The 118,630-nt window shown below is 43.7% G+C and overlaps 8 protein-coding genes and 1 long non-coding RNA gene across 17 annotated transcripts; 4 read left to right on the forward strand and 5 right to left on the reverse strand.

Annotated features, from left to right (window-relative positions):
- Positions 1-6,904: 6,904 nt before the first annotated feature.
- LOC133891365 (protein IMPAIRED IN BABA-INDUCED STERILITY 1-like) lies at positions 6,905-12,433 on the reverse strand. Its single transcript, XM_062332077.1, has 9 exons — positions 11,188-12,433; positions 10,188-10,472; positions 9,782-10,099; positions 9,304-9,531; positions 8,848-8,945; positions 8,481-8,592; positions 7,821-8,357; positions 7,605-7,737; positions 6,905-7,415 (listed from the first exon to the last, which is right to left on the reverse strand). Exons 1-9 carry the CDS (start codon positions 11,575-11,577, stop codon positions 7,396-7,398), a joined length of 2,121 nt encoding a protein of 706 aa, XP_062188061.1. The 5' UTR covers positions 11,578-12,433; the 3' UTR covers positions 6,905-7,395.
- Positions 12,434-35,433: 23,000 nt separating this feature from the next.
- LOC133890649 (eukaryotic translation initiation factor 5A) lies at positions 35,434-38,448 on the reverse strand. Its single transcript, XM_062331120.1, has 6 exons — positions 38,304-38,448; positions 38,019-38,152; positions 36,957-37,079; positions 36,819-36,875; positions 36,660-36,734; positions 35,434-35,833 (listed from the first exon to the last, which is right to left on the reverse strand). The coding sequence occupies exons 2-6, from the start codon at positions 38,142-38,144 to the stop codon at positions 35,732-35,734; spliced, it is 483 nt and encodes a 160-aa protein (XP_062187104.1). The 5' UTR covers positions 38,145-38,152; positions 38,304-38,448; the 3' UTR covers positions 35,434-35,731.
- Positions 38,449-43,190: 4,742 nt separating this feature from the next.
- Positions 43,191-53,590, forward strand: LOC133890473 (probable mitochondrial saccharopine dehydrogenase-like oxidoreductase At5g39410). Its single transcript, XM_062330852.1, has 2 exons — positions 43,191-44,019; positions 52,637-53,590. Exons 1-2 carry the CDS (start codon positions 43,348-43,350, stop codon positions 53,336-53,338), a joined length of 1,374 nt encoding a protein of 457 aa, XP_062186836.1. The 5' UTR covers positions 43,191-43,347; the 3' UTR covers positions 53,339-53,590.
- LOC133890474 (uncharacterized) lies at positions 46,447-48,408 on the reverse strand. Its single transcript, XR_009904043.1, has 3 exons — positions 46,977-48,408; positions 46,782-46,831; positions 46,447-46,602 (listed from the first exon to the last, which is right to left on the reverse strand). It is a non-coding gene; the product is annotated as an uncharacterized LOC133890474 (long non-coding RNA).
- A 10,265-nt stretch (positions 53,591-63,855) lies between the features above and the next one.
- On the reverse strand, positions 63,856-67,891 carry LOC133891288 (probable LRR receptor-like serine/threonine-protein kinase At1g74360). Its single transcript, XM_062332000.1, has 3 exons — positions 67,875-67,891; positions 67,450-67,668; positions 63,856-67,333 (listed from the first exon to the last, which is right to left on the reverse strand). The coding sequence occupies exons 2-3, from the start codon at positions 67,493-67,495 to the stop codon at positions 64,065-64,067; spliced, it is 3,315 nt and encodes a 1,104-aa protein (XP_062187984.1). The 5' UTR covers positions 67,496-67,668; positions 67,875-67,891; the 3' UTR covers positions 63,856-64,064.
- Positions 67,892-72,389: 4,498 nt separating this feature from the next.
- Positions 72,390-77,490, forward strand: LOC133891489 (uncharacterized). 3 transcript variants are annotated; one of them, XM_062332208.1, is made up of 7 exons: positions 72,390-73,180; positions 74,628-74,766; positions 75,222-75,283; positions 75,784-75,922; positions 76,716-76,963; positions 77,114-77,187; positions 77,328-77,490. In XM_062332208.1, the coding sequence occupies exons 1-5, from the start codon at positions 72,456-72,458 to the stop codon at positions 76,851-76,853; spliced, it is 1,203 nt and encodes a 400-aa protein (XP_062188192.1). In that variant the 5' UTR covers positions 72,390-72,455; the 3' UTR covers positions 76,854-76,963; positions 77,114-77,187; positions 77,328-77,490. The 3 variants fall into 3 exon arrangements, with proteins under 3 accessions (XP_062188192.1, XP_062188191.1, XP_062188193.1); XM_062332207.1 differs by having other exon boundaries at positions 77,114-77,490; XM_062332209.1 differs by lacking the exon at positions 75,784-75,922 and having other exon boundaries at positions 77,114-77,490.
- Positions 77,491-90,226: 12,736 nt separating this feature from the next.
- LOC133891110 (EID1-like F-box protein 2) lies at positions 90,227-93,801 on the forward strand. 2 transcript variants are annotated; one of them, XM_062331825.1, is made up of 3 exons: positions 90,227-90,405; positions 91,135-91,958; positions 93,321-93,801. In XM_062331825.1, exon 2 carries the CDS (start codon positions 91,192-91,194, stop codon positions 91,936-91,938), a length of 747 nt encoding a protein of 248 aa, XP_062187809.1. In that variant the 5' UTR covers positions 90,227-90,405; positions 91,135-91,191; the 3' UTR covers positions 91,939-91,958; positions 93,321-93,801. The 2 variants fall into 2 exon arrangements, with proteins under 2 accessions (XP_062187809.1, XP_062187808.1); XM_062331824.1 differs by having other exon boundaries at positions 90,227-90,400.
- Positions 93,802-93,889: 88 nt separating this feature from the next.
- Positions 93,890-108,692, forward strand: LOC133891109 (uncharacterized). 2 transcript variants are annotated; one of them, XM_062331822.1, is made up of 25 exons: positions 93,890-94,626; positions 95,635-95,976; positions 96,289-96,421; positions 97,315-97,487; positions 97,894-97,967; positions 98,587-98,622; positions 98,730-98,820; positions 99,074-99,133; positions 102,601-102,802; positions 102,963-103,159; positions 103,524-103,625; positions 104,036-104,146; positions 104,354-104,419; positions 104,495-104,593; positions 105,045-105,132; positions 105,238-105,362; positions 105,486-105,617; positions 105,693-105,785; positions 105,915-106,226; positions 106,971-107,155; positions 107,229-107,331; positions 107,474-107,619; positions 107,746-107,825; positions 107,899-108,041; positions 108,368-108,692. In XM_062331822.1, the coding sequence occupies exons 1-25, from the start codon at positions 94,273-94,275 to the stop codon at positions 108,482-108,484; spliced, it is 3,564 nt and encodes a 1,187-aa protein (XP_062187806.1). In that variant the 5' UTR covers positions 93,890-94,272; the 3' UTR covers positions 108,485-108,692. The 2 variants fall into 2 exon arrangements, with proteins under 2 accessions (XP_062187806.1, XP_062187807.1); XM_062331823.1 differs by having other exon boundaries at positions 107,938-108,041.
- A 1,410-nt stretch (positions 108,693-110,102) lies between these two features.
- LOC133891107 (uncharacterized) lies at positions 110,103-118,027 on the reverse strand. Of its 5 annotated transcripts, none has more exons than XM_062331818.1 (9): positions 117,644-118,027; positions 117,277-117,403; positions 115,963-117,141; positions 113,960-115,663; positions 112,768-113,877; positions 112,283-112,387; positions 111,891-111,980; positions 111,027-111,137; positions 110,103-110,949 (listed from the first exon to the last, which is right to left on the reverse strand). In XM_062331818.1, exons 2-9 carry the CDS (start codon positions 117,334-117,336, stop codon positions 110,476-110,478), a joined length of 4,833 nt encoding a protein of 1,610 aa, XP_062187802.1. In that variant the 5' UTR covers positions 117,337-117,403; positions 117,644-118,027; the 3' UTR covers positions 110,103-110,475. The 5 variants fall into 5 exon arrangements, with proteins under 5 accessions (XP_062187802.1, XP_062187801.1, XP_062187803.1 ...); XM_062331817.1 differs by having other exon boundaries at positions 117,615-118,027; XM_062331819.1 differs by having other exon boundaries at positions 115,963-116,581; positions 117,029-117,141; positions 117,277-118,027.
- Between the last annotated feature and the right edge of the window lie 603 nt (positions 118,028-118,630).

Genomic DNA, 118,630 nt, shown 5'->3' on the forward strand with positions numbered 1-118,630 from the left:
GATCGGGACGAGCTCGCTAAAGTAGATTTTCGCATTGATCGGGACGAGCTCGCCAAAGTAGCCCTGATTAGCACGGCTTAGCACAACTCTCAGCTTAAGATCATGTTACTGGGAATCCAGTTGAAAATGACGCATCAGTCACTTACACACGCCCACTATTATCCTCTTATTGGCTCTACTATGTCACTTAATGATATGCTAAAACTCAGAGAGATCTACACCGTTAGAACCATAATATATCTAAAAATATAATTTATCTACCATCCCTAGAAATATCCGAAAATAGATCCAATGTTAAGACCGAAAACTATATTTCTAATTATCGAAACTATAACAAAATTACCGACACCGATTATCGCCTAACAATAGGTTTCTTTAATTTTGCCCCTAAGCAAACTAACCTAATTAAACTAATTAACCATCCGTCTACTTAATAAAATTTCTAATTACCTATAATTATTATTTACATCATTATTCTGTACAATCTAGATATTCAAAACTATCATACTATAAATACTACTCTGCATCTAATAGCTATCATACCACGTCGTAATTAATATTCATAATATTCTACGAAATACAACATTTTCTACATTTCTAAACCCTAGGTCATATCTAATATAGCTATTATTATACCGCTAAACCCTAGATCTAGTGGTACTTTACTTACAAATAAAAACATGAGTATAAAAAATAACCAAAAAACGCGCTTCAAAATCCGCCGAACGAAAACAGTAGGGTTTCGCCGCGCTGCCTCCCTCTCCTCTCCTCTTCTCCCCCTTTCTGTTTTTCCAGAATAAAATGAGGATTTTTCCTCATTTTTGAGGTTTATATAGAGGAGGGGGGGTCGAGTGTAAGACCCCACTTACCGGGATCTCCTGTACCGCCAATATCAGTCCCTGGATCAAGTAGCTGATACGCACAGTATAACAGTCGTAGTATCACAGTCAAACTTCGTACATAGATATAATAGATACAGAGTACAAAAGATTACAAACCACTACAATTTTACAAAACTGGCCCAGCGGCCAGCAAAAGTACACAGCAGAAGCAAAAGCCCAAGCCACAAGCAGCAAGGGTGCGGACGCGACTTGCGAAACTACTCTTCATCCCCGGCTTCACCTCCAACGAAGTCAGGATCGGTTTCTTCATCTGAATGACAGCAAGAATGAGTACACAAGGTACTCAGCAAGCCCTACACTACTTTCAAGATGTTGATAGATGCATATGGGGTAATTCAAGGATAAGGCTTCACGGCTTTAGTTTTAGCGTAAAGCAGTTTTATGCAGGTATACATTTTGCTTCATCTACCATTAATCTTAAAACGGTTGAAATGGTTCAAAACAGTAGAAAGCTGTATCTGGGGCTTTTGGTCCTGGGAGGGGCTACACCTCACTCCGCAGTCCCTTTTCACACTTGGTACACTTCTAGCATCACGCAACTTCTAGCGGGTTAAGCCATGAGCTTCATCATACGGACATCTAGTCTACACACTCACTCATCAAGACACACGCACCCTGAGTCTAGTCAAGCGTGACCATACCTTCGCATGTCCATGACCGCGGACACGGCTATTCGAATAGGTTTACACTCTGCAGAGGTTGTACAGCTTTACCCATGCGATATGCTCAGCCTCCATCCGTTGCAAGGGGAGGAGCGATTCGTACCGAGACCTTTCCAACACCTTCCCTGCCGGGCTTTTCCACGACGCACGTCAAGGACCAGAGCTGTATGTTCCGAAGGCCAGCATCCCTTTTTAAGCCTAAACCGGTACCTGAAACCTCCAAACAGCCGACAGGATAGTCACTTGACTGCTCGTTGCTCTCAGCCTCCTGGTATTATGCCCAACCCAGTCTGGTGAAGGGAGAAGTCAAGTCCTGCCCATACAGGACGCATGGTTGCACGGGGTGGCTAAGCATGACGGTGCAAGACTCGGTCCTTAAGCGGCCGGGCTAGGCATCTTCCTGGGCAATGAATACCACCATGTAACTCAAGCCCCCAAGAGCATCCTCCCCGGAGGACCACTCTACCTGCCCGCGCCAAAACAGTTTTCACCCATTTTTACACATCACCTTCCATGTCCCACCCGACATCAAGGATTTCACCATAATCACGGAATTCACAACCATCAAGGAATCATGGTATATGAGTTAATGTTGATAACAGTAAATCTTGTTTCCGAAGAGAAGTGTTTTAAAAGCAATATCTCCGAGGAGACGTATTTTAAAAGCGACATCTCCGAGGAGATGTATTCAATCCTAAGCATGCTAGATATCAAGACGTCGTCCATCGTTAATATATTTAACAACAGGTATTCCTAGGGTGATATGTATTCTGGATGATGACATGTATGGCATGGCAGTGTTGATAGGGTTAACTACTACAAGTAGTTTGAAAGAAAATGCAATATATAGCACATGCGATAATAAGTCCGATTTTAGTTGATCATGTATATTATTCGAAAACATAGGTTCAATATGATCAAGGAAATAGGACTTGCCTTCTCCGGAGTTTTCCTCGAAGTCTTGGTTAAAATCCGAATCTCCTTCGCTCTTGACACTTCCTGCGCAGAATTCGCAGAATTCTGGGTGTTCTGCAATTACGACTACGATCAATAACGTGCTAGATTAGCGATGAATCAAACAACACCAATGAAAAACCAAATAGTCTCTAATAGGCATTAAAGCATGATAGACGTGTGGAGCTTGATTTTAGATGAATTTCGGCGAAAGAATCGCCGAAATCGGAGTTGAAATGGATGAGCTATGGCGTTCCGAATATTTGTTGGAAGGGAAATCCTAAAAATCAGATAATGCTACTATTCCGTGGACTTGGTTCGCAATTCTGTGGACCGAAGAAGCTGTGAAGGGAGGGTTCACCGTGGACCCTAGGCCATAGACTTGGTCTGTGGGCCGGTGGTGAGCCGCCCGGCCGGTCCACCGTGGACCAGGGGCTGTGGACCGGCCACCCACCCGGGGAAGGGGCCCACTGCCCAGGGGCAATCCGGCCAGGGGATAAGGACGAGGGGGCCGGTCCTCCCTCCTTTTCCCGTGCGTTGGTTCCCAGAGAGAGAGAGAGAGAGAAAGCCGGGGATAACGAGGGAGAGGGAGAGCCGGCGAGGGGGAGAAGAAGACCGGCGCCGGAGGGGAGAGAGATGGCCGACGGCGGGGATCCACCGGTGGAGCTCGCCGGCGACGAGGCCCGGGTCTAGCGAGCTCGGCGAGACGGCGTGGAGCGGCGGTTGGCCGGCGGAAGAGAGAGAGTCGGCCGGCGGCGACCCTCGGTGGCGGCGGCCAGGGCAGCCACAGCGTCGGGCCAGCGCAAGGAGAAAGGGCGCCCGGGGTTCTCAGCGACGGCGGCCACAGCGGCACGCCACTGGGCGGCGGGCCTGCGGCTGGGCGGCACGTCCCGAGGCGCGGCGGCGGGGCGGCGCCCGGAAGCTCCGCGACGGGGCGGCGGTCGGGAGCCCAGCGACGGGCAGCACGCCGAGAGCTCGGCGACGGACATCACGCCGGGAGGCAGAGGGTGATGGAAGAGGGGCTCACCGGTGAAGGACGGCGACGGCGGGTCGGTGGCTCCGGCTGTTGTTTGGTTGGTGTGGGTTCTGCGGGGCGTGGGGAGGGATGTGATGCTGGTGTGTGTGGTGTTTGTGCTGGGGTCGTGCAGGGGGGGGGAATGGAGAGCAGAGGGGGGCACCGGCGAGGGTGCTGGGTCATTTGTAGGCGGAGGGACCCCGGCAGGCCGGCATGGCGAAACAGGGAGGGGCATGGGTGGCTGGGTTGGACGGTGCCGGCCATGAGAGAACGGGGAGAGAGGGAGTAGGTGGTGGCCGGTGAGTTGATTGAGGTGATCGGGCACGGACGACTAATGCTCGAGATGGGCTGGTCGGTGACCATAGGGGAGAGAGAGAGAGGTGAGATTTGATGAGAGAGAGATCGGTGTGATCTGTGGAACTGATGTATTTTGAATTGTGAACTTTGATGTGTATTAATGCAATTGTATTTGAATTCAAATTGTATTTGAATTGAGAATTGGAATTGTATGATTCAAACGAATTGGGTTGGATTGAATTGGAATAACTTCAATTGGAGAACTTGAATTTGCAATATGGCTTTGGATTAAGATCAACTTCAATTTAATTGAGGTTGACTTAATTTAGTCCTCTAGCTTTTGGTAATAGTTGGAATCCCTGAACTTGGATTTGAATTGGAGCTGATCAGAATCTAAGAGTGAGTTTGGATTGAAAGACATTCAATTCAAACCCCCACCCAAAGAACCGTAAAACCATTGATGCATGCCAAGCAACCTAATGCAGTGCTCATGTTTTAACTAGCATTGATAAATCTTGGAACATCTACTAAACTTAGCACCTTCAACATGTATGAGTGTGTATGTACGGGTATACATACACATCCCTGCACCTGTTCCCACATACTTAGTTGTCCTTAAAAATTTTTATTTTGGAGCTAATTCTGCAATTATACCTTAAGCTAAACACATGGTGTTACAGCGAGACCGGCCCCCTAACTGCCCTCTGAGAGGGTGGCAAGGGGCCTAACCGCCTCAGAGAGCGGTAAGGGTGGCAGGCGCGGAAATTCTCCCTACTCGCCCCTTGAGAGGGTGGTTAGCCCCACCCACTCTTTCAGGTGGCGGTAAGGATTGCCCAATCCTTATCTTTCTCTGAAAGGGCTAAGGGCGTTAAACGTCTATTTTTACAAATCTTGCTGTGAGGAGTCTATTTATTTAAATTTTTAATCAAAAAATATAAAAATAAAAAAACTCTCCACCCCACCATCGCCGTTACGCCCATACCAGCCCACGACTCTGCCACGCGCTGAATCACTTCGACCAACCCTATTTGACGAGGGTTAATTAATTTTTTTTACCACTCTAGTCTAGGGTATGCACGTTACCATTACCATCATGTGGTATTTTTTTTGCCCCCGCCGACGTGGAAACTCACTGGAAAAGATTTTTCTACCCTCCTTCTCCATGGCCTTGTTGTTGGTGGATTTCCTGCTCTGGCGCTGGCTCACGGTGCTTGCGAGCGCGCTCTCCTCTTTCACCATGAGGAGCACCTCGACCTGTACCAAGAACATGGTGACGAGTAGTGGCTTGAACAGTAGTAATAGCACTCGACGGTTCTTGATGACGACCTATCGACGTTGTTTGAGGAGCTCAGGCGGAAGGATGGTGTTCTGGTGCCACCGGCGGGTGAGGGGAGGATGACGGGTATGACAGCCCGGCGGGGAGGGAGGCGGCGGTCAGGCGAGTGGTGCGGGCCGTGGTGAGACTGGGCTTTTTCGCGCTCACCGCCACGTACCTCGACCGGTGCTTCCTCGGTAGCGCGCTCCAACTCAGCGGCCGGCCGTGGATGGCGCGCCTCGCCATCATCGCTGTTGGGTGCTTCCTCACTATCGCTGCTCCATGCGTTGCCGTCGCTCGGGCATCCCTATTGGGTGCCCGAAACTCGCCCGTCGCAGCGACTGCTCTCGTGCTCTTCCACATCGACCTGCTCATCTCCTACACCGCCTCCGTTGGCTGCGCGTGGGCGTTGCTTAGGGGGGCACCTCACCACCTCCTTCCGTGACCTTGACATCGAGTTCACCGTTGTCCTCGACGTCCTCCCCGCAGCCTCACTCCGCCTCTCATGGGACGCAGCCAAGCACCTCGACCTCCTTCGCACCCGCTACCGCCAACACGCACTGAGTCAATACCATGACCATGCGAGGCTACTCTCCGCGACTGTCTCTTGGTCACCCTCTACCAGTTTGAGCTCGGCCAGCCATCCGTCCCCTTCTCGCCCACATCGGCATCTCAAACGCTGCTTCTTGCCACTCCGAAATCGAGTTCCTAGAGGAACAAATCTTGTTCCAAGAGGACACAAACCTCCCCTAGTCGGCGGCGGCATCTCTTTGCTCTAGTATTGCCTCGTCTCCTTGTTCGACGACCCCAGCAACACAAAGGCACGCGTGTTTGGCCATCGATGGGCAACAGGCAGCAGTAGCTCTCGTGGTGCTACAGTGACGTTGCTTTGTTGGACTCCGTCGCCGACCTGCGCCAGAGCCTCCACGCACGCAGTAGGGACCTGGTGGTGTGGTTCGGGAGGGCCGAGGTGGTGATCCACGAGCTCGCGCAGGCAGCGGGCGCGGAGGCCGTGTATGTGCATGGGGAGGTGTCGTGGGACGAGTGTCGTGCCGAGGAGAGGGTGCACACGGCTGTGGAGAATGAGGGTACAAAGGTCATTTTCGTGACATTTTATGTCAGCAGGGCAAAAAAAAATGTGGCGGGAAAAAACTTTAAGTGGCAAAAGGCAAGTTTTTATAGGACCAAGTGGTATTTTGGCACGGTATATTTAGGATCTATTTGGTAGAACTCTTACTGATTCAAATTCTTTGTAGAGAGTGATTCTTAGTGAAAAGTGATTATCTAAAATAAATTGTATGGAGGAAGTGATTCTGTACGGAAAGTAATCAAGAGAAACTGTTTTTTTCCAGCTTCATAGCTTCTAGTTCATTTCAGAGAATCACTCTTACGTATTTCACTCAGTAAACTAAAAGCTGAAAACTACTATTTATAGAACTCCCTCTAATTCCAGTTAAGAAGCTACTCTAGAAACTCTGACAACCCTACCCTTAGTGAGTGAACGTGCTATCACTAAAGTGACAAAAAAATAATTAACCCATCTGCCGGGCTGCTGGCCATCCGTGCCTTCCCGGCTGGGCCGCCTTGGGAACGCGCCAGAGGTAGGACCAGTGAAGTACTGTGTTTATTATGCGCTGCTCTCACTGCCTCTGCCCTGCATCTTTCCAGCCCGGCCCGCCTTTTTCTAACATGCCCTCTTCAGAGATCACTCTTGCAAAGTTGCAACGCGAGACGAAGTTGAACCCGATTCTTCATGCCATTTCCATCAACCTGAGCTGTTTGTACGTTTGTCATTACCACTTTACCAGTAACAGTGAGGGATGTTACAGAGTAAGAGTATGAGAGCATGACAAATCTTCGATTTCACTTTTTTACAGAGGCTGCCTTTACAATGATCGCACCATGGTGTGGTGGTTATTGGTTCTCAACTACACAAATGGGTGATTAACCACACTATATCGTTCGTCAGCTGTTATTTTTAGGCAAAACAAGGTTGGAGAACGAAAAGAATTGTCGCCATATTGTAATGTAGTGGAAGCAGTGATTGAAGCACAATTTCTCGATTTTTGCTGTGAGCTGGGATCATAAGTTGGTGTTTCCAATATGGTCTTCAGATCAACGATGCTATCATCCGATGCAGCCGGTGCCAACATGCCAGTTCCCGATTTTGGCAGGAGAGGAACTCATCAGAAACTGACACGATCCCTTCACTATTTACCATATAATGAAAGAAATGTCAAGGCTCTCCTCTCACTTGTCTTGCTTTCTTCCTGTTTACCATATAATCGGGCAACCATCAGACGTAATTCATACAGGATTACCAAAGCAAGAAAATAGAAGCATTGAAAAGGTATTCACTAATGCTGAAAAGAAAAGGAACAGAAGCAATGAAATATATCGGATTTGCTGAAACCATGCATCAAAGCAAAAGGGTATTTACTATTCTGAAATGCAATTACCTCTCCCGAACCATGATTTTCGAACAACTTGCCGGATGTGTCGCTCATGCCTCTCTAACAGTTCATCAACCTTGTGTGACTGAGATAACAAAGGGCCTGAATATTCAACCTTCTCCCCTTGATCATGGTTGTCCTGAAGTTTCATATAGCACATTAATTACACAACCTTGTTAATATGAAAGAATCAGAAACAATCAAAATAAATGAATTACCCACCTTGAAGCTATTTTTTGATGAGAGAGTATCCCCAAGATATATTGCATTTGAAAAATTCTGAGAGTGGTAGGTGTCACAAGAATCAAATGAATCTGGACGCTCCAACTGAGACCACTTCTTCAGAACTGCACGCTTTGCTACATCATGAGGCTCTCGGACTTTGGAGTTGGAGCGTGCAATATGTACATCTCTGTTAGGTAGTTCCCTCAAGCCAACGTTCTCTTTAGCTTGTGACTTATTGTCCTGATCGACCTCAGCAGTAAATTGGCATCTTGAACTAGATCTGCTCCGTGATCTAGCAAAAGAACGATCCTCTTGTGGTTTTTTGGCCCAAGCAAAGCCACTAGATGAAGAAACAATCAATGGCCCAGAGGAAGGGATTTCCTCTCGCGAGTCATTCTTAACATGTCCAGCCCTTTCTTTAACATGGGCTGCTGACACTGGCTGTATGTCTGCAAATAGCCTAGCATCACCATTCACTTTTGTACGATCCTGTATTGCACCATCCTTAGTTTCATTTACATTAGTTTTGGACTCCTGAAGCAAAGAAAGGAAAGCAGGAGAGATTTGATAAGAAAACTTAAATATTCATACAGCTTGGCCAAATTGCTCTGCTGATAACATCTAGTGAAGGAATCCAGCCATATAAAAAAATGATACCTCTGTGTTATTCGTTTGCTTAGTGATCGCGCTAGGTTCTCTTGCAGCTCTGCTGAGCCTTGAAGACTTCTTTGATGCTTCTGGCCCATGCCCTCTGCTACTGGCTTTTCTCCTGAAAAACAAAACAAAAATAAGGTTGTTGTTATTGACTGTGACAGTGTTTAAAGGAAACACTATTCTTGTTCAACTCCCAGTTGTCAAATTTCGTACTGATAATAACTTCATATGTTTCAGAGCTGGGAGCTGCTCAGCAAGTGATGATTTTCAATTTGTGAAGCATACCGTCAGAAGCAATAAGAAATAATAGATCCTTAGCTTCTGACTTCTTTTTCTGCACTAAAATGATTCTACATTTAACAGAGGTCACCTGAGCAAATCTTCTCGTATCTTTGCATCCATCTCTTTGTTGGGTGCATACTTAGGCAAGCTTGAAGGTTCGCATGCATAAGGTTTTGTCTTGAAAAACTGTACAAAAAGAAAGGGTAAATCACCCATTATCATACCAGTTTGAGCCAATGTGCTATTCTTATAAAAATATACAATAGGAATAGAGAAGACTAAATTTGCTTGCACTAAAACTAAGATTTCTTGCCCATATACAATTAGGATGGCCTAGTAATACTATAATAGCTTGAAAATCTGTTATTCGCTTGTATTACTATTTCCTAACCATGAGTGAAAGAATAGTATTCCATGCTGATGCGTAACAAAAGAAACCAACAACTTAAATTCCAGATATATCAGTTTTTTTTTCAATCCTTCACCAATCACCATGAGAGTCATATACAATAGGAATACAAGACACTACATGATGCAGTCTTACCTCAGATGTAAGAGCACCTGATGCAGTACCACGTTTGTAGGGCTCCACCGACAGAAGAGTTTCTAGTAAACTTAATGCATTTTCTGGTACCTCTTTAAAGACATCTCGAAGGGTACTTGGATACGGATGGTGCGGCTTAAATATTGTTGCATGAGGCAACTTTGACTTCTTCCAATAGTCATCAGCAGGAGAACCACACAGCTTAAAAATCTTGTGCAGTTGTTCCACCTGAAAAATGAAGGAAATGTTACATCATATTTATATACAACAAGCAAATCCTTGATAATTTAGAACTCTCAGCAAGCTAAAGTGGGAAAGTTTATTTTTTGAAAAGAAGACACAACGAAATGCACAAAAATAGGATTGCAGGAAAACAGCAAGTATATAATTTGTTACAGAACCAGAATCCACAAAATATGGAGAATTAGACAGATGCAATGCAGTGAACTCTAGTAGTTAGTACAACCGAATTAGTTACCTCCGTTCTTCCCTGCAGTATAGGTTTCCCACGAAACATCTCAGCAAATACACACCCAACACTCCACAAATCAACAGCTGCATCATAGTGAGTTGAACCTAGCAGCAGTTCAGGTGGTCGGTACCACAGTGTAACAACACGGCTGGTCAGAGGATGATTTTTGCTGGGATCAAAGTAATTAGCAAGACCAAAATCAGCTATCTTTAGAACCCCTTCATTATTCACAAGGAGATTAGCACCCTTGATATCACGATGAACTACGCGATGTGAATGACAATGCTCCAGCCCTGACAGTAACTGATTCATGTAGCACTTGAGCTGCAATTGGTGGCAATCAGAGAAAAAGTCAAGCCACACATTGTAATGCCAAAGTTGCACTGAAAGAAATGAATGTACTTGAACATGCCTGTGCCTCACTGAATTTGATGTCCGGGGAGGAGCAGAGTCCAGCAAGATCGTGCTCCATGTATTCAAATACCAGATAAAGGCTGCATGATAACCGAGAAGTAATCAAGCCTTCCAGTTTCATGACATTGGGATGATCAAGCCTTCTTAATATTTGTATCTCCCTTGCCATGAATCTAACACTCTCTGGCTCAAAATTGTCGAATCGCACCTTCTTCAGGGCAACAATCTTTCCAGTATCAAGATCCCGTGCCCTGAATACACTGCTATATGTGCCTTGTCCAACCTACACATGGAGCCCAACAAACAAACGTGGTCAGACCTTAAGAGGCACACAGCAAACATATATCTAAAGAAAAAAAATTCATGTATATAAAAGGAGAAAAGAATGCAGGTTCACAAAGTGTTCAACACAAAAGGCGCATTGGAAATTCTCAGAATTCATGAGTGCTTACAAGGGTACACCAAAAATTGAACATGAATTCCACAGTTTCATTGCCCCTGTTGTAGAGATAAAACTAGCGCAACAGTGGTACAAAGTTGTTTCCCGTTACATATGTCCATGACGATGATCACATAGAGGAAATGGTATAAAGAGGTCAAATTTCCTAGCAGCAAAGCATATCAACAATCGAGACGACTAAACCATGTGATGCTCCATAGAAGGAAGAAGGAGACACCAGATCTCCCAGCTCACCTCCCTTTTCTCCCCTTCACTCTCATAATAGTTGCCTACTGTACTAGTTTATTCTTCATGTCATAATCCATCATCCAACAGAGTACTACTAACTAATGCATGCTTTATAAGATACCGGAAAGATACCTAACAATTCAACCAAGTAACAATCCCAACAACTACCTCCCTTCCAAAATTCCACATGCATGCAAAAAAAAAAAAAATCGCCATGGAAAATGACCCGCGAGCTATTGAATTGAATCATCCAGGAAATCTCAACCGAAATGAATCACCTAGGAGACCTCAGCCGAAAGTTCCACAGTACCTTCTCCAGCTTCTCGAATGAGTCGACCTTTAGCGGGATCCAACCCTGGATGGCCTCCCCGGCAACGGCGCTGAGCCACGGCGGCCACCCGGCCGCCACCTGCTCCCCCTCCAGGCTTTTCCGTAGGCTCCGCAGCCGGAAGCTCCGCGACGCGGCTGCGACGGCGACGACGGCCTTCCCCGGCTCCTCCGCCTCGTCCTTGACCTTCTCCGACCTCCTCGCCGTGGACGACGAGCTGCGCAGGGAAGGCACCGACACGGACACCGTAGGCGCCGGCAACGGCATGGCCGCGCGTTCCGGCGCGCGCGGCTGGCCCCTGTCCCGGAGCGCGCCGGACGAGTCGGCCGCCGGCGTCACCGAGACGGTGTTCTTGGACGCGACGCAACCCATCGCGGCTGCGCACTACCACCACCAGGCGCCACCAACCATACGTCGAGCTCGCGCACGGACACGGACCAAGACCGCCGCCGCGACCAACGCGTGAATCTTTCCGCGCTCGGTCCTCCTCCGCTCCCGAGCCCCTCGATCACTCTCGCATTGGGCTGAGGCAGCGGCCGCGGCACAGAGAATCAAGAACAAAAAAAAAATGACCCCGTCGCCCGCCAACCGCAGGCGTCACGGGTCGAGCACGGCACAAGTCAAGAGCACGTCGGGATTGACCTGGAAGACTAATTAATGGCGCGATTTAGACGCGACGCGAAGAGTCACCAAAAGAGATGAGACCTTGACGCCACTGACCGCCCCCGTCGACGGACCACGACGGCGATATTTCCCCGTGATCGCGAGGGGTTTTTTTTGGTGGAGAGCAGGCACGGAGCACCCGTTGCGGCGAGCGGAAAAGGCACGGCCTTTCCGCAACCGCAGCGCGGGACGGATCGCGAAGCCCCAGCCCAGAAGTAGGTGGTCAAGCAGCCCAAAACTGAGCAAGAACCGCCCCCAACAGCCAGAATGGCGAAACCACCGTGCCCCGCCGCCGGAACAGATCGGGACGGCCACAACTTTGTCCGGGAGGGGGGGGGGGGGCACCGCCGGGCAGGTGGGGAGCTCGATCAGGGGAAGCGGAGGCAGTCGCGGGTGGGGGTGGGAATCGGGGGATGCTTAAAAGGTTCACGCGACGCGGGGCGGGAGTGATGAGATTTTCCGCGCACGCTTTCTCTCTTTTGGGGCGCGTCGCCTTCGCGCCTTGCTCATCCGCACCTGTTCTTGTAGCGAGATTAGCGGGGGGGCCGGGGGCACCACAGCAGCTTAATTTTTGGAAGGCTTTGCGATTTAGACCCTGGGTTTTATAATACATATGTAGTGTTTGTTTGCCACAGCTTCGATCTAAAATTCAGGATAAATCTTAAGTTTATATAATAAAACAAAGTAGTTTAAATATTTATTTTTTATTTAAAATAAAACACAAATAACCTAACTAAATATACTTAACTCATCTATAGTTCTTAGATCTAGATTTTTTTAAGCTGAATATAATCAGCTGAAAAATCCAAAATCTGAATAGCTGCCAAACAGGACGGCCATACTGGCGCAAGTGTGTAAGGATCGAAATTCCTATTTCGCCAATACAATCCCGTACGGCAGGTGGTGGCGGTACTTGCTCCAGGACGGCCGTAGCCATACGGCCATACGGGTCCCGGTCGGTCTCTCTGGATGCGAGGTGCTCCGTGACGAGACAGATCGAAACAGAAACAGGTTTCAGGTTTGCAGACACGGGTTAGTTTATACAGCATCGTGTTCACATCGGCAAATCAATCCTCAGATCCATGAGCCGAGGCACTGAGGCAGTGCCATTGGCCAGCTCTTTTCTCTGCTTTTCCCCTCGAATCTTACCTTTTGCGTTTCCCGGCCCCTCCCCGCCCTGCTCTTCCTTTCCTCCTCTCCACTTTCTCCCGGGCACGGGGCCTGGGACTAGTGTGAAGGCGACGAGCACGCGCGACCGGTGTCTGGCCGGACCCGTGTAAACGGCGGCCGGTTTAGTCAAACCCACCCGGCTTGTTCGCAGCTCCAGTCCACGCGCGGACGGCTTCGGTCGGTCGACGAAACACTAGTGATCCACTCGTTTCGGCGTGGAAAAACCACGCGTCATTGTGCCCCGCGCGCCTGCCACCCGTGCTGTGCAGTGCTCTGCTTCGGCGCCAGCAGCCAGCTCCCGGGCTCCATTTGGGGCGCGCTTGGTAACTTAACTGCAGCTTGTTTTGCTTGGCGAAGCAAGAAATCGTGCTCGTCTTATGCTCGTGCTGCCTTATGCTCGTGCTCGTCTTGCAGCGTGAGAGGCTAGCCTTGTGGAGCAAGACGAACGGAAACCATTAGCCAAACACTTCCTTAGTTCTAGTATGAGATTTTATAAAGTTATATCGTATAAGTGGATTTTATTTGGAGAGAATTATATTTGTTAAAAAATAGTATTTCGTTGTATTTGTTTAGATATGTTACGTTGAATTTTTATTTGATTGATTAAATCCGATGTCATATAAGCGGATGTAAGAGTTGGGATTGAGATTAACTACTCGTATGAAAATAATTTTATGACACTGATAAATGAGTCCGTATGTATGAGTTGTATCTATCTGTCAGACTGCGAAGTGAATCAAGCTTCACTTTCAGATCAAAATAAGACCGTATATTTATATCCACCGCTAAAAAAATAGATACAAATAAATAAATACGTTTTTTTATAAAATTATATAAGATCTACCCGGTCAGTCTTAGAAGATTCGGGCAACCAAGAAACGCGCGTACCAGAATTTTCTACTGCCAAATTGATTTGTCCCCTGGTGCAATGTCAAGTGTAGAGTGAGGTAAACAGAACAACCACACCAGGCTTAACAATGCTAACATCTTTTAGTCCTCCTGACATAATAATATTTCTGCACAGCGAACGTGACTGTAACATCTTAGCAGCAGGTCATGAGCTGTGGCGTTCAAGTTGCTGTTGTATATCGCCAAGTCCCAACCGCCCCGTCCAAAATAGTGCCTTCGTTTTTATTTAATTATCACCAGTTTTTACTGTAGCAATTTTGATTATATATTTTTTGAAAAAATTATAAATATTAATAAAGTATATTTTACGATGAATCTAATGATAAAATTTTTTAAACATCTATAAATTTTTTATATGAAAACGTAAAATCAAATTGCTATAGTAAAAAATTGGCATGACTTGACATTTGATTTGGAACTGCCCCACGATCGTGTTGTTAATTCGGCATCTATCATCGTTTGGCCAACAGAAGGAGATCTCGAAAACAAACGAATTTGGCCAGGACCGCGTCAACCAGCTATAGTGCAGTTTAATGGAGGTTAGGTTGAAGACTACTACTACTTCATGTTGTAATATTTGCGATAATATGAGCAATAATATTATTCCACATATACAGAGATAAAAGGAAAACAATCCAGGACAAATATACAGGACATTTGAAAAGAACAACTGACAAATAAGATTATCAGATTCCATAACCATGCATATCACCAAATCTGGACAATAGGTGCTTAGGACAGATAAAAGAGCTCTCAGAATTAACACAACAGTTGGCCCCAGGACATATACAATCCTGCTCCCTAACTGTTCTAAAGATTGCATCATTGACTGGACAAAATTAACAGATAACAACTAGACTAGAACTTGAGCAGTATCTAAAGAAGATATAAAATCTTTCTGGGTTTAAATGCTATCACAAACTGAGTGAAGAGTATGTGCCTGTAAGAATGCACAACAGCTGAACCTGACAGGAGGCCAGAGAACTAATTTGGCAGCTGAGTCAGGAACCAAAAGAGACATTCAACCAGTACATACATCATCTATCACCTCAGGCTTCAAGTAATATACCAGCATCATAACCAGAACATACATTCGGTTGTCCAGAACAGACCAAGCCACTCTAGAGATTTAGAGATCGGTGACCACCAAATAGAAACAGATTTCTTAGATAATGCACAAGACTAACTATTGTACTGAAAATCTGTCCAGCCTATGCATACGAATTCATCACCGAGCATATTAAACAAGCACCTCTAATGTCCAGATCTGCAGAGAAAGAAAGGATATGCGAACTGGATATACTCACAGTGCAATACACTCAAACGAGTGAATCAGGGAGGCAGGGCACGGCAGCAAAGCCGCTGACCCAGAAATCCTATTCGCCGGAGTCGCCGTCGACGAGGAAATCGGAGATACAGTGCCTCACCGCACCGCAACCGCGCGTACGGGCGAGCCTAGGCTTTCACAGCTCCAAGCACCACCAACACACAGAATCCCCACTCTATCTCCTCAAGAACCGAAGCACCCAGATTGGAGCTGAAGAACTTCTCCAACTCACGGATGACCACCAAACCGAAGAGGAAAAAACAGTGGGAAAGCGAAAGGGGGAAGGTCTTCTTTCTTCCCTTTGCAGGAAGAGGAAGCCGGCCTAGATATGGGACCTCTGCGCCCTCCATCTCAACGAACTCCGAAGAACTCGCTGAGGGTTGCGCAGCCGCCATAGTTCTCTTCGCCTGCGCGCATCCTCTACCCTAGCCGCTCCAGCTGGTTTTGTGAGAAACCGAATGGGCCGGGACACCACAGGTTCTCATGGGCCAGCGGTCCAGCAAAGAAAGAAGCCCAAGACAGCATTAAAATTCATATTTTTCTTCAACACTTCACACCCTGAAATGGACAAAAACACTAATTGCTGCTCTAATCAAAATAGTATTACATGTTAGGTTCTGTCTCGAAGTCCAAGATGCAATCTTGTAGAGGACTCATTTTCTGCGCAAGTCGTGCAAACATGTTGCACTTTTTTTTTTCTTTTTGCGAATAGAACATGCTGCACTTAAGTAGTACAACACAAGATCTTCACTTAATTCCTTCCACATTCAGACAAGCCTTTACTAATCATCCATCTCAATTCTCAATGAGTAGTATTCAGTAAACTACGATCGTTGAAGTTTGGCCTGCAAAAGGCTGGTACGTAAGTACTCTTTTGGCAGTGTTGTCTGAGTCAGTCAGGCTTCTGAATATCTCCAATAATTAGAGTTAGTGTTAGCTTTTAGACAGAGAAATATATTTTTTATATTTTATACAGGAGAGAGGTGATGAGATGAGATCTGTATAAAGTTTAGAGTTATTTTTTATTCATGTAAGATGATGAGTTAGTACCATATAAAACTTAGACTTTAGAGGCTTTATGCGGGTCCTACCTCATCACCTCTCTCTTATGTGAAATGTGGGAAATTGTGAATGGTAGGATTCTTATAAATTTTAAGAAATAGCTCTAGAGATGCTTAATCAGAGAGGTCAAATTAGGTCCCACAGGCTGAGGGACACGCATCTGCATTGTCTTCTTCCTCCCTATCTTATGTGTGGGGAAATATTCCTTGATAATTCGTAGCTGCAGGATTTTTCTAATGAAGTGGATTTTGGCTGGTCTAATAGCCTATTAGGAAACAATTAAGCAACATTTAGTACTAGCTGGTGTGGGCATAAGGGTTCACAAATGTGATAGGGGTAGGAAAGCGAACCCCTCGCATTAGCAAAATGATTGAAATTCAAGCGAAAATTCACAAAATTCGAACGAATTCGTACCGTCAAACCTGGTTGATGGAGGCAAAAATGCTCGAATCAGACTCTCGAAATGCGACCGATTTTCTCGATATTCGAATGAATTCTACCAATATGCGATCACATTCTTCGCGTTCGATCAATGTCGAAAACCGCTCAAATTCTTCGAAAACCGTTCGGTTTTCCCGATTTACCGAGAGCATTTCTCAAATTTCAGTGAAGTTTAACAAAAAAGGGGAAAAATATGGAAAAAAAAAATAAGGAAAAAAATTAGAAAATTTTTTGGCATGACCTTTGCTATATTTAAGACATTGATAAGCAGATAAATAAATATTAATAGTAATATCACCGTCATATATCATTATCTCATCAAATATGTCCATAGATTAGATTACTGGCACCATAGATTAGCAAATATGTTGAATTACACATACATTATCATAAAAAACAATCACATTACACACAATCTCACTTTATACTAGCATACTATTAGTCTGCCAACCACACTTACCAAAAGTGATGATCCGTAGTTTTCATTGCATCCACGCTATATGCAACCTACGAGATGAAAAATATTAGCTAGATATTTTGTTATGTATAGAAAATTAGAAATTTGTTCTAGAAGGTAAGCATCACCTTTAATGCCACCAGCCTCTAATGTTGTGGACATGAGTATTATTCATCGTGTAGATAGCAACTCAACCTGAAACTCTGCCCAACTTTGTCCCGTCAATATTGTACTCCTTGGTGGACATGAGTATTATTCATCGTGTAGATAGCAACTCAACCTGAAACTTTGCCCAACTTTGTCCCGTCAATACAGAAGTGGTTGACCATTATCCTTGCAATATGGCACAAAAGTTAGGGTCTCGCCATTCATAGACCCACTGAATAGCAAGCTGTGACTGAACATTGGGGACAAGATATGATCTAGGACTACTCTTCATAGCATAGTTGATGTAAGAGCTTACACTATCTTATGGTCCATTATGGCCACCCTGTGCCCACTGTGTATCCGTCGCTGGTATGACATGCCTTTGTAAGGATGGGGCACCGTAGTCCTGGTCCTATGTGATATGAGTAAACTGACTCTCATTAGTAAATTGGAAGGGAACAACAACATAGGATGGGTGTGGAGGAGCACCGCCTCCTTGATCGTCATCGTCACCGCTATCTATCTTTGAGATACTGTCATTAGACTCTTGGTAAGTTAGGCTCTGCGATCCACTCTGCATGCTCTCATCACTTTGCACTTGTCTTCTGCTATTACCTCAATCTTCTTGGTCTTCTTTTGATGCGCACTTTGCTTCTTTCTCTTTCTCGTGTGCGCGTCACCTACCACTTTAGCAGTTCACTGTGATAGTGTAAGTTCCCCAGTTTGTATTTGCAAATCATATGGGTTCACTGTGTCTATCACCAGGCAAGTTGGCAGGGGTGTGTTAGTGTTACTGTCTATGTCCTCATTATCAAGCTCCGGGGTAGCATTTGATCTACCGACCTCCATCCAGTCCTTGAGCGAAATGTTCTCCTTATTCAATGTGAGCTCCATAAGCCGCTAAAATGGATAATCATCAACAGTCGACCCGACAACACCCGCTCAACCGAACTCGATATTCAACTCAATTCGGTTGAATATCAACTCTTCCGCTAAGTTTTCGATGTTGCTGGCGCGATTTCTTCGTCGGTGGCGATAGATCCGCTGGTGCTTGCCGTTGCGTCGCTCGGGGACGAGAGAAAAGTGCTCTAGTGCCACTATCCTGCTCGGGGAGTAGGAGAACCGGTAGCCTTATCCACTCAAGAATGGTGGGCCAAAATGGGCCAGTGGGGCAAATCCATTTCAGTTTTTTCTTTTTCTTTTCTTATTTTCTAATTTTCAAACTTTCCGCCCACAAAAATTGATGCAAATTTTATTTTTTTTAAAAACACATAAGGTCTTAGAATTGTCACTAGTGTTTTTAGGATTCTTTTTTTATTTTTCTATTCAGATTTTAAAATTTTAATTCAAAATTTGAATTTCAGTCGCTTTATGAATGCGATGCGGTCTGCATAGGTTGAATTTTGGTCGCATTTTCGGACCCTGGTGGGCATGGGATGGGCCGACACAATGTGGATCTTGTGTTGTTGCAGAATAATATAAAGTTCGGCCGCACCATGTTGACAAATCTTAAGCCACTGAAAAATGGTATAACTGAGAAAAGTACAGTGTTCTTCGGGTTATGCGCTATCACTCGGCATTAAGGATGCAAGTTTTGCATATTTTGGATATTGGGTCGACCCAAAACTCAAAAAATTGAACTAAAGATTCATTCCCACCTAATTAAGTGAAGAAAAATAAACTAAGTGATAACCCAGAACTACTCATTGGGTACTCACTTGCATCCCTACCCGGCATGCCAAAAAAGATGGCATGAATGTTATGATTGTTGTCTTATTTCCCCCCTATTTTTGATTTGAAAAAGAAATAGAAAAGGCAAAAGAAAATAGAAAAAAATGGAAATGGAAAAACAAAAAGGAAGGAAAGGAAGGTCTCGAACCGAACTAGGTCACTACATGACCCAAAAAGGACCGAGCAGACTAGTCCAACCCAACAACCTTCTTTTTCGGCCTTTTGACCCCGCAACCACACAAAAAGGGAGAGGATCGGGTCATCCTGATCTCGTGAGGGTGGGTGTACATGGTCTGGTGACAACGTGACAGCACAACTACCTCTCCACTAGGGATGGCAATTGGACCTTGGATTTAGGTACCCGTAGGTTCTATTCCCGACGAGTTTGGGTTTGGGTTCCATTTTTTGCCCATGGGTTTGTTGGGTTAGGTAACCAAAATGAGTCAGTTTGGGCTTGTGTTTTAATTTTTGTCAGTGGGTGCCCATCGGGTCACGCAAAATAGTAAATTGTAGCCAACCTAGATAGCTTAGACATCCCAACTAGAACTCCGAAACCTCCATTCGGCCTGTTGCTTGCCCTGACACCCGTTCAGCTAGGCTGTCAGGGCAATTCCTCCATGCGCCGCCGCTACCGCTCCCACATGCCTGCTCAATGAGATATGCTCTGCGCCCGCGCTACCTCCTCACCCCGGGAGCCGCCGGGGTCGATGAAGCACAACCATGGTGTAGGATCTAGGATACCAACTAGAGGAGTGTGTGCATGAATATAAATAGCAAAAGAAATGCCACCCAAATTTTATCCTGTGGTACCGGTGATTTGCCGAACACCCCTAATCCACATTGAGGTGAGTTCAAGTTTCTAACCGCTTCTTTATCAAGCACACAATTCTCACCACGAGAAAAAGCTCACACAAAGCAACTTAATCTTAAACCAGAATAGAACAATGAGTTACTTAATACCTCAATTCCACTAGAGTAGCACTTAACCGCTCTGGTAGGGCATGCTAAAAACCTCCCACAATCACTAACATGGCTCTTTCACAAACTTCTTTGAAGGGCTCAATGATGCAATTACCTTCAAACCGTTTAGAAGGTGGCAACCTTCAAGAGTAACAAGCCAAAGATGCTTGCTTGAAAGATCACTAGTGTAATAAAGCTCAACCACTACAATGCAATGTACTAGATGCTCTCACACTCTCAAATATGCAACCACTACGCCAAGAGAGGGAGAAGAGGAAATCAATTTGCTTGCCCCTTTGAACCACCAAGGGATCTTTTGTAGCCCACAACTCAAAATATGATTGTTGCCCAAAGTTTGACTTCTCTATGCATCTGAAGATCAGTCCGTCACTAATCCAACGGCTACAAAAGTGTAATGATGACTCTGACATCGATAAATAAATGACCTAGTAGTAGGACTTTCATCTTGGTCAGACCATGAGCCTTGAATATAATACCAAAACTCTCCGTTCCCATGCGGTTAGACCGACAAGCCACGGCGGTTAGACCGCTAGTCCGAGTAGAGAGTCCAAACTATGTGCTCTCTTGGCGGTCAGACCGGGACACCCCATGGTCAGACTAAGACTTAAGAACTTGGAATACTTCTACCTTATTTATACACCGGTCAGACCACCACAACATAGAACACTCTCAATGACAGTTTTTCCGATTATTCTCAAACTAAAATCCTCATTCTAGAGAAAATGCAAGTTTAAGCAATTATGACACTTTTCATATCTCAAGTAAACGCATATCAACCCCTCTTAATAGTACGATGCTTATCCTATTAATCTAGTTATTTCTCTTTTCTAATCACCATTTGCCGATAAAAAAAAATACCCTACATTTTATACATTTACCTTAAGCTAGCCATTTGCATATCTTTCACACATGTTTCTTCTAGCTTCACAATATTCTTGGGACTGATATCATAATTCAATTAAACATGTTAGTCCACAATTACATATTGTCATTAATTACCAAAACATGAATTAAGTACATAGATACTTCACATGGGTTGGGTCACCGAGAGCTATGCGAGGTCTGCGAAGCGCGACCATGGGCCGGCTTGCCATTAGATCTGGGTTGATTTTGGGGAATGAGGGGCACGGTGTGAAGGACCAGATGAGGCGTCGTTGCTATAGTGAGGGGGAGAGAGAAGTTCAGACCCAACAGGCACCTTGAAACCCGAAGGGTGTGGATTCGGGTGCCAATTTCTACCTGTTTACACTTCCGGGTCTGGGTCAGGTTGAGGCTAGCGGATCTTGGGTTGGGCATGGTTTTTCTTCACTAGATCTGACCCGACTCATTGCCATCCCTACTCTCCACCCTTCCTGGGCGTGTGGAGGGGGCAAATGGCGGCGCGGCTATCCTTTTCCTCTCCCTATTTTGAGGACCATGGGTCCTCCTTTCTCTAGAACTCACCCAACACACTCCCTCTCCTGATCCACTTCTCTCTCTCTCTCTCTCTCTCTCTCTCTCTCTCATCTTTGGTGAGACTCTGGCAACGCCTTAGCCTCCCCATCCACTCATTCGGCTTCGTGTGCATTTGTTTGGACACTGTTTCGGTGCTTTGTTGTGGCACGTGTTGTCCTCCTCGGCCTCGTGCATTCATGCTGGTGGTCGGCTTCTTGTTAGGGCAACTGGTTGTGCTCAGTGTCGTTGGTGTCATCAACTTGCTACTCCTTTTTGTTGGCCTTTGGTTCGTTACCGGTGGTGGTGTTGGAGTTTGTTTGGGCATGTGGGTTGTGTGTGCTCCGACCGGCTCTGTTTGTGGTGATGCTATGGTTTTGATGTCATTGATGATCCCGACAGTGTGCTAATGTTGTTCCCGCACCTGTGCGGTGTGGTTTGGCGCTGTGTTGGTTGGTGTCCACCTTGGCCTGGTGCCTGGGTCTCTTGTTGTGCAGTGTACATCTTCTCAAGCTACTGATTGAGGACGATCCCTTGCAATGGCAATAGCAGCTCTAGTATCTCTATTGATCGGCCCTCGGTGACTCTTGGACATGAGCGACATAATTGTTTTTATTTTGATAGGACAATATTCGTTCGCTTGAACCTTCTCCACGCAGACAATCTACGTGTTGTAAGTTACTCGTTGCCTTTCTCAGTAATTTATATTGTGCAGTATGCTATTTGCATGATAATGGGTGGATTTTACTTGCTCGGTGATGATAGTGGCGTAGTGAGACTTAGTGTCACAATACCTAGAGTTTTAGTGTAGTTTTATTTAGCTATGTTCAATTATCTCCTTATATTTTGTTGATCTTCCATTTAGTATATTACATTGTCTAGGGTTTGCTCTTAAATTATTGTTTAATCGCAAGTTTCATACTATTGATACATTGGTAATATAGCTAATAATCTAGCCAATTAATTGAACAACTAAAACCCTAATCTGGTACTATGACGCTAGTCAAGGATCAGTGATCGCCCAATTAAGTGATTGGAAGGCTCCCTTAGGCAAAAACCCACTTTTCCAAGAGCAATATTTACAAAATTAATCACGATATGAACTTGCATAGTTTAATTGTTTTAATTAAAATATAAGAAATGCTCATTTCTATGTATGTCCTGTTTATTATAACAAATATTCTTTGCAAATGCTAGTTATATTCGTAATTAATTAATTATTTAGTAGTAGAAGCTTGTCATTTATTCCTCCCCAAACTCCAGCAATCACGATGTGATTGCTTGCTGCTAACAATGGGGCCTCCTTCCTTATTTCCTTTTCGCACAATTTCGTCGAAATGATATACCAGCGCGGTAGGCCTATCCTTAACGGCTGAACTTCATCTGATTGTTTGAGATCCACTAACTGCAACAGTCCAGAATCTTACAACATAATCATCTCCTAGTGACATTCGGTCCAAAAAGACGGAAAAAAAATCAAACAAAGTATTGCGGAATGTTCTTTTCCTTCTCTAAAGCCAAATCTAGGGCGATGGAGGCGTCCAATATATGAGTAGTAGACCACTAGTAGAACTTGGACTCTTGGAGGGTGGACAGAACGAGGAAGATGCAGAAAGAAAACGAGTGGAAAGGGTGGCCACGACGTGTGATTGTGTGAAACGGATGTCACGGAGTCCGTGTCTTCTACGGCGGATGACTCCATGCACGCATACACATGTGGGCTCGTTTGGATCGAGTCCTCGCCGGAGTTGCCTGCAAGCAACGTCCTCAGGTGTCTGATTTCGATCGCCTGGGGCTGATGCTGCTGCCTGACCGAAGCTGTCTGCGCCAGGATCTGAACTAAACAGGTCCACGCAACGAGGGACACTTGATCTCGTCTCCACGCCACGAGCTGGCCACATATGTAGATCTGGCTTGGTCAGCTTTAAAATTTATACAGGATTTAAAATTTATATGATAAATAAAATTATTTAAATATTTATTTTTAGTTTAAAATAAAAATAAGATGTTTCAATAAAGACTCATTAATGATTTATAGCTCTAGCCCTAATAATTTTTAGATTGAGTCATCTGTCAAATAAGTCCGTACTGGTAGGAACTGGTCTCAAATTCTGTGGTCCCAACCGTCTGAACAATTGCCCAACGGTGTACATGTATCAATGGCGAGTCGATGCGTGCATCATTAATTATGCAGCCAATTTTCAGAAGCACTTAGCGGCGCGGAAACCCTAGATGGATTTCTTAGAATTAATCATGCAGTCAAGCTTGATTATTCTTATTCGTGCAGGGATGTATAGCTCTGCACCATTGGCTCCAATCCAAGACTTTCTCTTTTCTACACATCTCCCGCCATATCACCAAATCACACATGACACCAAGGATTTTATAACTATCATAGAATTCACGACCATCAAAGATCCATGGTATATAGGTTAATTTGATAAATAGTGAACCGATATCTCCAAAGAGATGCATTTCAAGGCGATGTCTTCGAGAAGATGTATTCAATCCTAAGCATGCTAGATATTAAAGCGTCATCCAACGTTAATATAAATAACGACATTCATCCTAGGTTGATATGTATTCAGGATGCTGACATTCGAGGCAAGGCGAGTGTTGATAGGATAAACTACTACAAGCAATTTGAAAGAAAACGCAATACATAATATATGCGATAATAAGTTCAGTTTTAGTTGATCTTGTAAATTATTTGAAAACATAGGTTTAATATGATAAAAGAGATAGGACTTGTCTTCTATGAAGCTCTCCTCTAAGCCTTGGTCATAATCAGGATCCTCCAGGCCTTTGAGGCTTCCTGCGCAGCATTCACACAACTCTACTGGTTCTGCAATTGCAACTACGATCAATAAAGAATTATACAGAGAAGAAACAAATAACACTAAATAGAAAGCCAAACGAGCCCTAAAGGATACCGCACTATGATAGATAGGTAGATTTCGATTTTTCGATTAATTTTGGTAAAAGAATCGCCGAAATCGAAGCCAAAATGGAGAAATTATGATTATTGGAAGATTTAATAAAAAATTAAATTGAGAAAATATGAAATTGCACTATTTAGAGATAGGGCTCACTGGTGGGACCCACTTAATAATGTCAGGTTGGGCCGAGATGGACTTGATTTGGGCCTAGACTTGGGTTGGGCCACACATTGTTGGGCTGCACAGGAGTCAACCCACTCGGGTCAAGCCGGCTGATGTTGCGGGCTATGGAAGCTAGGTCGGCCAATTGGAGCATGGGACAAAGCGAATGGCTGGCTTAGGAGGCTGGTGGCACGTGGGCCGAGCCACGGCCCACTCAGCCAAGCCTGCGCGGCGCTAAAAGAACAATGATATCGTCTAGAGATGTGTAAATAGACGTTTTTACAAAAATCTGTCCCTTTCTATTGTTGCCCTAAACTTGCAGCGAAAAATAAACTAAGTTATTTTTCATAAGTAAAACTCCAAAATATGTTAGATTCAACTAGTGCACAATCACCTTAAATAAGTGTGGAAGTTACAATCTTATGGTGACAAAAATTATTCAATTCTAGCAAAAGATATGCAAGAAAACTCTAGTTGAAAATCGTAAAAATATTATTTACTAGAGTCTCCAGTTTGACCTGTATACTACTGGTTCAGAGCTGATTGTATAGCACTTGGAGTTTTCGGGTTAAATCTGGAACCTCTGGGTTCAACAGAGAATGAACTCGAAATTAGAATTAAACAGTGCCTAAAGGGTTCTCGTTCAAACCAAGTAAAATCGTGTGTTCTAAGTGATGATTTCAAGTAAATCTACGGAGAACCTATAATCAATTTTCACACGAGCAAGTAGATCAAGCAATATACATAAATATTAAATAAGAACATAAAAATAAGAGATGAGACATAAGATTTCTATGTATTTTCCTATTCCTCTGTTTTTCATTTATGTGTTCAAAACAGGCCCTAAAAGGAAAATCAACCAGTGATTAGCCAAGTGATGGTTAACCACCAAATAACAAAAGCCTATTTCCATAGGATAAACCAAATGAAGAAGGCAGTAGTGGTAGCCTACAACCAAAATACTTTTTTTTTTTGCGGAAGAACCTACCACCAAATACTATGACAAGACCACCCGTGTTATTCCGTCCTTCTCATCTAATTGCAATTTCTTTTCTTTTTTCTTATGTAACACCCAGATGCAGTATAGAGCAATAACTAGGCTGACGCGATAAATTTCCACTTCAAAATCTTTTTTTTTAAACGCCAGTATGTGGTGTGGATATGGATATTTTCTGCACGCCTGACCAAAGGTTTGCGAAATAATAATGAGGTGCAATATCTGACACTATCCGTGTCCAATTTCAGATCGAGAAAAAAAGATATGATATATGATGATCGGTATCTGTCTAAAATATCCGAATGTTGGGTGTTACAAGAAAGCATATTATATTTTTTTATTTAAAAATATGATAATATATAAGTAGATTGTCTCATATATATAGACAAATAATATTGAATACTCTTATTTTCATATCTCAGTGATCACTTTTTCTATGCTCATTTTAATTGTAACCCTATATTATTTAATGTGCTACGCAGAGATGCAAATAAAGTAAAAAAAATCATCAATCTGACTAACCGAAAACTTACGCTGCTATCCATTCTAACTCCCACTCTAAGAAAAAAATGTGATACATAGTAAAAAAATAATTATTCGGTACAATCTATATTTGATTTTAACTCAGAGAAAAAATACGAGCTAAAAAAATATAAGATAAGATATATAATAAGCTACCACCATTTGTCTCATCTGATTACACTGCTAACGTGAATGATAGGTTGGTGGTGATGGGGGGCAGCGGGAAACTTTTGAGCAGGCAGCTTTGAGTGGAGTCAGGCTGGGAAGCAGGGCAGGCGGCTCTCAGTGTCAGTGGCCGGCCCCTGCATGCTCCTCGCCGTGCTGACTTCCGCCTCGTTCCCTTGTCGTCTGGCGCCACGAGCGACCGACCCAGCATCGCCCTTGACTTGTTGGCTTTGTTTGGTCCCCGTCCGGGATGGGTAGGTTGGTTTCATGGTGCAGTTGTTTGATTGCACTTTGCATTGACACGAAGAGATCAGAGCTCATGCTCCAAGAAACAATACCTAATACCGAGCAAAGTCTTTTCTTCGTTTGCAATTTGGTAACGATAGACATTCTTAAGGCTCGGCTAACTAGGGCATCACGGGATTAAATCTTGAAAACCCACAGTTAACTCATCACCTAACATTTTGTTTAATGTTCCAACCATTAGCTACAAGAAATGGACGCTACATTGTTGGATTAGTCATGTGCTTCATCCACCTCCTACAGCCTACAGGTCCGGCATAGTGGCACTAATCGGCAACGCGCGAACGACGTGCACGATCTCGCCGCGGGCTGAGGCTGGCCTCCACAGATATCCCTCGGTCCCTTCGCACCCTCGCTGCACTCATCGCTCATCATTGTTCTATTGCAGTTTTTTTTAATTGCTCTATGCAGTGCAGTTACAGCAGCCTCTCCCTCATGCATGACCTGATCTGTGGCGGATCTAAAGCTGTGAAGTAAATAAAGAACTCTCTCTCTTCTCTTTTCTCCTCCTCTTCTTATCTTCTTCCTCCTCAATGTCCAAAAAATAACGCCCCCGGATTGGATCCGCAGCTGGACCCGACCATAAACTAGCATAGCAACCGTATCCCGGTCGTCAGCTGCCATTGATATTTGGTGCAGATCTGAACCTGCGCCAGCATTGACAGCTGAGTCTTGCAAATGTGATTTATTTTGTCCTAGTTACGAGATTATCGTAATCCAGAATCATGAGTGATGGCACTGACATGTCCTGTTCTACGAAGCCTCTCCGAGCAAGGACATAGTGTACAATCATCAGGCCAGCCTTTGGAATCTCGTGCACAAGGTACAAAACATGCTAGCTAGCACAGTGGTAGCTACTAGGTTTTAAAGCTCAGCCTTTTTCTTCTCAAGCGTCCAAGACGACAGCACAAGGTGCAGAACATGCGGGTGCTTTTCTGTTCATGTGTGCATGCAGCTGCAACTCCAAGCGCGGAGCTGCAAACGCTCGTCGTTTTCCTCGTCCCCTTGTTGCATTCTTCCTCTGCTTTCACTTGTACCAAAATCGTGAGCAGAAGAACTAGGGAAGGACGAGAAGCAGATGATGCAGAGGCTGGTCCACCAATGCATTCAGTTCTGACATCATAATTAAAAGAGAGCAATACTATGTTATATACTTGGCTTTGAAGGTCAGGATCAGGAAAAAAGTACATCTCTCTCTCTCTCTCTCTCTCTCTCTCTCATTTCGCTTTCCTTTTGATATAAGGTATGGTATATTGGCACATGACTCCGTGGAGGATTTGTTGTGTGAGTGATCGATCATGTTGTTATCACGGTCATCAGAACTTGGTTGTCAAGACTGAAGCCTGACGAGCACCATGATTCAGATTTTCATATGGTGCATGAGGAATCGGTAGAACTGAAGGATCGGCCATGGCAACCAAAGTAGCACAGCAAAAGCCTTGCAGATTGATGCGCTGCAGATGACGAGACTTGTCATCATCTCATAGACATAACGATGAACACGAAAGTATAGAAGTCAGTAGGAGTGAGACAGCGCTGTGATACCGACTGAAAAAGCCGAGGAAAAATGATCGGTTCTTGTCGGAGTCAGATGAGGTGAAAACTCAGAAGCGCTGGCAGGTTGGGACGTTGGGTCACTATGTTTGATCGTTCTTTGCATGACAGCCACGTACGGCAGCAAAGCGAGTTCGTACGACAGAAAAGAGCAACTTGCGAGATAAGATAGGCGATGGCCCTTACGTCCAGTGATACGTAGTAATCATTTTAGTCCTAGTGACTGTGGCCGTCAACCATTAGATATTTAACTAATAACAAACTAGCATCATCGCCAGTTACAACCACTGCGCTCCTGCGAGCCTTAGCGATTGGGAGAGAAGATCTTCGTAACATGTTGTCCTACATCGGGTAAGGAAAAGAGTGAGTATGATTTTTAGGAAGCCCATTTCTCATGATCTATTTCATCATAATCATTCGTCATCGTCTTCTCAATTATCAGCATGGTGGTTATACTCGCTATGATTAATCTTATTTTAATCACGCTGAGCATTACTATGCCGTTAATGTTATGAAGTGTAGTTATGTTAAATACGCGTCTATTTTATACTCTTATTGCATAGTAATAATGATATATCCGTTTATATTTATGATTTATTAAGGAATTAAATTAATATAAAAGTGTGTATTTATCCAACATTTTCTGTACAGTTTTAGCTCGTCGGAGTCGAACTGACAAATTATAAAACTTCAGATTCAGAAGCACTGCAACAATTGGCAGAGCAGCTGTACAGGGATTCTTGATGGAGAACAAAACCGGTGCCTACTTCTGGCCCACAACAAGAGCAGAAGCAAGGGAACCACAACCAGTTTGCATTCGCGTGCGAGATCACATGGCCAGACACGGCACCGGCGCGGGGCTCCTTCGTCAGGGCTCGGGCAGCGGCCTCTCACCCGGGCGCCCCCGTCCCTCCACGCTCCGTCGGTGTGCCACGGCGTACCGGCTCCCGTGCGCTAGCCCGTGCGTGCCGTGTGCGGGGACGCGATCAGGCACGGGCGCAGCCCGCCGGCAGCCGGGCGGGAACGGGAGGGCTCCACAGTTTCACACGCGTCGCAGGTGGAATGGCGGCCAGCGTGCAGCAGCACCTCGACGAGATCCCGTCGTCGGGCCGGGTGAGGTGCGTCCGGGAACGCACGGCACAGGTCGCTCCCTGACACCGAAAGCACCGTGCGTGCGTTCATGGCCTAGTGACGCCCAACGAGGTGTTCAGATCAAAGAGCAAGACCAGCCAGCCGGTTTCTACCGGGAGCCTCTTTGAACTTTACTTTCTTCTACTCGCGGTTGCTGGAAATCGAGAATTGCCAGAAGCTCCAGAAAATTGTCAAAAACCGGTTTTAAAAACCCAACCACTAAAAGATTCAGAAACAGAACAGGGAGCACCACGGTCACGATGGAAAAAGAAGGAAAAAACTCCAATAAAAAACCTCAGGCATGGTTGCAATTCAGTGCAGTCTCCACCGTTCCAAACCAACTTATTTAGCACAGGTCATAAACTATAGGAAATACAGGGTCCCGGATGTAGGTAGGAATAATCAGATATGCTACACCCAGGAATCACTGCACTTAAGTTTAAAAGCCAGCTCAAGCTAGGTGAATTGTCTCGGTTGCATTCCTTCTCGATATACTCGTTTTCAGCTTTAGTTTTTGGGACTCGGATCCTCGGACTTCACCCCAAATCGGACCTTCCGCTCCTGAATGACATATCCGACGGCCTTCCATCGCCCCCAGAACAACGTGGTCAGTCTTCCCTGGGTTCCCCACTATAATTGACAACGTGCGTCTGCTCCCTTATCCCCATATTAGGGAGGTAAGAACTTCAGTCAATGTGCCAAACCAGTAATTAGTTGAGTCCAACACATGTGAACCAGTTTGAATTAGTAATTAGTTGGGTCCAACACATGTGCGCCAGTTTGAATTAGTAATTAGTTGAGTCTGTCTTGTGTTGTGCTACGAAATGGTTATTTCCACAGCTTATACATGTCTCTGATCAAACCCATAGACATATCACTAGTTTATGATATGTTCTCCTGGCTTATTTGCACATAGGTTAAGCTTTCAATCAACACGATTCCATCCAGGGCATCCATTTCTGACATGATGATCGATTAAAAGAGAGCATAAGGTATGGTACATTTGCACATGGCTACGTGGAGGATTTGTGCTTGGAATGAACAACGATCGTTTGATTGTTACAGTCATCAGGATTTGGTTCCGAAAACAGATAAAGATTGGCAGGCATCATGGTTTAGGTTCTCGAATCTCGAATGAAAGCAATACTGGCAGGACGGACGCATTGGGGACGGCAACCAAAGTAGGAGTGCAGTTAGAAGTGTTGTAGATCGAGGCGCCGCACAATGACAAGACTTGTCATAGGCATAAAGCGAGATGGCAAGATGCCCCTAGGAACGGGACGGCAAGAACGGGAGGGCCGGCGAGCTTGGCTGTCGGGCTTGCGATGGGATGGTGGTTCGCATCGCATCCGTCTGGTTTGCCATTGGCGCCTCTCTTGACCATTGCTCTTATCGAGTTCTCCGGTAGGTTTTAAAATTCAACGGTTATCACTCGAAATTCACGATACTGATCTTACCGTTTCTAACTGATTTCGAAATATGAACGATTATTAAATAAAAAAAAATCTATAAAAAACTAGAGTCAATTCTAAGACTTCATGTGAAAACAAGTTTTTAAAAAATGATATTTGCGTCAAAAAATATGTGCTCAAGTATTATAACATTGGAAAAAGCCGAAAAAAACCAAAACAGGTCAAATGCATAGTGCAAACGGCCCGTTTCGGTCCAACTTAATGGGATAAGACTTCCTAGCTTATCCCCTTCGGTTACAGCAAAAAAACCTGTGTTCATCGCTTCGGCCACAGCAAAAATATCGCCTCCGTCGCGAGCTTCACCAGATCCACCGCATAGCCGAGGCAATTCGGAGGAGGAAGGTTAGAAATCGGTCGGGAGAAGGCGGTAACCAAGCGTATTGGAGCGGTAACCGAGTGCATCGCATGGAAGTTCACACGTTTGGCGACCGAGCGCATCGCAATGGTAACTGAGGTTGTGCGGGCGGTAAGTAGCTAAATCCGAGCAATTTCTTGCTTAAATAGGTCGGTTACCACTAGTAGGAGCTCGCCAGTGCGGTTCATCGTCGATGCGGTCGATTTATTGTGTGATTCGCTCGGTTATCGACATGATGCGGTCGGTTTCAAATGATATGCGCTCAGTTGGTATGTGTTATGCTTGGTTAGGGTTAGTTCAAAGTGTTTAGTGTCGGTTAGGGTTCGTTTTTAGGTTGTTAGGGTTGGTTAGTGTCCGATAGCATTTGTTAGCGTCTAGTACTTAGTTTGGCTCAATGTTTACTCGTTGTTGGAATTTGTGGAGTGCTAATAGGATGATATATGTTGTTATGCAGTAATCGATAGCAGATAGAGATGTGGTGTGGCAGCACGGGGATAATTTGGCTCTTGGATTTATGTGCAATTACTGCAATAAGGAAAAGAAAGGCGATGGTGCCAAAGGTTGAAAAAACATTTAACAGGGTGTGGATCGAATGCTATATATTGTGATAGGGTACCTCCAGATGTGTATGATTACTTCAGGCGTGAGCTGGATAGGGCAAGAGATAAGAGGAATGGAAGGTCTGAAGAGAGGCTTGGGAGGCAAGAGTAAGCAAGAGTTTAGGTAGATTTGATAAACGATAATAAGAAGACGAAACAGTAACAAGTGTAGCATGTCATGGCTCAGTCTATGGAGAAGGAAGAGTTCAGAGGAGCGCAGGTGAGTCCTACGAGCATGAAGATAGTAGTGGAAGTAACAGAGGAGGCAATATGTTAAAGAGGATGTTTAGGAGGCTATCTTCAACCAGAGAGCTACCACCAAGTGTCAGGGATTATAATATTCATGTAGCAAAAGCCCTTGTGCAGCAAATGATTGACACCGGGTCATGGAATGCAAAGGGAAAGAATACAAAAGCAGCTATTGGTTTGGCATGGTCCAAATTTTTTCATACTTCAGCTATTCTTGGTAAAAGGGCGGATGGCGCATTCTTTGTGGGTGCAATGAAAGAAACACAGAAATAGGGTGAGTGATAAAGTTTGTAATGAAATTTATTGTTGTCATATTTCTTTCTTTATCACACTTCAGGAATGCCACAAGATTTGGCACAAACTATCTATTTCTTGGAAGCTTTCTACGCCGAAAGGATATGTTCATGTAATAGATGGCATCTAGTGACATGCAGCAATCTCGCTACATGAGTTCTGACATTAGGAGATACACACATGGTTGCCTATCCAGTTTAACATGGTGGGACAACCTTAAAATGGTTGTCAATTCCGTTCAACCGCTGTATCGACTCCGATTTGCTAATCAAGATAAGGTACCAACATTGAGTGAGGTGCTCCTGAGATACAACATTGTCAAACAAGAGTACGATTCGTTGTATCATAATGATAGGGATACCTTTGAAAAGTTTATGGCAGTTATCAATTGCAGAATATATGATCTAACGAATGGGACCTACTTGAATACCAGTGATACACTCTTACCAATTGCATTCTTATTGTATTGATGTTTATAGTACTAATGCTTTGATCATCAACTTGCAGCGGTTGCATTGAATCCCCGGACGCATTACACGTATGGCATGGATCCAACCTTGTTAGAAGATCGCCGGGAGGCATTCGAGAGGATGATCGATGTTAGTACTGCCGCGGAAGCACTTAATGAGGTTGAAATGTATCGAACAAAGTCTTGGTCATTCGCTGGTCCGCTCGCTTCACGAATGGCATGTGACGGCAGGACTCCACCTGGTATGAATTGCATTGACATATATAACTGTTAAATCTATTTATCTACTTTTATAAACGTTAGATCACTTTACCTACTAGCAACGCAATGATGATCTATGTTCGGTTCATCTGCACCTACACTAACGATGTTTTTCAGGCACCTAGTGTCTCAATGCGCTTCATCTAGTGGGTGTGAGAGGAACTGAAGTACATTTGCATTTATCCATATGAAAGTTCGCAATCGGTTAAGCTACAAGAAACTTCATAAGTTGGTATATTTAAACTACAACATGAGAATACAAAATAATTTAGATGCATGCATCAGGTTGACTGTTGATGATGATACATTTCAACGGCTTATAGAGCTCATATTGAACGAGGAGAACAATCCGTTGTAGGATTGGATGGAGACTGGTAGATCAAGTGTTGTCTCAAAGCTTGAGGAGGATGACACAAATAGTGACATACTCCTGCCAACTCACATGGTGACAGACATAGTGAACCCACATGATTTGCAACGTACGCTATCGCAATGGGCTGCTAAAGTGGTAAGTGACACACACGGGAAAGAGGAAGAAGCAATTTCTGCATCCAAAGAAGAGAAAGAAGATTAAGGGTAAGGGCAAAAGACAAGTTCAACGCGATGAGAGCATGGATAGTGCCTCAGAGAGCCTAACTCACCAAGAGTCTAATGATAACAGCTTAAAGATAGATAGCGGTGACGATGACGGTCAGGGAGGCAATGCTCCTCCACGCCTATCCTCTATCGTTGCTCCCGTGCAATTCACTGGTGAGAGTCATTTTACACATACTACACAGGACGAGGACCACGGTGCCCCATCTTCACAAAGACATGTCATACAGGGTGGTCATAATGGACTACAAGATAGTACGAGCTATTCCAGCAACTATGACATGAAAAGTAGTTCTGGATCGTATCCGTACGACTATCTTATCCCCGATGCTCAGTCAGAGTCTCCTATTCAGTGAGTCTATGAGTGACAAGACCCTGAGTTTTCTACTATATTGCAAGGACAATAGTCAATCACTTCTGTATGGATGGGGCAAAGTTGGATATAGTTTAAGGCAAAGTTGCTATCTACACGATCGCTAATGCTCATACACCACCGAGGAGTACAATACAACTGAATTTAATCGCCCCACTCCCCCATTAGAAGCTGGTGGTACTGAAGGTGATGATAATTTACTTTATGCGACTATTTTATCTACATATTTTGGTATTGTACTAATTTTTTACATCTTGTAGGTTGCATGTGGTGTGCATACTATGCAAACTATATTTTAAGTATCGACCATCACTTTAAGTATTGATGGATGGCAAATGTGATTGTGTTTCTAGTTTTTGTATAGATAATTTGACAAATTTATTAATTTGATGTGCTACTTACGTAATGTATGCATATATTCGGTGAAACAATTATATAGTCATGCTCGTATTGCTATTAGTATCTATTTGTTTCCTTAAAAATGTCCAAAATATAGCAAAAGTTATACCAAAATTTTTCCTCATTTTTTTACAATCCCCCCCCCCCTATGTATGATATATGCAAGGAGTAGATAGTATGATTAAATAAAACATAGTAAATCTCATACCATATTTGTTTCTATTTTTCTGACTTTTTGTTATTTTTAATGATTTTTTATTTTTCTTGAACTTCATGAAAATTTGAATAATGCGTTCGGTAACCGCCAAAATTCGATCAGTTGTTGTCAAAAACGCTCGAATTTCAACCAGTTCGTTTATCGTCAAAATCGGTCGATAAATCGTAGAAAGCACTTGGTTACCGGTCCAATTCGCTCGGTCACCAACGGTCCAATTCGGCCGGATTTTGGCACCAATTTGCAAATTTGCCTAATTGAATTTGTGTAAATTTTCACCTAATTTCAAACAATATCACAATAACCGTGATTTTTCGATAACCACGAGTTCTCAGTTTTTGTTCACCAAACGAATTTATAAACCTTGTTCACAGACGCCATCGATTGAAGGCTGACAGCAACCACGCTCCTGCAATGTAGCTTGCGAGATTAAGTGTGTTGCTACGGTGTACCAACTAAGCAAGCCTCGTGCTAGCCCGCGAGGGAGGATCGACGCGGCACGCTCGGGAGCAGCTCGGCAATCTGCAGGCGACGTTCACAGCCAATGGGAGGCTGCAACTAGGCGTACAAATGCCGGCGGCAACCGGCAAGTTTCTACCGGGGACCTTTTTTATTCTGCTCTCTATTAGCTGTTGAAATCTGAGTTAACGAAAGTATGAAACAAGGATAAAAAGAAACGCAAAATCTGGCCGGGATAATCAACTCCCGAAATGGCCCAAAACTGGTTTTCAAAACCCTGGCTGCATCACCAACAGCCCAAAATATTCAGATTTCAGAGACAAGTATGCATTAGAACTAGAAGTATCATGCATCACAAAAACAATAAAATAACCTAAAAGAAACAGCAAGCATGGATGTGTAATTCTCAACCGTTCGAAAATCAATTTATTGATACCAACCAGATGTCATAAAACCATAGAAAATACAGTGTCCCAAATGTCACCATAGGTAATGATAATCAGATATGCTACACCCAGCAATCACTGCACTTGAGTTCACTATGGCAAAAGCCAGCTCAAGCTAGATGAATGTTTCAGTAGCATTCCTTCTTGATACACGTCGTAGCATTCCTTCTTGATACACGTCGTTTTCAATTTTAGTTTTAAGATATAGTGGCTCCCTCCATTTTTCATTTCATGGCCTTCTCTAGGGAAGTTACTTGGGGCCAATGTCCTTCAGAGCGCAGATCTGCTCCTCCCCCATGGCAGACTGGACAGTCACCACGATATCTTTCCCTTCTGCGAATCCAGCCTTAATCTGAATAACCAAGCAGACATTTTGAGGAAGCATTTTGGACAATCTTATCACCCAGAAAGCGATCACTGGAGGATAATATATGTGAAAGTACATCAAGAATGCACAAAGTTAAGTGAACATGGCAGCACAACAGACGTGCAAGGAATCCCGCAACAATATTGCCAATCAACTTCTCATGTATCCACTTCACAATTGACATGCTCAAGAGCATTCAATTAGAAACACACAACATAAAACGAACAAACAGAGCAGCAACAAGGGCAGCCACGAGTGTAGAACTTATGTGTGGTATGCGGTAATTGTAAATAACCAGCCATATCAACTAAACTTAAGCTTTGCATCAATATGTCAATGTTCATGTAGTGCATGTTTGTGTACTTCTATACAACAATATGCTGTTGGATCCCTATATCAACAAAAAGAAAAGGGTATCCAGAGTAAATACGTCTTCCTCTATTTCTACAAATTCCTAATTCCCACTATCCATACAAGTACAATTCAATGAACAAGATATTCCAAAGGAAGAGTGACACAGTCACATGAATGTCTGAAATATACAAGACAACAGCCATAAAGATAGCCCATTATGGCGCAGAAAAAATAATGTCCAGATAGAATAAGTAACTAAGATCACAAATATCACCGCCAGTTGACACACTTGAAGGCAAAGAAAGAACTAACAGGACAAAGGATGCAAGAATTCCCATTGATCCAAAAGGATGGTCAGAGTGTGCAGCTATAGAACCTCTCAGAACCATGGATAATTAATATCACACATATACAAATGTAAAATAAGCAAAGACGCTAAAAGGTTGGTCAAACAAACCTGAGTCAGGAGATTATCATCAGTAGGGAGTCTAAGATCATCCTTGGTGTTTCCATTTTCAGTAAGAAGGCTCACCTGAAACAAATAAAATAAAGCGATAAATATCTAATCTAAGATACATTTAAAAAGGAGACATTATGACTGAATACTAGAACATACAAATCCATCCTCTGATATGTCAATCAGCTGATACTCAGTACGGTTCACATGTGGAACCTGAAAGAAATTGAAATAGTGAGTAAATTACTAAGTGAATCATCAACGGTGTTAGCTAAACAGACAGAAATCATAACTTACATCACAATTATGGGAGGAAGGAACAATATCTTCAAGCTTTTTACCATTGAATATGTCTATGGCAACAAAGTGGCATTTAGCATGACCATGCTTACCAGTCTTTGAGGTAGAAACCTCCACCACCTGTAGCATAGGTTTATTTAGTTGGACCGTATTCGATAAATGAACATGATGAACTTTAAAATTGCAGTGCTACTATGATGCAAATGTAAGCTCCAAACAAGGCCTGCTTAAACATACCAAACGAAGAGAAGAAAAGAAAACATAAAAGAAAGTGGGTGCTACCATCACCTTACGAGAATACAAAAACTCACTCACATAGTGCACAACAAGCTAACTCAGCCAGGAAACATTTGCCACCTTTGTCAATCCAAGTACCAAAATGGTCGATAAACATTTAGCGTCTATGGTAAGGCATGTCTCCTGAAAACCCATGCTATTGGTTTGGATCACAGTAAAGCTGACCAAAAAGAAAAAAATTGGCTAAGGAAAAACTACCATTTTGCTTTTACAGGCACAAACCTCGTAACAAATAAAAAAAGCTGAATCGTAAGTTCCCATGTTTGTCTGTGTAATAGGTAAATGTTCTTTGATGAGTTGAGTAACTAGGCATGGTCAAACTATAAACCCTGGCCCGCCCCTAAAAAATCAAGAATAATTTTGCTACGGAATTAGCTAATCATTTGAGCTGGGCCACTCATCAACCTATGCAATCCACTCAAAATATCCATTTTTCTTCGTAGAAGGCAAATCGAAATTTGACACCCAAAACCGGGAATAAGATTCGATTGAACATACCAACTCCGGAAGGCACCTTTTAACTTGCATTACATCTCTCATCAACCATCGCTCCCACCATTAACCACACTAATTCATTAATCATCGGTATCTACCGTCTAAACCCGCAAGATCCAACCCCAGACACTGGTCAACCGTTCAGATGCCACATCCCAACATAGTAATGACCACACAGCTCCAACTCGCCCGTTGAGCAACACGACGATGCGCATCTAAACTGCAATCGCACAACTGTCAAACCGAGATCGAGGCACGTAAGTATACCTTGCAGGGGCGATTCTTGATGACGATGAAGCCGTTCTTGCGGATGGTGCCGGCCTGCTGCGGGTAGGTCTTGGACGCCCCCGCGTCCGCCTTCGACTCGAAGTGGTGCTCCTCCGAGTCCGACATGGCGACCCCTGCGGAAACCCAAAGCCCCAAAACAACAAGATCGGCAAATCAGCCTCCGATTCTCCCGGATTTCAGCAAGAAAAGAAAAGGACTTCCGAAATCAAGAACTCGGGCTGCTAAATTCGGAACTAAATCTGAGCGGAGTCAAGTCAGCTTTACCTGGTTTGGATGGATCACGAGGCTGAGGAGGAAGAGAGAGATGCGGAGGCGCGGATGATAAGCGATAAGCTCGCGGCGAATCCTAGGGTTTGAGTGGATTTATAATGCTACCAGCAGGTGCACCTGCCACTCCCACCCGGGTGGAGGTGGCCTCTCTGAATGACAGTGGGCCCTGAAGACACATGGACCCGCACGTCGGTGTACTGGGTTCGGCTGTCGGTCTAAAGAGCATCTGAACCGTCGGTTTGGTCGCAGGATCGGAACACGTGTACGGCTGCGGCGGCAGGGCATCTCCTCGCGTTTGAACCACGCCACGGACGGCTGAAAGCATCTTTCTTACCCCTTTCCATACCTTTTTTCTTTGCTTTTCTCTCCCTTTCAGCGTCTCTTTTGCTGATCAGTGATAAGAAAAGTCAAGTCAAGCTCTGATTCCGATCGTGTTAGAATTCCCAGGAAAACCTCATAGGCGCACTGATAGATGATCGTTATGTTTGGGTTGCATGTGGCTAGACGACCGTGTAGGAATACATATTCCTGTAGTTTTTTATTAGTTAAATGTACATACGTTGTATACGGATAAAAAAATTCACGAGATAATATAATTAAGTTGGTGAAACTAACGCAAAATGACATCCTTCAAGAATATGCAGAAAAAAAGAAACGAAAATGGTAACTCAAGTTCAATGATTCAAGAAAATTTATAATGATGACATGTAGGAAGACATGTTCATGTTGTTTTCGATACACATGTGAAATTCCTGCCCGAGAAAATGTAACGTAAGTAAGTTGTTAGATGATACTGTCAAGTTGTGTTCATAGCAAGGGAGTGTGATTTTGCTCTTTGCTTAAGTGCATGTTACCATTATAGCTTCTTTTGGTTGGCGAGGGTGTAAGGGTGTGGGGGAATCGGGGGTGTACGAGTCTTTTTTTAAGGATCAAGAGTAGGAAATTTATAGATGAATTGATAGATCTATACCATTGTGTATATTATTGATATGTAAGAAATATTATAACAAAGAGAGTTGTGTAAAAAATAGTTTCAATTGCTTCCTCGTCCCATGTTATATTTTTGTTGCAAAATTTGCAAGATCTTATGCCATTCCTCTTATTCAATTAGGCGCATGGATCATTGTTTTACGAAAAATTGCTAATATTTGGTATACCATACATTTTCCACTTTACTGGAATATCAATAGACAACATTTTAAAGAATTTTAACCTTCGTACCTTTCTTTGCCAACTCCTCCAAGATGGCCAAGAAGCAATCACCTACGCAAACTACGATTTCTAGAGTGGCGTGATAGCGAGGTGACACCTTCATGGTAGCACCGAAGCATCCTAGCAATTATAGTGTGGTGTGGAGATGTTGAGGTCACAATTTGTAAACGTATTCGTTGGTGGTGGTGCCTCCTCCATCGATCTCCATTGACCACTAATGTCATAATATTTTTGTGCATAGAGTGAAATCTACATCTCCATGTTTGATTTCACACCTAAATTATGGCCTCATCGATCCATCACATTAGATCCATGGAGGTGAAGACATTAATGTCTCACCAATAGAGCAAGTCATAGTAGTATATGTTGACAAGCTGCTCATCGTGATGTTAGAGTAGCATGAGGAAGACTATTGTGATATGAATTTAATATTTTGCATATCATGGAAGACGGAAAATGCGCGTGACGGAGCTAGACATTATTAGTTCCTAAGCATTAGTAATTCGTCGAGGGTAAATTTTTGATAGTGATTTTAGTATGTTGAATAGTGGGTGTGTAATTTTTATTTGGGGTGTGTCTGTTGAATCTATTTGTGTATGTGCAACTCAAGAACACCGAGGATTATTCAGGTTCAGACCTCCCACAGTGTAACAGCCCTACATCCTGTGTATTTTTTTCCTGTGATCTAAGTTGGGTACAGATGATGTTCTCACGTAGCTTTCTACTTCTTCTCGGGCTCTCTTTTTCCCACACGGATCCCCTTGACAAGCCTGATACCCCTCCCTTGATATCCTTTATATATCAGAGGGAGAGAGAATTTACACGTGAGTCAAAATATAGACCTAGGTCTAGCTAGAGCTTCCCATCTAGTCTCATCATTATTAAGAGCGGACGTATCTCATTTGCTCTATGGCATTTCGGAGCATGTCCCATCGTTCCATCGCCTGCGTCATCCCGGTCGCTCGAACTGCCATGTCCCGTCCTCACGCGCCTCCTGCGCACCTGCAAAAGAAATACTGTCACGCCTGTCAGACGGACAGGTCACGGCCGCTCTACGTCGACCATGCCACGGATAACCAGAAAGAGAACCTGGGGAAGGAAAATATTCAAGTGAAAAAGCATTTATTATGACTATATTGTTTATACACATACATGTCCCACGACCAGAGGAGACTGGTCGCGGGGTTTGCTCCTGCAACTGGGAAACAGTCGCGGAGCTCGGTCGGAGAGCCTGGTTGCATGGTCGTTGGCTGATCGCGCGGTTGCTGACTGGTCGTGCAGGAGGATCATGGTTCTGGATAAAATATGCTATGCAGCACCTGCTGATATCTTACTGACGTGAGTCTGCCCGCGAGATGATCCTACTATTTTTTACACTGACAGAACCCTTTTCCATGTCATTGGATGTCTTAGGCTAGAGAAAAGGGGGAAATAAGACTACAACAAATGGTATGAAAAAGGGTAAATATTAATTTAATTATCTGTTATTGATGTAGCCGTGAGAGGAATGGATATGTAGGAAACGAAGGATGAGGCGCCTCTTCAGCGGTGGCGAGAGAGAGATTGTTTTAGAAGAGGAAGGGTACTGAGAGTGCGTAAAATTCTAGAATTAATGCCAGTGAGATATGTCCCCGAAGGAAAAAGGAAATACTATTAGAGAATTATATTCTCGTTTATTGAGTTAAGCCCTCGAACCATGCTATTGGCATGCTCTTGCCAACCATGCTATACTGACAACGACCCTCCCTACATTTTTTTTCATGAGTGACCCTCCTCCTAACTGTATGGCACAAATACCAACAGCAACCAACCTAATAAACTAAACTTAACATCCAACCAAAAGGGTACCATAATGTTAACCAGTACTGGATAGAGCGAAGACGTCTAAAGGATAATGACGTGATAACCCTTTTCGATTCACTCAAGGGTAGAAAAGCAAATATGGCTATCAAAAGACAGAATGCAACTATATTCATGGTTTTCATCTAAATTCTAAATTGTATTGCCACCTGTATCTGCACTAATAACTTTGGCATAACACTCTTGATTGACGCGAACAAAAAAAAAAAAAAACAGCTAAGACTCATCCGAGTCAAACACGTGAAGACCCCATGAATATCGAAGACCCTCCGAAATTCAGGTACAAACAATAGAAATAAATAAGAAAACTTTAAAGGGAACCAATTTAAATAAATTTTGAATTTAAATTATAATAAAGTCACGTCACCAGTATATTCTACGAATTCTATCGTGAAAACTAATAATAAAGTTGGAAGAGCCAAAATCCTGATACATGAAGTCCAGATAGAACTGCAGCGCCGAGAGCTCGATGGAGCGCAAGCTAGAATTTCACTAAACAAGAGGAGATAATCCAGAGGAGAAAAGCAGATAATGGAGATAGGATAACATATGGAGGCAGTTGATAAACAATATCGCGACCTACCATAGTCAGATTACTGTAGAGGTTTAATTTGTTCGAAGAATGAGAGAAATGAGGTAGCTAGAGATTAACGTGAGTAAGAGAAAGAAGAAAATGAAGGAAAGCCTATTTAGATGTGAGTCCTAAATCTAAGAGTGTGAAAGAGGTCAAACATAGTGTGGAAAAAAGAGTGTGAAAAGGACCAAATAATACTTCCTCCTTTTAAATAGATGATATTTAAGGATAAGTGCAATAAAACCTTACGAACTCTAATCACTAATATACACAAAAGTACTCAGATTTGTCATACGAGAACGATATTAATTGATTGGTAATGGAAAACACTTTCAAATTATTGTGTTTTCAATAACTTTGGATAACAAATACTTAGAAAAAGTAATAGTCAAATGCATATATTAGAGATTAAATCGATGTCCTAAATGACGAGTAAAAAAGAATAGAGGTAACATAAAAAAAATTATAGAGATACATTTATGACATGTCTAATAGCCCTTTTAATACTCTACCAATTCGTACCATCTTTCTATTACTTAAAAAACAATTACCTAAGATGTTGCTGGAGAAAGTATGCTTCTAATATAAAAAAATTACATTTCTATTTGAAAATCATAAAAGGTGTAATTATAAAAAATAATATTTTCTACCTTTTCATATCTCAAACAATATGCAATCAATTTTTTCACGAACCTTTACTATTTATGTTATTAAAACTTACTTGCCCGTGAAGACATAAGAGTTGATGGGCTAGTTGAAATATCTTGGTAGAATTTAGGTGACTAGTGTTTCACTAGTGGTATTTTGACAATTTACTTTTAAAAATAACACAAAGTAGGCAAGTAGCGTACGCATCACTTGTTGAATTTTCAACATTATCACTAATTGTGTTGATCATCTTCAATCATATTATCTTTATTTTATTTTTTATAAAATTTTTCTTTTCATTCACATGCTTTTTATTTTTCCTTATCTTCAACGTATTATTTTCAAAGAAATTCGTAAAAAGAAATAAGAAAATCTCATGATGAAAAAATAAGAGAGAATCTTTTATAAAAAAACTGCGAAGAAAAACGGTTATATTTCATAAAAAAAAGAAAAACTGTTGTAACCTTAATCGGAACGGGACTGTGCAAGGAAGCCGTTGGTGATGAAGTACGGGTCCGGATGAAGTTTTAACTTTTTTTTTTTTTGTTCGCGTGAGAACAGCACATAGCAAATGCCGCCCACCAACTATTTAGAACGGATCACCGCTCACCACTCGAAGCCACCACAAGAGCCGCAACATTCACGAGCCACGCCGCGTTAGCCGGGCGGCCCCACCGCTCAGTGAGTGACCCCAAACCCCACCGCCGCGCCCGGCCTCTCCTCGAGCCGTCCGTCCTGCCCCCCATGGCGCCGCCGGAGCCGGAGGTGTTCGACGTCGTCATCTTCGGGGCCTCAGGCTTCACCGGCAAGTACGTCATCCGCGAGGCCCTCAAGTTCCTGGCCCCCTCCGCATCCTCCTCCCCGCTCCGCTCGCTCGCGCTCGCCGGACGCAGCCGGGACCGCATCGCCGCCGCTCTCCGCTGGGCCGCGGCGCCGGCGCCGCCGCCGGAGTACGTGCACATCCTCGTCGCCGACTCCTCCGACCCGGCCTCCCTCATGGCGCTCGCGGCGCGGGCCCGGGTCGTGCTCTCCTGCGCGGGGCCCTTCCGCCTCCACGGCCACCCAGTGGCGGCGGCGTGCGCGGCCGCTGGCGCCGACTGCCTCGACATCTCTGGGGAGCCCGAGTTCATGGAGCGCGTCGAGGCCGACCTCCACGAGGTCGCCGCCAGGAACGGGTCGCTCATCGTCTCCGCGTGCGGGTTCGACTCGGTCCCGGCGGAGCTCGGGTTCCTGTTCCACACCAGGCAGTGGGAGGCGCCGTCCGCGCCGCTGAGCGTGGAGGCCTACGTGAACCTGGTGTCGGGCAAGCGGATCGTCGGGAACATCGGCACCTACGAGTCGGCCGTGCTCGGGGTGGCCAACGCCGGCCAGCTGCAGGCGCTGCGCCGGTCGCGGCCCAGGCGGCCGAGGCCCAATGTGAGTTACTATTAACTTCTTGCTGCATCTGAATTGATTTTCGAGTTCTGTCAAGTGTTTGTTGAACCACATGTTGCTGACAACTAGAACTATTTACATCAGGTTAGAACTTAGAATGCATTAGAGTGATGAGTTAGGATTTAGAAGGATGATTTATTTGTACTTGAGCACGCTGGAAACTTTCATGGTTCACGGACATACTGACTACAATAGTTGCTGGGCCAGATCCCAAATTCATGTCTGTTTTGCGCATTATAGGATACTATACTAGAATCTTCTATTGTTGTCCAAGTTGTGCTAAAATTGGTTGCGCTTCCCTGAAGCGCCTGTTGGGTATATTATGCCCAAAACGAGATTCGCCCACTGACTGCTTTAGCTTAGCTTCAAGGTATAGTATGCCCAAAACTACTAGTGTGCCAAGTGTTACCGATGCAGTTGGTCAGTGAAAGCTGTTCAGCTAGCAAACTTTTAGTTCTTTGGGATAATTGCATATTTTGCCATTATCCAGACAATTCACTCTCTGACACCCTATACTTTCTTGTTTAATGCGAAATTCATGCTGAATAGAAATATTTATATGTGCTGGAATGATGAATGTTGACCAACTCATAGTTCTTTTTCCGTCTGTATTTTTTTCTGTTTTTTTTTATGAATCCCCTTACCATCACCTTCATGCTGGGATGCCATTTTTTTTTGGGTATTGTTACTATTTAACAAGCATTTGCATCTTGTGTGCCAACTGCCAACTACCAAATAGCCCTTCAGCTCCTTCAGAAAATCTTCCGTACCGTCACATGTAAATGATGGTTACCATGCCTTTTGTGTGTGCACAGAATGGATTGTCATCCTGCTAGTCCACAAGGAATGGGTTATCTTATTTTTCTCAATTTGTCCATCTAATTCTTTTATAACTTCTATTTGTGGTAAATGAAGACCTTGCATTTGATGTCCTTAAATCACAGCAGATGCATGCTTTCATCTTTTAAGATGCTATCCCTATGCCCTTGTGACCTGTTATGTTTTTTGTTTTTTGAAGAAGAAAGTTTTCTTGAATGTAAAAATGCATATTTGCATAATTGTGTATTAACCTTCATTTTTCTTTTTTGTTGTCCATGATTAGACTTTTAAGAAGCACATCATTTCTTCGTACAGATCACAATAGGACTGTAGAATTTGATGGCACTTGATGTCAAAAGATTCTTTTGTGTTAAACTATATCAAGCATATGTGAAAAGGATTATTTGTTCGATATAAAATTTGGAGACAATATATAGGAGCAGAGAAGGAACTGTATACGAGCCGCAGAACAATCTGCCATCACTTGTTTGTGCTTGATGTCTGATGCCATTAATGGCCGTCGTATGTTGGCATTTGCCACTATTCTAGGGAGCCAGTTCAATTTCTTAAGCCTATGGACTCGGTTTGTTGACTTTAGCCTCATGACCTCGGTTTGTTGATTTCAACAGTACTAGTTAAATACCCGTGCGTTGCAACGGGAGCTAAAAATTTTCACAGAGATATTATAGTTGACTGAGTGTGAGGTGACGAGCTACAATGACTATCTTACACTACACAATATTCATGTTTTACAAACTAACAGTGCATCCGAGACGACGTTTAACAAACGGTTCGATAATCATAAGCAAAATAAACGGTAAACAGTACACTTGTTGATAAACTTGATGTCCACACCTTATTATGATCAAGTGCTCATATGTTTTTCCAGAAAAAAAGAGAATATTAGCATATTAAAAGGATGCAACAACAGCTGAATGATATACACTCCATATTGAACAAAAAAATATCTATTTGTTTAAATTACAATGTATGACCATAAGAGCTAAGAATGACAGCATGAGGCCAGAGATAGATTGGGACTTCCAACCGATGCTCTATCTCATCTGATGCAGATGCTATCATAGCAAAGCTTCAAAGTCCAGAAGCACCAACCCCAATAATAGATAATGCTCTCAACCCAACAAAACCAGATGACTATTCATGTTTTGTCCGTGGTGAAAGCAGAGATGAACCCTACAAAAAGAAAAATCAAACCATCCTAGTTTAATTACAATATTGTTAATCCCTACAAGCTAAAAAGGATACTCCTAATATGACTAAAATAGCTAGTTCATAGTTAATCATATAGGACGAAAGTCGTGATCTCATGGAACAACATTGTGTGGAGTAAAATCACAGGCTTAATGCTATAGCAGGAATTTGACTCATGTTAATTCAGATAAAAAGGATAAGGATATCGTTATGTTATCTTGAAATATGTTTTGGTCCTCTGTATTATCGTCTGAAAATTTTCGATTCCCGTTGTAATGCACAGGCATTTAACTATGCTTCAAGATGCATTTGAATTAAAAAAAAAGAACAAGAACGTCGTTATATTATTTTGGAATGTTTTGGAAACATTCACTCTCTTCATTCATGTATGGTTAGCCATGGTGTGGGCATGGGCTGATTTTGATGGTTAAGCAACTGACCTTCTCAGCCCCAAAGCCGTCTCCTTGCATCCCGACTGCTATAGAAAATACCAAGAAATGTGTTATCCTTGCTGGTATTTGGAATGAAAACTGGCTGCAGTAAAAAAATAAATGAAGTCAAGGATTAGGAGAAGGAAAACAATGCAGGCCATGCAAACAATTAGACAATGTCATGAAGTGAGCATAATAAAAAAAATTGTCAACAACATTATCCTTCCTAGTGCCAAAACTGAAAACTGAAAAAAAAAGTTTGATTGTACCAAAGAACCATACCAGAACAGGGCTGCTGGCTTCAAATTCAAAACATTAGGTCCTGAGGTAATCTGAACAACCAACCAGTTTTCATCACAGTTGAGCACACGAGCAAAAATATTTGACCGTGAAAAGAGCTATAACAGAAACCAACTGAAATAAAGCAAACAATCTGACCACAAGCAGCACCAGCAATGTAGGTATTGAGAAACGAACCTTACCTTCTTTCCTATCGGGCAGGTGCTTCCTGAGTTCTTTCTCTAAAACAATTACTTAGGTAAAGCTTCCTGAGTTCTTTCTCCTTTTTCTCCCTAAAACTTATGCAGTAAAAAATAAATTCAGTCAATGAACAGGAAAAGACAAACAATGTAGGCCATGCAAACAATTAGACAATGTCATGAAGTGAGAATAATTCTTTAGTGGTAAATAACCCTGCAGCTGCATATAATCGAGAGAATCCAACAGATGAACATTTGAAAGGTATCATTCACCCAATTTATACAGTAAGTAAACAAAAATTTACCTTATTTTTTTAATCTATATCTATACACGACACTAAATTCAGAAAAACAACTAACTGCAAAACAATTCTACAAGCAGTGGCCAAGAGATCGCAGTAGTACTAAATATCGAAATAGATTGTTATCTCTGAAATTATCAGGCTTACATGCCATTCAAGGATTTTTTTTACTTTGTTAGATGAATATGTGATGCAGCATGTCCTCCTAACACCTCCCAAATTGTTTTTCGCCATTGCCATTGCATCATTCGCACACCAAAGTTTTTGCGCAGACGCGTTTGCTGCATCAACTTGGCCTTTGAACTGCAGCCCTAGTGTACCAAATACTTAACTGCAATTTCTAAATGCAATCAAATACTTAATTACAAGTTTGCAGATTAGTTATATAAGTTCTGCATTTATACACTCCATCCATATTTGGTATCCTAACATAACTTCAACATATATAAGGTCTTTGTGCTTTAATTCAATACTACACTATATTTCATGATCCATCCAAATCTTATATGGAAGCATCAGGTACAAGTTCAGGCAAGATTAATACTAAATGCATGGAAATGACAGAGACGGCGGTAGGTATTATTTTTCTTTCCAAAACTGAAGGTAATTGGCTTACTGAAATGCTAAAAAAAAAATCATATGTTTATGTTTGTCACTTTTCACGTCTGCGATGCTCATTTTGATGTTGATATATACAAATATGCTAATGCTCAAGCTTATATCAATTTGAGGGCCTCAGTAAAGCCACAAACAGGATGGATGAGGTAGAATCTAGGATGAGTGTGAACCAAGCAACTATGAAGATTTTCCAGAGTTGTGACTAAGGTGAGGGTGTGAAGCGTATTCAATGTGAACTGAACAAAATATAATTCATTGCCATAAGGGAAACTAACCAATACTGTTATGTATCTTTTACTAAAAAACCATAATAGATGGCGCACAATGGTAACTACACTAAACATGTAATTTTATTTTAAAACATCAGTTGAATCATAATATATGTTCTGTTAATAGGTACCAGAACAGAACTTTACAAATTGACAAGTTTTAAAAACACCACCAGTGTAACTCGTTATCATTTAACAAAGATGGCAAAAGAAAAGGGTTTGAGGGTACAAATGTATTAGTTTTCACCTACTGGGTCAATGTGTTGCCAAAGCGCCGCCTCTCTGATAGGGTGAATCTTGGCTGTCCACAGTCCTACAGAGTATAAAGAGAATTAATTGCATCAATGCAATAGCCAACCATATACACCACAAAAAATATACCATAGATCCAGTAGAACTGAAAGATGCAATCCAATGTGAAATTGGACATAATGGATAATTTGGTGTCCTCTGAAACTCCAGTCAATCATTGTCATGAAATATATTTTGAAATTAATCAGAGATGCTCAGACAGAATCAGATAGTGGGATCAAATAGGAAATTGTCTCAACTCACCAAATCTTTTGACAGTGAAGAAATCCTCTGGCTTGATGAGAGGAGCGAACTTGGTGAAGGTGATGACCACCCTCACGGTAGGAACAACAGGGATCGCAACCTGCACGAATGGCAACAATGAAAACATAGCTGAATGCACAAGTATTATCACGTGCAACAAACTAATTCCAAAAAATTGTAGTACTGAATAAGCAAAATGATGCACCTCAGCCCACTAAGCAGCAAAAGGTGCTAGCAGACTACTATATTTCAGCAAGTGATGCTGTGTGTGCACTCCAATGGAAACCACTTCTGTAAATCATGGAGGAAACTTTAAGCACTCCATGCTGCATATGAAATCAGTTTCTACTTTCTATCACGGCTGGATAGTTATTCCTATCAGCTATCATTTATCTTACAAATTCCCTAGCATTCATCAAAACCGGAAGTTGCCTCTTTCCTTGTCTATGTACTTTGCACTATGCAGATGAGCATGTGAAGTGAGTAAATTTGCTTCAATTTTTGTCATACATGATGTCTCACATTTACTCACATCAAATTTGAAACTATCATTCTCCACAGGCTGTCCAAACCAATACACTCGATTTTGCCTAGAAGTTGTCCCAATTGTAGCAAATGAAGAATCACTGATCCATACAGTAACATTATAACCCCCTGATCAAAAGACAAGGATCTGCAAGCAGATGGGGAGTAAATAACAGATGGTACATCAATTACTCTGCCTTGTTCACAGATGCTTTGTTGAGTTCATATAAGCACATTCATTTGTGCAAGTACATTACCATTGCAAGAAATGATCCAAACACTTGCCTAAATTACCAAGGCATTATGAATCCTAGGCAAAATAGGACAACCACTGAAACTCAGAACGAAGAAATAGTACCATAATTTGTGTTCTTAAGTGAGCAGGAGAGCGGACTTAGCGTTGTTACCTTCACCAGGAACGTCCCTGCTGGGAACTTGATGGTGAGCAGCACGCGGCTCGCAAGGATGTCCAGCAGCGGCAAGAACTCGTCGACGCTCAGCGGGAAGTCCTCTGTGAGCCACACCATCGGCCGCAGCGTCTTCACCGTCTCCTCCTCCTTCCACTTGGCTCCCCCTGTAGTCGCCATGTGCCGGCCAAAAATGCCATCCTCGCCGCACCCCACCGACGCACACGCCGGCAGCCGTTGCGGCACGTTCACGCTGTTCCTCCGCCTCTGCGGTGTCCCAAAGTGCGAGGGCGGGCCCGCCACGCTGCGTCGGCCAGGCACGTAGCAGCTGCGTCGCGCCGCTGGTGGCGGGATGTTGGCGACCAAGAAGTCGTTGTCCTCGTCGCCATCCCGGATCTCCAGCGGCAGGAACTCATCTTCGTCGTCGCCCTCGTCTCCTGCAAGCTCAAAGGTGAAATCTTTACGCCCGATACTCGCGGCTTTGAGGGTGCGGAAAGAGAAGACGACGTTGTGGACGTCGAACACCCGCGCCTTCCACTCCCCAACGTTCTCCGTCTTCTCCTTCTGCAGCCACGTGGTTCTTGGCACGAGCCTCGCAAAGGTGATGTTGAGCCCCGGCCGGTAAGCGGCCGCGTCTGAGGTAGCGGCGTCCTCGTCGCCGGAGGCCGTGGACACCTCGAACGCGTCGTGTACCTCGCGCCGGCCGTAGTGGAGCACGAGTAGCGAGCCCGGGGGGAGGCGACGGCCGCTGGCGCTGGCCTCCTCACCGAAGAAGAGGAAGGAGTGGTCAGCGCGGCGGATGCAGAGGCCATCGAATCCGGCGAGCGTGGTGTCCGTGTGCAGGTCCGCACCGCGCTTCCAAATGCGGTAGGTGCCTGAGGGCGCGGCGCGCGAGAGGAGCGGCACGACGGAGCTCTCGAAGTGGAAGTCCACCTCGAGGTAGAAGTCCTGGACCCGGCGGAGCGCGGCGGAGAGCGAGGGCGCCCTGGGCCGGAGCTTGGCCTAGGTGGTGAGGTGGTGGGCACGGAGGAGGCAGGTGGCGATGTCCCTGCACCCGAGGTAGAGCGCCTCTTGGAGGGGGGGATCTAGAGAGCGGCGGCGAGGGGGATCTAGAGAACAGCGTTGAGGGGGGATCTGGAGGTGGCGGAGGAGCTGCAGGGGAGGGGATCGAGCGGTGTGGGCGGAGGCACAGAGGAGCGGAAGGGTAGAGGCGCCCGGGAGGGAGGAGGCCCACACACGGGCGAGCGGAGGGTGTGCAGGCGGACGCAGAGGGGCAGGAGGCGGCTGGCGATGGAGCGGGCGGCGGGATGAGGCGGAGGAGCGGAATTAGCGGGATTTATTGGGAAGGCAAGGAGAGGGAGCGGAACGCTGGTGGGGGAGCGCGGTGAGGATGGGGGCGGGTAGGAATCACAGAGGAATCTGGTGAAGGCAGGGGAATATTCTTGACAGACCATACATGTCTTACGTTCTTTTTAAGTAGGAGAGATGATAATGTTCCATGATCAATAACCACCATGCACATATATCCTAAAAAGTAAAGAGGGAACGTGAAAGCTATTACAGCCGTGTTTTAGAATATTCTTTAGTAACTCCAAACTTCAAATATAATAAAAGGTAGAGAGAGACGATGCTTAATTAAAGTATACGAGCCGCAGAACAATCTGCCATCACTTGTTTGTGCTTGATGTCTGATGCCATTAATGGCCGTCGTATGTTGGCATTTGCCACTATTCTAGGGAGCCAGTTCAATTTCTTAAGCCTATGGACTCGGTTTGTTGACTTTAGCCTCATGACCTCGGTTTGTTGATTTCAACAGTATGACAATGTTCCATGATCAATAACTACCATGCACATATATCCTAAAAAGTAAAGAGGGAACGTGAAAGCTATTACAGCCGTGTTTTAGAATATTCTTTAGTAACTCCAAACTTCAAATATAATAGAAGGTAGAGAGAGACGATGCTTAATTAAAGTATACGAGCCGCAGAACAATCTGCCATCACTTGTTTGTGCTTGATGTCTGATGCCATTAATGGCCATCGTATGTTGGCATTTGCCACTATTCTAGGGAGCCAGTTCAATTTCTTAAGCCTATGGACTCGGTTTGTTGACTTTAGCCTCATGACCTCGGTTTGTTGATTTCAACAGTATGACAATGTTCCATGAGCAATAACCACCATGCACATATATCCTAAAAAGTAAAGAGGGAACGTGAAAGCTATTACAGCCGTGTTTTAGAATATTCTTTAGTAACTCCAAACTTCAAATATAATAAAAGGTAGAGAGAGACGATGCTTAATTAAAGTATACGAGCCGCAGAACAATCTGCCATCACTTGTTTGTGCTTGATGTCTGATGCCATTAATGGCCGTCGTATGTTGGCATTTGCCACTATTCTAGGGAGCCAGTTCAATTTCTTAAGCCTATGGACTCGGTTTGTTGACTTTAGCCTCATGACCTCGGTTTGTTGATTTCAACAGTATGACAATGTTCCATGATCAATAACCACCATGCACATATATCCTAAAAACTAAAGAGGAAACGTGAAAGCTATTACAGCCGTGTTTTAGAATATTCTTTAGTAACTCCAAACTTCAAATATAATAAAAGGTAGAGAGAGACGATGCTTAATTAAAGTAAAGCAAATTAGATGAATTCGTCAATGCCATCATCAGAATTCTGAATAAATATCCCAGTTGATATTACAAAGGATCTGATTGATACTACAACTTAGGCATTGAGTTTTTACGTATTGTTACTGTAGATCAGGCATGTTCTGTTACCATCTTAATTTCTTGATTAAAATTTCATGGTATATGCAATCTTGAATGTTTTCTTTTTGCAGTACAATGATCGACACGTCCATTGAAAACTTTTAGTGAATGTATTCATTGCACGAAATGGTCTATTTGTGAAACAATGACAGAGATCAAATAATGTTTTCTGGATAAAATCTTGATTGATGTTTCTTCCTTTATGCAGATTCCAGGCCATCCACCTCCCAAAGGTTCACTGATAGAGCGTGGCTCTGGCAATGCTCTGGGAATGTGGGCTATGAAGTTGCCTTCTGCTGACACAGTGGTCGTGAAGAGAACTCTATCAATCGTGACTGAGCATCCCGAGGGCCTTCCTGGGGCTGAAGAAAGCCCAGATTACACCGAGCATAGGAAGACCTTCTGGTCTTCAGTTAAACCTGCCCATTTCGGTGTGAAGATCGCCGCCAGCTCCTTGATGATCCTCGTGCGCTTCCTGTTTACTGGATTGTTCATCGGCCTGCTGGGGAACTTCTCCTTTGGTCGGTCTCTTCTGGTAAAATACCCCGAGTTCTTCTCCCTCGGGCTGTTTAGAAAGACCGGGCCAACAGAGGAAGAGGTCAAGAGCGCCTCGTTCAAGATGTGGTTCGTCGGGCGCGGCTTCAGCGACGCAGCCCATGCATCGGAGCGCGGAAGCAAGCCGGACAAAGAGGTCATCACAAGAGTTTCGGGGCCTGAGATTGGGTATGTTACAACTCCGATCGTCCTGGTTCAGTGCGCCCTGGTCCTGCTGAGCCAGCGTGGCAACCTGCCGAAAGGAGGGGTGTACACGCCGGGCGCCGTTTTCGGGCCTACCGATCTCCAGCGGCGCCTCCAGGAGAACGGGCTGTCGTTCGATGTTCTGGTAACGAGGACCTTTCGCTCAGATTGATGGGCTCGATTTGGTAGAGAAAGAGGTGGGCGAAGGATGCAACCTGGGGAATAAGAAGCGATCAGTGGCTACTCATTGTGAGTGTGGTAGAGTCTGATGGAGTTTTAGTAGTACTATATTCTGAAGAACCTAGCCTCGTATTCATGTGCTGTGTTTGTGTGACAGTAGGAAGACGGTGTGCTGTATATGGGTTCCACTGTATAATGCCATACTTGGCGTGCTACTACGTAAAAAGAAGGATGTTAGTACCTACTACGTGAGCTCCAATATCCAAATTGGTTAAGCCTGATGTTGTGCTGTTTATATTGCACTGCCTCACTCTATGAGGCTTTCGTCTACACTCTATTGTGCATAGCCACGGAAGAAGAGGATGAAAAATCCTGAAGCCGGCGCACAAGTGGCGCAGAGCACAGCTGCACAGGTAGCATGCGCACGGAGCTAGCATGGAGCCGCTAGCTCGTCGACCGAACTGAAGCGTTCGCGCGTGGAGTGCAGTGCAGACACGCCAACTCTGGCTGGCGTCTACACGGCTCCGGCCAGGCAGACACTCAGTCTAGCGACCGACGGATCGATCGATGAATCCCTCTACCGCGGGTGCGTGGATCAGAAACGAACACGTAGCGTGGACTCTGGAGTGCTCTGCTGCGGTGCTGCCCCTGCCCGTAACTTGTGTTGCTCACTTGCTCTGCCTCTTGTACTGCGGCAAGTGTCTCAGGCTTTTCTCCCCGTTTTGACAGAGTCTGTACTCTGTAGGCTGGTACAGGTAGCTAGGAAGGGGCGTGCAAGTAGAGGCTGCCATGAGATGGCCTGACACGGTGACACTGGCATCCCTCGATCTCGCCTCGCGCAGCACAGCAACTCGTTTGACTATTTGTGCTCAAAGGCACCCCTCGATGTCGCTGCAAGAAAGAACATGGCGCCCGGACATTGCACCGCGCTGAGCAAAGGCAAACAGCCCGCGACGCCAACCTGCGAGCTCCTTGGCCTCCCCTGACCCAGCTCCGCCTGCGCCATGGCTCGGCGGAAGCATTCGTCCGGTGACGGGGGGCGAGTCGGGTTTGAGCAGCGCCTGGGCATCGACGACTGCGACACGCGGATGGTACGTACGCACGTCGTCTGTTCTAAGCAAGCTAACTTGCCGCGCTCGTGCGCTTTGCATCTGCTGTTCATCGCCGGCAGCGCTGATAACAGTTGTTCCCCGCATGCAGGTGCTGCGTGGTGATCTTTCGAGGCATCTCCGTCCCCACGCTGGGTCCTTGGTGGGCACTCGAGCTCCACGACGGGCGGCGCTGCCAGGTACGTGTCTACACGAGGGAGGACGGGGCGGCGGCGCTCGGAGCCGGATGGTCCGTAATATCTGATGACCTCGGCGGCGGATAGGTTCCGCGTCAGATTATACGGCAGCGAACACCTCTATCGCGAGCCCAGTCCTGATGACAGAAACACCCGAGTTCCAAGGTGCGCCCAACCCACGCACCCACATCGTAGCAAAGTCTGAGCCTTTTGCTGAGGTTTTTTATTGCCTTGAAAACGGATACAATTTCTGAGTTTCCACATTCCACAAACACCAAAGAGCTGCAGCACAACATATATTCATAACACTAGTGCGTGTTTGGTTGGATTCTAAAGTGGAATTGGATAGGGTCGTTCATGTTTTTAATAAAATGTTGTTGTTTTTATTTAATTAGATAGATAAGATGAGTCTTTTTTGTTTGAGGGGCGAGAACAGATAAGGACGAAAATTATTAATTAATTATATTTTTTAATTTTAAATCATAATTATTAACAACACTAATTAACATGCACTAATTAACAATAAAATATACTAATTAACCATAATCATACTCTAATTAGATCATTAATTGCTACTAATTAGCACATTAACCTTTACAAATTCTAACCTTATAGTAATATATACTAGTAAGTAATACAAACATATTAATATCACTAATCATTTTACTAATGAATATAATTAATAAAGGTGTATGATTTCGTTCCACCAATTTAGACGGATAATTTCATCCAACATATTAATAGAATATTCTTTAAAAGGGATGATTCCATCCCTATAGTCCTAAACCAAATATCACAAAAATAAGGATCGTCTTATCGTATCCTACACCATCCCTTGGAACCAAAAATATGCTAAGAGACAGCGAAGAGAGAGAGCTATCCTTCCTCCCCCTTCCCTCTGGTCACAGCCAAATCCTCCTCCTCCCCCCCCCAACGAAACAAGAATGCGTCTAGAGGGGGTCATGGCAGAGGAGGAGAGGCGGCGCTTCACAAATCTACGCAACATACGGTGGAGGGTCGATCTTGACATCATGCCGGTGTCGGGGCTCGCCGACGGGGAGAGGGGTCAGGGCGCATCGGCCGGGAGGGGGTCGGGGCGTTTTGGTGGGAGGTGGAGGCACGAGGGGGTGGCGTGAAGGGGGCAGCGCGACAGCTAGGGGTGGCGCGGCAGCTGGGGGCGACGTGAGGGAATCGGAGGAAGCACGGCGGTCGGGGGCGACGTGAGGGGGCGGGAGGAAGCACGGCGGTCGGGGGCACAATGACCGGGGGCGGCGTGAGGGACCCGCGGGAGGAGGCGTTGCGGTCGGGGGCTACGCGGGGGAGGAGGCGCGACGCGATGGGGGTGGCATGAGGGAGGAGGTGTGGCACGATGAGGGTGACGCTAGGGAGGAGTTGCAACAGGTGGAGGGCCGATGGTGAGGAGTGGATGGAGTGCGCGCCGGAGGGATGGGTGGGGATCTTGTGTATATGTGTGTGTCTCCAATCCAACCTTGCTCCTCCGTTGTCCATTTCATTCCCCAGTCCACCCCCTCCATCTTGTCGCCGCCAAAGTTGACGTCGATGTAGCTAGCATAATGCCTGAACTTGACCATCGGTTGCCCAGGCAGCCTAGTCATGTGGTCGCCCTCTGGCCACTGGCTCCTGAACCACCCACAACGCAAGGGTTTGCCATCTCCATGTCGGGAGAACACAGAGCCATGCCCCGATCCGGTCACCCCATGCTTCGCTTTGCAGATCTGGCTCCGCAGAAGAGTCAGAGACATGGAGCCCTAAAATCTCACTCACTTGCGTTGTAGAGGGTGGCGACGGAGGAAGTAGAGGAGGAAGGGGTAGTAGCGGGAGTCGCTGCTACTGCTGTGGAGCCGGAGGAGGAAGCGCGGTGCAGCTGCAATGCGTGGTGGCGCTTGTGTTTGGAATGGTCGTGCTGCTGTCGCTAGATAGGGCAGGCGCGCAGAGTGGCCAGATCCGGGCAACAATTTTGGAGGTGAGCCATTCAGTGAGGATCCTCTCACCTCATCTCTACTGTAGAGCTCATCGGTGGAGATGGCCGTTGATGGGAGATGTTGGCGGGCACACAATTATGTCCGTGGATGATGGGTATGTTCTTTGTTCTTTACCCATCAATATTAACCGGTATACTGATGGGCGAAAAAATGTGGGAGAGTTCTAACCATGTCTACCACATCCAAGGTACAGGTATGGGAGAGCTTTAACCGTGTCTGCCACATCTAATTGCCATTCCTAATATGGAGCCCACGAATGAAGGGTGTGTTTGGTTAGGAGGTAAAGTGGGATGAGATAGGGTTGACCTTGTTTTTAGGGATGAGATGATTCTCTTTTTTGTTTGGTTAGATGGATGGGATGAGCCTTTTTTTTGTTGAAGGGATGAGGACAGATGGAGACGAGAATCATCAACTAATTTTATCTTTTAATTTTAAATAATAATAATTACTAATACACTAATCAACATGCACTAACACGTATAATGTTACTCTTGCATAGTCATTACTAATTAACAATAAAATATGCTAATTAACCCTAATCATACTCTAATTAGCTCATTAATTACCACTAATTAGCACATTAACCCTTACAAATTCTAATCTTATAGTAATATATACTAATAGTTAATACAAACATACTAATATCATTAATCATTTTACTAATGAGCATAATTAGTAAATGTGGATGGTTTCGTCCAACCGATTCAGAGGGATAACTTAATCTAGTATATTGAGAGAATATTTTCTAGGAGAGATGATCTCATCCCTGCTGTCCCTGAACCAAACACCACAAAACAGGGATCATCCCCTTCCATAACACCCCATCCTCTGAACCAAACATATCCGAAGTGACGAGCATTGCATGGCTACCAAGCATTACAATAGACTGGGGATGAGTCCCTTACAGTTCTTTCACGACCCAAATTCATCGAGCCCGTCAAACCATGGCCAGATCTAAGTTTGAGAAACTTCACCAACTAATTGTTCACCTCCGTGAATAGATTTGCCAGGATGCGGCATAGATGGGAACGATACCCATCGTGGGTCGAGGAGTCCCCTTGGATGCCCCAAATCCTAGCGGGGTGCTGCCCTTGCCAGAGTAGACGCCTGCTCTACAGAACCGCTCGACTATTGGGCGGTGGTAGTGTGCACCCTTTCTTGGAGTCGGTCGTGTGGGAGGGCGAGGCAGACTCCCTCAGCTCGAGACCCAAAGCGTGACGAGCCACACCTCTGATGGTAACGAGGCGGCGACACTAGGTACGATTCATCGACCAACAAACGTTAGCTCCCCCGCCCGATGCGCTTCTTCTGCTGGGTCACCGTGTTGGCCTTCGAGTCATCCCGGGCTAACGGGTTTAGCCTGGACTCCTTGCCGCAGAAGCCATGAATCAAACCGCCTTCACCATCATTGTTCAAAGAAAGGGGGAAACGCCTTCACGAAAACCGTTCCATGTTCCTCACTTTCAGACCAAAGAAGGAAGGCGTAACTGGATGACTTACCATTGAATAACTTGCCATGTTGTTTATATGTTCTTACTGTATCAATAACATTTGGATCAAATATCTTATATATCATCCTCACAATAAATGACATATTAAGAATTATGCAATTATTCGGTGGCATATTGTGAATTTATCTGAGAAATTAGTAGATCTCAAATCGGAGGTGGTAATTCCTTTTTCTCTCTACTGTTGGTTTGGTTGCTAGTTAGTAGTTAGGTTGACGATTGTTGAATCGTCGATCTTACAGACTTGTATAAGAGATTGGGGATTTTTCGAGTAGATGAATCAAAGGAACATACAAATAGGTTTTTTTTGATAGATTCAGACATCTTTTAGGATAATAACACTATACTATATTTATCTTGTATTAATCTTTAGGACTGTTTTAAAGGGTGTGTAGCTAGTCTAGATAGATCTAACCTAATCAGATGGCTTCCTTACATGTAGTTAAAGAAGATCTAGTTATGAAATGCTTGATGGATGCAGAGCTTTTGCATGTGTGTGATGGCTTATGTCTTGGCTTCTAATGACTTGTCATTTACAGGGTCTTCAGATTCCGTATATATAGGGGGCGTTGTATATCCTCTGAGGTCTTTTTTTTTTCTGTTCTTGGAGATAAGCTTCCTTTATTATGAGATATTCTAGGTGTCTACAGGTAGTTTTCATTTATTTAGGGATCTCTTTTCATGGGGTATCTAGATATATTAGTTACATATTAGTCATCGTTAAGTTACTATCACTACTATAGAATAACCATTTATTGTCGGTTCCAAATTGGTTTTTACTACCGGTTTTGGAACCAGCAATACGCAGCGGCCAATGATAGTCGTATTACTATCACTGACGGTTGTTGTTCACCGATAGTATTGGTATTTTTATGAAACAAAATAAATAAATAAATGATCTAGCTCGAAATCGAACAGGCTTGACTGCCGCTACCGCTGCGGGCTCGGACTTGAGCTGCTCCTAGCGCAGCAGCAGCTACGCGACGTAGACGTTGGTGAGCCTCGTATCGGCAGCGATGTCCGAGAAGCTCTTTCCGGACTCCGCCTTCGCAACCATCAGCAGCCGTACCACCGCCGCCCTCTGCCACTCTCCTCCATGCCACCCACCTTGCTCCCTCAGCTCACTCGCTCTACTCGCCGCCCTGAGCTATGCTCACGTGGTGCTCGAGAAAGTGAGCACGGTAGGTGGGGGTCAGAGTGTGCTTACGTTTCGCTCACGGTACGGGCTTTGTCGCCTCCGCTTCTTCTCCCTGAGGCCGCCGGCCTGGCACGCCGTCGGATTTGCAACAGAGCCTTCGGGTTTCACGAGCAATCCTACAGAGTACCCCTATCCCCATCGAAAAGCATTTGCAACAGAGGTACAGTCCAAGTTCAGAGATTGTCCACACAGCATCAGTCTTCCTTCCGTCGCTAAGCTCAGTCAGTAGTTGTACTTCAGTAACATGTGACCTTCCAAAATCATTTTCAGGCATGGTCGACAGCGATCCATCTGGATTTGCATTGGAGCATGGAATATCGGCTGCCTGCTTCTGAGCAAACTGAAACATTCTCCAGCTGTGACACTGAAAAACAACGTTGTGTCTATATTTCCAAATAAGCCACAAAACAGCTATACAAACTGAATTTAACGCAGCATGTGTTTTACTCATCATTCAATATGTGGCTTCACTGTTGGAAATATCAAATATTTCGACAGTCGCAAATTGTTGCATTATTTTTTTAAGAATTGATGCATAGGTCGCATAATTAAAATTGTTGTTTTAGGTTTCGCCAATTAATACATTACATATTTCACTTCAATTCGCCCATATATCACTCTAAAAACATAAATTTATATTGCAAAGGAAGAATAAAAAACAAGAAAAAATAGGAAATATAATAATGAAAACACAAACGAAAACAGTGCCGTGAGCCCACGCCTGGGCCAATCCGTGCTCGTGGGCTGCGCTTTGAGTCCGCACACGCTCGTGGGCCGTGTGTTTTGAACGCAGGCGGGGATGGGCACTGAGTAGGAGGCCTCCCGTACCCTAAAAAAAAAGGGGCCTTCCACCATGTCTGAGGATCTGATAATTAATAATTTACTAGAAATATAATATATTCTAACTATAGAGTACCATTGTACACGTATTAGCTATCTTGTACATAGATTTAATAACCATCATGAGGTAAATAAAGTATATGTGGATATTCCAGATAGTTCATCATGCTCTACACGAAAATTATCCTCGGATAAGAAAAATCCTCTAGATAACACAATCCGGTAAGATTACGCTCGATACTTTGAGTATGGTATGCCTTCCCGATCCGACTCGACAATTATCTTATATAGAAGCAATATGAGGTTGGATAGAAGCATAAATAACCTATTGAGATCCATAACAAATTCAAGTCACCATAATATTCATCCTACAAGAGTTTTAAGATTTAAAACACGAGATAACACATCAAGATTCATAAAAATAGATCTAGACATACCCCTATTGTAATTGTCTTCTCATAAAATTAATCAGGGCAGCACATGACGAGTGTTAGTATCCTAAAGTAACGTCACACCCAGTTTTATAAAAGAACAAAATCAGATGTAAACTATATTTATGGATCAAATTTCATACATACATCAACTTCATCAGTGTATCATATATAGTGTCATTATTACAACGTTTAACTTAAATAAATAGAAATGACCTCAATGGTCTTAAGCAAAAAATACTAGCAAAATACAACAAAGCTCCCATCTTCCACAAGCAATCGATTGGGGTTCCACCAGCCTAACCGTTTTCATCTTTGTCTGAGAAATAATATGGTTTTCCTTCATTATCTAAGCAGCATTTTGACGTATATTTGTATAAAAATAGCAAGTATGAGTACATATCGTACTTCGCAAGTGTGAAAAATAAGTGACATGCAAGTTTAAATAAATGAACAGATTATAACATGTACAATTTGCATAAATACCAAATATGCTAACGTATGAGTTATAAAAGCATTCTATTTAACTATGTGAATCATCATTAACCTTCCAACTTCTAGAAACATCTCTGCATGCCTCCTCAACTACCTGAAATCCACATCAGATTTCCAAACCAACTGACTTAATACATATCGCAGGTAACCAAAAACCATCCACTACTATTACCCATCACAAGTAACAACCCACCAACCAAACCAAACTAATCATGCGAAGGGACCACGCCGAACCATGAGCACGTTGTCCAACTTTACCCACGATTCGTGATCCCCGTATGTCCGTGACATTACAATACTTACACAATTTCGAGGTGTGTGGCTAGATTTCACTACAATGCCGTTACAAAATATCCTCCCAATAAGAATAAACCCACTGAGATTTCACAGCTATCAAAATAACATCACATCACCTAGAAGCCTCCTCTTGCGCCTTGTAGCTCTAGAAAGAATCACTCTTTCCTTCCTACACCACCATTCACTTATACTATGTTGAGGATATGCTAATCAATTGGCCAGACGGTACCTATATAAGCCTCATGGTTGAACTGTTAATCGGGGTTACCCATTTCACGAACCGGTCCTTAGGATATCGAGCAAACACTAACATCATCCATAGTGCTTCCGCGCACTTGTGCATTTCTGCACCATCATCATCTAACCTTCTGCTCGACATCTCTATATTCCCAGTTGCTACAACAACTACCAGAATTCCTGACTCATTGTTGCATAGACCATTATTCATATTTAGCCAACAACCCAACCATACCCTTATGCAAAAAGCTAAGCATAAGCTACCCAACATAATTACTACTGACTACTAAGGCGACAAGGGATAAATAGAACATGATACTATAAGTAAATGTGATTTGGAATTAACAGCATGTATATTTGAATAAAGAACACATTTGAAAACTAGGATTAGAATATTTAAGGACACTTGCTTTTACCAATTTGCTGTTCAGACTCTTCAAAGACTTGATCCTGGAGATTCTTGAACCGCTCCTCGTCTGCTCTCGATACACACAGGAAAACACACAATATAATCAACTCAGAACAACACAACAATAGCTAACATCTATGAAAAGGGTATTAGAAGATAGTTTACGTCACTACAAACGTGAGAGCGCGGAAATCGTCTAAATCGGAGTTAGAACGAGAAAGTTACGCTAAAAACAAGTTTAGGGTTAAACCTGAAAAAGAAAAGGACATATTTTGAGTAAAACAGAAAGAGCAAGGACCTATTTGTAAAAATAGAGGAACCTTTTTGAAAATATAGAAAAGTTTAGGAACTAAGATGTAAAAAGACATGGGATTTTAGGTATATAAAAAAATTTAGGGGCTTAAATGCAAATTTACCAAATTTCCCAAATTAAAAATAAATCTGGCGACAGGGAAAAGGGCTTGCTGACGTGGCTGTTGACTGGGTGATGATGTAAAGCTAAGGTGGCGACTGACTAGGATTATGTAGACACGTGGCGGCTCTAGATTTGCTGGCGAAGAGGTATTTCTCCACTCCAATCTGGGCTATGGCTTTTCGATCCAATGGTCGTGAGTTAGGGGAGGGGGTTTGTCGGCCAGCGGCTAGGACCGAGACGGCGGAGGGGCTCAGGCACGGCGGCGCACGACCGGGATATTGCCGAACTTGAGCTCCGACTCGCCGTCAATGATGGTGAGCGACGAGAGGGCATCAGGAGTGGACCGCGATCTCATCTGGGGGTTCTTGATGGTCGGAGAGGCGGTGGGTCGGCCTAGCGATGATGAACAGTGGTGGCACCTCACAGGTGTCGGTGGAGAGGGCACTCCGTTGGTTGGGAGGCGAGGGCGAGGGCACGAGAGTGTTCAGCGATCATCGGTGAAGCTTGGGGTGGACTAGCAACGGCAAAGCACGGTGGATTTGGCGCGACATCAAGCTCGACCGAGGGCGGTGATGGCGGTTAGGGTTTGCGTTGGGGTGCGGAAAAATATTTGTGAAATTTCATTAAATTTTCAATTATTTTTTTTCACTGCTCCGTGAATCCTACGTATAAGTGAAAACATATTTTGAAATTAGATATTTTATTCCTTTTCAAAATTCTTAAAATTCCATCAAATTTTCGGTGAAATTTTAATCATTATACAAGTTTGAAAGGGAAACCGGAGGAAGAAGGGTTTGAAAGGGAGAGAACGAACAAAGCATTTGTTGGTGCCGTGCACGCGCTTTCTCCTTCCCCCGTCTGGATCGGTTGTTTCCCAACGGATTGCTGTGAAGGCTACTACTGCTCGATCGTTGTCGCCGGCGGCGAAATGATTCACGAGCTTTTGTTGAGCTCTGGTCTCCCACGCTCATGGAGTAAAGACTTTTGATGCACGGTCACGGAGTAGCAGTATACCATTTTTCCATGGCATCACATACATGACAAACTAGATGTTAACTCGTTTGACCACTCGACGACGTCTAATCTTTGACCGTATGTATGTACGGACCGCTTCCGCTGCTCGTCAAGTCGACACACGACAGAGGCGTGAGGAACGGAACAGATCCAGAAGCGTACGTCGTGGTCCGAGAAAGCGAGCGCGAATGGGAATGCTGGTGAGAGAGAGAGAGAGAGAGAGAGAGAGAGAGAGAGAGAGAGAGAGAGAGAGAGAGAGACGACGAAAGGGCATTGCCATCCGTGCACGCATAGGATACGAGGAGTAAGAGACTAAGAGAGTAACATCGGAAGAGGTCGAAGTTTTTTTTTGTTGCAATTTTGCATTGCAAGGCAAGTAAAATCAAAAGGTTCTTGTTTGTATGAAGAATGTACAATGATCATGTCTTCTCCTATGCAAGAATTTATAGTGGAAACAAGAGTGACTATAACTAAAACAACCAAAATTCTGTTACTCGCATCAAGAATCAATGGCAAACTAACTAAAACAACCAAAAGTCTGTGAAAAACAAGTGTGAAATCCAAACAAAGAAGAAATTCCAACTTGCTACGTGAACTCCAGTTGCGCGCCATCGCGGTATCCACAGATCGCGCTGCCGTTCTCTGCGACGTCGAGCAGCGCGGCGAGCACGTCCGGCATGTCGGGCCGCTCCTGCGGCGCGTCGGCCGTGCACCGCATGCCGAGCATGAGCAGCTCCCAGGAAACCGCGCTCGCTGCGGACGCCTCCTTTTCCCGCCACCCTTCCTTGGCCATCCTCCGGCCCCACTCGACCAGGCACTCCTCCTCGCCGCCGTCCACGGCGCGCCGGCCCGTGGAGAGCTCCATCAGGAGCACGCCGTAGCTGTACACGTCTCCCTTGGTCGTGGCGCGCCACGTCTGCCCGTACTCCGGCGCCACGTACCCCACGGTCCCGGCCACCATCGTGCTCACGTGAGTGTCGCCGGGCCGGACCACCCGGGCAAGCCCGAAGTCCGTCACCTTGGCGCGCCCGTCCCGGTCGAGGAGCACGTTGCTGGCCTTCACGTCGCGGTGCACCACGGCCGGAAAGCACTCGTGGTGCAGGAACACGAGCGCCCGCGCAACGCCGATCGCCGTGTCCAGCCGCCGGGCCCAACAGAACGCGGCGGTGTCACCGATCAGCGACTCCAGGTTGCCGCCGTCGAGGTACTCGTAGACCAGGATCTTGGCCGAGCCCGACAGGCACCAACCGTAGAGCGTGACGAGGTTCGGGTGCGGCCACGTGGACCCCATCCGGTCGGCTAGCACCTCCATCTCGGCGCGGAACTCGCGCTCGCCGTCGCCGTCGCGCAGCCTCGCGAGCTTCTTGACCGCCACGGCGCGGCCGTCGGGGAGCACGCCGCGGTACACTACACCGTAGCCGCCCCGCCCGATCACCAGGTCGTCCGCGAAGTTGCCCGTGGCTGCCACAATGTCGCGGTACGTGAACGCCGTCTTGCCAAGCCGGAACACCTTCACCACCTCCGTCGACGAGGAGCACCCGGTCGCCGACGACGATAACCCGGACGGCGGCGACGACGTCGACATCTGCAAAGCGCACTTGCCGGATCCGCACTTGGGGTTCTCACACGAGAACGACTCGGGGTCCGGGTCCTGGTCCACGGGGAACCGGGCACGTAGATTGGTCACGAGGAACAGGACGGCGCCGGCGATGAAGGCGATGGTGAGGGAGAACATGAACCAGGCCGCGATGGTTCTTGGAGACATGCCTCGCCTTCTAACCGTGGAAACATCCACAGCTTCAGGTGGTGGTTGCTTACCGGTGCCTTGCCGGAATGAAATGAGTGGGTCGCCGAGGAAGGACTGCTCGTCGAAGGTGCCGAATTGGCCCGTGGTGGGGACACTGCCGGAGAGAAGCGGGTTGTAGGACACGTTAAATCTGTTCAACTCCGTGAGCTGGCTCAGGCTCTCCGGCAGCTCGCCGGAGAAGTTGTTGTACGAGAGGTCCATCATCTCGAGGCACAGAATGTGGCCGATCTCCGACGGGATCGCGCCTGAAACGTTGTTTCTTGAGACATTCAGCACGACGAGCGGGAGCCGGCTGATCTCCGGCGGCAGCTGCCCGGTGAGCCGGTTATCGTCGAGGTGGAGCAGGCTGAGGTTCCGCATTGCGCCGATCTCCGGCGGTATCTCTCCGGACAGAAAGTTCCTGGACAGCTGCACGTACCCGGAGATCGTGTTGGACCTCACCGGCGATGACGAGTTGGTACAGATCGGGACGATGCCGTAGCCTTTGAGGATTCGGTCCCATATGCTGCGGCAGTTCTCCCGAGTCATGACGGAGTACACGAAGCTGAATGGGGGATATGTCGCCGGGATCCACCGTTTCATGGCAAGGCACTCGCCGGAGCCGGTGAGCACGCTGGGATCGTTCCGGTTCTTGGCGAACGTCGGGCTGGGATCCTTCCCTATCGCTGCCATCTCCGGCGGGATCTTCCCGGTCAAGTGGTTGTCAGCCAGGTTCAGCCAGAGCAAGCTGGTGCAGTTGCCAATTTCCGGCGGTATCTCTCCGGAGAGCTGGTTCCCGGCAAGCATCAGCCATAAAAGCGACGTGAGGTTCCCAACGCTTGCCGGTATTCTGTCGGTGAGCTTGTTATACGACAGGTCCAGCGCCTGGAGCTCTGTGAGCCGGCCGTACGCCGGCGGTATCCCGCCATAGAATTTGTTACATGCGAGCATCAGGTACTTGAGGCTCTTCATGTCGGCCACCTCCGGTGGGAGATCGCCGGAGAACTCGTTGAAGCTGAGGTCGAGCCTCGCGAGCAAAGGTAGCCGGAGTACGCCAGAGCTGACGATGCCGCCGGTGTAGTTGTTGTGGTGCAGCACAAGGTACCTCAAGCTTGCAAACCTGCCAAAGATATCTTGCACGTCCCCTCCAAACATGTTGCTGCTGATGTCCCAGAACTGAAGCCTCGAGCACTTCGTAAGCTCCGGTGGTATCTGCCGATCGAACAGGTTCTTTCCGAGAATCAGGGTCTGGATCATGGAGAGCTCTCCCATTCCGGCCGGTATCACACCGGTGAAGCCATTCCCCCACAGCGACAAGTACGTCAGGTTCGCGCACTTCGAAATGGAATCCGGGAACTTTCCGATCAGCTGGTTCGCAGAGAGGTCTAAAGATTCGAGCTTGCAGCCGTCCGGGAACGTGGCCGGCATGGTACTCCCGGTGAGCTGGTTCCCAGCAGCGTTGAACTGCCTGAACCTCGCGACGCCCGGCCCAAGCTCGCCCGTGAAGTTGTTCGAGCTGATGTCGACGTACTCGAGCTTGCCGCAGCCGTCGAACAGGCCAGGGATGTTGCCGGCGAGCCTGTTGGTGGACACGTTGAGCACGGCGAGCTCTGTGCATATCTCCGGGAAGTTGGCCGCGATGCCGCCCTCGAGCCGGTTCCCTGACACGTCGAGCGTCCGCAGTCTGGTCAGGCTTGAAAGCTCCAGAGAGCCGCTGATGAGGTTGTGGGATAGGTTGAGGTGCACGAGGCCACGGCATTGGCCGATGTCCCCGGCGCTGCTGATGGTGTTGACGGAGAGGTCGAGGGAGGCGAGCGCCGAGAGCCGCGAGAAGTTGCCGAACGCCGGGCCGGAGATGCTCGCGCCGGACAGGTCCAGCGACGTGACGCGGCCGTCCGCGCCGCACCCCACCCCATGCCACCCGCACGGCGACGCGTCGGACTCCGGCCACGCGTCATATGCGCCGCGGTTCACCTTGTTGTTCTCCTGCAGGAACCGCTTGAGCTCCACGAGCACCTCCTTTTCGCCCCCGCCGATGCCCTGCGCGCCGATCAGCACCACCACCTCACCTTCAAGACGGCACGATCGTCACGGTTACACGCGCAATTCAACTCCCACACCAAGAACAGAGCAAAACAGGAAACCAACAGAGCAAGAACAGGGGAGGCATGGTCTTCCTTCCTACCTGCGACGAGGAGTAAGCCGAGGAATCCGAGGAGCATGGGAGACATGGCCTTGCTTCACGAATCATGGAAGAACCCGAGGCGAAAGGCAAGCTGCGACGGCGGATCGGGTGGGTGTTCTCCACATGCGCGTGCTGCGTCTCTTCCTCTGCTTCCTGCTCGGTTCTCTCTCTATTCTTCTTCACAGATGAAGCAGCAGAGAAAGGCCAAAGGCCGTGCTACTAATCACAAGTTATGTAATGGCTTATGTTCGCATCCGTGATGAACACGAAAATTTTACTATAGTATACGGATATATGATTTATCATCGCTTATTTATGTTAGATTTATACTAAAAAAATATATTAAAAAATCATAAATTAGATGTGAGAATCTATAAATGAATGTGTACAATAAACTTTGCATATGCAAAGTCACAGGGAGTTACAGGCCAACTAATGGCTGTCGCTGTTGTTCCCGGTCCCGTCCTTTGAATCCCTGCGTTTACTAAAACCACACTCGTGCTGACTGAGGAGGAGCTGCAGCTTGCTTGGGTTGTGGTCTTTGAACTTTTCTCCTCGTTTTCCAATGATGGCCTGGACATGTCACCAAACTGCAGATTTTATGGATTTTTTAATCCCATGATGGGGGTGATTAAACTGCAAAAATCACCGGTTTACCACCCCTGTCGGCAAACATCTCAACAGTGACGTTAGCCGAAGTTCTTTTAGTGCTAGTGTTACATGCCGTAGCAAGTAGTATAAACTACCCTTGAAAGGAGCAGAACAAGAGGCCTCAATCTATGAATGCAAGAATTCCGAATGGATTTTAGTGGAATTTTTATGAGATTCGTGCAACTTCCATAGGAATCATTAAAAATTCCTACAAACTAAAGGAGTACCCTGTTCGACGATAGTAGATTAGTTTTCAATGGCACATATGCTTATTTGTCATAGTCGACTTTGCTATTCAAATTTGATCGGCAATAAAATTAAAAATTATTAGTTAGGTAGAATGAGAATGGTATGATTAGATTTGCCTAAATAAGTGTTGTGTGAATATTACACTTATAACTATTTACATACGTGTTTGATAAAAAAAATACGGTCAGGATTTAAATAGTAAACTCAGTAGTGTTAGGTATATTGAAACAAAGGGGGGGGGGGTATATATCTTAGAAACGACTTCCAAAACGGGGAGGATAATTTCCTTGCTCGTCAGGTCAGGAAAGGCAGCCTCCCTTGTTGACGGCTTTACAAAGTTTTTCATTGTGGTTTGGTCTACCTTCCAACTCGGGAACGGGAGAAGGGCACGCACGCTGCAGGCGTGCGCGTGCACTCGATGGAAGGGGACGGTCTAGACGGCATGGTGCGAAGACCATAGAAAAGCTAGTGGAGCGTGCTGTGCTCTCCGACAAAACTTAATGGCGTCTGCCGAGGAATGTTCCCGGCCGCTGCCCCAGGACCGCCGTCGTAAAGAAAAAGGCGGTGGATGGGTGGAGTGGGTGCGTCTCTAACACGAAAGGAAATTCTATATGATAATATATATGAAGATTTATATAAAATTCGTTTATATCATCTTTCTTTAATTTAACGGCCGGCACATATAGGTGAGAGGAAAAAAAGTAACACGTGTCGTGCTGAGAGAGGATTTTTTAAACGATCGGTGTTATAGAATTCGCTTCCCTCTAACATAGGAATGCTACGACGGAGCTAAAGATACAACCGCAATTTCTACTTGCACCTATCTTTTTAACATTAGTACAACTCATAACCGTACTTACACACTTACACATTCACACCATCATACATGCACTCACGTAACGTCTACTAATTTCGGAGATGCAAAACTTTGAGATTGACGAAGTTATTATATACGTCTCACTGTCAGCTAGTATGCGACCTGCAACTGAAAGAAAATTTTGTTTTTTAGACACATAAGAAATACACAGGTAGACTACTTAAAATCTACCACTGCCACCCTTCTAAAATTCTAGAGATTGATGTAGCCAGAAAGCAAGAGATCATAATCATGATGTGCTAAGCATCGAAGGCGATAGACTTTGAATTCTTCGTCGAGAATAGATAACGATTTAGTACTTAGACTATATGATCAATGATTTACATTCAATAGACTTTTACACTTTTATTTCCTTTAAACTTTCAGCTATAAGATTAAATGATGTAATAATGTATCAGAATTGTATACATCACACGATACAAAAGACTAAAACTTTTTATTATTATTAAAAACCCTACGATGCCCTTATCCTACGAGCATACCAAGCCCGCCCGAGCTTGGCTCAAAAGAGCCAAAAAAGTTAGCCATATGATAGTTACTGGATAGCAGAGTAGTAGCTTGAAGGTACCTGGGCCTGGTCTGAGACTCTGAGCTCATACCTACAATCCTTTTTTTTTTTCTTTTTTACAGTGTAAAATTTACTGCCTGTCTCAAAATGGTAGGCCCGACAACCTGTAATGGACGGCCTGGGCAGCAGATTGTTGGATAAAAGTGTGTTTTTAGATTTAGTTTAATCCCTATATAAATCATAAATATGAACCGATATCGCAGCCTAACTAAATGGTAACAATATATTCTAGACGTGTGGAACAAAAATGCTTTATGTCTCTCTAATATACTCTATGAAATAATAGAGTCATGAAGTCAAGTGAACTTACTGATGGACAATGAGAAATGTAAAGGTCCCGTGATGATATTGCAGCATATGATGATGAAGATGATGAACACTCGGTGAAGGTCTCGAAGAAAGCATATAAGCAGTAGATGTAGTAGACGATGACAACGAAAAAGTGAGTATAGAGAAACTAGATCATGAATAGTTGTATCAAGCATTTTTCAAAACTTTATTCTTTTTTTCCAATATAGGATCTCAAAGACGATGAATTTTAGAGATCTACTCTCCTGATCACCGTGTTCCACATCCATTTTGAAGACGCCAAGCTCGGAATGATGCGTCTTCGTGAGCGGCGCCCCTTATGGTGGGCTCTGCTTCGCCTTCCACCATGGCGTTCTCACATTTCGGAAGTCCCAATCAGCCACGATCTGGAGTCAAAACTAGGCACATGACCGCCCTTTACCTTTAGTTGTGACGACTGAGGCCGACGATTCTACGCAGCTCATGATAAAAAGCTTGAAGAGCCAAAGTGGATTCTTTTTTTGAGAAGGAAGAGCCAAAGTGAATTATATTCCCAGTGTAAAAGGCAGACTCTAACTAGTTTTTGTTCTCACCTAACCTTGTCCCTTTCTTTAGAACTTGGTTATACATCAACCTTTTCCTCTGCCAGATCTAGCTCATGTTATCCGTGCATGCATGCCTTTTTAGTATTTTTGTGATAGATTACCCATATCAGAATTGCATGCGGATTTTCTTTAGCAGTACTTTACCGGTAAGATTCAAAGATCTAATCTTGTGTTATGCGAGCGGTACGTACTCTAAGTTGATTTAATCATGGCTTACGCGCCAAGTTATTCAACAAGTATTCTTGTGTTGGCGTTGCGTCAGAGCCGGATATCTTTTCTCGGATGCTAGCTCAAAAGTGCAAGCAACTGAACGAACTCTATGCTGCCGAATCGGACCATCATCGTTCACAAGAAAATGGGGACAGCGTCACGTTCTTCCTGCTGCCCGTTGATTCTTTCGCCGATATGATCGTGAGGTGTGCAAACACTTTTTTTTAGGCTTCCAAATCTCAGAGTTTTTTTGCTTAAATTTTTTCGTACGCTCACTACGTAAACATATTTTCGCATTCAAAGCATGTACTTCACGGGTTCTAATAATCCGACGATTTCTTAAATTCATTTTTCTACTTACTTGAAGGTTACATGCACGTACCATGTCACTCTCATTCTCCGTCAGCCTACGAAATTCGTTTAGATAAGCCAGGAAGGAAAATACTTGGAATATATATATCAGTGACATCAATATATATGTATAAACATCGATATCAGCGGCCTCTTGTATGATTAGCGTGTTCGTCGATCCTCGGTTCATTTAGATCCGGGGAAATCGAGGCAGAATGATTGTTGGATCGCCGAGTAGACCTGCAAGTAGACCTGAGCATAAAAAGTTTGGTTCGAAAAAACCCTGGCCTGGGCTTGGCCTGAATTTGCCTGCCCAAGTAAGCCCATTGCTTACTAGAGGCCGAGGCAGCCTAGAACGTGCAAGCTTTCATGTTTCAGCGGTCGCCCGGCGTCCGGCGAGGACTTGTGCGCGCCTCCAAACACCGGCAATGCGGGAGGGAGCATCGACCGGCGCGAGCGTTTCTTCCCCAGCGAGGTCGCCGTGGTACCGGGAGTAGCAGCGGACCATGAGCATTCGGTCATCTTGGGACGGACGACGAGCGGTAGGAGACGGCGGCCTGTGCTCTGTCGGGCCCATGAGGTAGCACCGTCCCATGAAAAGTTACCACGGAGCAGGACAGAGATCTTGCCGAGGTACTAAAAACCTTCAAAACATCATCTAAACAGTCCCTACAAATTACGAAAAAATGTAGTAGTGTATATCATGCTACCATATATCTCTTCAAGGAAATGTCGTCCAAAAATACGGCTGGTAAGATGAGAAATAAAAGACAAATTTAAATATGCTAAAATTTATTTATTTTTTCTCATTGCACAAGCAATTGTTTAAGTTAAAATTTTGTGAAGAGCTAGATGATAATATCCTCTGCACCAAATATTTTTTTAGAATTTTTTGTAACTATTTTAATAGTGTTTTGAAGGTTGAGAGCATTAGAACCCATCATTTTTATGATTTTTAAACTTATCACCCAGTAGATGAGCAATTTTTAAACTTGTCCCTCGGTGGATGAGCGATAAGAATTTCTCGTCCACTGAACATACTAGAGGTAACTATTTTACAAGTTTCCAAATAGCCGCATAGTTTTGTAATTTATAAATAAAAAATTATATAAATAAAAAAACTCAACAAGATCTTGCCGAGGTAGTCGGCCGTAGTGTGCAAGGCCCAGCGCTGGTCGCCGGGCCTGGCGCAGACGACGTTGAGCAGATGAGGGCCCTGCGCGCTCCCCTCATCTGCTCGAGTCTCGACGCTCCTGCTCCGAGCCTCCGACGACACAGCTCAGCGCCTTCCGTTCGTGCTCAGAAACCCCAGCGCCGCAACCCAAACCCTGCAAACGAGGGGAGCGCGCAGGGCGCAGCAATGGCAAGCAAGACGCTATCCATCTCCTCCCTCGCCTCCACCGCCTTCGCCTCCTTGCCGCGCTCCTGCAGACCCCCGCGTCCTCCTCCCCTCCTCCGCCTCCTCGGCCCGCGCCTGCCCCCAGGGTCCCACCTCCGCGCCTCCCCTCTCTCCGCCGCCGCTGACGCCGACGACGGCGTCGACAATGTCGAGCAGCTCCTCCTCCCTCGCCCATCCTCCTCCCCGAGCGGACGCGGCCGGATCGACCGCCTCATGAAGCTCCAGCGTCGCGCCGACGACGACGACGCCCCCTCGGGTGCGGCCGGACGGCGGAGGTGGTTCCCTTACCTGGACGCGTTCCGGTCCGCGGGGGGCGCGGAGCTGTCGAGCCGGGAAGTGGTGGAGGTGCTGGAACCGCACATCCTCGAGCCGCGGCGGGACCGGATCCGGTGCGCCGTGGACAACCGGAGCTACGCCGTGTGCCTGGTCGTGGAGGGCCTCACCGACTTTGGGAACGTCTCCGCGGCGTTCCGCTCCGCCGACGCGCTCGGCGTGCAGTCCGTGCACGTCATCTCCTGCGACAACAACAAAAGGTGCAGAGGTGAAGAGTGAAACCGAAATGCTACTAATCACTTTACTATCAGTGTCGTTCTTGTCGTGGTTACTCGGTAAAGTTAACACTCTGTTAGAGTTAGTTGACCAAACTGTCAGTGGCCTAAGAGAATGGATGCGTCTTTAGAACCTAGTTTGGATAGGATAGGTTTGTTGCAATCCCATGGAAAGATTTTAGGCTGGCGATTCTTAAAGAGGCACAACTGTACTATTTTCCAGAACTAGCAATTGCACATGTGTTTCACACACGTTGAATCAATGCGGGATATAGCAATCCAAAGAAGTAAAAGAATATAACATAATAAAAGAGGGATTTGCATACACGATGATTGAATCCATGTGGTCGTGCGACGCGTGGATGGATGGTTGTTGAGGAGATGGTCGTCGTCGATCAACGGAGGTGGCCAGCGTTGATGAGGTGGGTCCTGCATGACTAGGCGGTGAGTGCGAGCCAATGAGCGAAGGTAGCCGACTCCCAACCGTGGAGGTGATCAGCGTATGACTAGGGTTGCGGTTGTCTGTCGATCCGTGTAGGCGGTAGTAGGGACTAGAGACTGTGAATGGATTTTGGAAATAGACTAAGAGAGGGAAAGAGAGCACAATTGTTGGAGATCTTGTCGTAGTTTTGAAAAAGAGGAAGAAAAGGACATACCGTTGATTGGCCTTGGCTTTTCATTATGCAATGATCATTTATCTTGGTTTAAGTTTTGGAAATAGAGTGACAGAAGGAAAGATAGCACGCTACAATCAAGGAGGGCGATCAAGGACGATGTGTGGGGAGTAGATTGATTGTTAATCAGCTAATTGATTATGATTTTTCATATTATAGGAGAGGGGAGGAGACATGGAACCAACTTTGATTGTAGGCCGTTTGGTCGTGTAAGATGTACGGCGGAGATCGTTCTGATCTACCATAACTCATCCATTTTATAGGAGTATAGAAGAGTTTGCATCTAATAGCAATTCACCCCTTTACCCTCGAAATAAATAGCTTGCATAAGACAATAATATTTGATGGTATTCGCCTACTCTCCTTTGAGGTGCCAGATAGTTGATGGATATTGTTTGGGTATGTGCATTTCATTTTACTTTAATCAATTAGCTTCAAGCCTTCAACTACATAAATTTCTGAGGACATGATTGGAACACAATGCCTTTGTTATGCAAATTTGAACTAAGGAAAGAATCCTATAAAGGAAACAATCTGTCATGCTAAAAGTTGCTAAATTAGCTACTGAATTGGTACTTTCATTAATTAGGTCTCGACCTGGATGAATCATGAATGTGACAAAAATTGTTGAACAATAAAAGTTAGGCATCCATTATCTAAGTTTCACATCACATCTTTTGAAGATTGCAGGTATCACTCGAGAGAAAACTTTGTTCCTCAATCCTCATCAAACTAAGACAGCCTCTTGACTATTGCAGGTATAGAGACAACAGACATGTGAGCATGGGTGCTGAGAAATGGCTTGACATTGAGCTATGGAACTCGCCTGCAGAATGTTTCTCTGCATTGAAAAAGCGTGGTTATCGCATCGCAACTACTTGTTTGGGAACTGATTCGGTAGCATTTTCACTCTTGTTCATCTTATGTATCAATTTCCTTGCAACATGAATACTTGTGATCCACATGCCATATGCTGCATGCCGTTCAATGCTCACTTGTTGCTTTCAGTGAAAAGTAGCAGCTGATTTTAAACAAAAGGGAAAAGAACATTTTTGGCGATTTACATAGATAAGATGCATTTATTGAATAATATATTGTGTGTCAAACACTCAAACTATGTGTAGTCCATAGCCACCAATTTTGTTGACATCTGTCTGATGATCATCATCTATTTGAGGGTACCCAGAATATGAATTTGGATGTAGCACCGACAAATGTTTGAATCAAAATTGAGGAGAAATGTTCCAATAATTCATTATTAGGATTTCACCTTTCTCACCAAAAGGTGCTCTATTATCCAGTGATATAAGTAAGATAGTTGAATGAATGATTCTGTTCTTAATGGTTTGTAGGTTTCTGTGTATGACATGGATTGGTCCCAACCAACGGCTATTGTTGTGGGCAACGAGCTTAGGTAGGGGCTGTCCCTCCTACCCAGTCATGCATCTTTTGTTGCAATTATGTCATTATTAGTGCCATAAATATTTGAATGAAGAGATCAGTTACTAGGCTGTGCTTTCTGTTGTATTTTCTAACTATTCCTTTTTTAATTAGAAACTTGAAATGTATTTTAGTCTTAGATCTGCGTACCAGCTTTGTGGCGAGGTATTTGAATCTCTCTTCTTTCAAGAGGAGTGGCGTATGCTCTCCAGTGAATAGACTAACTTTAGTGCCATAAATGGACTTAGAAGTTTTCAGATCACAAGCCAGGAATTTCTTTTTTGCTACCATTGCCAAGTTTACGTACTTCATTGTTGAAAGAAGTATGTTAACTTCATGCCTTGAAAAGTTCATACAAATTGAAAAATTGTCACACTAGGCTTTTCTTTACCATCATGAAATGTGGGGATTAACTGATACATTAATGTTACATCCTATAGTTATGGTTGGTATTAACTAATTCTTCGGTGGCAGGGGTATTAGCGATGATGCTTTGAAGTTGTCAGACTTGCATTGTAGTGTTCCTATGAAAGGCATGGTGGATTCTTTTAATGTATCTGTTGCAGCTGGAATCCTCATGCACCATGCTGTTTGTGATAGAGTTTCCCGTCTTGTAAGTGCACTTTCTTCATTCTTGACGTCGTCATATCTCAATAGAAGACTTGATAGCCCCAAACCCATATATTAAAGTTCCATCTGTCATCATATGGTTCTGCTGCCTCTGAGTTTCAGCCAAGAGAAAGCAGCTATTATAGTTGTTTTCCCATTGAACCATATGGAAATCACAAGGATTATACTCAGCCCTAGTACCAAGGGCCTGTTTAGTTTTGGTTAAATTTGTTTCATCACTGGTAGACTTAAACTAAAGCCAAACAGTTGCTTACTTTTTGGATTTAATTATATGTTTTAATAGGTCGTTTAAGATAAGTTGAATCTTGCAGAGAGCAGCTTCAAGAGTTTATCAGATCCACAAATGGATCTTATTTCATAAGCTAGATTAATGCTTGTAGGTGTAAACTCAAGAAGCTGGCTCTTGAATTAGCATACTGGAATCACTAGCACAAACCAAAACTACCAAATGTAGTACTTATATGTGGTTTCACCTGGACTGTAACAATTGTCCAAACATATAGAAACCGGTGTGGAATTTTAGCCAATTTGCCAAGCTTGTAGTTTTATGGCCTGATGGTGAATGGTTTGAACTGTCATCTTTCGACTCACTGATGAATTTTGAAGTGATCGGAATGAACTTTTTTCTTGAAAAATATAGAAACTTGTATTTACACTTCCATCCGTTTATTTTACGTTCATGCTGCTAATGTACCACCAAATGAGGCAATTGTGGGTTAAGGTCTGCTTGTAAATTAACTGTGAACTGCAAGCATCTTATCTTCGGTATTTTCCAGGGTCATCACGGTGATCTTTTACCTGAAGAAAGTAGAATATTGCTTGCTGAGTTCTATTTGCGCCATAGGGAGAGCACAGCTAGCATAGTTCATGAATATGCCAAAAGGAAGGCGGAAAATTTTATGGCCGGACTTTGAGAACATCTTGATGACTGCATATGCATAGGCTAGGTAATCAATCTGAGTGATTCTTTTGGCAATCGGGTGTGGGCTTATCTGCTGCATTTGTTTCAACAATAGACTAACTGGTAAGTTTCTTGACCATTTAAGACAGCTTATTCTGTTAATCATTTTTTAACATTCAGTGTTCACTTTTCTTAGATCATTTTTCTGTGTTCATCTTTGCAAATGTTTGTACACAGTAATCTGAATTGCGATATTCTGAATTTTGTATGAAGGCCACTTATCTGCAGAGTAACCGTTGGGCTTCTTGGCCTTCAAGAGTTTCAAGATGATTCCCACAGAATTGCTGGTAAGATTCCGACCCAACCGATTGTGCAGAGATTTTAACAGTTACACATGGTCTCAGCGATGCTGCATATTGCTCCAAAATAGACGTTGATAAAGTTTGTATGTTATTGTAAGGGCTAAGCTTAATATGTTTTCCCCCAGAATCTATCGCAAATCTTGACAATGCACGATTTACAATTGACGGTTAGGGTTGGAAGTTGTTGTAACCTCTTGAGAGGCAAGAAGGTGCAGTGTAAAAGAACTCTGTTTTGTGTACATGAGGATGATGCATTGTGATGCAAAGCAGTATTGCAACTTGCAAGTACGATCTTTCTTTCCTGCGTGTACATGTGCAATCTCGGTATAGAACTGGTTTGGGTGCAGGATGCCTTTGATTTCGCTACCAGCTCCGCAAGAAAGCGATCGACGAGAGCCCTTGGGGATAGAGTGCAACTTGGCAAGCGGGGTATACTCTTGTGTGCTTGCGTGCCTGCCTTGTTTCTTTTAAAAACAAAAGCGATCCACAATTTTATTTATTCATAAGAGTTACATCGTGCATATGGTTATACAGGATGAAATCTCAAGGCTCCTCTAACCAAACTAATGCTTCTTCAATACAACCCTTTAGCTACATCATTTGCCTCCCTTGAACAATGTTTGAAGATAGTCTTAGAGAAAGATAGCCTGGAGCCTGCTTCTTCAATGTAGATTGTCTAGGGGCTCTTGAACTGTTTGAGTCAAAAATTGCTTCATAAATTTGTAAAGCATCTGTCTCTATTATGATTTTGTTACAGCCAATATGATTAGCAAGCAAAATACCATTATGTATTGCCTCTCATTCTATTGCATGGATAACCGGTCAGCAAACAGCAGCTAAGAAACCACCCCTTTCATCTCGGATTACTGAACCAATGCCTCAAATGTCCAGATTCTTCATGAAAGGACCCATCAATATTCAGTTTTATAAAGCCTTCTGTGATCTCATCTAGTTTTTCAGTGCCTGCTCCTTTGTGTTGAAACTAGTACTCTCTATTGCTCGAATGTAAGATTTAAGGAAGACACATATCACCTGAATAGTTTGTGATGGAGTGCCTACCCGCTCTCCTCTTCTTAACTTATTTCTTACCTACCAAATATACCAGCAGGCCACCATCACTTTTGCACCAGAAGTTGTAGCATTAAGCGCTTCTTTTATTTCTTTTTCCAAGCACAATGCTTTCCACACACGTGCGGCTCTTTCACATTAAAAAAATACCATGTCTTGAATCTTCCGAAAATTTGGAACATATTGCACATATAGTACTTACCCTAATATGCCTTCTATCAAGGATGGCATATGTCGGCACAATTGTACACGCCATTTTGGCATATATTTGCACCCGTATACGTGTAAAAAAAGAAAAAAAAGAAAAAAAAGAGTGATGGCGGGCCCTTTTTCCTTTTGGCCAGCCTCACCTGGCCAGGCCAGCTCAGCTCGCTTCCCCATCTCCTTATCACCGTCCCGGCCGAGCTGCCCTAGGGCACTGGGCACCCTGTTCCTCTTCTCCCTCTTGCTCACGCCCCCGTTGCCTCTCTCCTGCGCTGCACTCGTGCCACCTCTCCCACGCTCTTTCCTTTCCTCCTCTCTCTGCTCCCTGGGCTAGAGCGCCCGAGCGCGGCTGAGGGCTCCCGAGCCACTCCGCTCCCTCTACGAGCCGCGCGTGCTCGTCCTCATTCTTTCCCATGCTTATCCCCCCCAACTCTCGATCCGTTTTTGCCACGTGGAAACCCTAACCACCGGCTATATAGCTCGGAGAGGGGTGCTCGCGGAAAAAAGGGGGTCGGATCAGCGAAAGAGAGAGAGAAGAGAGAGAGAGAGAGAGAGAGAGAGAGAGAGAGAGAGAGAGAGAGAGAGAGAGAGAGAGAGGAGCTTTTCAACTTCAATCCACTAATTGTCGTCGGTTTTTTTGGCATCGCCGGACCTCCATGGTCACCGTCGCCCTTGCCGGTAGGTCTCGATAGTGATCTATTCTTCTTTCCCCTCCATGTGTGCTACAAGTGGCCAGTCGTGGCTTCGTGCTCGTGTCCGTTCAAAGTAGGTGGCCGGTTGTGGCTTCGTGCCCGTGTCCGTGCAAAGTAGGTGGCCGGTCGTGGCTTCGTGCCCGTGTCCTAGTGTGTGGTGATGCTGGCCGGCGCCTCGTGCCCTTGTCCGTGCAAGCAGGTGGTATCTGGCCGTTGTTTCGTGCCATGGCTGTGTATGGTTTTGATTGGCCGCGTGGGTGCTAATCCCCGGCCGGGTTTGTGCTGCGATTTTTGGTGATCCGGGTGTTCTTGTGTGGTAGTCGGCCGACATTCTCGTGCCACGTCCGTGCATACAGGTGGTTTGTTCTATGATCCGGCCGGCCCTTGTTGCCATGTTCGTGGCATGGTGCTGTGATTTAGCTGGCGATGCCTCTTGCTCTGTGGTGGTGATCCGGCCGGCCTCCATGCCGCGACCGTGATGATGGAGATGTTTCAGCCCGGTTGTTCTTATGTTTTGTGCCGGCCTCGTTGTCGTGGCCATGGAGATGTGATCATTGGCCGCCGGTTGGGAGCCAGAGGGCTGCCGACGAGCCGGTCGGGGGGTCCGGAGCCGCCAGGCATCTTATGATGAATGCCGTGGTGTGGAGATGGTTTTGTGCCGTGGTGTTCATGATTGAACCTGGCAACCATAGTCTTTATTTTCTTTGTTCTGATGCTGGTGGCCGATGACTAATTTGAGGCCAACCCTTGCTGATGTTGTTACCTTGTGCTGAGACTATGTTCGGCTGGTGTCGCTCCCATGGCGGTGCCGCTAGCTCGTTGGTCGGTGATGAAGCCATTGAAGATGAGCTCCCATCTTTTCATCCTTCTCTGCATTTCTGTTCTAGTGTTCAAGTGGAGATGATTGGGGCTGAGGTGTTTTGGCCGGGTGCTGCTGCGTTAGTACACGTGATGTGTTGTTGCCTGGTCAGTGTGGCACTATAGTTGACATCGTTGCTTGGCTAGTGTACATACCGCCGTTGTCGTCGCCATTCCATAACCTGGCTTGTGAGCATGGTGTAGCCATTCTGTTATGCCATGGTTGCTATTAGCTGTTATCTGTCCCAAATGATAATTGGGACGTTGGGAGGACCTCGCTGCTATGTGTGTGCCCTTGCCAATTAGGTGATGAGGTACAAAGCCTTGTCTTCCTTTGGTGCCTGATACTGTTCCTGGTTAAGGGAAGGGGATGCTGTTTCCCTTGGCTGGACAGTTCATGATTCTTAGAGTCGTTGGCTTGTTGCCTGGCTGTTGATGGTCAGCTTATGGGATCGGCATGATGTTTAGTTTGGCCTTGATGCCTATGGCGTGTCTCTTCTATTAGTTGGCCGGCTTGTGTTTGACGGGACTTGCTGATGTATGCGCCTTTGTTAATAAGATCAGGGTAGTGATCTTTTCCTTCCTTGGTGGACATGGTAGCATTTCTATCTGATGGATGGTGCTCCCATCACTTGTATGCTTCACTGTGATGGGCTTGGTTGTTTGGCTGATTGGTTATGATGGCATGATGTTGGCCCTTTAGTTGCTGGCGCTTGGATGCTGCTTATGTTCTTTTGTGTAGTCTGGTGCATGTGGGCTTCCTCCTCTGATGTTGCCCCATCCACTGATCTTAGGGTTATTCGCTTGATGTCAGATGAGCTCCCTGTTCTTGAGGTTTATTAATATCTTTGTGGCATGCTATCGCCTGCCCTCTTGTGATGTATTTGTGATCTCTCTCTCTGCCTTTGTGGTCTTTTTGGCACACTGTGATCATCCTGATGCTTGTGTGCCCCTTCTGTTGGTTGTTGCCTTTGTGGCTCACTATGATCGCCCTGATACTTGTGCGGCATTCGCCTTCGTGGCTTCGGTTGTTATTGTTATCACCCTGATGCTTGTGTGGTATTTTCCTTTGTGGTTCTGTTGCCTATGGGATAGTGATAGAGGTCGTAGATAAGAGTTTAGAAATACTGCAGTTCACCGGGCTCCCGAGAGGTTGTAGCTGGTGAATTGCTGTTTATCTAAATTCTCTCTCCCTCTGTTCTTGTGTAACACCTGAGGCTATGGCCGATGATGAGGGGTTGCAGTTTCTGAGGTCTGTGTGGCCGATGATGGTCTGGGATATATATATAGACAATCCATAAAGCTCACGCTAGACTGTTTGTCCCGTATCTTCTACTAATTTGTTTTTTTTTCTGATGCTTACTTAGCTTGATCTGTGATGTATGTGATTACAGCCTTGCAGACTCGGAGACGACTTGATGACGACCAGTGATGCAGCTTAATTGGAGGTTGTCCGAGAGGCTGGACGTAATTAACCGATGGCTTCACAAGGCCCTGGGAACCAGGATGAAGCAATCGTCGAAAAAATAGTCAGATAGCGTGTGCGTTTGCATATACGTGGAGCAACTGTAATAGATGAAACTGTACTTTATGATTTTGATAATGAATGAATAAAGTTGCGTGTTTCAATTATGTTTGTCTCCTATTCTCTTGTATACGTTTGTATACTGACACGCCCGCAATAAATACATTTAGCATTGCAATACAGCTATTCAAATACATAACAACAAGTTTCAGATCCGCGAAACAACAATGTTTTTTTTTAAATTTTCCATATAAAAAACTTTACTTTACTCGGTATTTTGAGTTTCCAGATATTTCCCCACTCCTTTTGACGAGCTGAGCTACTTTCTTGGTGCCTATCTACCTGCCTCCTTTCTAGTAGTTGTGCATTCCATTCAGCGTGGTAGGCTGATCTCATGGAGTAAATTCCGTTCTTTTTGTATCTCCAAGCAATTGTATCTTCCATTTCTGTTTGTGAGAGAGGGATGTTAAGAATTCTATTAGCATCAATTGGAAAAAAAGTGACCCGAATTAACTCCTCATCCCACTTTCTATTAATTGGGTTGATCAGCTCGAAGACTTTATTTAATAACATACATCCTCTTGGGGTTAAGACTTTCCCATTTGTACTCGATGGAATCCATGCATCGTTCCAAATGTTGACCTGATTGCCATTGCCTATCCTCTGTATTGTCCCATGTTTCAGGATATTTCTTCCTGCCAAAATGCTTTGCCATATAAAAGATGACCCTTCTTCCTTCTGCACATTCATAAAATGATTATTAGGAAAATATTTAGCTTTGAGGATTCTAGCACATATTGATTCTGGATTGTGATAATGCGCCAGCATTGTTTTCCAAGCATAGCTAAATTTAAACTATGAAGGTCGTGAAAGCCCATCCCTCCCATTTCTTTAGGAATACACATTTTGTGCCAAGCAAGCCAGTGCATATGCCTTTCTTCCTCTGCGTCACCCCACCAGAAATGGCTAATCAAATTTATCATATCATCACAACATTTTTTTTGGTAACAAGAAACATGACATAGCATATGATGGAATAGCATGAGCCACTGTTTTAATCAAAATCTCCTTGCCAGCTACTAATAACTTCTTTTCTTACCATCCCTTCACCCGGGCAATCACATGATTTACTAAATGTTTAAAAGTATCAGTTCTAGACAGACCAACAAGTGTTGGAAGTCCAAAGATATTTATCAGAATTTGCTTCAGTTTGAATATGCAAAATTGCCCTAATTCTGTCTTTTGTTGTTTCCATTGTATTAGGGCTGGAGAAATAGCAGATTTAGCACAATTTACATTTTGCCTGGAGCTGATATTATATAGTTGAAGAATGGACTTGATAGTGTTTGCATTTTGCTCATTTGCTCTCATCGTTATTAGGGAATCGTCAGCAAATAAAAGATGTGAGATGAGCGGTGCCAAAGAACATACCTTTACTTCCCGAAAATCTCCTCTAGCCTCAGCATTCGATAGCAAGATCGACAAACCTTCTGCACGAATCAAGAACAGGTAAGGAGATAATGGATCTCCTCACCGTAGACCCCTCTTAGGAATGAAAGTGACTGTCGAGATGCCATTAAAATAAACACAATAGTTAACTGTCTTAACACACGCTATTATCATGGAAATCCACCTTTGATGAAACCCAATTTTTCTCATCACATTTTCTAAGAATCCCCATTCACCCTATCATATGCCTTATTCATATCTAACTTTACTGCACAGAGGCCATTTTTTCCTTTCCTTCTATTTTTGATATTGTGAAACACCTCGTAAGCTACCAGAACATTGTCAGTTATTAATCTTCCGGGGACAAATGCACCTTGGTATTCTGAGATAATATCAGGAAGAAATCTTTTAAGCCTATCAGCTTGAACTTTTGAGAAGATCTTATAAATTACATTGCAAAAGCTGATTGGCCTAAATTGAGTCATATTTTCAGGGTTACTCACTTTCGGTACAAGCACTACGGCTGTGTTGTTCCATCCTTCTGGTATTATAGCTGTGTTTTGCGCTTTTTGGACCTCTTTAACAAGCTGCTCTCCAACCAAGTTCCAAAATTTCTTATAAAAGATTGCATGTATTCCATCCGGGCCATGTGCTTTTAGGTCCCCAATACTGAAATCATTTTTTTGATTTCCTCCATTGAAAAGGGTTCAATTAGGTTTTCATTTATTTCTCTTGTTACTTTAGAACTTACACAATTAAGAAGCTCATGCATAGTACATTCAGTTTTTATGAGTACATACCACTTAAATAGCTTGTTATCACCTATCCAATGTTATCATTTCCCTCCCTCACACAACCATTATCATTCTTTATCTTCTTTATACAATTTTTTCTTTGTCTTGTAGTAACATATCCATGGAAAAAAGATGTGTTTCTATCCCCCTTTTGCATCCAGTTAACTCTTCCACTTTGGAATCAAAAAATCTCTTCTTCTTCTAGCAACTTCTCTACTTCAATAATCTCCTTTTGTCTTTGTATCGATATATCAGTTATTTCCTCTTTCATAACTTGATCAAGCTCTGTTTGTAACTTTACTATTCTCTTCTGGGTTGATTTCAGGACCTCTCTGTCCTATTTATGTAATTCTTCTTGCACACGTTTTAAGGTGCCTGCTACATTATTCTCTACATATATGTGATGTGCTTTCTCCATACCACCTCCTGGAACCTAGCTTCATGTAGCCATTTTGCTTCAAAACATTTGGGCTTTTTTCCTTTTCTATGTATCACATTTTTGTAGTAGAAGGTGTCAACTAGAACTGATATATGGTTAGAATGGTAAGGTGATATATGGATAACTCCATAATCAGGAAACATGTCCTTCCATCTATGATTTCCCACTGCTCTATCCAACCATTCTCTAATATTGTTCTCCTTTCGATGTGCTTTGTTCCACCATGTGAAGATATCTCCAAAAAATCCCAAATCCTCCGGTTCACAGGGATCCAATGCATTTCTAAAAGCATCCATATGTTACTGTGGTCTACGTTATCCCCCTTCTTTTTCATGCCCAAAGAGTATTTGGTTGAAATCTCCTGCCACTAACCACAGTCTGTCCTCCTTATTGTGGAGTGTATTCAACATCTCCCATGATCTATACTTTAGTCCCCATTTTGATTCGCCATAAAAGCCAGTGCATCTACATTCTCTCCCATTTTTGTCTACTATCCCACATATATATATGATATTGAGATAAGGATTGCAGGGTAACATCCACTTTCTTTTTTCACATAAGTATTAATCCTTCACTTCGTCCGTCACTTGGGAACAATACCATATTGACATCTCCCATTCGCTCTTTAAATGTTCAGCTTTTGCTTTTCACAGGTGGGTTTCGCAAAGGAAAATCACATCGGGGTTTATATGCTTCTGTGCAGCCAGAAGCGAGCGAACTGCCAGGGACCTCTCCAAACCCCGACAATTCCAACATAAAAGCTTCAGGGCTCCCGACGAGCCCCATCGTCGGAGCTCGCCGACCTCATGTTTAGATTACCTGACATATTTTTCTCTCTCCTCCATTCTTTGAGTCTTGATAATTTTCCTCCATTTCTCCTAATTCCTCTTCCATTTCATAATTTTCCCTTACCATATCATACTGCACTATAGGAAGTGATAGCTGCATATCCTGACTTCTATTTCCTCGATGTGCTTGCCTGCCTTGTTCGTGTGATCGCAGTGTGGGAGCAACTTGCACGTGGGTATCCAAGGAAATCTGATGCAGACCTTAGGTAGTAATAGTACGGTTCTCTGTAATAATAGTTACAGAAAAATTAAACGTCTTAGTGGGTCATATATAAGTGTTGTAAGTCTAGACGTGAGAAAAGTTAAAAAATAAAATAAAATAAAATACTCATATTAAGATATATTTTTATTAAAAATAGATGTGCATGCTATAAGTCTAAAGTATGCACATGCAGTTTTTAGATATATTCTTGTTTTATTTTATTGTCTGAAAATGAGTCAGTAAAAATTACTGGAGGTAAAATACATTAAAATGAAGTCAAAACTTATTCTCGTGTTAGTAATGTGGAAAATTATTGCGGAGGATATGTGTCAAGGTAATTATGATTGTAGAACGGTTAGAAGATGAGGGTCATGGCCATAGCCGTCCCTTCTCTATATCCTTGACATCGGATGCATGCCTGTAACCATGTATATTTGCATTCATCTATTTTAGATGTCGTGCTCACCAGTTTTTAGTGATTTTGGCATCTTAAATTTATAAGAAAAAAATTCGCCCGACCGTGACATTGTGTATAAGTCCAACTGAATATATGAGAACATGCTTATGTGATCATGTAAATTGGGACGAGACACTCTTCGGTTAGTTGTTTGAGTGATGTAAAAGGATATTCAAGGTGAAGAAAAGCCATCAATCATGAGTGATATATGAAATACATCCCTCTTGATCATCTCAGATAGGGGTGAAAATGGGCCGGATTTTTTCCGCTGCCCTTCCCTCCTCACCGTTTTAGATGCTAATCGGAACTCGAATGAAATATCAGATATCGAATCGGATCTTGACTAGTTATATTGGATATCGGATTCGGATGTAGGGAGCCAGAAATCCGTCAGATATCTGAGAATAAAATCAGATATATCTGAAGATTACTTGAGCCTATCTTTCAAAACTTGTAATTTCTTTATACATAGTTAGATTGTGAGGAACAATCCAAATAGTATTCAAATTAATTATTAGAATGAACATTTGATAATATAAGAGGTAGCACACACCCGTCTTTCGACATGTCATGTGCTATCCCACATCTCATCAAAATGATCGCGACCATCAACGATTAACCCGAATCCAATTCTAGTAGTTCCGACGTGTAATTTATACCTAAGATCGGAACACATACCTTTACAATAAGGTTCATCATATCAATGCATAATAAAAAGTGAGGCATGTAAATGTATTACAAGTCCTTAAGTTATTACAAGTTTAACAATTTACATAACGGTGAACGCTAGGAGAACAAGATATAATAGTTTCACCTCCTAGCCGGTTAGAGTTACTACATAGCAGAATTAAAGTTTATGAACAGAAAAAGATATGTGGCACTATTTGCCCTGAGGCACCACCCCAAAACAACACGAGTAGCCCATACTACTCTTGCCCATCACCGACATCAACGGGTGTAAAGTAATTGTACACTATTTCTTCCTCACATGCAAAACTCAACAAAAACAACCCATCATCGACATCAGCGGGTGTGAAATAATTGTACACTATTTCTTCCTCACATGCAAAACTCAACAAAAACAAGGTGAGTACGAAGATACTCGCAAAACTTATTCCATATTTGATATATATAATAACCTGACTCCAAGGATTATACATTTGAGGATGCGTAGCAAAAAATCGGCCACACGGTTAAATGAATTTACACGTAAAAGCATTTTATCGACTTAAGTGTGAACAATTACAACTTCTCAACATAGCACAAACATTCCTATCATGAGACCATAACCACAAACATATCCGTCACTAGATCATACTCTTTTCAACATGACCAACACTAGCCACTTCTCAACATACCACAAACATCCCAACATCAAAAACTCTACGATCGATGCGGATAGATATAAGCATGCTCATAACCAAGATTGCGACAATTCAAATTGATCTTACACCATGCAAGGTACATCTTTACCCACACAACTCGGGTCAATCCTCTTAGCCCCCAAGACAACCTTTCGCATACCCAGAACTACCCACTTGCATATGCCCATATGGCACCGGTGTTAGCACGAGCGTGTCTCGGACACCTCTGGCGCCTCGCCACCTTATTTCTCCTTACTCTTTTTCTCTTATATGTCATAGGGCCGCAAGTCAAGTGTTAGCATGACGTATGATAATTAGCTCATTCATACATTTATTAAATATGTGGAAGTACGGAAAATGCTTAAGCCAACATCAAACAATGACCGGTGCTTAATCGATGCTAGCAGTCTATGGCATTCAGGTTCCTCCCCCGAACTACCCATGGTACCGCTCACATCTTCTCTCATTCTCACAACTCATTCATCCCAATATCATTTTCATTGTGAAGCAATAATTAAGCCTTATAGCTCGCGAACAATAGTTGAACCACCACTCGACTTCTACGGATGACCTATGTATTGCTAAGCATCTCGTAGAATTTTTAAGTTATACATCAACATGATTATACCCATATCTCAAGGATAGGGATCATCAATAGTTCAAGGTAGGAATGATGCATCAACATAGGTTCTATCCACAATTTTCGATATCGACTCGCTAACATGCATAACATACATAAAGTGATAATTTATCAAATTAGACACCACATGATCCAAAGTAAAAGGTGAATGCTTAGATGCTTGCCTTGTAGCTCTGGCACTTCGCTCACGTGCAGTTTCAGTTTTGACTTGGCACTGACCTCGACAAAAGCTTCAGCTCGGCATCGACTATGCTAAAATTCAGCAATACTGGAGTAGGCCCGAGGGAGTATGACTTTGGGGCTCATCGATGCGGCTCTCCTTTGACTACACTAAGCCTCATCGACAAGGGAGCATGCACTCGACTTCGCATAGCGTCGTCACCACTCTTTGTCTTTGACTTCGTCAAGTCTCATTGCCATGACTCTCCTTAGACTTCTCCAAGGGCTTTAGCTCATCTTCGATGCTTCGTCAGGTACTCTTGAGGCTCTGTCGACTTTGACTCCCTCGTCTTGGTCGACGTTGATGTCGACTCCGCTTGGCTTCATCATCAACAGAGCATGCCAGAGGAAGTGCAACTCCTTCATCTTCATTGATTTTGACTTTGATCGGCCCCTTTGACTATTTCAGCGACTTTAGCTTCGACTACGTTAGCGGCTTCAACTTCGCCAGGCCTCGTCGACTCGAGAGTACGCTGGAGGGAGTGCAACTCCCTCGGCTTTAGCAGTCTCCATCGCCACTAACTCCGCCAGGTCGTGAGACTTAGCCGATGACTCTTTTGGCTACGTCAACGACTTTGACCTCGACCACGCTAGGCCTCATCAACACTGACGTAGGCTTGAGGGAGTGCAACTTCATTGGCTCCATTAGCTTTGATTCTACGCCTTCAGTGTCGTAGCAGCCGTAGTACTTTGAGTGATGTGTCTCCTTCGACTTTGTTAGGCTTTAGCCTCCTACGCACTCTTTTCTCCAGGTCCCATTTTCCCACTGGGTTTTTAGGCTAGAGTTTTTAATGAGGTGAGTGCTATGAGTTGTTAGAGTAGATGCTCCTATTCCTAAGAGGCTAAGAGCCATCCTTAGTTGTAGCCTTAGGACCCTCATGCTTAAGAGCCTACGCCCGAGTGAGTACGGTTACGGATAGCCCAAATAGCCCGAGAATATGCCAATGTAAAGAATTAGCCCAATCCATATAATGACATATGTTGTAAATTATATATCCCACCAAAAACAGAACATGTGTTTACACCATCTCCATTCATATATATATTATATATATATATACACACACACGTATATATATATATATATACATATACATATATACATACATACATATACATATACATATACATACATGTATATGTATATGCATATATATATATATATGTATATATATACATATACATATATATATAAAAGACCCCAAAAGAATCATAAGCTCCCAAGCTTATTCTAGCATCATCATTCCATTTATCTTTTGTTGGAGTTTCCCCCCAACAACCCCTGATCTCGGCTACTCAGTGGGACTGAGATTCTCTGCATTGGAGTGGTAACTGCAGCTGATGAATAGTGCTTTGCATTAGGGCCACTTCATTGCTGCACGATCGAAACCCAATGCTTCAAGACGACGGCTACAATACAGTGATATAGTATCAAAACAAGGGTACAATGCATCGTGGTACTGTTGAAACAGTAACAATGATTAATTAATGTAGAGTACTATAACAGTAGACTCATTCATTGTTAAAACAATAATTCTCTACAATATTATATCATTATTGCAGATGATTCAGATCCTACTCACTACACATTTACCATCTCTTTTTTTTTCCTTCTAGAGAACACTATGCTCAATACATCGCACCTAAACGTAAGTTGTTAGCGCTCGAACGTTCGATCTATTGGATGCTCTAACAGTCTATTGCAACATCAAAAAATAATATTTACAACATCATCAAAAGTCAATATTTAGAACATTAAAAAAGATACATCAAAATAGCTCGTTTTATATATTTAATTAAAAAAATTCCCACCGCAACACTAGCAGCTTCCTATTTATTTTAGCGGTTCGGACGTCGGCACGGCAGTGTTATCGCATAAATATCCAACGGATCCTACGGCCAACGCCCAGACCGTACAATCCCACTGTCCAATCGATTAATCAAATAATTAAATGCTAATATAAAAAAGGTTTAAAAATACTCTCGCCTCATGCTGCCTTCCCGTTTCCCGAGGCGGCTCTCGCCTGGAGTTATTCGCGGCCACGCTTTGCTTTACTTTAACTTCCCCGAAATGCCCCCTGCCGGCCGCAACCAAGTCGGCGGCGACTGGCCGAGGGGTACCCCCGTAATTTCGTGCCCGCCCGGTCGCTTCCTCCATCCCGGCTCCGCCTCCCACCTCGGCCAGCTGGACCTGACTCGTCACGGCCCTGCGTGAATGGTCGGTTTTGCCCCTGCCCACGCGCCCGTTTGGGCGGCTATCTGGTGCGGCTCGATCCGAGCTGATGCGCAGCCGACGATTCCGATCCCCTCCCATCGATCCCGTCTCGCTCCCCACGCCGGCGACCGGAGAAGTGACCGCGCAGCGGCGCAGCGCAGGCGACGGCGACGGCGACTCCTTTCCCCGCTCCGGCTGCGGACAACCCGGCGGCGTCGTGTCAGGTAAGGTTCGGCTCAGCGTCTCTCCGCCTCCCCCGGAAATGGATGCGCAGCGCGAGTCCATTGGTTGTCATCGTGTGCGCGTTTGGTCGCGAGCCCTGCCTCATCATCTCGTTGAGTGAAGAATGCCAAGACGAGTGGGCAGCGGCTCCGTCGGGTAAGACGCATCCTTTGCCACCCGCGATGTATCGCGCCTCGGGAACAGCTCGGTCGAGGAGCGCCCGATCCACGCGTCCCGTGAGAACCCCGCGCGCATGGAGCACCTGCTCTTGCTGACTGAGCGTAGCTGATCGGTGCACTCGCCGAGTAGATGCGGTCTGGCCGTCTGGGTTTCTTATCGGACATTGAGGGGCTGTTTGGGTGGATAAAGTTTGGTTCTTTGTTAGTTCTTTTTTTGGATGTATTTGTTCTTGGGATAGGATCTAAGAATCATTTCGTGCTGTTCGTTCTATCTTATCTATGGAGTGAGTTTATCTATGGAGTGAAATGTTGATTTATGAGATTTCTGAATAAAAAGGGGAACTACTTTGCCCTCCAGTTAGATTTTAGTGGTAAGCATGGGTTTTCTTACTGCGGATTTAGTTGTCTACCTTTTCCTATGTAGTTTTCCAAGGTTGACAGAACCGGTGGTCGGTCAATTAGAACCTTCGGAACGAATTAACTTAAACCTTTAGTTGGTTTGTTAAGCAGTAGCAATTGATTGTTATACATGGAACTGAGATTCTACTGTAAAACAGGATTGAAGAGGGTATGAGAAGGTGGACACTGTTGCTGGAGTGATTTGACCACTGGAAATGGTGTTGGTCGTGAAGCAGCACCGCTGCACACACTCGGCAAGCTGCTCTTGCATCAAGGGCCACCTCAGTGAGGATGCACTGTTCCTTGTTTTCCGTCACATGAACTGGAACCCTAGGCTGATCGCTATCCTCTCATGCGTGTGCAAGTGGTTTGATGAGGTCGCCAAGCAGGTGCTGTGGAAGGAGTTCTGTCATGCGAGGGCGCCAAAGATGATGCTGGATCTGCATTCAGGTGGCAGCCACATTGTTGATGGGAATTGGAAGGCACTTGGGAAGCTGCTTATCTATTGCAATGGCTGCACAAAGGGGGGGCTGTTCAACAACATTCATGTCCCGGGCCATTTTGTGTTCAGGACGCGCTTTTCAAGGACCGCGGGCAAGAGTTTCCTTCCTCTGCCATGTAAGTCGGATGTCTTGTATGTGTCAGATCCATGCGAGCATCTTGATCAAGGGGAAGAAGGTGACTTGGGTTTCTTCCGAGGCATCTTTAAGTCGTTCGCCACTTCAAGGGTCAAGAAGATGTTGATTGAGAAGCGGGCTAGGTTTCATCCAAGGGAGTTGTGCCCTTATTGTAAGGCCAAGCTATGGAACATGTTCCAGGCAAATATGATTGCGAGGAGTGCTTCCACCAGGCTGGGTGCCTATGATGATTCTGTGGAGTATTTTGTATGCCTGAATGGACATGTTATTGGAATTGGTACCTTGCTACCTCTCTCGGATTCAGAGGAGGCAGCAGATGAGTAATCCTCAGGAACTTGAATCAGGTGATCATATATTATACTCTCCCATTGCTATTTTTATTTAAATTGGAATTATTGGACAATTTAATCTGAAAATTCGATTTTCTGTTGATTATTTATGAAGAAAAGATAGATTTCTTTATGATGTATTAAGGTATATAAAGTGAAACACAGTTAGGCAATTTTCATGGCAGATTACTTCTTCAATCTTGTTCGTAAATATCAATTTCCATGTGCAGACATGTCTGAATGTACATATACTGATTAGTGTTCAATATTAGTTTGTGTATGCCAAGGTTTACATGCTCAGTCCTATTTTATTTAAATCTCGCATACATATGGCTTGCCCAATATGTCATATACTGATATTTTCTCCCTGGAACTCCAAAAGAATTAGTAAACACTTGTTGGAATATCATATCAAATAATATGCTTATTTTAGATTTTATTATAGGAAATTGACATCTGAAAAATTTGAGAAACATTACTAATTGAAATTGTTCTCAAGTGTTTGCATGCTTGTTTTCCACTCACCTTTTGAAATGAGGTCAGAATTGTTGGTCAATTGTGACAATCCAAATTTCCAACACAGGCCCTGTGCCTGGCACCCTTTTGTTTGCCCCTAGTTTAAAGTTTAAACTACTTCGATATGTGTATGGTCCATCAAATAGTGATAAGTGATAATTATGTCCATGCCAGAAATGGCTGCACATAAGTTTTTGGAGGAAGTTAGAGTGCTTGTGAAAACATCTCCAAAATTTCACCACTCCAATTCTTGTTTCTGGTCCTTGAAGATGAGAAGAGCAATCAAACTAATGATGATGCAGATCTTTTGAATTTTCTTTGATGAAATGTGTTGCTATTAATTTGCCAGATTAACCATAAGACAAGCAGAGTTCTGATATAATAAAGCTAGAGCTGTTGGTTATTTTCAGAACAGTCATGTTGTCCAGCCAGTCTTCCTCATATTTTATCTGTGCAAATTTGTAGGAAAATATGCACTGCTGATATCTTGTTTGATGTGTGATATGCTAGTTTTTGTTGCTTTATCTACTTATACCATTACAACATTTGGAACGAATATGCCAGTTAAAATAAGGCAGCAGAGTTCCTCCCAAAGAAAGGATGGCAGAACTGCGATCAAGAATCTTATTGCAAAGCTATTTACTATAGTAAAGATGAAATGTAATAACAGAACATCTGTCTAGGATAGGTTTGCCTTTTGAGCACACCTAATTGCAAAAGGCGGTTCAAACAGAAATTCTGTTCTGCAGGAACCATAAGTGGCCCCGGCTGAAAAATATTTTTTGCTAATGTGAAATAGAAAAATATTTTTTGCTAATGTGAAATAAAAAATGTTCTGAATGTCGCCTCTGTTGTTGACAGGTTTGCAAGATTGAAGCCCAGGGGTCGTGAATAGCAGACAGTGGTACTGAATCTTGGTTGTGACTAGACAGTGGGATGGCATGTAAACCGCAAAACTGCAGTGGGACAAGAATCCATGATGGGCTTTGCATCAAACTGCAGTGTTCTTCCTGGTGCCTTGCATCAGATGGGAAAAAAAGAGAGGAGCTATTTTACATTGTCTTTCCTTTATTTATCGATACCTCATAGTTGCTCTTGTAATTGCAATCGTGACTCTATCCTCTTTCCTTGTTCCTACATGTTCACAGCATGTAGAATAGGGTGCCTGGCTTAGTGAGACTCGAGATGTGAAATTTGTGCTCATGATATTCATGTGTGTTCCTTACTGCGTGTTGTCTTTGTTGCTGACTTGACTGTATTTTGGTCTCTGTACGAATCTGGACACTGAAGCAGTCGATCTGTAGGAACTTCATATTTGTTTTTGAAACGAGTGCTTCATGTTTTTGGTGTGCGTGGCCTGATTGTGTTCATAAACTTGTTCGACCCTTCTCTGAAGTCTGTTGGAACTTTGTCATGCTGATTTCTTTTCACCGGCTTCAGAATTGCTTGGATGATGGGGATTGCTCGATCTGGTTTAAAATTGAATTAAATCATAAGGATTTGAATCTAAAATCTCCTAGCCAAACAGACTTCGTAAGTTACAAGAATTTCACTACCGGGAGTATATGCATGCCTGATCTCTTCCCAGTTCATAGGCCGTGATCTTTATAGTGCGAGCACGGAGAGCAGCCACGGCCCAACACATCCATCAAATAGGCCCATCTCTCTCTCTCTCTCTCTCTCTCTCCGCTCCGGTCGTCTCTCTCCTGCCGCCCTCTTCCTCCCAACCGCCCGCTCCTCATTCCCCGAATCCCAACGCGTTCGACTCGCAAACCCCCAATTCCTCCGTAGCCCTAGAGTAGGGGTGTAGCCCATGGAGATCACGGGGGAGCAGCGCCGCCGTGCCGAGGCTAACCGCCTCGTCGCCCTCGAGAAGCGCAAGCGCTTTGCTGAGGCCGCCGTCGCCGGCGGCTCCACCGCATTCCCCATCTCCGGCACCACCGCCTCCGCCGACTGGAGGCTTGCCAAATGCCCAAGAATTGCTCCTCCCCAGCCTCCTACTCCAGCGCCGCCGACTCCGCCTCAGCGACCGGTGGGGTTCCAGGTGGTGTTGGAGGTGTGCAGCCCCGACGAGTTCTCGGTGGCGGTGGGTCCAGCGGAGGGCACGGACTACCCCGGGGAGGCAGAGTGCCTCAGCGCCGTCCAGGACTGCATCGCTGCGGCTTCGGTACGGCACATCGGTCCTTGTCTAAAACCGGCATCTTTTTCTGGTTTGTGCTTTGATTAAGCTTTAGGGTGCGCCATTGATGAGCTGTTCCAGGAATTTGGTGTTTTCTTGGATACCGCTAAGCTTTTCTTCACGAGATTCTGGTGCCTTTCGTGTTTCTTGGCATCAGTTCGGCAATTTTCGTGGATATCTGCGAGCTTTTCTTGATAAATAGTTGTTCTTTGATTCCATCTGTCTGGATCGTTCTTTGAATTTGGTGGTTCTTTGCCCTTTCTAGTGTACGATATAATCACCTGATAAACGCATGTTCTTTTGTTTGGGTTCTTTGTTAGTTGCTAAATATAGCCCATGCATTAGATTGTCTCAGAAACTGACAGGTTCTACTGTCATCGCCAAATTACCCCTTTCTGACAGTCAGTCACACGGACATTCGCCCACGAAGAACCTTCACCTTCCACATACTTGGCCAATGTTGTCAGTGCAGAGGCGATATACTCCCAAGGACAACATTAGGGCGTGAACCCTGAAAGTCTTGTCCCTTTTTAACTACTGAGCATCCAATAGTTTAGAAGTTACCAACTTGTTTACTTGATTTTTCCAATATAAGGATTGTGAACGACTGCTGGTGCCTACTGAGTTTAGTATGAAGTGGTGCAATTGTATTTCATTCTTGATATGGATGTCACCTTTCTATTCAATAATTATGACCATCCAGTTGTTTCTTTTTTTTTGGGGTCCATTTTAATGTTGCCCATGTCAGAATCTATGCAAGTTTCACACACATGATGAATATAAGCCTAAAAAAGATGAAAAATAAAGCTATGGATGCTATACCATTGAGCCTAACTTTTCTTGGGTTCAGTAATAATTGAAGGTCAAGCAAAGTGGGGAAAAACTATGTTCGGCTGCTGTAATATTTAGTTTTATTTTTTAATCTCTTTGCTTGGATGATAAGCTTTTTGGTACAGATTTGGAACTGATATTTTCCTTTAATGCTGGTACTGTTAGGTTGTACAATACTCTGCAACACAGTCACAAAGTCAAATTGGTCATCTCCGTCCTGTCTTTAAGCTTGTGGACTATGATGAGGTGTTGAAATGCCTGAAGATATTGCCTGGAGTTGTTGTGCAAGATATACCTTATAGCACGAGGAATGCCATTCAGAACCTCCCTACGAGGACTGGCCAAACATGGGCTTCTGATAACGATATCGATAATCTTCTCAAGAAGCTGCCACAACAATTACAAGATGCACTTTTACCCTTCCAACTAGAAGGCGTGAAATTTGGGCTTAGAAGGCATGGACGCTGCCTTATTGCAGATGAGATGGGGCTTGGTAAGACTCTCCAGGTGAGCATATAACATGAATGCTTGCATAATGCAATTGTTGCTGTTCTAGTGTTCTGTGTATGAGTATTCTGGGGATACTTGAATGTACGAATAGACTATTATTGTTTTTCAAAGCCAATAAAATTCTACCATATGGCAAGTTAGTATGGAGTACACTGATATTTCAAGTTTGCTGTGATACTAATTGAACAGCAGTAATTGTTCATTTCGAATTTTAAGACTTGTTTTTAGATGATTTGAATAAATCAGCTGGTTTGCTTTCTGATGTATTTTCGCCTTTGTGGAAGTACTTTCTCATGCATTTTAATGCAGGCAATTGCAATAGCGTGTTGCTTCAAGGATGAGGGCCCAATATTAATCGTGTGTCCAGCTGTATTGCGTTATACTTGGGCAGAGGAATTGGAACGCTGGGATCCTTCATTTATGCCAAAAGATATTCATCTTGGTACAAAATTGCTTTCTTCTTTTTGTCCATGCGAAGGCTGATGTTTATTGCGCTTGTTCTACTGTACAAATTTCATTTGATCCTGAATAACTGTGAAGTACCAATCTTGTCTGGTCACATTTTCCACATTGTAATTCTCCAGGTTATTTGCTTGCTCTTGACTCAAGCTGAATTATAAGTGTGTGTATTGCATTTTCCAGTTATAAATTCTTTGGTATGTACCTGGTCATCTAGTAAAGCCTGCAGTCCTGCACTTCTTTATATCTAACCTTATTTTTGTTATGTGGAAAATGCTGAAATTTGGATTGCAGCAGTTGATTGAAATGCTGCAGCACAAAAGAGTTGCTCTGCTACACAGCAAAATTCTGTATGAACTAGCATAGATGAGATTAACCAGATGTCTGATAGGTAGTGTTCACTTAATCTACACACGGCAGTATTTTTTTCTTACTTCACTTGTTTATGGGATTTTAAGGAACTTAGAAGTTTCCTAGGATAAGCTAGCGTTTGAACATATTTTAATGAAGTTGTGCTAGTTCCAAATTTAATTTTTCGTAAATTGAAGCAACATTACAATACCTAAAATGATTTTTTTTTGGTTGAAAATGTGATCTTGAGTCCCAAGCTTAGCTAACAGAACTCATTTATCCAAGTCTTGGATGTTTTACTTCTGTATGTGTAAATTAAATATGTCCATTACAGAGGGAATAGTATTCAAAACATAGTTTGTGATTGGCTCTCCAGTTCCGGATATATTATTACTTGTCCCTTGTGTGATTGGCTCTCCAGTTCCGGATATATTATTTTGACAATTCTGCAATATACTTAATTTTGTATAAGGAGCACATTTTTTACTGCTTAAATTATATCCGTTGCTATTTTCTGATTTTCAGTATTTGGCCATCAAGACAGTCTTGAATATTTAGATGCTACTCCAAGGGCAGTGATTATTTCATACAAGATGCTAAGTCGCCTTCGGAAATGTATGATGAATAGATTATGGGCACTGATGATTGTTGATGAATCGCACAACATACGCTGCACAAAGACACCAGAAAAATATGAGGTGTTGATACTTTTTTTGATGAAAATGAGGTGTTGATGCCATCAGGAAACAATCTTATGTGTTAGTACAAGTATACAACATTTGAATGCCCCCAATCAATGAAGGAGATTTAGTTCTTTGTTATATGCCACATCCTATTATTTTTTCTTCCAGAGATCATGACTTTGTTAAGCTTGCATTCTTTTTATGAAAAATGGGCTTCGACCTGATTTAATGAACTTCCAGTCTTCTTCATCATTCCACTTGCTTCTTCATCTGTTCATCATGCGCACTTGCTTCTGTAGGAAAAAGGAATTATGTAGCAGATCTGATTCTTATTTATAGCTTTTCAGCTTACTTGTCTGATATATCAACATTTTCCACTTGCTTCTGGTACTGACAGCTTCTGTCTTGTGAGTTGTGACAGACACAAGCTGTGCTGGATCTAGCTCCAAACATTAAACACATCATATTGCTCTCTGGGACACCCTCTTTGTCAAGGTTGTAAAGATATCCATCAAGTTCCTCTCAGAGCTCCTTCTGCTATTGAAATTGTACTTTTCTTTGTTTTTTTAGATTTGTACCAGGGATACAGGAAAATAGTTGTTGGGATATGAGATATGTTTTGTGTAGATCACTTAAATCATAATTGATTTCAAATTTCAGGAACTGCAAAATGATTTTGATGCTTTTGTCTTAGCTTTGTGAATGGTATCAGTGGCAGTGGTTGCTGTGAGTAGTGGCCTTATGGACATACATGTGGTGATATGGCATAGTTGTACTTTACATCGGCGTCCGTGCCTGTTGTGATATCTTCTCTTAGTGTCTGTGTTTTGCATACTGAGGATGTTGTAAAATATTCAAGTGCATTTTTTCTTTTTGTTCTTATGAACCTTCTATTCTGTACTGAGATATTTTTAAGGGAAATACAGTAGTGGAGGCATCTACTGTTACTCTTTACTGTGATTTATCTGACTGGTTTCTGATTTAAATCATTCAATTATGGTAACCTTAGATCCAGAAAATTAGTTACATCGTTTCACTAGTATGTTGTTTTTTTAAAAATATTTGTTAAATTGTCAGTTGTAACATACTATTTGTTTCTCCTAGGTGATAATAGACCTTTTGATATCTACCACCAGATAAATATGTTATGGTAAGTAAAGGAAAATGCCATCTTATTGTATTGGTCTTATCAAGCTCTGTATGTTTTTTTTTTCAATATCGTTACCGTGTTTGATCACCCTATCCCACCGCTTTCAGGCCCTTTTTGCTTGGCAATGATAAATTTGATTATGCAAAGAAATATTGCTCACTGCACATTGCTCGAAGTTATCAGGGGAAAACATATCAGGTATGCTCTTTTGTGATTGTCTAGTTTGTCAAGGCAAATTGCTATAACTAGGTCCATCCATTAGGTTATGACTCCTCTGCAGGGGCTGTTTTTTGTTATGTGAGCTAAATCTGTGCTGCACCGCTGTGCATGTGCAAATCAAACTCAGCAAATTGTGATATAATGCTTGAAAAATCTTTGTGCAACTAGTATCTTTATGTAAATATTTTTTATGTCATATTGTCATTTAAGGTCGTAATTGTTTTATATGCAGGACTTCTCTAAGGGTACACGGTTGACAGAGTTAAATGTCTTGCTCAGTCAAACGGTCATGGTCTGTTCTTGCTCTTTCAGCTTTTTTTTTCTCGAACACGCAGGAGGACTGCGTGTCATTGCATTATAGAAGGAATAAAAACAGTTACAAGGGTGAGAGCACCCGCGAAGTATGAAGAACACAAACTAAAAATATTACCACATGGTCAATCTCTCGAACACGACTAGGCACCCTAGACTTGGGACGGTCAGGAAGGAGACTGGGTTCAGAGCAGCAGTTGTGCTAAACCCTTGGCACCAGCCGCACACCAAAGCTCGGCCTTTCCATGAATGGCACGCACCACTGTCGGTGGATGAACACCGCAAGCGGGGATCTTGAGGGACTCCCTTTGAGATTCGGCCGGGGGGCTGATTCTGGATCTACCTCGTACGTAGGGTTAATGCGAGCGTATGGGACTTAGGCGGGACGAATGATCGTCGGCTAGTAGGAGTAAATGCACTAAGGATTTAGACAGGTTCGGGCCGCACGGAGGCGTAATACCCTACTCCTGTGTGTCTAGTGTGTTATTAATGCTCTTGGAATGCTTTTCTCTGGATCTCTGTGTTACAAGGTTTTTGGTCTCTTGTTGGCTTCTTTGCTTCAGCTTCCTTCTTGGCATGTCTTTCTACGAAGTGCTTCCCCCTTTTATCTACAGGGGGAGGCCCTCTAGGGAGTGTCCAGAACAGGGGCACGAGTTCCCGTAAACAATAAATGGAAAACAATCATCATGGGTCTACAGTTGATGTTACAGAGGGTTGAAAATGCGCCCCTCGGACGGTCCCGTCGGTCTTTACGCCTCAACTTTAGCAGGTGCAGGGGGGCCCACCGACCAGCCTCTGAGTACCCTCTCATGCTCGTCCGATCAGAGTCGGTCTGACACGGTCTGAGGCGACGGGGCGATAGGCGATAAGCCTCGAGCCCATCGAAGATATCTTCAAATCGTCTTTCTTTATGGGCTCCGCTAGGGGACATGCGATGGCACCCGTCGCATTAATTGTTCCCACGCCTTCCTGCTAGGCGGTGGCAGGGACTGACGTACTCAGTACGACAGGCGTGGGGGGGAGTGGTTGGATGTGACCGGCCACGCTACCCCTTAAATGCAGCATCAGGCCTCCCACCGATCGACACCTCACCGTGGAGCCCTTGCGGGGTCCACCGGCAAGGGGCTTCTCAGGTCCTCGGGGAACTCTGGGTACTCGGGGACCAAACTGTTCTTGGCCCCGAGCACCCCCTCCCGGGCCTGGCTCTTCTCGGATCCTCGGGGAAATCTGGGTCCTCGTGGACCAACTGTTCTTGGCCCCGAGCATCCCTCCCGGACTTGACTCTTCTCGAGTCCTCGGGGAACTCTGGGTACTCGGGGACCAACTGTTCTTGGCTTCGAGCACCCCCTCCCGGACCTGGCTCTTCTTGGGTCCTCGGGGCACTTTGGGTACTCGGGGATCAACTGTTCTTGGCCCCGAGCACCCCCTCCCGGAACTGGCTTTTCTCGGGCCCTAGGGGAGATGGTCCCCGAGGGAGGGCGCCATGTGGCACTGTGCTGTCCTCGCATCGGGACTCGGGAACCCCCGGTTCCCATATCACCGACAACCACCGTCTGTACATCCGGGGAAACACCTTCAAAAACACCAGCATTGTGGTGTTTCCAGATGAACCAAGCACCCAGGATGAGCAGGGAATTGAGGTCCTTTCTCCGGTCCAGTTGTCCTTGTCAATTGTAGAGACCGCACGACACCACCAATCCATAAAGACCACGTCCAACTGTGTCAGTGAAATATGTTGCAAACCGACATTGGACAGGAGGACAAACAATACTTGACGCGCGAAGACGCAGGACAACAGGAGGTGTTGGATGGTTTCGTCTTCCTGATCAGAGAGCAGGAAGCCGGACATTGGGCTGGGTGAGGCATGCCACGTCAAGCAAGACGATCTACCATCCAACAGCGATTGCGGGCGACCAGTCACATGAATTACTTACTCTTCCAAATCTGACGCCACGGCTCAAAGCGCACACTTCCAGTGAAAAGCCTGCCGTAAGCCGACTTGGTGGAGTACAATCCCGACGAAGAGTGAACCAAAGTGTGCTGATCCTGCGTGTCCAGTTGCAGGTGAACCCCATGAAGTGAATCCCAAAGCTGTAGGTACTCTATAAGTGCTGCAATGGACAAGCCCCCCTTGATATCCTGTACCCAACCATGTTCTGTCAAGGCCTGTTGAACTGACCTCCAGTTCACCAAATGTCTAGGGATCAGGTCGATCAGATGAGGGGCGAGATCAGCCACCGGTCTGACCAGAACAATGTATTTTGACCATTGCCCAACGTAGAGTGAATAGAGATTTTTTAAAAAATGCCCTGGCTTTGGCATGGATCGGCAAGTCATAGTCCACCCATGGCATGGCTGGCTGTGTTTTTTTCAGCTAGAGCAAATGCTTGCGTAGAGCCCAGCCAAGAGTAGTGAGATCATGAATGCCTAGCCCGCCTAAATCATGTGGCTTGCAAACCTTTGGCCACGCAACTAGACAGTTGCCACCATTGACTTGTTCCCTGCCTTTCCAAAGGAACGCTCTCCACCGTTTGTCGATGGCTTTGGTCACCCACATTGGAAGCTCAAGGGCCAACAGGTAATAGATTGGAATCTAGGTGAGGACTGCTCGAACCAGCACCAATCTTTCAGCCTTATTCATCAAAGCCGCCTTCCACCCTGGCAATTTGTCCGCCACTTTTTCCAAAAGGGGAAGCAGATCTACTTTGGTCAATTTGCGGACAGAGAGAGGGAGGCCGAGATATGTGCATGGGAATTCCTGAATTGCACAAGGCAGGGCATTCTCTATTGCCACGACATCCTCTTCTTGACATTGGATTGGCGTGACAGAACATTAATGGATATTGGTCATGAGGCCTGATGCTTGACCAAAAAGATCAATAATCCCTTTGACAAGTTCCATGTCTTGGGTGACCGGCCGTAGAAAGAGGACCATATCGTTAGCATATAGAGAAACACGATGATGAATACATAACTTTTTGTGATAATTTAATCACGACCTTTACTGTACTGCGTATCCAGGCCATTTATGGGCGTGTCACACAAACTTGCAGATTTACACTATCCACTGTTTGATGATACTAGTCCATTGATTTCTTTTAACTGCCTGTAATCGTACTATTTTTTGGCTGATTCAATTCTATAGTTGATTATTTATGGATGTACCCTCTGCATGAACTTTTTTATGTGGGTCCAAAAGCAATACAGCAGAGAAGAAACAATATTTACTGTTTGGTAAATATTTGGTTAATGACAAAAGGTTCTATTCTATAGTCTGATTTATAAAGAGATGAATTTTTACATGTCTAATAATATCCTTGCTAGTGTTAAAGACTGTTGGATTGTTTGTCACAAGCCATGTAATCACATGATGTTTTGTGCTGATATTTGATTGTTTATTGATGTCAGCTCACCTAATAGCTAAAGTTGGCTGCTTCTGTGCTGTAGATTAGGCGCCTGAAGGAGCATTTGTTGAATGAACTGCCTCCCAAGCGCCGACAGATTATTAGGTTGAAGCTGAAGGCACCAGATATCAGGGCAGCTACATCTTCATGTATCAAAGGGTTGAACACTAGCGGTAGTAATGAAACTCTTGCAGTTGACTTGCCCAACGAAAGCAATGATAGTGAAAATACAAAAGCGGAAGAAGGTAACATTCATGGTGCTAATAGTATCTATCAGTTTTATATGTCAATCACTCAATCTTAATAGCATGATGTTGTAATTTTTCCTTCACTTCAACACTCAATACTAGTACGATTGATCTGCTAGCTCTGCATAATCTTTTTTACTTAACTTTTTTTCTTCAGATGATATTTGCAAGAAATCTCCAAGGCATCTCACTCCACAAGAAATTGGTATTGCAAAAATATCTGGGTTTAGTGAATGGTTCTCAAATCATTTCATCATGAAAGGATTGGCTGCTAATGATAACCTGGACCCCCAGTCTAGTTGTCAGAAAACAATAATATTTGCCCATCATTTAAAGGTTCTAGATGGAGTACAGGTAAATTGTTTCAGGTTTCCCACAACTATACGCTCTATCTGTTATCATGCTACTTGGAGGTTTATCCTCTCTTAAGGATAGATTGTGATTGTCAACATATGGACATTATTTGATTGCTTTCTCACAATAGATGATAGATCTTGAACTGTGAATAAAGGTTTCAATAAAAATTATGATGATTCTTAACTTCCTTTTGTAGTTTGAAATATGTAAGCTTCGTTATTAATAATAACAATTGGGATTTATTGTGCTCATGCTTTAATCTTATGAATTAGTTAGATGGAACATATCATATTGAACAATATTATCGAGTTCTATGACCTTCAGGACAAGGTTTCACACTTTAGACTGCTCTCCACGTTAGGTGTTTGTCTCTGAGAATGGGATCAAGTTTGTTCGTATTGATGGAAGCACACTTCAAAGGGAAAGGAAAGAAGCTGTTGATTCTTTCCGCTTGGATCCAGAGGTTATCTTTTCTCTCATTTCTGATGCATTTTCAGGAAAGTAGGCATGCATTTTCCTAGTCCATATCTTTATACTATTATAAAATGAGTTGGTGATGGTGGTAGGTTCTACCACCTTCAGCCTGGTGGATTTTCGTGGAGTGGTTTTGTGTGCACATGTGTGTGACATGGATTATCTTATGTGGAGGATGGGATTATCTATACATTGTTTTATTCACTTGGCTTACGACATTAATATCTACTGCTTAAATATAATTATTTGTCGTTGATAAATAGATCAGTGGGTTGTGCGTCGGACTTACTTTTATTTGAGATCTGTGGCAACACATGGCCACATTGTCTAGTGTCTAATAATTGCCAGTTTGGTTTAGTGGTTATCCATTATTGACTTGTTTTCTTTTCAACTAAATAGGTGAAGGTTGCAATAATTGGAATTACTGCTGGCGGTGTTGGCTTAGACTTCTCAACTGCTCAGAATGTTGTTTTTGTGGAGCTCCCAAAATCAGCTTCGGAATTGCTTCAGGTCCTTAGCGTCTTCTTTTTCTCTTTGCTCATTCATTTCTTTTCGACCAGTACATAATGCAGCCGGAAAAAAAGGAGGAATATTTGGTTATGTTCATAGTTATCCTGGTAGAATTAGAATCGAAATGTCAAGCTGATCCTGATTGTTGATGTGTGCAAACATGTGCAATTAAGATCACTGAAAAATCTTCCATTTTGTTGCTATTAGGCTGAGGATAGAGCTCATAGACGTGGCCAGACAAATGCGGTCAACATATATATATTCTGTGCAAAGGTTAGTTTGTTTTCTTTTCCGCTGCAGTTTATTCTGTAAATTCTCATAGTGAACGAAATAATGCTGGTCTTGCAGAACACATTGGATGAGTCACATTGGCTTAAGTTAAACCAGAGTCTGTTCCGTGTCTCATCCTTGATGAATGGAAAGAAAGATGCTATAAGAGAGATCGAGGTAGGTCAAATATGAAGCAACTGTTTTGTCAGAGTTCTTTTTTTTTTTCATTTGTAAATTGTCCATGTTATACTATTGTTTTGGGATATTGCGAGGGGCTGTTGTGAGATGTAAGCATATAGTCTGCAGCCACTGCTTTCTTTTAGTTAATTTGGGATATGCATCAGGCTACCTTCAATACTGCTAATATAATTTAGAAAAGTTGAATTTTCTGATATCTTGAAAAAAAATTAGAGTTCACTAATTGGAATATAGATGCCATTGCACTTCTACGAAGTTTTATAGCTTGTTGAGAAGGGTTCAATGTCCTGCTCAATGAACCTCTCCCAGCTGAGGACTGGATATCTAAATCACCGCTGGAATCAGTTGGTTGTGCAGGATCTTGAGCAGGATCAGTTAGATGATAAGGATCACTGCTATTTTATTTAGTCTTGCATTCTTTCTTTGTAAGGTTGATCAAGTGTGCCACCTTGAGGAAATCAGGAACACTGATGAGAAAACACAGTGCAAACTTCTTCCTTTGGTGAATCTTAATGCAGGTAAAATATTTGGAAAATCATTAACTGAGACATAGCTGAACCCATGTTGATAATTACTAAGCTGATTAACTAAAACAAATGCTGAGTTGTTTGAGGCTCATACAGACTCAACTCATGGACTGAAATGCCTTTTGGGAAGTGATGGTATGTCCATTGAGTGTTTTCCTGGCATCGAAGATTTGGAACTTGATTCAGACTTCACTATTAGGACAATTCCTCTTCAGTTTGAGGTAAAAAGGAGATGCTCCATTCGACATTTGACAATTGCTTACTACTCGCCACTTATTATTACACATCCAGTATTCCTATGATTGATTGTTAACTGATTCTGCCTGTGCATGCTTCCCTATTAGGATGAAAGCCTTGATGCATCCGTGAAAAATAATCCAACTCCAACAGTACATGAAGATAGAACTTGCAGCGATGTTTCTATTTCACCAGCTGCAGCCTTTTGCACTGCAATTTCAAGCTGTAAATCAATGAAGGTAATAAAACATGCTTGCTTTTTTGAATTACATGGCATTTATACGCTTTGGTCTAAATCATCTCAAAATGGATAGGTTCGCAGGAGGCTTTCTGGAAATTCTGTGACCTTAGGTCAAACTGCAGCTATCTCAGATTTTCAGATTCAAGTGGAGTCTCTGCGTTTTGAGGTTAAAGCACTCTAAGACCTTCTAGTTTACACTATTCTTTTTCCCTCTATTTCTATGCTGTTATTATGACATTTGTCCAGTTGTTTTCATAGCAAATCCCTTTCAACTACTTGTCATCATCTTTCGCAGGTTAGCCAGCATACAGGCCGAATCCACTTATACAGTTGTGTTCCAGGACATGATTCAAGACCCAAACCACTTTTTGAAAATTTTCTGCCAGAAGAATTGGATTTACCTTTATCTTCGTCCAGTGATGTCAAGAAAACAAGGACTCAGCTCTTGAAAAGAAATCCTGCATTTTGCAATGTGTTTAAGGCATTCATCAAGGAGTGGTTGGCACTAAGACCAATTGATCAGAAAAAACTGCTTGGAAAGCCCTTACAACTTCCCTTGAGCCTTGAGTTGTGCTTTCTGAAAGATAGCATGAACCATAGCACCGAAGTATGCACCTTTCGACTTCATTTGATTATTTTCTTTACACACTCAATCTGGCTTTACTTACACGTGCTGCACAATATGTTCAAAATCAGTGCTATTTTTTTCTTTGATGAAATTCAGCCTATCTATATTATATGTTTCTTTGTGGAAAATTGCAAATTTTCTTATAACACAAGTCTATGAGGATATACTCAAGGGTATTACAATATTCCGAAAACCATCTTGATGACATTACCAGAATCAAAATTCCACATTCAACTACTTTGCAGACTGGGCATGATGCTTTCTTCTGGCAATCAAAATTAGTACTATTTTGGTGAAGATTATCTTAACTATCTTTATTCTGCAGCATGACATATTTGAGTATGGATCATGATTGTTGATGTCCTACTGATGTCGGCTGATCAAGCCACTTAATTCAATAGAAGGGGCTAACAAAGTCTTGTTATGCTTAATTAGCATTTAGTGTAAAATAGCATGCATATGGGCGTAATTTTGATAGCAAGTTACAGCTGCAAGGGTCCAAATTCCCAATACCTGCTAAAGTGCTGTTTAAGAGTAGTCTGAATTAATTTTCCACGTTTTAATTATGCATGTTAGGCCAAATAATCACTATTAGGTGGGTAACCAAACTAATACCATGTACCTATTTTTAGAACCTTGCATGAAATAAATAAGTACTTGATGTTCCTTAGCTTGATCAATTTCTCCTTCTTTTCCCCTTGTTCTGGTCTACTTTCTTCTTAGGGATTGCTTAAAGGGGGAAGTAAGAGGCGTGCCGCACCATTGAATGATGTTAGTAATCCTTTGCCAGAAAATGCTGAATGGAGAAAGGTAGTGTTACACAATGGCACCACTAAAGAGAAACAATACACTCAAGGCTGGACTATTGATGATGAGCCTCTCTGCAAACTTTGTCAAGGACTTTGCAGGTAATGACTCTGTAACTTGTCTTCAGAAGTAAATCATGTTTTATCACAATAGTGATGTTTTACTTGTGTTCAGTGGAAAGCTTGCAAAGTCACCAGAATATTTTGAAGATCTATTCTGTGGTCTGGCTTGCTTCCAGGAATACAGGTTAAGAACCAGTGGCAGGGCCCTGCGGCAGGTGTGTTTCTTTCTGTTATCCGTGTATATAAACAAAATTTCAAGTCCTGCCATTGTATAGTTAGGGCTAATTTTCAGGTATATTAAAATGAAAGAAAGTTACAAAATATGTAAAAAGCTTCTGCTTGTTAAATGATTTTTAGGCACTGTTTCAAATTGAGCGTGGTAAGTGCTCCCAGTGCAAGCTCGATTGTTGCAAGCTTGTCAAACACATTAAGCCCTTACCCGTGGAAAAGAGACAAGAATATATCAGAAAGGTCGCTCCAAACATTGCGAGTAGAAAGAAATTGTAAGTGCTGCACATTGATAACATGCTTACCCTTTTGCTGCATACTGTGGTTTGAACTCAACAAATATTATTGGATATGGATAATTATCATTGTTAATTTGTTGGTTTGATGCGGATATACCACAGGCTAGATAAGCTTGTCCGTGAGCCAACTGATGGAAATGCTTGGCATGCAGATCACATAATACCTGTCTATAAAGGAGGAGGTACAGTATATGTTCACAAGTTTTTGTGTGTTTGACTCTTAAACAGCATGATAATTTATCTGATTTCTGTCAGGGGAATGCACACTTGAGAATATGAGAACACTATGTGTAGGTTGTCATTACGAGGTCACCAGAGCTCAGCACAAGGAACTAAAAGAACTAAGAAGGAAGGAAAAAGAGCACCTGAAAAACGCCTTGAATCAACTAAAGGATAATGTTAGTAGTCTCTCTTCTGGATTTCAATTATCTTCGAACCATTTTTGGACATAGGGTCAAAATTTCTTTGAGCAACTTCTTTTTTCTGGATAATCACCTGTGAATTCTTAAATGCAATCATCTGTTGACCCCCCCCCCCCCCCACAAGGAATACCGTATTTCTTTTACACTACCTTTTGTAATCGCCATTGTTCCATTTCTTATAGCATGATGGAGAAGGATGTTTTTTTGTAGATAGCTTGATTCAGGCAATTGCCTAATTCTTTTCTTGTTCAAAATGAAAATTGATTGCCCACGTTGCACCCAATAATTCTTTTTCACCGTAGGCAAGTGAAGCAACAGAACTAGAGGACAACTCTCTTCTGGTTACCGTCCCCGGCAGTGCCTACTCCATAGGATTTGAGGTTCTCGGCAGTGCTAGCGGCGGGGTAGTTGTGGAATAGGTAGTTCTGCAGCTTACTTTATGTGCAGTACTCTTGGTCATTCTTCAAAAGGGCGCCGGTCTTTTTAAATTTCTGGATCCCATTTTTTGTGCATGTATGTTGAATGCAGCCAGGCGTGTGCTGCCCTTTTGTATGTATCTCTTGATTACAGTCTGTTACCATATTCAGTGATGGCGTTGTTGTCATTATGGATGAAAGTTTTTGTTCATCTATATGTTATTTGCTAATCCTGCGTGCATGCAATATCCATTCACCATCTCGACAAAATAAAACATTACTTGCAAAATTATGTTCGGAAGCATGTTGAGGACTAGGACCTTTACTTCACGCACTCTGAATAATCTGTTTCAAAAACCGACAATCCGTCTCCACAGCCAAGAAACATTTGATTGACCACCTCTAAAGTAAATAATATATAATCTCACAAGAAGTATAGTATCAATCTCAGTCCATTTCTTCGGTCATTGCTAGTCCAGGAAATTCAACTGAAGAATTGAAACAATTTTGAAGAGAGTTACCAGCTAGATTTTTGGAAATTCTTTTGGTCTTTGTTCTGCTTCCTGTGAATCTTTTTTGAAAATCACTATACGAACTAGCGTTATGTCTATTTAACATGTTCTGAAGCCTTTTGCTTCTCAGACTCGTTAGTTATAGGGGTAGCAGTTCTCTTCCGTGCTTTTGACTCACCACCTCTTTTTTAGCTGCTTCTTGAACATAATCTTCATTAGGTTTAGAAAGATACGATCTTCAACTACAATTCCTTGTTCATCATTCTTGTTCTTGAATTTTTTTTCCTGTAGAAAACTTTGGTAATAACTAGCTTGTCAGAATAGATGTTTTTTTATTTCAAACTATGGTTGTGATGGTTCTGAGCTTTCTATCCATGACAATAAAAGAGGATTGTTGATTCTTGTACTTGCTTCTATGATATCATCTTTGTTTACTGATTGGATCTTATTAACTTCTGTGAAAGATTGAGTCATAAAGATTTTTTGAACCTCAGATGGAGTAGAGGGACCAATTATAGCACTGTTTTTATTGAGATTGATCTTAATGAGAGAAGGGGGTTGGAAGTGTGAAAATGCTTCTTGCATTGCTGTGTAACTGCTTCAGATAGCTTTCCATGACTATCCTTAGATGATAAGCTATGAAACTAGCAATTGCATATATATTGTGAGGTTCAATTTGAAGGCAAGCATTCTCTTGCAAAACATTCATCATTTGAGAGCTTTACATGATAGAAACTATCTGACTAGAAATCCCTTTCTGTATACCCATGATATCAGTGCTTCTATTTATTCTAGAGGCTTGAACAAAAGGAGCAACTGATGAAGATGTCTGATGAACAGAGCTTGCTTCAGAAACTTGATCAATCTGTATCTACTGAGCTTGATCGTGGATTTCTTCAGGTTCTCTAGAAGGATAGGAATGAGTGGAAATTGTCATTGTTGGCATGAGGATCATCCTCATCTGGAGGAACCAAAGCATGTTGAGGACTAGGACCTTTACTTCACGCACTCTGAGTATCTGTTTCAAAAACCGACAATCCGTCTCCACAGCCAAGAAACATTTGATTGACCACCTCTAAAGTAAATAATATATAATCTCACAAGAAGTATAGTATCAACCTCAGTGCATTTCTTCCTGGTGGTGGAGCCAGATCTTCGTATTACAGTAAATTTCTGTACAATTCTTTGGAGAAGGATCATGCTAACTTGAGGCATGCATAACAGTGTATCTGGAAAAAAAATATCTACATGACTATCTGTGGACCGCAGGATTTAATCAAAATATCAGGTCAGGTAACCTCAAAATGGTCATTACTGTTTCCAAAACTATACAGTCAAATCTCAGAATAATGTTGCCTTTGCCTAATGTTTTGCAATAATGCTCCGTATGTCATGTGGTATATTACTCTGAAGCACTATTATCGCAAAATTGCAAAATCCGTAGCCGGTGTAAAAAAGGTCTGGTCAGCTACAGAGCCGAATTCATGTCCCACTACAGAAGAACTCCTCTGCTCTGTCTAAGAAAGAAGCTGGGATTTTTCTATGCAACATGAAGGTAGATGAAGCTTCTCCAGCTCTTTGTTTCAGAGGCCCATCATCAGTGGCTCTTGTTCCTCTGCCATCCTTCTGAACTTTATTTCTGTTGAATCTGATGCCCCCTGAAACACCCTTCCCAACAACTGGGCGTCCACTTTTGCGGCTTGACCTTATTGGGATGTCACCTTGTGAGTTGTCACTGGAATTGTTTGTTCCAGAACCATCTACAGCAAGGGAATCTGAAGGAGCCAATGCTGACGTTCGGCAGGACTTGAGCAAAGAACTAAGCATATCCGTGCTTATTTCTTGCTGTACGACACTTCTGTTCTGATCGCAACCATAACAAACAGCGATAAGAGCAGCAGCCAAAATCGGCATCAACTCGGGGTCGCTGAAGAAAACAAAAGGCAGGTCGCACACCTGTTTTTGAACTCATCAGATTTGCCCAACAATCCAAAGAAATTAACAGAGACATGCCTACACAAATAATTATTTACCTTGTGAAGTATGGTAGGACTCTTTCCCCACCGAAGAACAGCTTGGTTCCCAGCATGGAACAAAGAAAAGTAGCCAAGAAGTAGCAGAGATTCTAGAAGCAGTACACCAACCTGAAATGACAGACTCTTATAACTGAGAACAGTGGAAACGAACAAAAAGAGCAGCTGTAAAAAAGCAATCCTTTCTCAAGAGAAAAGTCCAAATGACTGTCAAGCATAAGAAGTACTATGGTTATATGCCTGTCTAAGAAATTTGTTTCATGCTCAAAACTCTGTTCTAAAATGTATCATAAGATGAAAAATGTTCAGGTAAGAAATAGCCTTGTCCAACAGTTCATAAAAATATCCCATAGGAGATGACATAAGACCCAGTTCATCCAATTAATCAACTTTTGCAGTCAATTATCCCCCCCTGGAACCCAGCGTATGACTCCTCCAGCATGCATTTGAGGCTGGGCATTTCAGTGTGGAAGATGTTCATAACCACACTATGAGAATCATATAACGAACGGAAAATGTTTGTTCAAGCAATCATTTAAGGCTGGACTATTAAGAGCTGGTAACTAGATTTTAATGCCTCCAATGACATAAAAACCACCACCAACTACCTAGTCAGTACATATAACGATAAACCACCACCAACTACCTAGTCAGTACATATAACGATGAAACACCACCTAATGCCTCCAACGCCTCCAAGGAAGAACTGGTGGCACAAAAACCAGTAGGAAGTACCTAGTATATGGGATACTTAAAGCAATCAATCTAATTAAAAATGTGAATATGTAAAAGCACCACAGACAGATAAATCATGTTGAGAATACACGAACTCACGTTTGTATAAGGAATAAACCTGTATTTTACCTGATTGTTTGGTACTCTCCATTTATTCATGCAATGACTCAGAAGGAAGCTGATTAAATGGAAGAACTCCATCTTTAGATCTGATCTCGCCTGAAAAGAATTCATAACCAGTAAGTGTACAAACTTATGCAGGTCAAAAACAGAATGCAAAGATATTAGAATATTGTCATCTTGCCAGGCAATTCTGCATGAGACCTTTGTGGAAAACTAATTTTCTACAGATACCATGGGCAATGGCTAGTGTAAGCAACTATTTCAGTTTTAGTGTGCCTGAATGGACAACATATGTTTCAGTTCCGGAATTTCCCTACTCAGAGTGATACAAGCAAAAGTGCAAGCAAGCAGACAACAATAGCACTGATATTACTCATCCTTTAATGAAGAGCACTTACCAGCATGCACTGGAGAAGGGTTATATCCAAACATGCCATATTGTTCAAAACTTTCAATACACCAGTGGCTACTTCTTCAAAATTTGATGGAAGAATTGCTGAAGTCTGAAAATTGAGTTAGTCATTTTCAAGTAAGAAGAGATCCAAAAAAAATTCAACGCAACAAACCTCCAAAACTTGCCCTACTAAGTACAGGAGACAGATTTCTGTGATGCCAAAACCAAAATTTCTGCTTACGTCATACTGAAATCATAAGACATAAGAGTATACTTATAACAAATTTACATGTGCAATGTCAATTTTAGCATGCGTTTGTTACAAGAACACAAAGCACCTGTTTTTTAAATCATGATATATTCAATGCTATATATCCAATAATCCAAATGCCCGTGTAAGTTTTATAAAGATTCATCTAATCCTGTAAAACATAACAAAATTTCTCCAAACAAAACAACATTACACCTTAATTCAGTAGAAGGACAAACCTGTTCTGACGACGACCTGTTGTTTGCCTGGAGCAACACAGCTGTCAAAAGTGAAGGTAGACTAACAAGGCCAGTCTCAGCCATTGCAGAAAGTACAAGCACTACAGGCTGTTTTAGGTTTGTCTCATTGCCTTTTCCAGGACTATCATTAGAAAATGAACACACATTATTCACCTCTCTTCCTTCAAGAAATCTGTCCACTGTGCTATTTTCATCTTCCTGGCTAGGAATTTCCGAATGCAGCTCAGTAGTAACTCCCAGACCAGAAGATTGCACTGGTGAGTTATTCAGGCCAGCAGAGAGGGCTAACAAGTCACTTCCAGCTTCATCAACCAATTTTATGTCCCCTGGAATGTTCAACTCATGACGTTCAGAGGATTTGTTTTCTTCAGCCAGTTCACTAAAGAAGGATGGCAATTTGGCGTCTCCAGACATGTCAAGTGCCATCAACTGGTTTCCCACACTATCGTGTGAACTAAGATATTCATATTCTTGAACTAGATTGCCAACTAGAGTCCTGCATTTGCAGGACTCCCAATCAATAGTAGAGAAATTTCCAGGTTTAGATGTTAAGACAGCCAAAAGGTTGAGACCAAAGAGTATAGATGATGGGAGTGGGGATCCTTCCACCTGGGGCCTATCATAAAGGGCAAAAAGATCTCGTAGACGATGAATTATTTGATAAGCTACAATCAGTTCTATCAAACCTCCCTGCATTTGAAGTTGTTCATCATCGAGGTGTACATGGCCAACAATCACGGCCACAGTCCATAAAAAGCCATCTAACACTTCACCTATTGATTCTGTGTTCTCAGTTGAAGTTTTACTAGACAGAAGATTTGAACTTCCGGAGTTGGATGCTGCCACCTTAATGTAATTCTCCAATGATGCTGATAGCATGGGAATAATGGGAGGTAAAAGATTTTGCACTAGAAAATAAATTCGATTAGCTGGAAGTGAGAGCAGCACTCTCAACAGGCGCAAAAGGTAGACAGTGACTTGACAAGCTCCAGGCCTTGAAGTGTGTGAGGCAGGTAAGGCGGATGCAATGAAATCAAGCAAACCGACTTGTCTAGATGCATGTAGCTCGAGATCCTTTCCTTCTAAATACTGTACCAAAATAAACAGAAAATGCTATTAGTAAACAGCTATATTACTACAGTTCATACAATATGTAACGAATAAGAAATACCTTTGCTATGTCACCAACAATCAAACCAATACTGGCAGCACCTTCTTTTCTAGCTTGACGAAGTCTCTGCAGCTCTTGAAGCCATCTACTTAACTTAGCTTTGGCAGCTCCTAGAGCAGCCCTGTGTGTAATTCCTGTATTCTCACCTATGGGTGGTTCAATAAATTCATGCTTTAGAGCCATTAATCTCTGGCGAATCTTTTTAATCCTTCGTTTTGTCTGTGCATTATTAGATGATTTAACCGTAGAGTCTGCAGCACTGGAATTGCCTGTTATATGTGAATCTTCACCACTATTGGCAGAATTAGAACGGTTTTGGCTATCTTTACTTGGAAAACGACGTTGAAAAGGTGAAGGCTGATCCCTAAAATCCATTGAAGCTCGCTCACGTATTTGTTCTAGGTAATACTTCCGGCGCTGCTCACTTTCACGGAGCTTTTCTGCTAATTTTTGGGCTAAAAGTTCAGCTTCCTCTTGCTGAGCTTTTGCTCTTATTTCTTTTCTGCGTTGCTGTTCTGCAGCCTTCGCTTCTCGTGCAGCACTAGATGCTTTGCGCTCCTCTTCTCTTCTGACAATAGCTTCTTCTTTCTTGCGCTGTATTTCAGCAAGGCGCTGCATCTTCTCAGCTTCAAGGAATTTTCTTCGTTCTAAAACAGCTTCTTCCCTTGCAGTGTCCTCCTTTTGCTTTGTTTTGATCACCTGTAGCTTTTCAGCTCTCCGCATTTCAGAATCATGAAGCTTCTGCCTCAGCAAGAATTTCTTATTTTCTTCATTTAGTGATGTAATAAAACGCACCTCACTGACTTTAATACTCTCATCACCAGCTCTTTTGGCAACCTGAGCAAGATATGCTTCATGACGAGATTCACCACGTTGATGGCGTGCATTCATTACTTCTCGCAGTTTTGAGCTACGCACGGCCTGCCACTCATTGACACGATTTAACTTTTCGGAGGTACGTTGTAGCCTCTGAACCCTCTCACTTTCTAGTTGACTCCTAATTCGCAGCGCTCGTGCATGCTTTTCGTCCACTTCTCTTTTCATATCCAAAGCACTTCTTTTTTTCTTTTCAGGAGACATCAATTTGTCATGTAGAACGCGAGCCCGATCTGTAACTTTTCTGCCGACACCAGGAGAATGAGAAGCACGAGAAATCCGCATAGGAGATTTCAATATATCTTCCCAGTTTCTTTTCTCCTTCCAGGCATCCATTGACTTCCAAGGTGCTGTATTTTGCTTCTCCTTTTCAAGATGAATCATACTCTTTTTAACATCTGTTGACTTGAGCGTATCAAATTTATTTTCTGGCAATTCCTTGTCCTTCTTAAAGGTTGTTTTCTCTGTTTCTGAGATTGGTTCTAGTGCCCCTCTTCTACTATTTGCAGAATATGATGGCATACTTTGTGGATGTGATTTACATGACTTAAACGTATCCCTGCTTTGCTTCTCTCCAGCAATCTTTTTCTCTCTAGTATCAGAAAGTTTCACTTGACTCTCCACTTTCAAACTTATATTCCCAACAGTTGCTGATGCTGTAGTTAGCTTTGACGAGCTACATAAAACTTCTCCAGAAGAGCTGGATGTGAATCTCTCTGCTGTTATACCAGCTTGCTTGCATGCCAAATCCAATTGGATTCTCTGGAAGGCCTCTAAAGATGAAGACAGTATTTCTTGCCTGTGTGGTGAACTTGTCAACCGTCTGACCTGCATATATGATGTATCCAACAAGATTTTAGAGCACTGTAAGTTTGTAACACCCTAGAGTGGCATTCCAGGAAAAATATGTTGTGAAAGGAAGGAAGAAACATGCAGCTATTAATTTTATATGAGTTCTCAGTCCAGCAACACATCACAGTGAAGGGCCCGTTTAATATTCATACACATGTATGTTGATGCAAAGAGGAAGACACTATGTCCACGCAGTTAGTGTGTTCAATGAATCATAAATATGCGGAAGTGAAAATAAACTAAGAGACATCTGGATGCCTAGTGAGAAAACAGACCTCCCAAGACAAGGCATGAGGTCTCCGATGGTCAGCTTTCACAGTCATTGGCATCCCCTCCTTTGGTACACCAGGAGATTTTTTGGTGCTATCAAAATGCTCTGCCCTGGATTTCAGTTCTTGAAAATCAGATATAGCTTCTTCAAGAACAAGTATGGATTCATTAATTTGCTCCATGTCACATTCTAGTTCACAGAGGAGGTAAAGTTCATCTACAGCCCTATTCAGATTCTCGAAAAGAAAACACCATAGCCTCTGCCTGAATCTTTCTTTGCTCTCAGCAGTTTCAGCTCCAAAATCTGCAGAAGCTGGTGCATGGTCATGAGGTAACGTTCTGCTTTCTGTGGAAGCAACAGATGAAGATGTAACCAGAATTTCAAGATCATTATTTGAGCAGGATAAGGAAACAGAGTCAGTTGAGGTTGTTGAACCACTAACATCCAAAGTACTGTTTGGTAGTTCATGTGTATCCAACGGCTCTCTCTTATCATCATTGGGTGTTTCCGCTCCTTGAATCATAGTAGATGTCTCATCAGTTACTGTACAAGAATTCGTCTCTGCTTTGAGCTTACTTTCATCTTTTGGTTCAGTTCTGAATTGTGCAGCATCTTCATCATGCCTGTAGTTTTTAGAAGAACTATTATCTCTGTATGCATCTGAGGGTAATGATAGACTTAGGACTTCATCGAAGTCTCCAAACTTGACAGAAGTGTTAGACAAAACACCTACTGACTCTGATTTTGGAGGATATTTAACATGATCAGAAAAATCTGCACATTTTGCAAGACCGCCTGAACTGGTGGAGGATTCATGAGGCGCTGAAGGATCTACATGATCAACCTGATTGGTTTTGGGAGGTTCACTTGTTTCTTTAGCCAAGAGCAGTTCTTCAGGTATTTCTACTACATACTCTGAGGCTGAAGCATTTAAGCTACTTTTGAGGCCACTAGCATCTACATCAATGCATTCCTCAGCATGAACATTAGTTGTTTCTCTACTAACCAATTCATCAATACCAACATTAGCCTTTATGATCAGAGGTGGGGATTGCAGCCTGCCACGCCACCTTGAACTGTCATTGTTATAGTCAGTCCGAGACTGCGACGACAAGTTTGGAATTTTATGGCTGGAACCTCCTGAAGACCTCTGCAATGTGAATTTTGAGCTGGATCGATGTTTCTGTAAAATGAATTTATAGCAAGTTAAGAACAGCAACAGTTAGAGTTGGCTCGCTAATACAAGACCATGCAAGAACATGATCAAAACAAAACACGCAAAATAACAGAAAACATGGCAGGTCAAGAAGAACCTTACCTTTTTCACTTCAAGCCACCCTGATCCCAGATCCCCCACATCTCCATGATCATTTTCCATAACCACCAATGGTTCTTTACGGATTCTTGCTTCTCAGACAAAAATTTTGCACTAAGTCACGTCACTCCTGCCGCCAGAAAATTGTTCGAGCTAAAATTAACTCGAGAGAGTTACAAAGGGATTTAAAAAACCATACATTTTTTGAAGACAATCGGTTGGCGAGTGAGCCAAGTGCCTCAGTTAAGAACTATCATTGGCACAAATAAGACTCCGTAAAACCCTAAGATTAAAATGCATCATACACAGAAAGACCGAAACGAAAAAAATATTTTTTTTACAACAATGCATCTCCAGGGCCGGACTTCACTTGGGTCAAGGGCAGGGGCTGATCCACCACTGAGGCGAGGTCGGGCGGCCGCCCGAGGTGTCCCGGCGCGGAACGAGCAGAGGAACGCGCTGGCGCCTGTCGGAGTTGGAGAGACGAGGTGAACCGCGACGGAATCGAGCTGGGCAAGGAGAAGAGTGGAAACGGGGAAGGTGAGGTTGCAGATTGGGTAGAAAGAGGAGGAGAGCTCCGTTTTTAACAAGGAGAGGAGCTGCCGGGTCCGCTGGCTTCCACGCTCCCGCGACCGAGTCCGAGTCCGCCGGGCGAACGTGGCGCAGGAAGCGGGCGTGCTCGAGCGCCGCCGCACGGCCGCCGCCTCTTCTCGGGAAACCCTAACGGCAGCCGAGTGGGCTAAATGGGCTGCTCGGCATTTGCCTGGAGTAGCCCATTAAGCCAACCGCTGCCCCCATTTCCTTTTTTTCCCTTTTCTTTTCCATAAAAATTCCACATTTACAATTTGACTACAGACTCAAATTCGAAATTTATCGAACCCCAAATTTTCCAAAAGTAATTAATGAAATATTAAGTTGTGTCCTATGGCGTTTTGTCATTGAAATATTACATTCCTGATTGTGGTATTAAATATTCAATCTATTTGTGAAATCATGCTTAAACATTTAATTAAAAAATGCACACTATGCCATATTATACCTTGTTGGCAATATATTTAAACTGTTTTAAGTTCCATTTATATTCTAATTTGTAATATGGTATGACCATTAGCAAAAAATATTAATTGTACCTTAGCTAAGATTTTATTGTTGCCACCACTAATCCATCTATATTTACCTTTGCTTATTTTATAGGTTCATATTTTTCAGTTGCATTTTGTTGGGGAATTAATATGTTCTCTTTATTATTTAAGTATTATCCTTTACTTAGACTCTGTGTCTCCACCCTAGCTTAAAATTATTCGTGGATCTGTCATTTGCCGAGACGGTAAGCGTCGCAATGAGCAAGGTGAGGGTA

The sequence above is a fragment of the Phragmites australis genome, chromosome 14, assembly GCF_958298935.1.
Source record: "Phragmites australis chromosome 14, lpPhrAust1.1, whole genome shotgun sequence".
NCBI classification, from domain to species: Eukaryota; Viridiplantae; Streptophyta; class Magnoliopsida; order Poales; family Poaceae; genus Phragmites; species Phragmites australis.

Excerpts from the sequence above, each read along its gene's own strand:
- LOC133891365 (XM_062332077.1), bottom strand. The coding sequence starts at position 11,577 with ATGGGTTGCGTCGCGTCCAAGAACACCGTCTCGGTGACGCCGGCGGCC. Across the intron at positions 10,473-11,187 it reads CATTCGAGAAGCTGGAGAAG|GTTGGACAAGGCACATATAG; the intron begins GTACTGTGGAAC and ends CTCCATGTGTAG. Across the intron at positions 7,738-7,820 it reads CATCAAAAAATAGCTTCAAG|GACAACCATGATCAAGGGGA; the intron begins GTGGGTAATTCA and ends ATGAAACTTCAG.
- LOC133890649 (XM_062331120.1), bottom strand. The coding sequence starts at position 38,144 with ATGTCGGACTCGGAGGAGCACCACTTCGAGTCGAAGGCGGACGCGGGG. Across the intron at positions 37,080-38,018 it reads TCAAGAATCGCCCCTGCAAG|GTGGTGGAGGTTTCTACCTC; the intron begins GTATACTTACGT and ends CCTATGCTACAG. Across the intron at positions 36,876-36,956 it reads CTTCCTCCCATAATTGTGAT|GTTCCACATGTGAACCGTAC; the intron begins GTAAGTTATGAT and ends AATTTCTTTCAG.
- LOC133890473 (XM_062330852.1), top strand. The coding sequence starts at position 43,348 with ATGGCGCCGCCGGAGCCGGAGGTGTTCGACGTCGTCATCTTCGGGGCC. Across the intron at positions 44,020-52,636 it reads CCAGGCGGCCGAGGCCCAAT|ATTCCAGGCCATCCACCTCC; the intron begins GTGAGTTACTAT and ends TCCTTTATGCAG.
- LOC133891288 (XM_062332000.1), bottom strand. The coding sequence starts at position 67,495 with ATGTCTCCCATGCTCCTCGGATTCCTCGGCTTACTCCTCGTCGCAG. Across the intron at positions 67,334-67,449 it reads CGGCTTACTCCTCGTCGCAG|GTGAGGTGGTGGTGCTGATC; the intron begins GTAGGAAGGAAG and ends GCCGTCTTGAAG.
- LOC133891489 (XM_062332207.1), top strand. The coding sequence starts at position 72,456 with ATGAGGGCCCTGCGCGCTCCCCTCATCTGCTCGAGTCTCGACGCTCCT. Across the intron at positions 74,767-75,221 it reads CTTGTTTGGGAACTGATTCG|GTTTCTGTGTATGACATGGA; the intron begins GTAGCATTTTCA and ends AATGGTTTGTAG. Across the intron at positions 75,284-75,783 it reads GTTGTGGGCAACGAGCTTAG|GGGTATTAGCGATGATGCTT; the intron begins GTAGGGGCTGTC and ends CTTCGGTGGCAG.
- LOC133891110 (XM_062331825.1), top strand. The coding sequence starts at position 91,192 with ATGGTGTTGGTCGTGAAGCAGCACCGCTGCACACACTCGGCAAGCTGC.
- LOC133891109 (XM_062331822.1), top strand. The coding sequence starts at position 94,273 with ATGGAGATCACGGGGGAGCAGCGCCGCCGTGCCGAGGCTAACCGCCTC. Across the intron at positions 105,363-105,485 it reads CAATTCCTCTTCAGTTTGAG|GATGAAAGCCTTGATGCATC; the intron begins GTAAAAAGGAGA and ends CTTCCCTATTAG. Across the intron at positions 105,618-105,692 it reads CAAGCTGTAAATCAATGAAG|GTTCGCAGGAGGCTTTCTGG; the intron begins GTAATAAAACAT and ends CAAAATGGATAG.
- LOC133891107 (XM_062331818.1), bottom strand. The coding sequence starts at position 117,336 with ATGGAAAATGATCATGGAGATGTGGGGGATCTGGGATCAGGGTGGCTT. Across the intron at positions 115,664-115,962 it reads CTCATGCCTTGTCTTGGGAG|GTCAGACGGTTGACAAGTTC; the intron begins GTCTGTTTTCTC and ends TCATATATGCAG. Across the intron at positions 111,138-111,890 it reads GGAGAGTACCAAACAATCAG|GTTGGTGTACTGCTTCTAGA; the intron begins GTAAAATACAGG and ends CTGTCATTTCAG.